The 144,179-nt window shown below is 43.2% G+C and overlaps 7 protein-coding genes, 1 long non-coding RNA gene and 1 pseudogene across 14 annotated transcripts in view; 5 read left to right on the top strand and 4 right to left on the bottom strand.

Annotated features, from left to right (window-relative positions):
* The window catches only part of atxn7l2a (ataxin 7-like 2a), an 11,938-nt gene extending 7,040 nt beyond the window's left edge, over nucleotides 1-4,898 (bottom strand). The window contains exons 1-4 of the mRNA XM_023986279.1: nucleotides 4,741-4,898; nucleotides 3,468-3,536; nucleotides 761-1,094; nucleotides 267-520 (exon numbers count right to left, since the gene is read on the bottom strand). Of these exons, the coding sequence (XP_023842047.1) occupies nucleotides 267-520; nucleotides 761-1,094; nucleotides 3,468-3,536; nucleotides 4,741-4,870 (787 nt within the window). The 5' untranslated portion in view covers nucleotides 4,871-4,898. The remainder of the gene's footprint in view (nucleotides 1-266; nucleotides 521-760; nucleotides 1,095-3,467; nucleotides 3,537-4,740) is intronic.
* Nucleotides 4,899-9,729: 4,831 nt separating this feature from the next.
* sypl2a (synaptophysin-like 2a) lies at nucleotides 9,730-21,421 on the bottom strand. Its single transcript, XM_023986524.2, has 6 exons — nucleotides 21,207-21,421; nucleotides 20,948-21,022; nucleotides 11,468-11,583; nucleotides 10,892-11,090; nucleotides 10,489-10,662; nucleotides 9,730-10,299 (listed from the first exon to the last, which is right to left on the bottom strand). Exons 1-6 carry the CDS (start codon nucleotides 21,219-21,221, stop codon nucleotides 10,177-10,179), a joined length of 702 nt encoding a protein of 233 aa, XP_023842292.1. The 5' UTR covers nucleotides 21,222-21,421; the 3' UTR covers nucleotides 9,730-10,176.
* A 2,941-nt stretch (nucleotides 21,422-24,362) lies between these two features.
* On the bottom strand, nucleotides 24,363-29,629 carry LOC111963119 (uncharacterized). 4 transcript variants are annotated; one of them, XR_002877215.1, is made up of 3 exons: nucleotides 29,392-29,629; nucleotides 25,072-25,256; nucleotides 24,363-24,839 (listed from the first exon to the last, which is right to left on the bottom strand). XR_002877215.1 is itself a non-coding variant. In XM_023986351.2 (2 exons), the coding sequence occupies exons 1-2, from the start codon at nucleotides 26,142-26,144 to the stop codon at nucleotides 24,515-24,517; spliced, it is 1,398 nt and encodes a 465-aa protein (XP_023842119.1). In that variant the 5' UTR covers nucleotides 26,145-26,705; the 3' UTR covers nucleotides 24,363-24,514. The 4 variants fall into 4 exon arrangements, 1 of the variants encoding a protein (XP_023842119.1); XR_002877214.1 differs by having other exon boundaries at nucleotides 25,072-25,238; nucleotides 29,392-29,626; XR_002877216.2 differs by lacking the exon at nucleotides 29,392-29,629 and adding an exon at nucleotides 28,830-29,354 and having other exon boundaries at nucleotides 25,072-25,238.
* A 14,231-nt stretch (nucleotides 29,630-43,860) lies between these two features.
* Nucleotides 43,861-45,528, bottom strand: LOC111963278 (SUZ RNA-binding domain-containing). Its single transcript, XM_023986615.2, has 4 exons — nucleotides 45,395-45,528; nucleotides 44,614-44,663; nucleotides 44,245-44,514; nucleotides 43,861-44,152 (listed from the first exon to the last, which is right to left on the bottom strand). The coding sequence occupies exons 1-4, from the start codon at nucleotides 45,443-45,445 to the stop codon at nucleotides 44,041-44,043; spliced, it is 483 nt and encodes a 160-aa protein (XP_023842383.1). The 5' UTR covers nucleotides 45,446-45,528; the 3' UTR covers nucleotides 43,861-44,040.
* Nucleotides 45,529-48,148: 2,620 nt separating this feature from the next.
* LOC111963306 (F-box only protein 42-like) lies at nucleotides 48,149-60,614 on the top strand. Its single transcript, XM_070443329.1, is given in 12 exon segments — nucleotides 48,149-48,298; nucleotides 49,026-49,311; nucleotides 49,606-49,722; nucleotides 49,920-50,054; nucleotides 53,128-53,155; nucleotides 53,157-53,185; nucleotides 53,188-53,278; nucleotides 55,092-55,202; nucleotides 55,490-55,586; nucleotides 55,762-55,818; nucleotides 55,974-56,090; nucleotides 59,134-60,614. Coding segments are annotated over 11 exon segments (2,112 nt in total). The 5' UTR covers nucleotides 48,149-48,298; nucleotides 49,026-49,034; the 3' UTR covers nucleotides 60,187-60,614.
* A 459-nt stretch (nucleotides 60,615-61,073) lies between these two features.
* On the top strand, nucleotides 61,074-81,688 carry slc25a34 (solute carrier family 25 member 34). Of its 2 annotated transcripts, XM_023986482.2 has the most exons (8): nucleotides 61,074-61,157; nucleotides 62,069-62,102; nucleotides 63,236-63,275; nucleotides 67,008-68,127; nucleotides 73,082-73,147; nucleotides 77,298-77,450; nucleotides 78,118-78,252; nucleotides 78,436-81,688. In XM_023986482.2, the coding sequence occupies exons 4-8, from the start codon at nucleotides 67,603-67,605 to the stop codon at nucleotides 78,616-78,618; spliced, it is 1,062 nt and encodes a 353-aa protein (XP_023842250.1). In that variant the 5' UTR covers nucleotides 61,074-61,157; nucleotides 62,069-62,102; nucleotides 63,236-63,275; nucleotides 67,008-67,602; the 3' UTR covers nucleotides 78,619-81,688. The 2 variants fall into 2 exon arrangements, with proteins under 2 accessions (XP_023842250.1, XP_023842258.1); XM_023986490.3 differs by lacking the exons at nucleotides 61,074-61,157; nucleotides 62,069-62,102; nucleotides 78,118-78,252; nucleotides 78,436-81,688 and adding an exon at nucleotides 77,614-78,111 and having other exon boundaries at nucleotides 63,105-63,275.
* Nucleotides 81,689-84,149: 2,461 nt separating this feature from the next.
* On the top strand, nucleotides 84,150-91,270 carry LOC111963339 (uncharacterized). The gene is made up of 3 exons (XR_002877248.2): nucleotides 84,150-84,224; nucleotides 88,588-89,465; nucleotides 90,768-91,270. It is a non-coding gene; the product is annotated as an uncharacterized lncRNA (long non-coding RNA).
* A 1,808-nt stretch (nucleotides 91,271-93,078) lies between these two features.
* Nucleotides 93,079-98,168, top strand: fblim1 (filamin binding LIM protein 1). 3 transcript variants are annotated; one of them, XM_023986427.2, is made up of 8 exons: nucleotides 93,079-93,155; nucleotides 94,391-94,788; nucleotides 94,985-95,142; nucleotides 96,048-96,147; nucleotides 96,495-96,664; nucleotides 96,750-96,928; nucleotides 97,101-97,221; nucleotides 97,459-98,168. In XM_023986427.2, exons 2-8 carry the CDS (start codon nucleotides 94,395-94,397, stop codon nucleotides 97,570-97,572), a joined length of 1,236 nt encoding a protein of 411 aa, XP_023842195.1. In that variant the 5' UTR covers nucleotides 93,079-93,155; nucleotides 94,391-94,394; the 3' UTR covers nucleotides 97,573-98,168. The 3 variants fall into 3 exon arrangements, with proteins under 3 accessions (XP_023842195.1, XP_023842204.1, XP_023842185.1); XM_023986436.2 differs by having other exon boundaries at nucleotides 93,137-93,159; XM_023986417.2 differs by lacking the exon at nucleotides 93,079-93,155 and adding an exon at nucleotides 93,284-93,643.
* Nucleotides 98,169-102,842: 4,674 nt separating this feature from the next.
* On the top strand, nucleotides 102,843-136,063 carry LOC111962319 (msx2-interacting protein-like; annotated as a pseudogene).
* The last annotated feature ends 8,116 nt before the right edge of the window (nucleotides 136,064-144,179 follow it).

Here is a 144,179-nt window from a genome sequence, read left to right as displayed (position 1 = left end):
ACAGGAACAGAAGAGTGTCTTAATAGCAATCAGACTCAACGGCTGTGACTCAGTCGGAATTAGCTTCCTAGCTCTGTGCTCTTTCCTCTCTGATCACTAGCCCGGTAATAGAAGATGTCACTTCATTTTAGCATTCCTCTATTTAACAAGCTCTTCACCCAACAAAACAGGTCCTGAGGGGAAGGCCCCTCTCTGTTAAAAAAAAGACATTGCATCTCAGTGACCCAAAGTTGTATGAACTAAGATGAAAGGAAATAAAGACTCACTGGAGGCCACTTTGTTGTAGGGTCTTGGTCCACGAAGGTGGGCAGGGAGGGTAGGGGCCGATGTGGCCTCCTTCCTCTGGGTGTGTGTCCTCTCACTGTTGGAGGGCCGGCCGGGCGGGGTGTCTCCATGGGGCCAGGGTGGGTCTCTGAGGGAGGGGAGTGGGGAGCTCAGGGGAGGCTCCAGGGGTGGAGGCTGCTTAAACACAGCCGACTCAGAGTGACCACTGTGGGGGCTCTTATCTAGCGGGGAGTGGCTGAAGGGACAAAAAAACAAAACRAAAACAAAAACAGAGCGAGAACATGGTCAGATGTTTAAAACATGGAAATTAAATCAGAATAAATGTTACCAATAATGTTAAATCTCACAGGTGGTTATAGATACAATAAGATGGTTTTCACCCCTTTAAAAAAAATAAAAAGGAAAATAATAGGACTACTAAACCTATCCTCCAATCCCCCCTCTTAATCCCCTTCATCTATCCCATCCCTCTTACCGTACTACATCCTTGGGGGGCTTGGTATGTCTTAACTGGGGGGGTGTGGATGGGGATGGGGGGGCTGCTCGTGGTGCCCCGGACCCTTGCCCCCTCCCTTCCCAGGAGGAAGAGGAGGAGGTTGCGTGAGTGGAGGATGGGGAGTGGCTGTGGCGGGGTCGCTGCTGGGGGGCTGGAGGGGGGGGGCGGAGGCGTGCGTACAGCTTGCTCAGGGGGCCATGTCTCCTCTCACAATGCTTCTCAAAAGCCTGGGGCTTGACCACCTGGCCACAGTGGCTACACACCACCARGTAGAAGTCATCTTGGCCCGGGTAGTGGCCGAAGATAGACATGTCTGGAGGTTAGAAGAGAGCGAAAGGAGAAACAGGTGAGAAATCACACATAACGGGAAAGCGGGTATAGACACACATGGGTCGTTCCATGTCATTTCAGCAAGCCATGACACCCACCATCTCAGATTGTTCTGAAATGGTTTCTGTTAAAAACAGATACCATCTCAGATTGTTCTGAAATGGTTTCTGTTAAAAACAGATAAGACTGGCATTCTGGAAACATTATTTTCTTGAAATATAATTAGATCTCTGAACAATTAAGATAATTGATTGCACCCAAATTGGCCATTTTAATTTATAGGACTCGTAAAATATTCAATAATGATAGTTGCTAATATCCAATTTGGACCAAACTTTCTTCTAACAATGAGTAAGACAGGAGGATTCAATAATGATAGTTGCTCTTATTTCCTGTTTACATAGAGTCCGATTTGAAAAAGGAATCCAAAGTGGCCAAAAGTAAACCATGGACCCCCCATACCCCACGCCAATCCCACCCCAACAACAATATATAGTATCGGTTCACTATGTCTGACAAGTAGTATAGAGCTGCGGCTTGGAATATTGTTTCTTCATCCTATTTAATGTATTCTCAGTGAATTTGTTGCTGTTTTTTTCCCCCTGTTCAAAGAAATGAATTATTAAGTTATTGTGTCTCATCATACATCCTACCAGGTTGACCACTTGATGGTGCTGTTCCTGCTATTAGGTGATAATTTTTGAAATACCCCCCTATTGTTAAAGGGATAGTTCGCCCAAATTACAAAATGACATTGGTTTCCTTACCCTATAAGCAGTCTTACATGGACCAGGTATGGCAGCAACACAAGAAATCACACACACCTCATACTCACAAACACACACTCAAAGCCAAGGCTGCGGTCACATGTTATAGAGACATTGAACCACCGGACACTTTACGTTTCACACAGTATTTAAATCCATTATCCCATAGCTCATTCTAATATTTATCCTACTGTACATTGTATTTTAGTTACACTGTTTATACACACACCACATATTTATCTATACACTGGATTCTTGACATCGCTCACTAATATATCTACTGCTGTACATATTCTTAGTATATCTTGTGTAAATTCTCCTGGTGTACATACGTATAGATTGCATTTTGATTAATGATACAGTGCTAGTTGGGTTGTTCATTTGATTTGCCCCACCGTTCTAGATTTATCTTCTATTTTCTCTTAAACTTTTTTATTATTTGTGTACTTGTTAGAAATGTTACTGCATTGTTAGGAGCTAGTAACATAATTTAGCTGCACCCGCTATAAAACCTAAACTGTGCAACCAACCAATAAACTTGATAAACTAGTTAGTCCAATGACTAGAAGTCCATGGGTATCTGCTAGCATGCTAGACACGCGAAACTACCTCTAACGTCCTTCATACTGAACAAATCTACGAGTTCATATGACTCTGGGGAAGTCGATAGAGAGCCTCAATACAAAAATATCCCTTTAATTTCTCAGAGATCAAAGTGGAACGACCCACATCACAGTGTCTATGTCACCCTGAGAAACAAATTATATTTCAACAAAACAATGTTGCATTGGGCCTCCCAAGGGGTGCAGCGGTCTAAGGCACTGCCTTGCAGAGCGAGAGGCATCACTACAGACCCGGGTTTGATCCCAGGCTGTGTCGTCCGGGTTAGGTGAGGGTGAGGGTTTGGCCGGCCGGGATGTCCTTGTCCTAGCGACTCCTTGTGACAGGTGTTCTTCCGACACATTGGTGCGGCTGGCTTCCGGGTCAAGCGGGCAGGTGTTAAGTAGCGCGGTTTGGCGAGTCATGTTTCGGAGGACGCATGACTGGACCTTTGCCTATCCTTAGCCCGTTGGGGAGTTGCAGTGATAAGACAAGATCGTAATTGGATCGCAATTGGATATCACGAAATTGGGAAGAAAAAGGGGGTAAAATTCAAAAAATATATATGTTCCATTAATCTTGTTTGAAACAAAAAACGATTTCAGAACAATCTGAGATGGTGGCTGTCGAAATCGTCTGTTTTTGAGGTGGAACAACCCAAATCACATTATCTGTAACCCTGAGAAACACACGCAGTCCGACAAGTACACACGGCAGTGTCTGTCAGACAGCTGCTGCTGCAGACTGCCAGGCTGGTTGCGAGAGAGATCCTAGCAGGGAGCAGCCCCCCCTGTGCCCCCCAACCCCATTCAGTTCTTAAGACAAGACACCCAGGGGAGCACTGGAAGAAGAAGCCAAATCTGGAGACACACACACTCTGTGCAGAAGCTGTGTCCATTGTTGCCAGGGGACCTGGATAGTAAGGTTTGATGCCAATCTAAACCTTAGTATGAAGGATGTAACAAACATGCACTCCAATAAAGACTTACCTTCCTTCCTAAGAGACATTGCCTCGGCTGCGTTCTTCCCATTCTTGCTGCAGTCATCTCCATCAGAGCCTGAAAACAGAGACTCTGTGACTGAGGTGCAGTGGTCAGGGAATTTCATCAGAGGGGATAAGGCATACAGGATACAAATGCATGGCTACTGGGCTTTGGGCGCATCTCAATAGTCAAGGTGGTTCCTCCATCACCTCTTCTTCGTTTGATCCGCAATGATCTGAAAGGCAGGTCAAGTGAAAGCAACACGGAAGACGGACACCTTTGCCAGTCAAGTTACTCCATATCAGTGGGTATGGGGGAGGAGATGAGAAAGCCATTTTAGATTATTAAGATTAATCCCCTTGTCGGTGTTGACTAGACAGGTTCTGATCGTGACTTCCTGTCTCACAACTGGTAACTTTTGCACAACAGATCACAGAGATATGCATTACAGCTTCAATATAGATGGGAATTCCCTTTCAGTATAAATGTTCATTTTCAAGAAAACTAGCTAGCTGAATAAGTGACTCCCTTTCACATGGTGAACTTGGCCCCTCTGTCTGTTGCTGTGCTTGATTTAGGCTATGAGCATGATCTTTGACCTAATACGTGTGTTTATAAGAAAGTTAGGGAGAGTAGAGTAGCACTTGGAGAGGTGCCAGACAATGAATGCGCGCGCATATACACTACTGTAACTGTTTAGACACTTATCTCGTCTTGAAACAAACTTAAAAAAAAAAAATTGTGCCTCGAATCCACAGTGCTTCCAACAACATGAATCGAGAATAGTTCGAAATTCGCCCTGAAATAACAATCTAGACTACCATTTACATGGTGGCAACAGCATCAGACTGTATCATCCTGTTAGCAGTATTATCTTCATTGCTAATACGGCCAGCTTGCTATGGCAAGAAGTTGCTCGCCCAACCATCCCTACAACTAATGCAAGCTGCCTTCCGCTGTGTGGGGCTACAGTTCTATTTGGGCGTGTGACGCTGTAATGAGAGCATACTGTCAAATGGTTGCCATGGTGTGTGTATGTGTACATAAAAAGACAAAATGAGGATAAAATAGACACAATTATCACTTTTTTTTCCGGAAGACGCCGACCGCTAGGACCTGGGAGAGAGCAACATGTTATCCAGCAAGCGCTAGGACCCAGCAGGGTCTTTGTTTGGGTAACATGGTTATGGCTGCCGCCCGTTTCCACGAAAATAAACCTCAACAGAATGGCCAATCGATTTGATATCTGACAATACCGATTCCAAAGGTGCTCCCTTACCTTCCGACGCAGTCACACCGGCTCTCTCAGCCCAAGCGCTCCAGCTTTGGCCCACGAAATCATCGAGACTAGGCACCCGCCGTTCCAAAGCAGCCATTACTTTTACTGCGCGTTCACACACCGCCATCATCACTGCTCCGCAAGTGACTTACGTCATATTCCGCGTTCACCACAGCGATGGGAAGTCCCTGCGTGCGCGTTCACGAAACTCCCGCACGTAGCAGTCGAGTCTAAAACATTGCGGGGGAGAACTACAGTGAACAACTGGCGAACAGCAGGAGGTCACTTGACTGTCTATTGGGTGTTGAGTGTTTATGCTGTGGACAAGATGGGAAGCCTTGCTATTTCAATCTCTGTTGTGCTTCAGTAGTAAACTTGAAACTGAAACGAAAAAAATAACAAGGTCGTTTTCCCACATCAGCACAGGTGAAGGAAATGATACAGAGGAGACCACTTTAGAAGTTCAGACCATTCAGATGCTGCCGATGGAACATTGTATCTTCCTGCATAACCAGGCACTGGTACAGCTAGATGAAAACACGCAGTCAGATACTATCCCCTTCACAGACCCCAAAGCACTGGAAAGAAAATATAATATGGCATCACTATATTACCTACATAAATCCAGTCCTTTCAGATCAGTGAACACAAAAAGATAGGTGCTAAGGAAAGGGTCTAGGGATAAAAATAGGATTTGACCACACATGTGGGGGTAACTAACTCTCCCTACACATAACACCATTAAGAGGTTAACCCCCGGAAGTCAATACTATTGTGACCTACTCATACACACTCTTTACACACAATTATCCTCGTTAGCAGACCACTATGAAAACAATGGAAATATTGAGAACAGATTTTGAATACCACTGTTACATTCACTGTAAAGGGGTTAACATGAATTTGACAGTAATCTAGATGGAAAGTAAAATTCTGTATTTAATATTACAGTACAATTAGTGTAATCAGAATGAATGGATGGATGAAATTCATTGAGGGGATGGGTTTGTATTTCACCTTATTTGACTGTAATTATAAGGGATTGGTGCAAGCAGGTTTACTGCTAGGTAGTGTTCACGGCATATTAATTCATATTTGGTGTCTCAATATTTCTACACCGTCCATCAATTTTAGTCAGTCAGTCAGTCAGTCATGGTTGGTCTGGTGGAGTGGTTGACAGTGTGTTTGTGTCTTTGTGTTGGGGAGGGGAGGGAAGGGGTGAGGTCTGAGCTGCTGGATGAAGGTGGCAGTTATGGTTGATCGGTGCTGTGTCCAGGGTTGTTGCTGGTGTTGGGGCTGGGACCAGGAAAACCCGGGTTGGTGTTTTGGCAGGGTTGGATATCGTGCTGGTACCAGTGCTGGAAAACCAGGGGTTGGTGCATGGGTCAACACCAAAGGATCAGTTTCACAGCCAGAGATCTGCATGGCTTACTGAATGTKGAGGACATCCCAGGAATTGAGAATTACTATTGACCTAACCTGAGCCTGACATACAAAACAACCACTGCTCCCTAATCCCTTATCAACCTACCCTCTAATGCACTTGTAACACTAGAAGGTTTGGATAGGTGGAAGCAAAAATCCTCCTTGACCTCTGATAGCAATTTAGTTATATTGCTTACATCTATCCAACTTTTTCTTAAGTTTAGATGTACATACACTGAACAAAAATATAAACACAACATGCAACGATTTCAAAGATTTTACTGAGTTACAGTTCATATAAGGAAGTCAGTAAAYTGAAATATATAAATTAGGCCCTAATCTATGGATTTCACATGACTGGGAATACAGATATGCATTTGTTGGTCAAAGATAACTTTAAAAAAAAGGTAGGGTCGTGGATCAGAAAACCAGTCAGTATCTGGTGTGACCACCATTTGCCTCATGCAGCACGACACACCTCCTTCGTTTAGAGTTGATCAGGCTGTTGATTGTGTCTGACTCCTCTTCAATGGCTGTGCGAAGTTGCTGGATATTGGCGGGAACTGGAACACGCTGTCATACACGTCAATCCAGAGCATCCCAAACGTGCTCAATGGGTGACATGTCTGGTGAGTATACAGGCCATGGAAGAACTTGCAAATGTTTAGTTTCAAGGAATTGTGTACAGATCCTTGCGACATGGAGTCGTGCATCATCATGTTGAAACGTGATGGCGGCAGATAAATGGCACGGCAATGTGCCTCAGGAYCTCGTCACGGTATCTCTGTGCATTCAAGTTGACATCGATAAATGCAACTGTGTTCATTGCCTGCCCTTACCATAACCACACCTCCACCATGGGGCACTCTGTTCACAACGTTGACGTCAGCAAACCGCTCGCCCACACAACACCATACACACTGTCTGCCATCTGCCTGGTACAGTTGAAAAAGGGATTCATCCGTGAAGAGCACACTTCCCCAGCCTGCCAACAGCCATCGAAGGTGAGCATTTGCCCACTGAAGTTGGTTAGGTCGCCAAACTGCAGTCAGGTTAAGACCCTGGTGAGGACGACGAGCACGCAGGTGAGCTTCCCTGAAACTGTTTCTGACAGTTTGTGCAGAAATTGTTTGTGCAAACCCAGTTTCATCAGCTGTCCGGGTGGCTGGTCTCAGACAATCCCGCAGGTGAAGAAGCCAGATGTGGAGGTCCTGGGCTGGCCTGGTTACACATGGTCAGCGGTTGAGGCAGATTGGACCTTGTACTAAATTCTCTAAAACAATGAGAAACTAATATTCAATTATCTGGCAACAGCTCTAGTGGCCATTACTTCACTCAGCATGCCAATTGCACACTCCCTCAATACTTGAGACAACTGTGGCATAGTGTTGTGACAAAACTTGACATTTTAGTGTCCTTTCTGCCCCAGCACAAGGTGCACCTGTGTAATGATCATGCGTTTTAATCAGCTTCTTAAATTTGCCACACCTGTCAGGTGGATGGATTATCTCAGCTAAGGAGAAATGCTCACCTACAGGGATGTAAACAGATTTCTGCACAAAATTTGAGAGAAAAAAGCTTTTGTGCGTATGGAAAACAATTCTGGGATCTTTTATTTCAGCCCATGACACATGGGACCAACACTTTACATGTTGGATTTATATTTTTGTTTATTGTATATAAGGGATAAGGATTTGGGGTTGGGCATGACATTGTCTTCAAAACAGTACTACCTAGTGGGCAAAACAAGAACTGCAACCTTAGTTATGAAATGCAACAGCTCCATCTTCTAGCAAAAAAAATGCACTGTAGTCTTATTTAATAGGTAACATTACAGTTACAGGGCAGTGAACACAAACATCAGTACAGCGGTTGTTGCAGCTCTCTTATCCTTTAATGTGTTGTCAATACAGAGGATGTACAGACATGTTTATTTTGTACAAACGTGGAACAAAATACAAATGAAATAGAGTCAAATTTCAGAAATCCCATTGGATAATATAGCAGACCCACAAAGTCTGACTTCTACCCTAAAAAGCTAGGTTCTTTCTATTAAAATGGCACAAATGATCTAGATCAGTGTTCTTTGATGACTGATATTGACTCAAACCTTCCCTTTGTAAATCACTACAGAGGCCAAGGCKGTATGAACGGCACTGTGTGGACTGCACAAAGTCTGCATTTCCCTCAAATCACAACTCATTAGTCAATGACATTAATTACAACAATTAGTGCAAAGCAAAAAAAACTAAAGTTCCATTCACTTCCCATAGAGCTGGACAGACTTTGTACGTCATCCCCACATAACCATCAAACGCAATCATTGCCGAAATTAAATGTAGGACCAATGTAAATGAGTGATAAAAAAAAGGAAGCATTATGATTCAAGAAATACAGCAGGATTCATCACATTTTGGCACCTACATGATGCCACTTGTTACTTGGCAGCGCCATTTACCATTCTTCAATTAAGTCTAGCTTGTCCAGTGGTGCCAAATAAACAGCAACAAATCTAGGACCCGTGTTGGCATAAAAATGACTCCGGTAGAGAAGCTGCATAAAATATATTTTTCTTAACACACAGAAGCCATAAATTAGCTTAAATTTGTATTTTTTATTGACCAATGAATGTAGGTTAAAAAAAAGTATAAATAATGACATTTATAAAGTTGCCTTATCCCGTTCAAACAACATTTTTGAGAACAGTCAAATACAAAGGGAACTTGGTGTTTTAGTTGTTTGAATGGTCACCTCCACAATACACGAATTGAAAAAGTTTGGCTAAATTCTCCAAAATATCCACAAAAATACCACCGTTATCTGCAGGTTTTTGAGCAAACATACACCAACCAGCGCTGTCCTGGAATACAGGCACTGACAGTTTGAATAACTAAAATAGACAGCCGTTACTAAAAACGTGTTACATCAACTTGACTGTAGCCAAAATAACTTGGTTACTCTTTGAGAGTAAGTACTCTCTTAACCAGGCTTGATACTGATATTTGGTGTAAATTACCAAGGCACTGTTCATATGGATAACAAAATAATGACAAAAAAGCCATACCACACTTCAAAGAGAGGAACGCATTGTACATCAGTAACGATTGCAATCAAGTAGCTAACACAACTCTAACGAGTTAAGTGCACCAAAGCAATACGCTTTCAGACACAGAAACACAACATCCATGTATCTATGAGGTCTGTTTCAAAACACGCAGTAGTAGTGGAATATTAGGGAGTTACTGAAAGGCCAGTAGTTAAATTGTTTCTTTTATTTGAAAGGGCCAAATTTAGACCTGAAAGGCAACCTAGAACAGGGGCTTTCAACATGACCTTTGACATCTCCTTTATCAGATTCATGGGAAAGGAGGAGACCTATGGACAGACAATTACTGTATGTCAACCCAGCATTACTGAACTTCCTCATATGAATCAAATATTGGGAACAGTTCAGCTACAGTAGGTTGTCTGCGAGCCCTGTTTTGTGGTAGGCCTATGTGATCGAAAGCACCTGTTCTAGAGGAACCAACCAAATCAAACATGTTGGATATCACAAATACCCAGATCCCTATCAAAGTGTTCAACTCAAGCCACGTTCACAGTAACTGAATACATTTTATGTACAGTAAAGGCACTTAGTTGGGAAGGGAAATTCCATTTTAAAAAAACTGTAAAAAATAGTTGTGATCACTCTGTTTACAGGGTTTACAGCTGTAAATTGGGGTAGTGTTGAGTGCAGCTAGCAAATCGATCATATTAACTGACCAATTCTATGCAGAGTAGAAAAACAACAACCTGGGTCACTGTGGTGAAAGTTAGAGATGGGCAACTAACTACTTTCCCTGAAGCTTGAGCCGAACACTCGTCATTGAAAAGGGGCCTGTGTTGTTGGTGGTTAAAAAGCTTAATTTTGCTCTACATTTTAGTTTCTTTCCTAATAGTGTTACACTGTCTGTCCCAAGCACCTTGGCGATTGGCTTGGACTGTAGAGGTGGAGCTTCTGTGAGCCAATTAAGAGCTGGGGACTCCGCCCTCCATGGTGGTTGCTGGGTTGGGGCCTTTGTGGAATGGAGTCTCCTTAAAGATGAACCAACAGTTACCTGCCCACAGGATGAGGTTCAGAAACCCGAAAATCTTGRCAGAGGAAAAGTGCGAAACATAAAGACAAAATACAGGACACAAACAAAAGGAATTACAAATGCTACATTATATAATACCCCTATACCCGTAGCCCTGCCATTCACGCTCGACATTCACATTGAGAATTAGCTATAAAATGCAAAACGCTCTCAATAAAATGTATTACGAAATCAAATTGCTCACCACAGAGGCATTGAGTTTTCCCATGGACGGGTACTCTCCAGCTAAGCAGTGGGGCTGGCAGGCCTTAATCAGGTGTACTGGGTTGGTGGCCCACTTCACATCAGTCAAGCCCTTCCCCCAGGCAGAGGAGGACACCAGCCACAGGAAGGCAAAGGCCGCAGTCACCAACAGGTCCTGGGAGAAACACAGGGCAGTGTCATCACTATATTACCATGCTGGAGAGAACAGAAGTACGTAGCTTTCCAATCATAAAAATCATTACAACGATTAGGCTCACGCCTCAACTATTATAAAAATGATTCTCCAGCTATACTACAACTACTGTAGTAGTAATAATAGTCTACTACACGGTAACTAACATACCAGTGGTAAACATGAGATACTACGGTATCTTTAGACTCACAAAGGTGGGTCCGCGGCCCTCGCGGTACACATGCTGGTAGCCCAGGTAGAGTACCAGGGTGGCGGTGCAGTACAGGAAGCCCAAGACACCGACACTGACGTAGAACTCAGCTGAGGAGGAGTAGTCGCCCTGGAGGTAAGTCGCATTCGCGGTTGTGCCGTTACACGTGGGCACAATGAAAGGGCCGTAGCTAGACAACCTAGAGAGTAGTGGGGGGGGGGGTATAAAATCAACTGCATGGCACAAATGCATTTCAACTACAAATACAAGAACACTTAAGGGGCAAGAGTCAGACACATAGAAAATGATGTTGGTGGGAAGATTATTTTGTTTTTTCCATGTGTGAATGCAAGCATATCACAACCAGCTTAAGAGTAAAAATAAAATGCTATTTGGAATTCCTTGCTACACATCTCGCGGCCCTTCAGCAGATTTTACAAAACTTTTGTCAGGGATAGGCTTACTGTGAAGACCATTAGGTAGGTATTATAAAAAGAAGAAATCAAAAACACAGAATGACAATTACAGTAATGTTGTTAATTTGCAGCACTATCTGTGAGGGATAACAGGTCTTACCTGAAGGGGTAGCCGAACCCTGCCCCTACGGTCTTGTGCTCATCCCCACAATTCACAAGGATTTGGGTCGTCCCAGAGTAACCCCCCGTGGTGGCAAAGGCAAAGATGGTGAACACCTGCACAGAGAGAGGAGAGTCAGGGTGCATCTCAATGGCCTGTCGCTTCCTTTCCTCATCCCTTTGCCTTAACCTGCACTGATCTAGGGCGCATCATTCTCATACCTGAGTGGGCAGCTAAGAAAATCTCTTTCCTGGTAAGGATGACTTGTTTTCAGAGGCCTAGGCTATGTTTTCAGATCAGTAGAGCGGGAGAGACAAGGAATGACAGGTCCTTTACAATTCCTCTTGCTGGTATCAAAACCTAGATGACATTGCCTGCTGTTGTGCCTTTGAGCAAGGTACTTAACCCCCCCACAACAGCTCCCCGGGTGCACAGTGTGGTAGCCCCCCGCACCTTATCAAAAACCTGTATGTGTATACACTACCATTCAAAAGTTTGGGGTCACTTACAAATGTTCTTGTTTTTGAAAGAAAAGCACATTTTTGGTCCATTAAAATAACATCAAATTGATCAGAAATACAGTGTAGACTTTGTTAATGTCGTAAATGTCTATTGTAGCTGGAAACAGCTGATCTAATGGAATATCTACATAGGCCTATTATCAGCAACCATCACGCCTGTGTTCCAATGGCACTTTGTGTTCGCTAATCCAAGTTTCTCATTTCAAAAGGCTAATTGATCATTAGAAAACCCTTTCGCAATTATGTTAGCACAGCTGAAAACTGTTGTTCTGATTAAAGAAGCAATACAACTGGCCTTCTTTGGACTAGTTGAGCATCTGGAGCGTCAGCATTTGTGGGTTCGATTACAGGCTCAAAATGGCCAGAAACAAAGAAGCTTCTGAAACTCGACACTTGACTGTAATTTACAGTCATTTAGTTGTATTAATACTTTAACCAACATATCCTAATGTAACCTACATAAGACAGTATATAGCTATATTTAACTCGCACTCCGCACGCTCATCTCCATCATAGCTGATCAGAGGGCTGTTCTGAGTTCTGGTTCTGTAACTTACAACAGAGAGGAGGGAGAGCGATGTTCCACCGGGCAGGACGTGGAGCCATTTGAAGTGGTAAGATGTTCCTGCTGCAGCAAAGTTAACAGGCCTGAGAAACTGTCATAAAGCGTGGGGATTGGTGACTCAGCAAGAAAAACACCAACTCCAGCAGAACGCCCCACTGGGTTCAGGTCTGACAGGAAGAGGCCCCCTGACATTGCCCACATCCCCGGCCAATGTTCTGAAAACCTGACTTGGCAGAACTGTGGGGATCTCACCTCAGCCACCCTGGTAACCACTTCCTCTGCTCATAGCAGAATAGTGGGGAGAGATTAAGGGGGTGGGGAAAATGGCGCACACACCTGCAAGCTAAAACATACACCACTCTCTCTCCCCCGGAGTAAGAGTTTCCCTGTGCTTGACCTTTTTTCCTTTCTGCTCACCACATCAGCTTCCCCTACAGCATCCTCTTTTCATACAGGAAACTCCCTCCCTCAGTGAGTGCTGAGAGAGCTAACTGACTAACACTGACTGGCTCCTAACAGCAGAATCTGACGGACTGTCTAGTGGTGCATTTGAGGGCTCAAGTTGAGCAAGGCGATGTGCAGAATTGCTAATCTGTAATGATGAGTTATCTGGGATGCAAGGTGACTTGAGGATCAGTGATTCTTTACAGTACGACAGCAACGTAGTAGTCCATCTCCAAAACACACACTACCCACTGGTGCTCACACTGGTTGAATCAACGTCGCTTCCCACTCCATTTCGATGAAATTACATTGAACCAACGTGGAACAGACATCACTGCTCAGTAGGTAGGTCTTCGAGGCTACTGAGTGCAGCGATAATGGGTGGGAGTAAGTAGCCAAATTGGTCATTATAAAGATGGTTTACGCAGTGACAGTTTGCGAACGCTAGTAATAGACGAAAGGATATAAACTACACTGCTCAAAAGATAGAAGTAATAGGGGAACACTTAAACAAAACAATGTAACTCCAATCAATCACACTTCTGTGAAAATCAACTGTCCACTTGAGAGTGCAACACTGATGACAATAAATTTCACATGCTGTTGTGCAAATGGAATAGACAAAAGGTGGAAATTATAGGCAATTAGCAAGACACCCCAATAAAGGAGTGGTTCTGCAGGTGGTGACCACAGACCACTTCTCAGTTCCTATGCTTCCTGGCTGATGTTTTGGTCACTTTTGAATGCTGGCGGTGCCTTCACTCTAGTGGTAGCATGAGACGGAGTCTACAACCCACACAAGTGGCTCAGTAGTGCAGCTCATCCAGAATGGCACATCAATGCAGCTTGGCAAGAAGGTTTGCTGTGTCTGTCAGCGTAGTGTGTCCAGAGCATGGAGGCGCTACCAGGAGACAGGCCAGTACATCCGGAGACGTGGAGGAGGCCGTAGGAGGCAACAACCAGCAGCAGGACCGCTACCTCCGCCTTTGTGCAAGGAGGAGCACTGCCAGAGCCCTGCAAAATGACCTCCAGCAGGCCACAAATGTGGCATGTGCTGCTCAAACGGTCAGAACAGACTCCATGGAGGGTGGTATGAGGCCCGACGTCACGGGTGGGGGTTGTGCTTACAGCCCACCGTGCAGGACGTTTGGCATTTGCCAGAGAACACCAAGATTGGCAAATTCGCCACTGGCGCCTGTGCTCTTCATAGATGAAAGCAGGTTCACACTGAGCACATGAGCACATGTGACAGACGTGATAGAGTCTGGAGACGCCGGTGGAGAACGTTCTGCTGCCTGCAAATCCTCCAGCATGACCGGTTTGGCGGTGGGTCAGTCATGGTGTGGGGTGGCATATCTTTGTGGGGCCGCACAGCCCTCCATGTGATCGCCAGAAGGTAGCCTGACTGCCATTAGGTACCGAGATGAGATCCTCAGAGCCCTTGTGAGACCATATGCTGACACATGCACATTTGTGGCCTGCTGGAGGTCATTTTGCAGGGCTCTGGCAGTGCTCTCTCCTTGCACAAAGGCGGAGGTAGCGGTCCTGCTGCTGGGTTGTTGCCCTCCTACGGCCTCCTCCACGTCTCCTGATGTACTGGCCTGTCTCCTGGTAGCGCCTCCATGCTCTGGACACTACGCTGACAGACACAGCAAAACCTTCTTGCCACAGCTTGCATTGATGTGCCATCCTGGATGAGCTGCACTACCTGAGCCACTTGTGTGGGTTGTAGACTCCGTCTCATGCTACCACTAGAGTGAGAGCACGCCAGCATTCAAAAGTGACCAACATCAGCCAGGAAGCATAGGAACTGAAGAGGATGGTCTGTGGTCACCACCTGCAGAACCACTCCTTTATTGGGGGTGTCTATTCCATTTGCACAACAGCATGTGAAATTTATTGTCAATCAGTGTTGCTTCCTAAGTGGACAGTTTGATTTCACAGAAGTGTGATTGACTTGGAGTTACATTGTGTTGTTTAAGTGTTCCCTTTATTTTTTTGAGCAGTGTATATAGCTCTCTGTATCCATCTCTCCAAGTTACTCCTCTTCCCCTAGGTGTAAAAATAACACTTGGGAATAACACACCTTCTGGAACAACAGAAATAAACCTGTCTGGTGGGCTGATTGCATAGACTAAAAACAAAAAAGGAGTGCCTTTCTATGCAAAGAGTAGAATTATGTTGCTGCCCAAACTTTGATCAATGAGGGGATTCAATTATCTGGCCCAGGTTGCCCCGGTGGGCGGAGTTTACACCAGGTGAAAAGTGATTGCATTCATTTTGGTTCGAGCAGCCTCCCGCGAGTGAGCCAGATGCCCCGTTTTTCATGCACTTATCAAGAGAACATCCCTGGTCATCCCGACTACCTCTGACCTGGCAGCCTCACGAAACACAAATGCTTCATTTGTAAATGATGTCTGGCTATCCATAAAAAATACAAGAAAATTGTGCTGTCTGGTTTGCTTAATATAAGCACTTTATACTTTTGATACTTATGTATATTTAGTATCACAACATGACTGAGCGACGCAGGTTACTGTTCTATTTGAGAAGGGCGCTCCTCCCTCACCCCTTTTGCCGTTCGCATCACGGGCCTTAAAATGGTGCACTGTGGTTCAGCTTAAACTAACTCTGCCCATATTCCCTTGTTAGGTGCTGGAGGCAGCTTTCCAACAAATAGGTGCTTGTGAGCAGATCCCTCCACCAATGAAAACATCTGATGGGACGTGCTACACGGCCCTAACATTCTTTTCAGAATAATGCCCGTTGTTCTGAATATAGTCCAACTCCATAGTTGGCTGAGGCACGTTCCCACATGATCACAATCAAACAATTTACATAACAGTTCAACGGTGCATCAGAAACCATGAGGTGTTCAGGGACCGTGCCATATAGAAGTCACTAACAGATACAATATAGACTTGCAATCAAGGACAGTGTCTTTTCCAAAAGAGTATCTACACAAGACAACAGTTCCTGAAGTGTAAGGGTCAAATACTGGTAATTTCAGTGGCAACAGGGAAGAAAACTTTTCAGTGATAAACTACTACGGTGGTCAAGTGAACTTTGTGGGAATTGGTTTCATCTTTCAGGTGTTTGGCACAGTAAAACATTTCTCAGCTTACATATCACCGCCTCCACCAAACCCCATTCCAGCGATCCCCCAGCTCAGCCGCCTCCAAATAAACCCTCCACTATGCAGTTTCCTGAGTAAGTAACACACCCAACCCCCCCGACTGAGAATGGGAGCACACACAGGCTAGTACATTCATATAGTTTGTTTAGGTGGGAGTTAAGGGATATGGGGAAGTTAGCAGGCCTTTGTTATAAAAGCTGGTGCCTCAAAGAGTCTGGCTTGTATTGTTGTCATGGCATATTGAATAAGCTATTACTTAAATACTGGAAGTCAAATGATACCCCAACGTTAAGAGGATGTAAGAATCAAATGCTTTATTTAAATATAGAAAAAAAATATTTTAACAGACAAATAACATAACACATTTTGAAGCCAAAAGAACAAAGAACATTAGGTGTGGATAAGATGGGAGCATGTGGGTCTGAGCAAGTGTGTTAATGTATGTACGTAAATGTTAAATTGTTTTTTGTCTATGTAGGTTTGTGTTTATTGTATAAAAAAAAAGGAAAACTAGACTGAACAAAATAGACTGAACAAAATCTAAAAACGCAACATGCAACAATTTCTAAGATTTTACTGAGTTACAGCTCATAGGAGGAAATCAGTGTATTTAAATAAAATCATTGGGCCCTAATCTATGGATTTCACATGACTGGGCAGACGTGTAACCATACTACCCCCAGGACCTCCACATCCGGCTGCATCACCTGCGGGATCGTTCATATTCAGGTCCTGATTGGTCAACAAGCTAATTTGACACGTCAAATAGTGTTATTTGCCGTCTATCTTTTTTGACACGCAAAGACCCAAACGGCTTTCCATAGAAATCCTGGTTGAGAATGAAACGACTGAACAATGAAACAGCACAGCAAGTAAGTGAAAGAAATAGGTTTTGATTATGTTTTACTGGTAATGGAGACGTAAATCCCAACAAAATAACTTTTTGGTCAGTGTGTGTGTAACCTTTATTTAACTAGGCAAGTCAGTTAAGAACAAATTCATATTTAAAATGACGGCCCAGAGGACACTGGGTCAATTGTGCAACGCCCTATGGGACTCCCAATCACGGCCGGATGTGATACAGCCCRRATTCGAACCAGGGACTGTAGTGACGCCTCTTGCACTGAGATGCAGTGCCTTAGACCGCTGCGTCCATGTGTGTGTGTTAACTATTTAACTGTACTAGAATGCTTAAAAGGCAACTAAAATTTTTAATATCGGAATAATTTTTGGGGGGCAAGGAAAATATTGGATATTGGTATCGGCCAAAAATGTCACATCACTAGAAATTAACATTAAATAATCTGGCAACAGCTCTGGTGGACATTCCTGCAGTCACCATACCAATTGCACGCTCCCTCAAAACTTCTGTGGCATTGTGTTGCGTAACAAAACGGCACATTTTAGAGTGGCCTTTTATTGTCGCTAGCACAAGGTGCACCTGTGTAATGATAATGCTGTTTAATCTGCCACACCTGTGAGGTGATATGCCACACCGGTGAGGTGAATGGATTATTGTGGCAAAAGGGAAACGTAAACTAATTTGGCATGTAAACTCATTTGTAAAGCAAAATTGGAGAGAAATAAGCTTTTTGTGCATTATTTCAGCTCATGAAACCAACACTTTACATGTTGCCTTTATATTTTTGTTCAGTACAAATTATCATAAAAAAGTAGCCACAAAACATAGCAGGGATACATGTTGCCTTATTTGAACTCTTCTTCCCTCATACCATGCAGCAGTATGCAGGCCATGGTTTTGCACCAGGATCACTGGTGTATATAAAGTAAACCCTGCCTCCACTCCCTTTCTGCACTGACGCTCTGAGAATGTTGTGTTGCAGCGTTGGCCAGGATTTACAGTGCATTTCTTGGTAACTGGCCACTCCCCTCTCTGGCCAGAGAGAGGCATGTTGCTGGCTGGCACAGGACAGAGGGAGAGGGAGAGGGAGAGGGAAGTCACTAATGCTAGAATGGACCAGAGTGGAATTATGTTCAAAGAACATAAGCCCTTTCTAATTCATTTAGTGTGAGGGTAAAGTTACTGGTTAACATAAAGCTTAGTGGTTTTAAAAATTACATTTTGGACTAGAAAGTCTACATTCTCTAGCATGGCCAGATAGTGATGACTAAGGGAGAGGACGTCCTGGATTGGATACAAACTCCAACCTAAAAGATAACGTCTGTCTTAATTACCTACAGGGCCCTGCCACTGGCCGATCTACTAAAACACACACACACACCTTAAGCATACACAGACAGTACTTTAACGGCTGTCAACAGTTAGCCTAACGCACAGGCAAAACATGCACGCACTGACGGCAATAAAATAAAAAAAACAATACCAGTACTGGACAGGGAACACACTCAAAACAGACATGTATGTGTATACAGTAGGGCCTATACAGAAAACCGTAGACAGAATGCCCATGGATCAGAACCAGAGGTCCTCCTCCTTGTATCCTGAGCCAGCTACTCAGTCAAGTTATAAGTTCATGAATCCAAGCTATTTCTGTTGCAGCTGCTGACATTCACTTTGGCCAGCCGGCTACACCTCTAAAAAGTAACTTCACATAACTTCCCTGCTCGAAATTGCACACTATCAGCTAATCAGCTAAATATCTTTTACACAGTACAGTATATGTAAGTTGGACTTCCAATGTGCTGGGCATTTCCAGTATATTTTTGGGGTCAAATTTAAACATTATTTGAGTCAGCGTTACTTGTGATCTGTTTGATTTGGGTTGAATTATACAGACTTGATGTGATTCTTTGCTGTATAAGCAGCTAAAGCAAACAGTGAAATCAGCTAGTGACAAACTAAGGACATTCAAGAGTCATTGAACTTCACATCAAGTCACTAAAGTGCTCTATAGAAATGTAGCTCCAAGGAGGCAGCACTGTGAAAAAGCCCTCATTCAGTTATTTCATAAAGCAAGCTCATGTTAGGAAATAAGTAGCTACCTGCCCTGTATATCATAAGTGGAATTTCCATGTCCTTGTACTCATGGCGGTAACAAATTAGGTCAGGCGCCTAGTTGCCCTGGTTACTAATGAGCATGAGGAACTTGCAAATTGGGTTTGCACTAAACACAGGATCCATTAGCCTTCTAGCTCTCAGTTTGTGGTCACACTACTGCTGACACTATCTGCAACAACTTTGTTCCGGTCATAGAAATACCAATATACCATTATCTTAAGTCAAGATCTAGCTAGGTCATAGGTAAAGCATCAGTCTACACTCAGACATGAAATTATACCACAGCATTTTTGAATACTTATTCTAGACTTCCTGACAGGCCACCCCCAGGTGTTGAGGGTAGGCAACAACACATCTGCCACGCTGATCCTCAACACTGGGGCCCCTCAGGGGTGCATGCTTAGTCCCCTCCTAAGCGAACATAGAAAATATTCGCTAGTCAGGACATTGTTGTTCAGAGGAGATAGCCAACAACACAGCTAATACAATCACTTCAAACAGAAGCTGAAAATACTAAACTAGCTGCACTTTGTTTACATTTTACCTTTTTTCAATTGATATTTCTTTGTACATATCCATGAAAATGATGCCAGCTGATTGATGATTTCGACTGGCTGAGAAACGCTGCTTGCATGTCTGTTTCGTCCCGACTGTCGACACTTATTACAATGGGACTGCTGGATATCGAATTTGAATATTGAAACAATTTAACAAATGTCAGAGAGACAGACACCAAGGTTTATACAAATCTCTGCTTTTGAAAACTAAATGTTAGTCTAAAAGAAATGTGAGATAATGTCTAGGTGCTTTTTATAGTGGAGATCAAGTTTATACATTGACTGGCTGGGCTGATGAGACAGTGGATTGCGCAGACAGATGGAACAGAGTAAATGGCATTTTAACATCATAGATTTATCTGGTGGTAACTTGTGGAAAAGAAACTGTCTGGAATGCAGTTTTAACCAATCAGTACTAGAACCAACAGTTGTAACCAATTCACAATGTCTGTATATAGGTACTGAGGAATTCAATGGCTATAGTTAATTCTTACACGTTCTGTTTGAGCTGCTTTTGAAAACAAAAGTYGAATTTAAAACATTATTAATTTATTAATTTGATTTTCATAATAAAAAGCTAACTAATGTTTTGGTTAGCTAAACTAGCAAGTATGTTTGGATACCAAGGAAATAAGTCTAGCTACCTATTTAGTACACTTGCTAACTTCAGTGGATGTTTATATGTATAGACATGGTATAAAAGGGATAATCAACTAGGTACTATGCATTCACTTGAAAATAATGCAACTCCATGTAAGGTTAGTTCCACTCCGCAAGCGGGTCGTGGAACACACCTTGCACGTCGTTCATTATTTTCCATATAACGCATAGACAGACAGTCGTTGATTATGCATAACATAACGTTTAAAATAACGACGCCAAGACTAAAGTGCATGGATCGTCTTGAAGGGGCGACTTGCTACGAGTCCTAGCTAATCAAAATAGACAATCGCTGAAAAGGGTGTTGCCCGATGAGATCTACGCACGAAGCTTTGGTGTTTTGAGATTGTAGCTCGCCAACGTTAGCTAGCAAGTCAGATAGCTATATTCTAAGACAACCTACACACTATCTGCATCAATACACTTGTTCAACTACGGAGTAATGTTAGACTACAAAAAAACAAGTAGGTAGCTCGTTAACTGAAAAGCCAGCAACATTAACCGATAATGACTAACTAGTGAGTTTAGTGCATGTTTGCCAGCTTCAAGACAAGAAAGAGACATTAATAGATTGCACCACATATTTTGGTTAAGATATCTAATTAAGGGTATCTTACCCATTCTAGAACCCGAATAAATCCCAGAGGTTCTTTCAACGGTCCCAGGTCAAGTCTGAATCCCGAAAGCAGTTTCTGAAGTTGTAAAAAAGACGAAGACAAAACATCTGAATCGTGACGGTGGTCAGGAATGATTTCAATCAAATTATTTAGGTATGTAGAACTAGCTAGCTAGCTAGCTGCCAACAACACATTTACGAACGTTTGTCACCGTTACAGTAGATAGCTAACGTTGGCTAGCTCGTGTCAGCCGACCCACCTGAATAAATTCCATGTTCGATTTTCCGAAGTTTGTTCGTTAAGTTCCCTTTACTGGCAGAAAATGTATATTCTCCCAAAGCAACAATCTAAATCTTGTACCGAGACGAACCTCTGGTTTACATTCGACTGAATTTTGGCAAGCAGCAGATGTTGTAAAACTGCTGTCAAACTTTCTAAACTGTATAGGCACACGTGACAAGCAACTTGTTTTTATTCTTCTTTGGTATAATGGCGATCGTACATTTTGTTTGTGCATGCCGCCACCTACTGTGCGGGAGTGTCGTCGATCATGATACATTTTGTTATTAGTAAGAGGGAAATGAACAAATTGCACCATCAACTACACCTACACCACAGGAGGCTGCTGAGGGGAGGACGGCTCATAATAATGACCGGAACGGAGCAAATGGAATGGCATCATATACATGGAAACCATGTGTATTTCTCTGTCTTTGTCCCTCTCCATCCCTTTTGTAACGAGCCGCCATATTGTGTCAGTCCGCTAGGGACCTGTTTCTAATGTATTAAGTGTGTATGTTTACCTTGTGTTACCATTTAGTTAACTAGTACATCAATAATTAAACCAATTTGTGTAGTACTGAATCATAAGTAAGGCTGGGGTTTTAGCAGATGCAGGAGGTTACGATTGTTCAGAATGATGATATGATACGAGGTTATGATTATACGTTGACGGTTTATGGATATAATAGGTTAAGACCTTTAGTTTAATCCGGGAGATGGTAACTCTTTAAGGAACCACTCTCGTGGTGCCCCAATTCCTAATTACATGATTCATTTAATTGGTAACAATTAAACATAGTTAGTTGATTGTTATTTATCTAGTCATCAGATTAATGAAAGTAAAGTCACAACAGTTTTAACTTGTTCTTAAAGAGACAGGGCATGTTTATTTGAAATCCAAACCAGGTGCAGTCCTTTGGTCCAGCGTTTCCCAGAGTCGGGGATCCCTTTGGGTGCACGTTTTGGCTTTTGCCCTAGCACTACACAGATAAAAACAGGCAACCCCCCCCCCCAAAAAAAAAAAATTTGTTTTAATTTTTAGCTAAAAATGTCGGTCTCTGCCCCATCTACCCTGAATGACGGGTCGCCACTGCACTTGATCATAATTATTTTAGTGATCCATGGTAGATGTCCTTCCAAATAACAATGCCCCCAACCCGCTGAACCGTTTTTGCACTTGACTGTTTATGGATGAGAAAGTGAACTTGACATTTCCAAAAAAGTTTAGCGGGGATGCTGCTTTGCGATCTATTGCCTAGGACAGGGCTCTCCAACCCAGTTCGTGTAGTAGAGCTACCATGCTGTAGGTTCTCACTCCAACCCTGATCTAGCGCATTTAATTCAATAATTAGCTGGTTGATAAACAATCAGTTTAGTTACAACTGGGGTTGGAGCGAAAAACCACAGGAAGGCAGCTCAACAGGAACAAGGTTGGAGAGCCCTGACATCAACAGCCAGGCAGGGTTTCATTAAATAAACTATAGGCACAATACTTTTATTGCACACTGTGGGCTAATTAAACTGATGCATTTGGCGATGTTAAACTTAAATTKACTGGCACTATGAAGAATAGCGTAGCCATACCAATTGATAGCCTACATACGTTGGGTGAATTTACGAAGCTTTGCTAAACAAGACATTGCTAGATACACCAATATATAGCCTATGCGCACGGTTCTGTCTGTCTGCCCCGATCCTCTTTATCTTAGCAATAAAAATCTAAAACAAACCTAGTGTGTGTTTGGTCTAAGGTCTGTTGAATTAAGAATAGCTCAGCCTACTCATTGAAAACCCCTACTTTAGTGAACTTGCGCGAGACACTGCATACAACACCCATTCTGCCAGCGCACATATCCCTGTGTCGCTCCCCTTTTCAGTTCGCTACAGCTAGCAACTGGAACGTCCCTATATTTATATTGTATTTTTTTTTTTTATCCCAGGTCCCGTCCCCGCAGGAGGCCTTTTACCAGGCCGTCAGTGTAAATAAGAATTTGTTCTTAACTGACTTGCCTAGTTAAATAAAGGTTAAATATATATTTTTTAAAGCCAAGAAATTGCGAAATACTGCATTGGGATAGTCTACATCTTTTGATTAGCGATGCACGGTTGTGACTTTCTACCTGGTGGCCGACACGCCTACCTATGCCTGGCTGTGCCCCCCTCCCATCGTTCTCTCTCCCTCGCTAGCTCGCTCTTTGGTTGCCTCGAAAGATGCAAGAGTTTGAGCTCTTGAAGTAGACTATAGCAAATAGTTTCCTCCATTGGAAAAATACTGAATCTTAAGAGTCGATTAACATTGACATCCAGAAATGGGAGTCGATGGGCAAGGAGAGGTGCCCAAAAGTCGTGATAGACAGAGGCTAACAACTGTTTCGTCAAAGTTACACTATAGTGGCATGGACATATGACACTGCCATCATTATCATGTCGTCGTTAGCCATAGCTAGCTACCATAGTGATCCCTCGAGAGTAGCTAATTTCTGAGCATCATTCAAGTTTGCTAGCTAGCTAGGCGGCTGTGCAAGAAATTATATAATTATGCTAGCTAATTGTTTCAACGCACCATCCCAGTGTGAAATTACAAGACAAAATGTGTTTGTAGATCGACTGTGGTGAATGAAACTACAGCAACCAATGTGATAACGGCTGAGGTAATTTTTGCTGTTCTCCAAATAGCATTTTAGAGTTTAAAAATTGGTGTCTGGGAAAATGACACCCATTCATATAACGTTAATTTAACTAGGCAAGTCAGTTAAGAACAAATTCTTATTTACAATGACCGCCTACCCCGGCCAAACCCAAACCAAAATTTAGCGCCGCACTATGGGACTCCCGATCACAGCCAGTTGTGATACAGCCCGGGATCGAACCAGGGTTTGTAGTGACACCTCAAGCACTGAAATGCAGTGCCTTAGACCGCTGCGCCACTCGGGAGCCCCGACTGTTGTTGTTGTCCCAAACAAAAAATGTGAGCCATTCCACAAACGGCGTGCCTTCTGGTTAAGTGTAATTTTGTAAAAAATAACTATACATTTCAGCTAATTGTAGCATTGCCATAAAGAGCACGTTCAACTTCGTAACAAACATGTTTTTCCCCATCTCAAGCTGTTAAATTAAGAAAAAGTGCCTGTAACAGGGTTAACGATTTATTCTTAAAATCAACAATAACTCACCCTTGTGACAGTTTAACTGTAACTGATCGATAAACACATATTTCCATATCGATTGTAGCTAACTCATGTACAGTACTTGTGATAGCCACACATTCAGGGTCTGTTCTACAGCCTACTTGAAATGTAGATCAGTAAAGTAGAGTCTGTAGTGAAGATCACTTGGGGGCAGGCTCTCTACTGGCCCATTCTCTTCAGCCATCATCTTTCCATCTTTCACTTTGACATCATTGGCTTCGTCATCATCGTCATCATCATCATCTTCCCCCTCAGGCAGTGGGATATTCCTGTCACGGCAGATATTATGCAGGATGGCACAGATGATAATAATCCTGCTCACCCTCTCCGGCTTCAACTGGATGTCTGCTTGCAGGATGGGAAATCTCCTCTTCATTTGGCTGATGCCCCTCCTCATTACACCTCGCATTTTCTTAAGTGCCCTGAAAATAACCACCACAACATTTGTATCACTAAGATAGGCCACATTGATCATAGATACAAGACAGAGAAGGGGATACTGACAATTGGATAACTGCACTGTTTTAGTCCTCCTCGGGTGGTTATGTCCTAAGTATTCCTATTCACAAATTTGCTATGACAACCAACTTACTTCATTTAAAGTTAAACTCAATGAAGAGGTTGATTTTAAACATGTATAATACAACATATTACCTGTTGTAGTTCAACTGTGGGCCAGGCAGTGGATGGAGGTAAGGTGTGAGCAGCCATTGTCTGCAGGGGTATCCACTGTCCCCCAGCAAGTGATATCCAGCAAGCGCAAGAAGCCCCTCAATCTGTTTGAGGCCACCCTCACTCAGTATCTCCTGATCCACACTCTTCTGCAAAACATAGAGAACCTTGCAGTGTGCATCGAACACCACGTGGGTGTCGATTAAAATAATTGGGTCTCCAGGGAAATTCTTGAACTCCTTGTTGTATGTTGTACTTAATACTGAGCTGCTTCTAAAAGTTGTGCCAATGACTCCAGCAACACTGGGGAAGCCAGCTATTGCCTTAAACCTAGCTTGGTTGTGTTGGAGCTGGCTGGCATCTTGTGGGAAGGCAACGAACTGGCCTACTAGTTGAGGATCTGAGAGGGCATTGATAGTTTGTGTTATTACCATTCTGACATGAGCTATAGAACAGCTTGACAGTCCCAAATCATCACTACTGCACGGTAGCATCTTGCCTGTGGCCAAGTAACCCAGGGTTATTAGTAATTTAACTTCAGGAGAAATGGCTTGACATTGATGTTTTGACGAAGTGAGAGAGTCTCTGACTAACTCCAATACAAACTTAATTCCTGCCTGATCAAGCCTGTATCTTCCCAGCAACTCCTTGTCATCACACATTAATAAAGCATCTTTGTTTGTCACATTATGATGGGTTTCCTGATTAAAATGTCCTCCTAGAACATGCCCTGGCCAATAATGATGATTCCTCATATGCCTTACCAGGTCTGCCTTTGCACTGTAGCATTTGTCACAGTCTTTGCACTTATATGGCTTTTCCCCTGTGTGAACAGTCATATGGATTCTCAGATTAGTATTGTGTGCGAAGCATTTGCCACAGACATGGCAACAATATTTTTTGCCTTCACAACTCCGCTTTAACCCTGACGATGTTTCTCCCTTCTCAACCCAAGCATTTTCTCTTGTTCTAGTYTCATCAGCAGAGCACTCTGAATTTACTGCAGAGAAGGGCTGAGAGACACTGTAGTTCTCTTCATTCACTTCTGTTTCCATCTGCTCAGTTGTGTTGGTAGGTAGAGAGTCACTCAGTCTGTTCTTTACATTTTGTCTTTGGTAAAGGTGTGAGGGTTGAGGTGGGTCCTGATCACAGTCACTTTTAATATAGGGAGGGTTGAATATGAACTCTTTTATATCAGACTCCAGCCCTTGAAGTTGGTCTCCGCCCTGACTGACCCAGAACTCCTCCTCCTCCTCTTTAATCTGTGTTGGCTCAGGGTCCTGTTCATTTTTAATCTGTGTGGGATCTGGGTCTTGGCCCAAACTGGGGCTCCCCTCTTGCTTACTCTGCACAGGAGGAACCACTTCTTGTAGAAAGCATAGAAGAAAACATTCAATGTGTTTTCAAATTCAATCATAGTTTTGTTCAGATAACTTTGCTAAGATTTCTATTCCTCAAAACAGCTAATAATTAACAGCCAACTAACAACATAACTGTTTGTTTAGCAGTGGCTTTGGCTGGCTAAATGTTACATATTTACAACAAACGTGTGGCAAACATTCTAGCCAATCTAGATGGCTAGGTAGAGAGGTAGGTAAATTAGTTCCCTGCCTAGTTACAAACCTGTTCTCTGTAACTTTATCTCGGGTTCCAAAACCAAATCTAGCATCCTTTGTAGACGTTCAATCTCCTCATTTGAACGGGATAGTTCTTCCTGACACTCTGCTAACGATTTTTTAAATGCCCCAGATATTTCCACAGCGGCCGCTGATAATCGGTTGGTAAGAAACATGTTAAATAGCTGTAATTTTGACATTGTGAAGGGAATCCTAGTCCAGTCAATATTCCACCTTCTTTTGCAAATTGGGAAGAGGGGAAGATAATGCCCTAGTTCTTCTTATTATTGTTCTTCAGTGGTTTTTAAATGGCGGTTGACAACCAACTTTAGTGGTGCATTACCGCCACCAGCTGGACTGGAGTGTGGACCAGAGACATAAATTCTAAAAACTGTCTCGCTTTTTAAAATTTATAAAAAAAATATATATATATATTACCAATGTAGAAAGGTCTGTATACATACAATAAGTACATAAATAGACAATGATAACATATGCTAGGGGGTACAACAAATTACAGATTATACAAAGACCTTAAAAGAAACACACATCTTGATTGTTTTAACAGCTTTCTTATTAGAATAATTTAGAATGGTCTTAATGTACTGCTCGAATTCCTTATAGAAAACACAGAAGAGTGTTTGTTTATTCGTGAATTTACATTTATAAATATGACATTTTGCCATTAGCACAATTAGATTTATGAGGTAAAATTATTTTTCTTTATATTTATTATGGTTAAGGAAACCGAGCAGCACATTCTCCCATAACAAACAAAAGTCATCATGAATATTAACAATTATAAAACTGTGAATATCTTTCCATAATTGTTTTACATGCAGACAATGCCAAAATAAATGTGAAACCGTTTCTGGATGCTCAACACAAAAAGTACAATCAATGTTAATGTCTTTTTTGAGTTACTTCGGATAATGATTCGCAGGGTAATACTTATGGATCATTCTGAAAGAGACCTCTTTGACCTTGTTAACAGGCAAGCATTTGTGTGGTAATAACCAGATGTATTTCCAACAGATATTAGTGACCAATGTATTCCAGTAACTTGTGACAAAAGGAATGGATACAATATCCCTTTGAAATAAAGCACGTATAGATCTGTTGTTCTGATGGAGCAAGGATAAACATATTTTCCCTATTGGAGAGTCAACTGGATTAAGTGAGGGTAGGTCAAGAAGGTGAGGTCTGGCTACACCTCTAAATAACATGAGAGTTCCAGATGGAATAGCATCAAAGACTATGGCGAACTCTCTAGGTGTTACAGGGATATTGTAAGAGATAAAAATTCCTCATAATTGAGTAACAATTCTTCTGCATTAAAAAGTTGACTCACCAGCAGGATATGATTATATATTTATATATTAATGACCACGCTATGAATACTTGTCTATGAAAAGTAGATAATTTTGCAGGAATCTTATCAATGTTATAGTTACAAAGTCACATCAAATGAAGCCACCAAAACGGGAGAAGATATAATGAGGGATGAAATTCCAAATTGAAGTTGGATTCTTTAAAAAATATTTAGCCCAATTTATCTGAAAAGTATTATTCAAAGTAGGAAAATCAAAAAAATTGAGAACACCATATTCATATGAGTTCATGTTGACAGATTTATTAATATAATGTGTACGATTTTTCCAGATGAAGTTGAAAAGCACCTGGTCAACCGCTTTACCTATTTTGTTATCAAGATATAGGGACTGGGCTGCATAAGTAAGTCTGGAGATACCTTCAGCTTTAGAAAGCAATACTCGACCTTTCAAGGATAAATCCTTCTGCAACCAATGGTTCAACCTCTTTTTGTTTTTTTCAATAACTGGTATAAAATTTTATGAGCATCTTTCCTGTTGATCCTTAGATATGGTAATCCCAAGGCATGTTACTTTTTCCTTGACTGGAATATTGCATATAGAGGGTATCACACAGTCTTTAACAGCAAACAATTCACACTTATTAAGGTCTCGCTTAGGAAACGGAAAACATAATTAAATACGTCACTTTAAGTTTTTCTTAACAATTCTAAACTTGGATTAAAATATATATATATATATATATATATATATATAAAAATGTGAAAAATTATAATTTAATGAATATCGCTACCTGTAACAGAATCCCATCATGGTTGCCATTTTTACGTCTCTGCTTTCACTACGAAGGAAGTTTGCGGTAGTTTCACGAGCCAATGCTAACTAGCATTAGTGCAATGACTGGAAGTCTACAGGAACAGTTAGTACGCTAGCTGTTCCTGTTCATCTGACTCTGGGGAAGTAGATAAATGGCTACATTGCCAAAATCTCAAACTATCCTTTGAAAATGGAGGAAATTACAGTCATTTGAGCTAATTGCAGGGTTTTTTCTGTATAGAAAATTCTTAGGCGGGCCATCTAAGTAGAGCTCTGCTACCCGACCCAAGCTCGACAAGCCCGACATTTTACATTAGGTTAGAACCGGGTAGGGCCTGTTCTTCCATCAATAACTAGGGTACAGGCAGGGCTCGGGTATCTCTAAATTGATCCCAAACATTTTGAAGATGAGCCATTTGCTTGTGCTCTGCTGCGCAGTACAGTCATATCTGACTGAGATCATAACATTGTGTTTGAAGTGCTTCAACATAATCAAATATAAAACAGGAAGGATTATTCCCCAGAAAATAATACTGTACCTTGAGTTTAGAGTGACGAAAAGTTAGATGCTAGATGCTCGCTCATGTCCCTTCATTGAGCAAAGCAGCCCAGCTGAGCCGTTGCTATTGATACATACAGACTCAGAGTGCCATGAGCAGAGTGCATGCAGAGTGAGCTGCACGCAAGGAGCAAGTGACAGACAGAGAGCTAATCATTTCTGGTTTCAGGCCGGACCTTAAATTTGGCAGAAGCAATTGGGCCTGTGTAGGGTAGGGCCTGACCATAGGGCTTGGGCTTAAAAATTCATTCCCGTGCAGTGCTCTATGTCTAAGTGCTAATTTTCAGGATGGAAAACCTGTTTCAGTTAAACCGGAAGCATGGAGAAAAAATATTGAAAATATTACTGTATTTACAGTGCCAGTCAAAAGTTTGGACACACCTACTCATTCCAGGGTTTTTCTTCATTTTTTAAAATTATTTTTTACATTGTAGAATAATAGTGAAGACATAAAAACTATGAAATAAAACATATATTTTATATTTGAGATTCTTCAAAGTAGCCATCCTTTGCCTTGATGACAGCTTTGCACACTCTTGGCATTCTCTCAACCAGCTTCATGAAGTAGTCACCTGGAATGGATTTAAATTAACAGGTGTGCATTGTTAAAAGATTGTTTGTGGAATTACTTTCCTTCTTAATGCATTTGAGCCAATCAGTTGTGTTGTGACAAGGTAGGGGGCAAGAACAGCTCAAATAAGCAAAGAGAAACGACAGTCCATCATTACTTTAAAACATGAAGGTCAGTCAATCCGGAAAATTTCAAGAACTTTGAAAGTTTCTTCAAATGCAGTCACAAAAACCATCAAGCGCTATGATGAAACTGCCTCTCATGAGGACTGCCACATGAAAGGAAGACCAAGAGTTACCTCTGCTGCAGAAGATAAGTTCATTAGAGTTAACTGCACCTCAGATTGCAGCCCAAAATAAATGCTTCATAGAGTTCAAGTAACAGACATATCTCAACATCAACTGTTCAGAGGAGACTGCGTGAAGCAGGCCTTCATGGTCAAATTGCTGCAAAGAAACCACTACTAAAGGACACCAATAATAAAAAGAGACTTCTTTGGGCCAAGAAACACGAGCAATGGACATTAGACTGGTGGAAATCTGTCCTTTGGTCTGAAGAGTCCAAATTTGAGATTTTTAGTTCCAACCGCTGTGTCTTTGTGAGACACAGAGTAGGTGAACGGAAGATCTCTGCATGTGTGGTTCCCACCATGAAGCATGGAGGAGGAGGTGTGATGGTGGGGAGGTGCTTTGCTGGTGACACTGTCAGTGAATTATTTAGAATTCAAGGCACACTTAACCAGCATGGCTACCACAGCATTCTGCAGCGAAACCCCATCCCATCTGGTTTGTGCTTAGTGGGATTATCATTTGTTTTTCAACAGGACATTGACCCAAAACACACCTCCACGTGTAACATGGTTGAAATAGACATTCTTAGTTTTATGAGTTTTGTCATAATTAAGCAGTCAGGTTATGTATGTATAGTTGTGAAGCCATCTGCTGTATTATTTGAGTAACTGCATCCCCGTGTGTATCTATATATGTGCGCATGATCACGCCGCATCCAGCCATAGAGTTGTTAAACTTTGATGGAGGTATGTATCGTGATCCATGCTGCACCCAGCGTTTTCACTTTTAAAGTTATATCTAATGCATGTTAGGCTGAAACCCATATTGTTGTATAATCATTATCGATTTTGACACCCGGGGGGCACCACCCAGGTGGCCGGGTGGTGCCCCCCGGGTGGTGCCGGGTGGTGCCAGAATAACAACCTATACCTCAACAAAACCAAGACTAAGGAGATGATTGTGGACTACAGGAAAAGGAGCACCGAGCACGTCCCCATTCTCATCGACGGGGCTGTAGTGGAGCAGGTTGAGAGTGTCCACATCAACAACAAACTAGATTGGTCCAAACACACCAAGACAGTCGTGAAGAGGGCACGACAAAGCCTATTCCCCCTCAGGAAACTAAAAACATTTGGCATGGGTCCTGAGATCCTCAAAACGTTCTACAGCTGCAACATCGAGAGCATCCTGACGGCCTCCGACCGCAAGGCACTTCAGAGGGTAGTGCGTACGGCCCAGTACATCACTGGGGCAAAGCTGCCTGCCATCCAGGACCTCTATACCAGGTGGTGTCAGAGGAAGGCCCTAAAAATTGTCAAAGACCCCAGCCACCCCAGTCCTGGACTGTTCTCTCTACTACCGCATGGCAAGCGGTACCGGAGTGCCAAGTCTAGGACAAAAAGGCTTCTCAACAGTTTTTACCCCCAAGCCATAAGACTCCTGAACAGGTAACCAAATGGTTACCCGGACTATTTGCATTGTGTGCCCCCCCCCAACCTCTCTTTTACGCTACTGCTACTCTCTGTTTATCTTATATGCATAGTCACTTTAACTATACATTCATGTAMATACTACCTAAATTGGCCCGACCAACCAGTGCTCCCGCACATTGGCTAACCGGGCTATCTGCATTGTGTCCCACCACCCGCCAACCCCTCTTTTTATGCTTCTGCTACTCTCTGTTCATCATATATGCATAGTCACTTTAACGATACCTACATGTACATACTACCTCAATAAGCCTGACTAACAGGTGTCTGTCTGTATATAGCCTTGCTACTCTTTTTTCAAATGTCTTTTTACTGTTGTTTTATTTCTTTACTTACCTACACACACACACATACCTTCTTTTCCCCCCGCACCATTGGTTAGGGCCTGTCAGTAAGCATTTCACTGTAAGGTCTACACCTGTTGTATTCGGCGCACGTGACAAATAAACTTTGATTTGATTTGTTACAGAGTTGTGTCATGTATTTATAATTTTATGGACATTTACTAAATTTGTACATTGCGTTATGCTAAAGGATAGGTAACGTTCGCCTTGTACTTTCTATGCTAATGAGGCTAGTCACCTCCTGAAGTGTAAATGTGTTTTTATTTTGTTGTTTCACGTCACTCAGATTGCATGGTGGGTTTGCAGCTGTGCTGAAGTTTACGCGKTGTTGTGTATGTATTTGCAGAATAAACAGCATTGTGTCCTTTGTCGATGAGCCAAACAAAAGCCGTTACACAGGCTGTGTAAGAGCTATTTGACCAAGAAGGAGAGTGCTGCATCAGATGATCTGGCCTCAACAATGACCCGACCTCAACCCCATTGAGAAAGTTTGGGGATGAGTTAGACCGCAGAGTGAAAGAAAAGCAGCCAACAAGTGCTCAGCATATGTGGTAATTCCTTCAAGACTGTTGGAAAGGCATTCCTCATGAAGCTGGTTGAGAGAATGCCAAGAGTGCAAAGCTGTCATCAAGGCAAATGGTGGCTACTTTGAAGAATCTCAAATATATTTTGTTTTGTTTAACACTTTGTTGGTTACAACATGATTCCATATGTGTTATTTCATAGTTTTGATGACTTCACTATTATTCTAAATGTATAAAATAGTTCAAATAAAGAAAAATCCTTGAATGAGTAGGTGTGCCCAAACTTTTGACTGGTACTGTATATTTTTTAATTATACCATATTTGAGAACTAACAATAAAAGCTCGACAAATTCCCAAAACCAGGCATTCAGGGCACATTTACATATATTTTGTTATACCGTTTGAACAGAGGAACACAATTTTAACCATAGTAAAATCCATAGAATTGCAGGAAATTTAGCTTTAAAACTGCAAAATTGAATTTCAGCTCCATGCCAAACTGTATAGAATTATTGGTAATGAGATTAAAAACAGCAAAAAATTATCTCAGCTCAATGGAAAAATGTGTAGAATTGCAGAAAATGTGCTTTTCAACAGCAACATTTTCTCTACGCCGCAAAAATACCTTTCTAGCTAATAGACTATGTTAGAGTTTACACTTCCTCTTCCAATGAACTGTGGGAAGGTCAAAATAATGAAACTGTCTACCAAATCGATTAATTTTCAAATGCTAATTACTTCTATTTGCCATTATCATTCACCTGACAAGACAATACGTGATTTTTTCTGCTAACATATCATGGGGGGTCTCTGGGTCGCCGGCTTGTCTGGGCGGGGGCCCCTGGGCAAGAACATTTTGAAAAGCCCTGGTCTAGTCTGCTTAGAGGCTTTGCCTTTTCCTCTGTGGTGATAGTATGGAAATGTCTCTGCTGCCAATGAGAGAGTTAGCTAGCTACAACAGTTATATAATTACCAGTTTAATCTAAGATTTGTATTCCCCTTTCATCTGTACGGGTTAGCTAGCATATGAACTGAACTGCTCGACATTTACTCAACTGAAAATGTCAAAACTACAGTTGTTGAATGTGTTTATTACTGAGAAATTAACAGTGGCGTTGAGATACGCTATACGGTATTTGGGGCAGTGGAAAAAACGATAACGGAGTACGAGGAAGACATTTCCTGATCAGAGGAGAGTAAATGTCAACAAAGGCGACCGGACTTGTATTTCAAACCCGTGATTTGTTTGTTTGTTGCAATCTCTCATGTGTGTGTGTGCGTGGTGTGTGTGCGTGCTTGCGAGAGAGTGTGTGAGAGAGAGAGACTTCATTGGGTATAGCTCTCTCCCTAATGGATATGGTTGTTATTGAGCATAAATCTCAGCATCAGACCACAAGATCAACCCAGTATCTAAATATTTTATCATTTTAATACATCGTATGTCAGCCTATTTCCCTGATATTAATCTCTACATCACCCCAGACCCACATAAATTCACTCTTCACGTCCCTGAAGCAGTTTCCTCCTGAGCAGACCCACTGGGCACACCACATAATTTCAACGTGGATAATTGGGTTATATTTAGTTGAGACGTTGATCAATGAGATTACAACCTATATTCACCAACTCAAAAAGACAGCCAAAAATGTGTTGAATTTCCAATGTGTTATCACTATGCATTCAACTATCTAAAAGCACAACCAAATTCCAATGGAAAAACAATGACAGATTTTTGGGTTAAGTGTCACCCAAATGTCTATCACTGAGCTTTCAACCATTTAAAAGCATAACAAAGTTCAAATGGGAATACAATGTCAGAAATGATGTTTATTTATACAACAGATTAATGTGTTATCATTGTGCTTCATCTAATAGCAGAACCAAATGACTTGGATTGCAGTTGAGATGACAGTAAAGTACATGGTGCAAGTGATCAACGTCACTTCTGCGCAGATTATTACAACAATTATGATGATCTCCCCAGATGACCTATGTAGAAATCGCTCTGTCATTTCCTGGTTGCTAAAGTTCTACACTGTTCACTCAATTTCAGTTTATGTGAGAAAACAAGCACTGAATAGTGTAGGGAATCATTGTACCATCTAAATTGCTGTGAAATATATTTTCAATAAAAAAAAGATATGGTTTTTACAGCTGTTTGAAGCTGGTGGACCAAAACCGAAAGTAAAGCGAGACTCTCCGCCATGTTATGGTGAAACGGGATAGGTGATATYTGATTTGAATGCAGCATCGTGCTGTTGCAATTCAGCTAGTTTCCACATAGGGGAGAAACAACCCAGTATTTTAGCTTCCACATAGGGGAGAAATTCTATGTGTAACGCATTTAACTTTAGACTATTTACTGTATTACAAAAGTAATATTGAATTGTGTTCGGTTGACAATGCAACCAAATATCAACATTAAAAGGAAATGTATCTACTGATTGGATAGCTCCATCTGAGCCACTGACTTAATCCCATTCTTTAACTTTTATTTTTGGGTGAGCTGGATATGTGAATCCAACATATGTGAATCCAACATATGTTAACTTGCTGACGAGTTTATAGGCTATTTATTGTATTTCAAAAGTAATACTGAATTGTGCTTGGTTGTCAACGCAACCAAATATCAACATTTAAAGGAGATTTATCTTCTGCTTGGATAGTTCCATCTGTGCCACTGATTTTAATTCCAGTTTGTCTACAAATGAACAATTGATATTCACGTCTCCATCTCAACCAAAAATCCACTTTAAATAAAGTTTGATTTAGTCCTATACTTTAACTTTGATTTATGGTTGAAATGGACACATGGATCCAACATAATATGTTGGATTTATATATATTATCAATTATTTATACCAATCAGAGCTTGAAACCCTAGGCCTATGAAACCTGGGTTGAATTGAAACCGAAGCTGTTGATGACTTTTCAAATGCATTCGGAAAGTATTCAGACCCATTGACTTTGTCCACATTTGGTTACGTTACAGCCTTATTCTAAAATAGATTAAATATGTTTTTCCTCATCAATCTACACCATAAAGATATGTAAAAAAAAAAAAATCTTATTTACATAAGTATTCAGACCCTTTGCTATGAGTCTCAAAATTGAGCTCAGGTGAATCTTGTTTCCATTTAACTATGTATGTCAGTTAAAAACAAATTCTTATTTTACAATGACAGCCTACCGCGTCCAAACCCTTCCCTAATAACCTAAACGACACTGGGCCAATTATGCACCGCCCCATGGTACTCCCGGATCACAGCCGGTTGTGATACAACCTAGGATCGAACCAGGGTCTGTAGTACTGAGATGCAGTGCCTTAGACCGGTGCGCCACTCGGGAGCCTTGAGATGCTTCTACAACTTGATTGGAGTCCACCTGCGGTAAATTCAATTGATTGGCCATGATTTGGAAAGGCACACACCTGTCTATGTAAGGTCCCACAGTTGACAGCGCATATCAGAGCAAAAACCAAGCCATGAGGTTGAAGARATTGTGCGTAGAGCTCAAAGAAAATCGGTTTATCGCCCAACAGCATATTTAAAATGATCCTCCTTCTTTTCGGATCTATTTGGAAAGTTTGCCCATTTGGATCGAAATTGTTATTAATTAATATTATCACCCCTTTTGAGTTTCTTTGCCCATTTCTCCCTCTCAGTACTTTTTCCATACAACCTCATCTGTAATTGTAGAGTGAGTTTCCTGTAAACAATAGATATTATATTCCTTCTCTTTTAGCCAGGTAAAGACTGATCGTCTTTAAAAAAATAATCTGCTTAGCAATTATAACTAGCTATACTTATTTCACCACTTACCATAAAGAGATACCGTGTTTCAATAATACTTACCATAATATATGCCTGTAAACTTACTACCAAAAGGTACCATGATGATCAAGCTGCTAGACACCCTGAATTTATCCATACTTACCAATACTACCAGAATCAATGTATGACATCTACCCATGTAGCTGTACCACACTATATGCACTGCAGCTGCAACTAACTCTAAGTAAACCTACAATTGTCTTCCAATATCCCTCCCTCATCCCAGAAGGGGGTGTTGTCCCTGATGCTATAGTTTCTTTAAATGTTTTTATTTAACTAGGCAAGTCAGTTAAGAACAAATTCTTATTTACTACCCCAGCCAAACTCGGAAGACGCTGGGCCAATTGTGCACCACCCTATGGGACTCCCAATCACAGCTGGTTGTGATACAGCCTGGAATCGAACCAGGGTCTGTAGTGTCACCTGAGATGCAGTGCCTTAGACCACTGCGCCACTCTGAAGCAGAAACTATCACACCATCGGGACTGTCTCATAAACCTGTTTCAATGCTGCCACCCCTCAAGCGCCCGCTATGGCATGACCATGAGAGGTGCATCCTCTTTAGGAATTAGCCACATAACAAAACAAATGGAAAATACATGTAAAAAATAATTAAGAGTGAAAGAAAATAGATAAATAAATTAGGTTGTACACTTTTTTTGCGACTTTCTCAAATCATCAATAGCCTACAGTCGCATCATGCAGCCTATATATATTTTGATTTCTAATACATTCTAAGGTTTGTGTCATTCACAACTAAAGTTGGCAAATAACTCTAAATCTAGCATAGAACCTGTTTCAAATGATCACTTTTATGATCAACATACTATTATTTTATAATTTTGTACACACATTCTTTTATATCCCTGTCAGTGAGCATTTCTCATTTGCCAAGATAATCCATCCACGTGACAGGTGTGGCATATCAAGAAGCTGATTAAGCAGAAGGATCATTACACAAGTTCACCTTGTACTGGGGACAATAAAAGGCCACTCTAAAATGTGCAGTTTTGTCACACAACACAATGCCATAGAAGTTTTGAGGGAGCGTGCAATTGGCATGCTGACTGCAGGAATGTCCACCAGAGCTGTTGCCAGAGAATTTAATGTTCATTTCTATACCATATCCGTCTCCAACTCCATTTTAGAGAATTTAGCAGTATGTCCAACCGGCCTCACAACCGCAGACCACGTGTAACCAGCCCAGGACCACATCCGGCTTCTTGATCTGCGGGATCGTCTGAGACCAGCCACCCGGACAGCTGGTGAAACTGAGGAGTATTTCTATCTGTAATAAAGCCCTTTTGTGGGATGTGCCTGCCTCCCCAGTGGGTGGGCCTATGCCCTCCCAGGCCCACCCATGGCTGCACCCCTGCCTAGTCATATGAAATCCATAGATTATGGACTAATCTATTTCAAATGAGTGATTTCCTAATATGAACTGTAACTCAGTAAAATCATTGAAATTGTTTTAAATATTTTTGTTAACCTGTATTTATGTGCTCTCGCTCCAGAATGGGAAAAATATCCTTTCTATTTTATTCAGCTAAGTTCAATTATATTCCTCTTATTATAAAATCAAAATATCAAATTAAACAAATCAAATKTATTTATAAAGCCCTTCTTACATCAGCTGATATCTCAAAGTGCTGTACAGAAACCCAGCCTAAAACCCCAAACAGCAAGCAATGCAGGTGTAGAAGCATGGTGGCTAGGAAAAACTCCCTCTAAAGGCCAAAACCTAGGAAGAAACCTAGAGAGGAACCAGGCTATGAGGGGTGGCCAGTCCTCTTCTGGCTGTGCCGGGGGGAGATATAAAATAACGGCATGGGACTTAGAAGCATATCTTGTCTGCTAAATGAACAAGCCTACAGCCTATGGCAATGCCCAGAGCCAGATAACATACAGTAGGCAAACTCATATTCTGTTCTTCTGAAATACATTTTCTTCATATCATAATGTTGCTTTAGACCTGCCTAATATGAATAATGGATTTATTGTGATGGTGTATATTAAATTGATTAATTAGATGTAGATGTTCCAAAGGAGCGCATCAGCAGCTTGGATGCGTTGAGGCCTGGAGATGCTAAACATGTTTATGTTAATTAACGGTCAATTACCGTGGGACTTTTGCATGACAATAACCGGCTGACAAAATGTCATGACCCCCACAGCCCTACCTCAGCCCTCACATTTCCTCCAAACTGTGAAGAACAGAGAGGGACTCTACTCACTAAAACAGCTAAAACATCAAAACAGAGCCTGATGGAGAGGGTTACATCAGAACTAAACAGTAAATTCCGACTGTTCTGATGCTCAGAACAGTGAAAGTGACAATGGGATGGACAGTGGAGGACTAATGTCAGAGCTACAGCCACTATCAAAATAAAGAAAGTCGCACACTCCATGTATAATCTCCCAGCGTTTTAATGGGTATTTACCAACGTTTCGGCATCACTGTGCCTTCCTCAGGGTAATGTCATGAATACTTGAACCAGGTTATGTAGACACACAGTGCAATTAGTGTAACCAATGACAGTAGTGAGGGGTGTGTCATAATGACTAACTTAATTTATAAGTCTTGTTCATAAAGGAAAATTTGTTCACAAGGGCCTGAGATCAAAGTCAATATTCAGACCACTAGGGGCCAATGTTCTTAGATAGGATATCCAGTAAGCCTCCCTTTGTAGTAGTAGGATCTCGATGTTACCTCCTCTCCTTGGTAGAGCAACATGCTCAATGCCTGTGTATTTGAGGGAGGAGATGGGATGGTTAGCTTCAACAAAGTGAGCTGCTACTGGATAGTCAATGTTCTTACACCTGATTGAGCTGCGGTGTTCAGCTATGCGTTGTTTTAATTGTCTTCGTTTGTCCTACGTAGGCTTTTCCACATGAACAGGTAGATAGATTACTCCCTTGGCCTTGCATGAGATGATACCCCTAACAGGGATCTTTCAACCTGTATGTGGGTGTCTGAAGAAATATGTTTTTATAGTGCCATTGCACTGTGTGCATGAGCCACATTTGTAGTTCCCATTTGGGATAGATGTCAAGAGTGTCTGAGTGGGCTCAGGGGGCATGTCAGATCTCACCAAACTATCTCCAATATTGCGACCACGCTTATCAAAGAGAACACGGGCAAAGACAGGACCAAAGCAGGGAAGTCAGTAAGCTGAAAGTTCCATTGAGTGATCAGGTAAGAACCCACAGTGTCCTGATTGACGAGGGGAAAAAACGATTTGATCAATTTCAGAATAAGGCTCAAACATAAAATGTGGAAAAAGAGAAGTTGTCTGAATACTTTCCAAATGCACTGTAAGTGCCCCATGTGTGAAATGCTTCAGGACAGCAAGTCTTCTAAAGCAACACCAGGGAAATCACAGAGAACAACCACATTGTTGACTTTTTGGTGGAAAATGCTTCACTTGTAAGAACTACTGGTTGGGGCAAAATCTAACTCTCACTCAGTGGTGGAAAAAGTACCCAATTGTCATACTTGAGTAAAAGTAGATACCTTAATAGAAAATGACTCAAAATATAAAAGTCACCCAGTAAAATACTATTTGAGTAAGTCTAAAAATATTTGGTTTTATATATCCTTAAGTGTCAAAAGGAAAAATTAAAAATTAAAAATTCCTTAAGCAAACCAGACACGGCACGATTTTCTTCTTTTTATTTATGGATAGCCAAGGGCACACTCAATAATCATTTACAAACTAAGCATTTGAGATTAGTGAGTCCGCCAGATCAGAGGCAGTAGGGATGACCAGGGATGTTCTCTTGATAAGGGTGTGAATTGGACACTGTCAAAATGTAACAAGTACTTTTGAGTGTCCGTACGGAGTCAAAAATACATTATTTTCTTAAGAAATGTAGTGGAGTAAAAGTTATCAAAAATATAAATAGTAAAGTAGAGATACCCAAAAAAACTACTTAAGTTGTACTTTAAAGTATTTTTACATAAGTACTTTACCCCATTGCGCTCACTTGTAGGACATTTTCCATAGTAAAACGCTAACCTTTCTGCACATAGCACACAAATGGATATGACCTATAACTTAAATGTTATTGACATTTACATCTCAAATGTTACTTTTTTGCCAAAATAAAAATGTTTGTCCATGTCTAAACAGGCCAATTGCTTTTAGAATAGTTTCTCTAATTACTGCAGTTTATTCATACAAAATAGACAGAACAACACATCCTGGACACATATTGTAGAGCAGTGGTATCCAAAGTCCTGGTCGTGACCCCTAGTTGGGTCGTAAAATGTATTAATAAGAGTACAGATTCTTGTACTGGACAATATACAAACAGTTTTAAGAAAGATAATTGAAAAACACTTTTGAGTTAATGTATTTTTTGGTTTATTTTTATTTTGAAAATGGTATGACTTGAAGGCTATTTGTTGATGTAAAAATAGAAATGTACTGATTTTAACATTGTGTCATTTGATTTGGTGTGGGGTCGTGAGAAAAATCTGTGAAAATAATGGGGTCCCCGAAAAAGTTTGAATACCACTGTTGTAGTGTGTTGTGCTAGACAAACAAAGGACACAAGTGTTCAATGATATGACAGTTCAAAGGAGATATACATTAGGACGACACTTGACACACATTTCTAGATCAGGTTAGTAAGAACACAAGATGCATGTCAATGGTGCTTACTGCGGTGTTTAAGACAGATTTTTTTGTGTTTTTAACAGGACAGAGTATTAAATATCTCCACAACATCAAGGGGAAATCTGAAATGTCTGGCACCAAACTAATTTTAAAGCTACAACAGCTCAATAAAATCTATGAGAGAAAGTTAGTCATATATGGAGTTCTTACTATGGTTTAGGTTAGAATAATAATTTCAAGCATTAGCCTAAGTGAAAATAAAATAATTAAAATAATTGTACATTAGGTATAACTTCAAAAGCACACAAAGAGCTCATTGGGCATTGACCAAAATTGACAATGGTCGCATTAAGCATTTCTGAAATGCAATTTATGTTGGTTGTGCAGAATGTCATATTCACGATTGCTCAAAAAATTCTGTCATATTAATGTATTTGAAATTCTTCCTGTAGTCATTGAGGGCCATTTAAGGTGACGGTTTCAGCTATGCTTGGTATCTGTAAAACCACTAATATTTGACTAAAAGTCCATGCACATATCCCATTTCACAAAATAGAAAAGTAAAACTCTGCACCAAACAAAAATATTTGCAATTGTGTTTAACTTTACCTTTCAATATTATTTTATTAAAGGGAATTWAAAAAAATCTTTACAGGCTGATTTGTTTGTTGTGTTCGCATGAGAGAGAGGAGCGTCATCTCTTCACTGTCGCCCCATATCCGATGGCTGAGTTACTGGAATTGCGCAGGCTCATCAAGCGCATCGTTGGGGTCAATTCGGTTTTGAATTCAAATTCACCAACTGAATAGATCCTCAGAAATAAAAAAGCTATTTTCTATTCAAGCCTTACATATCAATTCACTTCCTGAATTAAACTGAATTGAGCCTAGCCCTGTTCAGGAGGATCATATTAATCCAGGGTTAGACTCTAGTCTCCTCCTCCCTTCCCCAAGCTGATCTCTGATCCATGTAGACTAGACAGGTGTGGAAACCACACTCAGGGGTTTCTCCACCATATTGCTTTCACCTGTCCAGCCCTCTCTGCTCAGTGATCCCTAGAAAGGATTAAGGATGAGGTTATGAGTACTCTTCAATGGCCCAGACATAACATCATCTAGGTATAGGCCAAATAAGAACCGAATCACACCCAAAAAAGGTTACTGTGTGTGATTTTCTTTACATATTAGGCTGTGCAACAATTCTAGCCAGTCACTGCACCACTGGGATTACATGTGAGCAGACCAAAGACTTTGCTTGGCCACTCTAGCATTAAAACCTGCCTGAGAGGGGCCAACAAAACCACCTTTCCTGAGGTTCTAAGGCGGGCCAATTGACAGAAATTAGAGAAAGGGGGATTACAGGGAGGAGATAAAAAAGCTTTTTATTTTTAATCTCAGCATTCAAGAGCATTAACCTGAGGTGCCTCAGTAACTGTGGGGTCCAATATGAAACCAAAGATAATTTAAGGCGTTTGAGTCAACACATTTAGTATGGTTTAAAACAGCCAAGATGTAGTTTCTTGTCATTTCATTTACAAAACTAGATAGATTGGATAGACAGAGCTATGACATGTTGCTCCGCTGGGRAAAAAAAGGTCTTCCTTTCAACTTTGGCACTCTTTAACAATAACATTGCCTTCTAACCAAGCAAAAATTTTAACTTTATGTCAATCTCCATCTAACTCAGTTTGTTATTCTGTCACTCTCTTTGATCCAGCATGTCTTTACCGTACAAGAGCAGGTGCTCCTCTCTCCAAGTAAGGCAACCCTGGAGAGACAGAATGAAAGACAGGACAGAACAGAGGTGCTGCTTAAAACACTCCTCCAGCCAATGGCTTCCTCTTCAAACAAACCTGAATCAAAAGAAAGTGATGGCCTTCTTCATGCTCCCTGTCATGTGGCCCCTCTCTTTGCAAATGAGGCAACAAGGCCACACAGACATTTTTACAGAATTACTTTTTGGCCATCCATAAACTATTTTCTCTTAATCTCAACATATACTTACAGTATCGTTTCACGAATGGCTACTACTTTCAATGACTACCTGTATAAGACGCTATAAAACATTCAGCTTCACTAACATTCTGTCATTTGTTTTCTTCTTCTATATCATTCCCACTTTGAAAACATACATGAATTTTAAAAAACTAGATGCAATAACAGAAGAGACACCATTAATCTAACAACCTTCCCAAATTCGCCATTCAGTTACTGCCCAGATGTTAAAAAAAAAAAACTGAAAAAAAGATTTACAGTAAAATGTTTTTTTGTTGTTGAAATAACTTAAAACAAAACAGACAAATATTAACAAATACAGCATGGGCAGTCTAACTACAGAAGACGGGGCTTACATGTTGATTTCGGAATTATTGCTTGAACATGCTAACACGAAGTGGCACCTTGTCACTCCCCTGCTCTATCCATGGCCCTACACTCACATCCGGAGAAAGGTTCCTTCTTCACTTCCCCCTGGCCACCTTTAAGTCCCACAGAACCAGTCTATCATTTCCCTGGAGGGCAGGTATGCCCGGGACATAGGAGGACCCTGGTCCTTAGCAGGAGAGGGACAGTGGAGAGGGGCATGGGGCAGCTCAGGGTGCATCATGGGAGATATCACAGTGTGTGGAATCCTGAGGGAATGCCCTTGTCACAGTGTGTGACAGAGAGGAGATCTGACTTGACACTCAGCTCCTCTCTGCCATCTCCCTGCAACCCTCTGCGCAGGCTGGAGACAGGGCAGAGGGCGAAAGGCAATGAGCGTGCCAACAGTCAGCAGAAAGGGGTGGGAGGGATACTTCATCTCATTCTGTGGGCCAATATATTCTGTTTGTCATAATCTACATTTTTCAATTTCATCCCACCACTCTGCTCTTCATGCACTATGCTACCTCCCCCTTTATCCCCTGCACACCATGCCCCCATGGAGACGATGGATCCCCCTCTCCCTTCTGCACTCTATCTGCAGTGACGGAAGCCTATGGTGCCGTCTGGGCCAGTGGGTTGGCGGATCAGGTGATTGTTTGGACAAACCGGTTCTGGCTGTGGCTGGGCATTCACTCGCACTGGTCTAATGGGGAAAGACAACAAAATGTAAGTGGATGAGAAACAGCACAATAAGATTGTTTACATAACCCATACCATTGAGTGTAGGTGTCTAACCTGTCTTGGCTGGGTTTGTCCTGAGGTGTTTCTTCAGAACTGGCACTCCCCAAAATCCTCCTGCGGGCCTCAGCATACTCTGCCTCACGCTGGGCCAGTGACTTTGGCTGCTGGGTGGGGCGGTTAGATGAACTAGTTGACCCTAGGGAACCGTTACTTGAGGGGCGCTTCAGAATTCGGATTTGAGGTGGGGGGGCTGCAGGTTGAGATTCATCCTGGATAACCATGGCAGTTCGTATAGGGGAGCTACCTGAGCCGATGGTGGATTTCCTGAGGGAGGGGGCAGAGTATGTATTAAACAAGAAATACGTTGTGCTGTATAGCTATATCTTTACTTGGAGATTTTCAGTTAGATTTTATTTCGCTCACTTTGTTTTCTGGCTTATCTTCAACTTTGCTTCGAGTCTTCTCTCAATTTCCTTGGAAACAGGCAAATAAACATAAAGACCTTTTAATTCTTAATTCAACTATTCAACGAAGGAATACGTTACATCTATAGATAATCAGAATTAATACATTTTCGTGATAAGTCACTGGTGAGAAAATGTGTTAAAAGAAAGCAGACTTGGCATAACATGATTCGACTTAGCCCGCTAGCTAGCCGAACTACTAACGTTAGCTAGTTATCTACATTTAATTCCAGTGCTGAAATTTGAGTTGAGTGTTAAGCATTTTCACAACAGTTGCAAAATGGTATCGTTATTAAGTTAACTACCTAACTGACTTAAATATAACAAATACAGTTTGTCGAAATTATTCGCTGCTAGCTGATTGACAACAGCTAGTTAACTAGCGACACTTTCCACAACCTGGCTAGCCAACTAACGTTAGTTACATAACAATAACTTGCCGCTAGTTAACGACGTTACCAGATTGTTGTTGACTCTCTTTTTACACTCCCGCCTGTTACAAAAATAAACCATATCGTTATCTGTAGTCCTGGCCAGGCCTTTACAACTTAAGATACCCTGGAAAGGCTAAACTTGGGCCTGTATCTAACCTTAGCTAGCGGAGGTTCCGACATGGCGACAGGCTGTTCACTTCAGTTCCCTCATAAGGCATTGAATGTTTGACAGGCCAACCACACACATTGACTATTGAACACAGTTCATGTCCTAAAAACAAAAATTCCATCGCATTTCTTCCTCACCCCGCTGTCTGCAGCTTCCTCCCAGCTTTCGCAAACCTCTTCATCTTCCATATTACAGCGTCCAAGACCCACACACGAGCTCAGTGTTCACGATACAAACACACGCTGTAGCTAGCTGGATGTCTGCGCCGATGCGAAATCGAAAAACAAGCAGTCAAAAAAAAAAAGACAGAATCAACAGCGACCTCTACTGTATCGACATTGCACATGTTCATCGGGAACGCGCATTGATTCCTGACCTAGAAGAGTAGTCTACTTCAATGTTGAATGATTTGAGTATTGGAGGACCTATATGTTGTACAGGTTATTGTAGCTATACGTTTACAGGTCGTATCTCTCCATATGACTTAGTTTGTCACAACTTTGTTATTGTAAGTGACCTTTAGTTTAGGTATGCCAACTTGGTCTAAACTTCRTCCAGGTGCAGAAATAGACRTAGCCCGTGCCCGTTCTCTTCTGTGTTCAGCTACATCAAATAAAATAAAAGTTGATTTTTCACGTGAACCGGATGGAACAGGTGTAAACAGTACAGCGGAATGCTTACTTACAGGCTATTCTTCCTCAACAATGCAGTGTTCCATATTTAAGGTAAATAAATAATATAATCTTCAAACGAGCACGTAATCAATACTAGGTCAGATAAAATAAAACACAATAAATAAAACAAGATTTTACACTATATACAAGGTCAGTACTTAAGTACCATAGGAATGTGCCAGGGATATGGTGGTAGTTGAGATAGCTATGTCAATATTTGTCTCCTCACCACGTGCTCTCACCACTGGTGTCCCCCAGGGCTCTGTTCTAGGCCCTCTCCTATTCTCGCTATACACCAAGTCACTTGGCTCTGTCATAACCTCACATGGTCTCTCCTATCATTGCTATGCAGACGACACACAACTAATCTTCTCCTTTCCCCCTTCTGATGACCAGGTGGCGAATCGCATCTCTGCATGTCTGGCAGACATATCAGTGTGGATGACGGATCACCACCTCAAGCTGAACCTCGGCAAGACGGAGCTGCTCTTCCTCCCGGGGAAGGACTGCCCGTTCCATGATCTCGCCATCACGGTTGACAACTCCATTGTGTCCTCCTCCCAGAGCGCTAAGAACCTTGGCGTGATCCTGGACAACACCCTGTCGTTCTCAACTAACATCAAGGCGGTGGCCCGTTCCTGTAGGTTCATGCTCTACAACATCCGCAGAGTACGACCCTGCCTCACACAGGAAGCGGCGCAGGTCCTAATCCAGGCACTTGTCATCTCCCGTCTGGATTACTGCAACTCGCTGTTGGCTGGGCTCCCTGCCTGTGCCATTAAACCCCTACAACTCATCCAGAACGCCGCAGCCCGTCTGGTGTTCAACCTTCCCAAGTTCTCTCACGTCACCCCGCTCCTCCGCTCTCTCCACTGGCTTCCAGTTGAAGCTCGCATCCGCTACAGGCCCATGGTGCTTGCCTACGGAGCTGTGAGGGGAACGGCACCTCAGTACCTCCAGGCTCTGATCAGGCCCTACACCCAAACAAGGGCACTGCGTTCATCCACCTCTGGCCTGCTCGCCTCCCTACCACTGAGGAAGTACAGTTCCCGCTCAGCCCAGTCAAAACTGTTCGCTGCTCTGGCCCCCCAATGGTGGAACAAACTCCCTCACGACGCCAGGACAGCGGAGTCAATCACCACCTTCCGGAGACACCTGAAACCCCACCTCTTTAAGGAATACCTAGGATAGGATAAAGTAATCCTTCTCACCCCCSCCCCCCCTTAAAAGATTTAGATGCACTATTGTAAAGTGGCTGTTCCACTGGATGTCATAAGGTGAATGCACCAATTTGTAAGTCGCTCTGGATAAGAGCGTCTGCTAAATGACTTAAATGTAAATGAAATGTAAATGTAAATATAGGCAGGGGTAAAAGTGACTGGGCAGCAGGATAAAAGTGACTAGGCAGCAGGATAGTAATAAATAGTAGCAGCAGTGTATATGGTGAATTTGTGTGTGCATGTGTGATAGTGTGTGCATGCACACACAAATTCACCATATACACTGCTGTGTAGGGGGGGGGGGGGATGTCAATATGTGTGTATGTGTAGGAGTGTCAATGTAAGTGTGTGTGAGTATGTGGATAGAGACCTGTGAGTGTGCATAGAGTTAGTGTAGATAGTCCGTTGGTGAGGTGGGCAGCCATGGAAATAGCTGTTCAGCAGTCTTACTGCTTGGAGATAGAAACTGTCTCGGAGCCTGTTGGTCTGAGACCTGATGTTCTGGTACCGCTTGCCAGACGGTAGTGGATAGAACAGTCCATGTCTGGGGTGGCATGGTCTTTGGCAATTTTCCGGGCCTTCCTCATACACCACTCTCAATGGTGCATTGTGTAGAAGTTCTTGAGGATCTGGGCTATGACAAATCTTTTCGGCCTCCTGGGGGAGAAAAGGCGCTGTTGAGCCCTTTTCACAACTGTGCTGGTGTGTTGTTAAGTCCTTAGTGATGTGGACACAGAGGAACTTGAAGATCTCGACCCTCTCCACTGCAGCCCTGTCATGGGATACCGGCTGCTCCCCCATTTCCTGTAGTCCACAATCAGATTGTTGTATAATAGCTTGGTGTAGATGAATACATTGGTATCAATACAATAAAGGCATTTGATTTCATATGTTTTGTTTGGTTGTCATGGTATTTTGGTACAATAGACCTATACCTATTTTTTAACAATCCACTTCACCACCGCTTTTGTTTCTACTTCCTCCGTTCACGATTTACGTGCGCGCTCCCGCGTTGCGGAGGATGCTGCCACTGAGGAAGATGGCGAATGCTTGGAGTATGGCGATTTACTGCAGAAGCTGATAAAGGGAATGAGAAGAGAGACGTCAAAAGATAGAAAACCAGTAAAAGAATTCGTGCAGAATTACGGTGAATATAGCTGTTGGGGTTATGGTTGGAAAGGAAATATTGCCCCTGAAAACCTGACCAAAATAGGGCAGAAAACACTCTAGTTTCTGACTGCAAATATTAGCTAGCTATATAGCTAGCTAGTAACGTAACCCACTAGCTAGCCAACTATCTCGAGATTCAGGAAATGTGTAACTATCATAGTTTTCCACGGATTGGTAGCAAAATGTCCATGATTTGCCACATAGTTTTAACAGATGTGATGCCCTACTATAGACTGGAATTCTAATTAGCAAGGGCGGGCCAGGATGGCTGCGCACATCGGGGAACGCTAACATAATGCTAGCTAACTGTATTGTGCCACCTACCTAACCACTTGGTGAAATAGTTACATGAATTTAGCATAGCACTACTTGGCAATGAAATGTGTTTAATTTTCTACGACCAGCTAAAATCCTAGCTAGAAATTAGCTATMAATTATCCAAGAACGTTTGTTAGCTACCGTTAGCTATCTAGACCAGTTACCGTTACGTTCGCTGCTCAAAACATGATATAGTTAGTTAGATAGTTAACTTACTATGTTTTGCTTTGTATAGTGGCTAGCTAAATTAGCCATGTGTATTTCCACCTTGTTGTCAATGATGAATACTACCCTGAAAACACGTGACGTGTTGAAATTGAAGTTACAATTCTTGTTTGAGTCTTTGGTTTCACCTTTTTAGTGACTTCTTCCATCTTTGTCTACAGAAAGAAAGAATGTCCCGCTCCTCAGACAGTGAGGATGGATACTTTGTTGCCATGGATACAGAGGAAGATGGTGCAGGAGCAGGGCCTGTTGGATTGGCACAGGAGGAAGAAGAGAAGATGGGGACCAACAGAAGAGAGAGGGACCTAGAGGGCTTAGTTGAGGGCGAGAGGACAATGGTGGAGCTGCCGGAGGAAGTCCTAGAATACATCCTGTCCTTCCTTTCACCTTACCAGGAGCACAAGACCGCTGCACTGGTGTGTAAACAGTGGTACCGCCTCATCAAAGGTATGTCTTTCTTCTGACGACACCACAACCATCACCACACTAAACCAAAGTAGGCAATAGCATGCCATGATGCTACATTTTGAGACACCCATAGTGGTTATTTCCTTACAACAGGGCAAGTAACCTTTATCCCATTTTCAGTAACCTTTGACTCATTTTCAGTTGGGACAGTGAGTCAAATCAAAACAATAAGTTACAAGGTACTGACGTGTTACCTATTATGTTGCTTTTATTGTGGTTATGAGTTCACAGAAAACCATAGTAGTCACTCAACTCGTCTTCAACCCCCCCCAGGTGTTGCATATCAGTGTTACCACGGTTTTCTGCGGGCCATCCAGGATGGCTACATCCAATGGGAGAGTCGTACATACCCATATCCTGGAACACCCATCACTCAACGCTTCTCACACAGTCAGTATACAATATATATTTATATACCACCGCTTTGTGGAATTTAGTTGAATGGCCATGGTATAAGCTGGATAATCAACTCTAGGCTGTGCTTTTTCAAAAAGTAATACCCTTCACATTTGAAATGTAAAGTATTAGGGACATGATGTTGAAGGTGTAACTAATTCTTACTCAAACCATGTATGTGTGTGTTGCAGGTGCATGCTACTATGACTCCAACCAGTCCATGTATGTGTTTGGGGGCTGCACTCAGAGTAGCTGCAATGCTGCCTTCAATGACCTGTGGAGACTTGACCTCAACAGCAAGGAGTGGATCCGCCCTTTAGCCTCAGGTACACACTCAACGTCCTCTTCAGCTCACTGTGTCTGTTGCTGTATCTGTTGGTATTTATGCTTTATGCCTCTCCCTGAACCAGTCTGTAATACCTACATGTTTCAAGCAGACCACCATAGTCCCTGTGCCCAAGAACGCCAAGGTAACCTGTCTAAGTGACTACTGCCCTGTACAACTCACATCTGTAGCCATGAAATGCTTTGAAAGGGTGGTCATGGCTCAAATCAACACCGTCAACACAGTCACACTCCAATTCACATACCGCCCCAACAGATCCACAGATGACGCCATCTCTATTACACTCCACACTGCCCTCTCCCACCTGGACAAGAGGAACACCTATGTGAAAATGCTGTTAATTGATTACAGCTCAGTGGTCAACACCATAGTGCCCTCCAAGCTCATCACTAAGCACAGGACCCTGGTTACTGAACACCTCCCTCTGCAACTGGATCCTATACTTCCTGACGAACCGCCCCCCAGGTGATGAGGGATGGCAACAACACATCTGCCATGCTGACTCTCAACACGGGCCCATCAGGGGTGCGTGCTTAGTCCCCTCCTGTACTCCCTGTCGACCCACGACTACAGGGCCTCGAGTGACTCCAGCACCATTAAGTTTGTTAACAACATGATGTTCGTATCCCTAACCCAAAGATGAGACCACCTATAGAGAGGAGGGCAGTGACTTGGCAATGTGGTGCCAAGACAACAACCTCTTCCCTCAATGTAAGCAAGACCAAGGAGCTGATCATRGACTACAGGAAACGAAGGGCCGAGCACGCCCCCGTCCACATCGACGGGGGCTGTAGTGGAGCGGGTCAAGAGCATCAAGATCCTCGGTGTCCACATCATTAAGGAATTAACATGGTCCACACACACCAACACAGTTGTGAAGAAGGCACGACATCAACTCTCCCCTCTCAGGAGGCTGAAAAGATTTGGCATGGGCCCTCCGATTCTCAAAAAGTTCTTCAGCTGCGCCAYTGAGAGCATCCTGACTGGCTGCATCAAAGCAACTGCTTGGCATCTGACCGCAATGCTCTACAGAGGGTAGTGCGTACAGCGCAGGACATCACTGGGGCCAAGCTCCCTGCTGTCCAGGACCTCTATACCAGGCGGTGTTAGAGGAAGGCCCTAAAAATGGTCAGACTCCAGCAACCCAAGTCATAGGCTGTTCTCTCTTCTACTCCACTGAAAGCGGTACCTATGCACCAAGTCTGGAACCAACAGGACCCTGAAGAGCTTCTACCCCCAAGCCATAAGACTACTAAATAGTTAACAGAATAGCTACCCAGATTTTCTGCATTGACCCTTTGCGCAACTCTTTTGACTCATCACATACGCTGCTGCTACTGTTTTATCTCCCATTTACATTTAAGTCATTTAGCAGACGCTCTTATTCCAGAGCGACTTACAAATTGTGGCATTCACCTTATATCCAGTGAACAACCACTTTACAATAGTGCATCTAACTCTTTTAAGGGGGGGGGGTTAGAAGGATTACTTTATCCTACCTAGTATTCCTTAAAGAGGTGGGTTTCAGGTGTCTCCGGAAGGTGGTGATTGACTCGCTGACCTGGCGTCGTGAGGGAGTTTGTTCCACCATTGGGGTGCCAGAGCAGCGAACAGTTTTGACTGGGCTGAGCGGGAACTGTACTTCCTCAGAGGTAGGGAGGCGAGCAGGCCAGAGGTGGATGAACGCAGTGCCTTGTTTGGGTGTAGGGCCTGATCAGAGCCTGAAGGACGGAGGTGCCGTTCCCCTCACAGCTCCGTAGGCAAGCACCATGGTCTTGTAGCGGATGCGAGCTTCAACTGGAAGCCAGTGGAGAGACGGAGGAGCGGGGGTGACGTGAGAGAACTTGGAAAGTTGAACACCAGACGGGCTGCGGCGTCTGGATGGTTGTAGGGTTTAATGGCACAGGCAGGGAGCCCAGCCAACAGCGAGTTGCAGTAATCCAGACGGGAGATGACAAGTGCCTGGATTAGGACCTGCGCCGCTTCCTGCGTGAGCAGGGTCGTACTCTGCGAATGTTGTAGAGCATGACCTACAGGAACGGGTCACCGCCTTGATGTTAGTGAGAACGACAGGTGTTGTCCAGGATCACGCCAAGGTTCTTAGCACTCTGGGAGAGGACACAATGGAGTTGTCAACCGTGATGGCGAGATCATGGAACGGGCAGTCCTTCCCGGGAGGAAGAGCAGCTCCGTCTTGCCGAGGTTCAGCTTGAGGTGGTGATCCGTCATCCACACTGATATGTCTGCCAGACATGCAGAGATGCGATTCACCACCTGGTTATCAGAGGGGGGAAGGAGAAAGATTAATTGTGTGTCGTCTGCATAGCAATTCTCCTTCTCCAAATCATGTCTGAACAGTTGAATTTACCACAGGTGGACTCTAATCAAGTTCTGTTCTCATAGCAAAGGGTCGGAATATAATAAGTGTTTGTTATTTTAAATAAATTAGATTTTTTTTTTTTTACTTTCGCTTTGTGTTTATATTGATGAGGAAAATGTTACTTAATCCATTTTAGAATAAGGCTGTAACTTAACAAAATGTGGGAAAGTCAAGGGGTCTGAATATTTTCCAAATACACTATATATACATATCTACCTCAATTACCTCGTTCCCCTGCACATGGACTCGGTACGGACAACCTGTGTATAAGCCATGTTATCGTGACTCATTGTGTATTTATTCCTCGTGTTTATTTTGTCAGTATTTTCTTCTCTAATTGTTGTGGTAAGGATATCACTGTTAGTCTACACCTGTTTTTTACGACGCATGTGTTAAATAAAATTTGGTTTGATTTGACCTCAGGTAAGCACTCCTAAGCCCTGGGTGGATGCTGCCTGCCCTATCTATTTATACAAGGGTTTCAAGGGAATGTTTCTTGACGTCAGTGTGCTTTACACATGATCGGACAAACTAATCTAAAATATATATATTTTAAAAAAAAAATTGTAATAAATGTTTTTCTAATTTTTAACTCGACTTCTAACCCATGTATGTATGACATGTATGTATGAAATGTATGAAGGCTCTTTCTTTTCTCCTTTTGCCCACACAGGCTCCTATCCGTCTCCTAAAGCGGGGCTACCTGGTGATGTACAAAGACCTGCTGGTGCTGTTGGTGGATGGACTCGCCCCAGCCCCTACCCACTGCATCAGCCAGAGAGATTCTTTGACGAGATCCACACATACTCCCCTTCCAAAAACTGGTGAGAGGAGAGGCGAACCTAGACCCAGTAGATGAATTAGCCCCTTTTTTAAATGTTATTTATTTAACCGTTATTTAACCAGGAAGGGCTCATTGAGATTTTAAATCTCTTTTTCAAGAGTGTCCTGGCCAAGATAGCAGCACAAGTCATTACAAAAATTACAGACAAACAACATGAAAAACTACAAGTAATCTAGTAAAAAACATAACATTCACAAGAGTTTAACAAAAATCAAAAACAGCAAATTACAAAATTAAATTAAAAAAACATTGACAGGTCAGGGAATCAGTCTCAAGATCATTCATCAGTGATTTTAAAATACCAATCGGGACAAGTTCTTCCAGTTTAAAAGTATTTTGTAAGGCGTTCCAAGACGATGCGCAGAGTACATAAAAGCCCTTTTACCAAATTCAGTTCGGACATTTGGAACAGTTAGCAGGATAAAGTCCAGCGAACGAAGAGAGTTTACCACCACATTTCTGAACAATAAAAATGCCCAAATAAAAAGGTAGTAAACCCCAAATGGCTTTATAAATAAAAGTATACCAGTGACTGAGCCTACGAGTGACTAGAGAAGGCCAGCCAACCCTGGTATACAAAGTGCAGTGGTGCGTAAGGGTTTTGCAGTTTAAAATAAATCTCAAAGTGCCATGATAAAGGGTGTCAATTGATCTCAAACACTGAGCGGAAGCATTCATATATAAAATATCCCCATAGTCTAGTAAAGGCATAAATGTAGCTGATACTAGCCTCGTTCTGGCTTCAAAAGAAAAACGGGCCTTATTCCTAAAATAAAATCCCAATTTCAGCTTCAATTTTTTTGTAAGTTGTTGAATATGCAATTTAAAAGAGAGGCCGTCATCAATTAAAATTCCAAGATATTTATATGAGGTTACAACCTCAATCTCCTTGCCCTGACAGGTAGTAATAGGTGAAAGGTTCAAAGGTCTATTTCTTGTTTTAGAAAACACCATTAGTTTAGTTTTGTCAGTATTGAGGATAAGCTTCAATTGACACAAGGTATGTTGAACAGTATAAAAAGCAGTTTGCAAGTTCTGGAAAGCTTTTGTAAGAGACGAGGCACAACAGTAAATAACAGTATCATCAGCATAAAAATGAAGTTGCGTCATTTTGGACATTTTTGTCTAAATCATTTATATAAATAGTGAATAAGAGAGGACCAAGTACAGAGCCTTGGGGCACACCATTAAAGACAGACAATTTAACAGACATAAGCTCATCAAATTGAGTGCACTGAGTTCTATGAAACAGATAGTTAGCAAACCATGCAACTGCATGCTCTGAAAGACCTACACTCGACAATCTCTGCCTTAGTATAGCATGATCAACTGTATCAAAAGCCTTAGAGAGATCAATAAAAAGTGAGACAGTGCTGTTTTTTTGTCAAGGGCTTCAGTGATATCATTTAAAACCTTCATGGCTGCTGTAATTGTGCTATGCTTCTTCCTGAAGCCCGATTGGTACATTGATAAAATAGAGTTAGTAAATAAAAACTCTTTTAGCTGTTCACTCACAAGGGTTTCAAGTATTTTCACCAGGGGTGACAGCTTTGAGATTGCTTTGAGATTGAAGCCAWTGAGTGGCTTTATCACATGTTGTCTACAATTCACTCTCTCAATACAGGCAGATAGTCAGTGTGTTATTACGCATGAGAAGTCTGTCTGTGTAGAAGCTCTTAAGGCCCATTATCCCCATATCTATATCTGTAGCCTTACCTAGCCATCAGTGCTTGGTGTTTTACCACTTTCCCCCTCCTATCTAACTAACCCCTTACTCTTCTATGCACTCTCAGGTGGAACTGCATCGTGACGACCCACGGACCCCCGCCCATGGCCGGTCACTCCTCCTCTGTCATAGGGAGCACCATGGTGGTGTTTGGAGGGTCACTAGGGGCACGCCAAATGTATGTCACTACTTTGAGGAGCTTTTACCTTGAGTTTTCTGCATATTTTACCATACTGTGCCAAACCAGATGCTACAATTGCACAACCTGACACATCAGTTCAAACACTTGGGATGAAAACCGTTGTTGTGTTAGGAAACAATGAAGAAAGGTAGTAGTGTGAATGTCTTGAAAGTAAAAGGAAATCATTTCATTTCAAAAACTCTGGTTTAGTTGTTTTGCAGTGTTGAAAGTTGTGTGTGTTTTGTCTCACCGTGTCCCCCTGCTCTCCACTGGTCCCTGATCAGGAGTAACGAGGTGTGGGTTCTGGATCTGGAGCAGTGGTCCTGGTCCAAGCCCACCATCTCTGGCCCGTCCCCCCACCCACGAGGAGGCCAGTCTCAGGTCAGGATGACACTTTCACCGCCCACCTTCTCCCTTCCGTACCTCCATCATGCAGTATTTCGGCTTCTTTTGAAAATGTCTGTCTCTGTATTTTTTTACAGAGACTACCAGTCACATTTGTTGTGGCTTGTGTCAGTGGTTCTCTGTTTTAAATGTGTATTCCTTTCTCTCACAGATTGTGGTTGGCAACGAGACTCTGCTTATTCTGGGAGGCTGTGGAGGCCCTAATGCGGTGAGTGCCTGTGTTCTCGAATGGGAGTCTGCACTGTTTTCCGTGGACAGACAACTCTGTCTGCTGGTGTTATGCTAGTTGAACTGTGTCTGCGGATGTTTTGCTGGTTGTTACTCTGCGCGTCCCTGTCCCCCCCCCCTCTCATGCCCTGCTAGCTGCTGAAGGATGCCTGGCTCCTCCACATGGGTGCCCCACCCTGGACGTGGCAGCAGTTGAGGGTGGAGAACGATGACCATGGAGCCCCAGAGCTGTGGTGCCACCCCGCCTGCAGGGTATGTGTGGCTCTCAATACGTTCCCTACCCCTTTTTATACACCCATTTATGGAGTGCTATATGCTTGGCGCTGTCAAGATTGGTGAGGGTAAACCTTATCCCAGATCCTTGCCTGCGCCTGTTGAATGACGACTCATCATAACGCAAATGCTTCATTTTTTTCAGTTATGGTGCAATCAGGGCTGGCTCTTGAATTTTACTGGATGAATGTTTTCCAGAATATATATTCATTTGGAATCCACAACAGTAAAATGTAATAAGGCGAGGCCATCCACAGTGCAGGCATGGGCAGGGATATCCTCAGCCATATGGGACCAACTGGTGGGGTGACCTTACTTCTCTCTTTCCTTCACCCTTTGGTGTTTCTTTTTGACTGCCTCTGCTATTTGAGAAGTTGGCTACGGGCTGTTGGTGAGAGATGGGTGGGAGGCTTGACCAAATCTCAACTTTACCTGTATTTTTATTTGGGAGTTGAGTTTTTATGGGCTGGAGCTGCATGTGTAACATCGTATGGTGTTGTCTGTTTTGTTTGTTGATGTTCTTTAAAAATGTTGGTCAGAAATGTACTGGGCCGGATAGAATTTATACTGTCCCAGACATGGGGTAGTTTATAAATACATTATGGTCATGCAGGGCCTAGGTTGACATGCTTTATTTCTATATTTTCAGCTATTAAAATGCTACATTATGGTATATATTAAAAAGCTGTGTAATATAATTTAGCAATGTAGGACATTATTTTCTTTTTTGAACTCCCAAAATGTTTTGCATGTTTGCAATCAAGTTTTCAAGATATAACATTTTCAAAATACAGTTCTTCAACTTGATTGCTGACATGCAAAACATTTTGGGATTATATCAACAGTGGACAAATGAAACAAATACCAAAAGATAGGTTTTGAGTGTTATTTTCCTTTAAATCTGCAATTTGTAACTTTATGGGCTACCAACCAAATTCACATAGAAATGTGTGGTTATAGGTCTGTCATTGAAAGCAAGTCTAAGACGTGGTAGATCTGTATATCTATGCTCACTGTTCTAAAGTTTAATTTTGCGTCTTTTACTTTCGGTTTTGTACACCAGCTTCKAACAGCTGAAAAAACTATCTTTTTGGTTATGGTAAATATATTTTACAGCGGTTTAGATGATTTTCTACACCAGTGGTCAGCAACTTTTTTTTTTTTTATCCGAGTCCAAATGTAAGCTGAGATCAACCTTAAAAATGTTTTGGGACATGACTTAAAAAACATAAGCTTATGCAACAGTCACCTATTAAAAACACTACTGTAGTAATGAGATTTGTGCTTAGGTTAAGCCCAAAACATTATCACCCCATATTGCCCTTCCAATACATTGTTGTTCTTCTCAGACCATTTAAAAAATATATATATATATTTCAACATTTGAGCTTGGCTATATGATCACACCGGTAATAGATCAGTTGTTGWATTACTAGGCTGAGGAAGCCTGCATCTGATGGTCAGTCTCAGCGGAGGGAGAGGACAGCAGACTGGGTACGCCTCTCAATGTCCCCCAGCTCTCCCTTTCCTCCACTGACACTGACCAAAAAGGGACACCGTCTTCTGGCTGATGGTGAAACTCGCACTGCATTATTTCTGCCTCATGCACAAATTCATTTTGTTACTCCTATGACCAAAGAAAGTGAAATATTCCTTGATATTTAAAAAAGATCCAAGCAGCTAATAATAACAATGCAAGCCTATCAATACACTTTCCTACTAATTCATTGCAGCTGCAGTGCTGGTTGTAGCGCGGGTGGAAGTAGGGAGAACGTGCATTTTATGGCTTATAAAAGTGTTGAATAGAAAGTKTTGACAGTGCTGAGTACAAACGTAAACATGAACTCACTCATAAAAACAGCAGCTCTTTGCTGTATTCGTTGACACTCTCTAGTCGTGGTTTTAAAAGTTCTGAAATCTCACAGTATCAACTTTCTTTTACGCCTGCTACGTTACTACAGCACTGTAATCTGAGCCATCCGATTGGCCAGTGGTAGGCCTATAGTGCACTTAATTTGCTTCCCCCGGGCCGTCTGGAAGGCAGAGGTTGTACTTTTTAGACATATAAAATGGTTCAAAATGGGAACACGTCGACTACCCGGCGCGCAGGGCAGTTAAATCAGGTGCACCTACCGCCAACAGCGCGGGCCAAATAAAAAAAATGAGGAACCCAAGGCTTTATTKTTKTTTTTTTTACAGAAATATTTGGCGATCGACTAGGAATGCCTGGGAGATCACTGGGTTAGTTAGATAGGAGGGGGACCACTGCTTTCCACTGTACTTTATTGTTTTGTCATATAARCTGAAATTAAGCAAACTATTCTCATTTTAACAACCAGGAAATGGCAGTGCGACTTCTGCATAGTGCATTTTTTTCCTAAAGTATTAAGAAGATTTTTGCATCTGAAAATGGGAGGTTACCCATTAGACAACTGCTTTTCAATAGAGACATTGCTCTAGGCCAGCCAAGAGAAATGATACTTGTCTTTTTGTAGCATTCTTCTTGCAGACTGTCAACAGTAGCCACTAGCCAGCCTGTTGCTGGTTTGTTCACTATTGAAGGTTTACTTTTGTAAATCACTTTCCCTAAAAGAAATAAGCTCAGCGAGCGGATTGACGAGTGCTTCTTTTCACTCTGGACTGCTCACCTCTGTGTGCAGTGTGACTGCATCAACTCTTGTACTGCTCAATAAGTTGTGGCTCTCGAGGAGTGTGGTTGAATGAACGGCCTATCATATTGCTCATACAAATAGATTTAATTTTTCACATGTGGTCTTCAATGGAAGACTGCGACGTAGCAGGTAAATGTCGAACTGGAACACCAAAATGCGCAGAGAAATTACTGACCCGGTCCAGCCAATGACTGACGAGATCCACTGGCCTGACACATACTGGCCCCGGGCCATCGTAAATGTCGGATCCTGCCTTGGTCTCACAGCAGTGAACACTGTTGGGATGTTGTTGTGTATGGGATTTCTTCTTTCAACTCAACCTACTTTCATTGTTTTCCATCTCTCTCCAGGTTGGGCAGTGTGTGGTGGTGTTCTCCCAGGCTCCGTCTGGCCGTGCGCCCCTCAGCCCCAGCCTGAACTCTCGGCCCTCACCCATCAGTGCCTCGCCCGCTCCCTTGGGCACAGAGCCCCCTTCCCTGCGCTCCTATTCCCCTGTGAGGAGCGGAGCCGCCGGGGTTGTACTGGGGGCCGTTGAGGAAGCCCCCTGTGTGAACGGCCGCTGGGGCACGCTGAGACCCCGTCCCTCGGCCAGAGGGGGTGCCAGAGAGGGTAGCCCCAGCTCCTCCTCTCAGCAGCCATTCCCCTCCCAGGGGGCTGACAGCCCGCCTCTTCCATCCCTCCATCCACTACTCAACGGCTCGTCCCCCTCTCCCAGGACCAGCCCTGCCCAGGCTGCCTCCCCGCCCTCTCACCCCCCTGTCTCGTCGGACTACGGCTGGGAGTCTACCCTTTCTGCCACCCACCCCCTTTCTGCTGAGGTACTCAGCACTAATGGAGTGCACACACCTCCCCCTGCCCCTGGCTCCCCACTCACTCCACCGGGGGCGGTGTCCCCTGCTGCCCTGAGACGGGGCCTGGAGGCTGTCAAAAACCTGTCCTCTTCATCCATGCCATCGTCCTCAAATCCATTGTCTCAAGGGGCTGCTACAGGAGTAAGTGGAAGCGGGGGAGGAGGGGCTTCAGCGGGAACCTCCCCCTCATCCTCCAGCCCACCACAGGTTGCCGCTGATGGACACACCATCCCGCCAATCGCGCGGCGGCTTGGCCACCACCCGCCCCAGAGCCTGAATGTGGGCAAGCCCCTGTACCAGTCGCTCAACTGCAAGCCCATGCAGATGTATGTTCTGGATGTGTCCCGAGCCAAAGGGGACGGTCTTGTCTCCTGGAGGGTTTACGGTAACGGAACCCCCGCCGCCGTCACAGGCCCCCCCGAGACGAGCCTCCACACAGTGGTCCAAGGGAGGGGTGAGCTCATCATTTTCGGGGGCTTGATGGACAAGAAGCAGAACGTGAAGTACTACCCTAAAACCAACGCCTTGTACTTTGTACGCGCTAAGAGGTAATGTAACGACGGACAGGGTCGTGAACGATGCCAGAAAGTGTTGTTAAGTAACGGACGATCAATTTTCCATCCTGACCCATACAAGGGAAGTGAAACAAGGTCTTATTCCTCTACCGCAGAGGATCATGGGAAAATAACATGTCACACTAATTCTTGCCGTTTCTTTCTTCTCTCACACTAACTTCTCTCCCTCTACTTCTCTCTCTACCCCCTCTTCCTATCGCATAACTTCAAAGAATATAACATTTCAGACAGTACATTTAAGGACGTTGAGGGTGATGTTACTATGACAGTGAGGATTGGATGAATGGGTATGCTGACCTCCCAACACCTGCAGTGTGTGAGATGGTTGGTCAAATGGCCCGAGAGGACAGCAGTTTTTCCATTGATCCCAAAAGATGTAGACAGTTTCTGTTCCTCTTCGGTCTCCCCGCTGTGCACCGAGAGGGAGAGAAAAGAAAATGGTTGACCGAGCCCTGTGCTGAAGAGGGAGGAACAGTGGATGGCTGACTACTTTGCTTTTTTTAATCACTCTTTCAGCCTGCATTGTTTACATTGAAGAGTGTAAGTGCGTGTGAAAGTGTGTATGTTGATGTTGGATGCGAGTGCGTGTGAGTGTAAATGCTATTGTATGTTGATTGGTGTTTTTTTTGGGGGGGGGGGGGTGTTGCAGTGTACTGTAAGCATAGTAAAACAATAAAGGCCTAATTGTCAAAACTCATGTTTCATTAGGTGTTACTACATTCACTTTAATTTGTTGATTCATTGTGTCTTGGAAGTATTTTGGTATTGGGCCATCACAGGCTATGCTGCATCTACAAAATAACGGTTATAAATAAACACATCCAGTAAAGACCTGCTTGGCATAACCTTGATGCAGTAGTAAACATCACACAACTGACGGGAACGTCGAGACTCCGGAGTAAATTTCCTGATATGCGGGACCAAGACAACGGGTGGAATGTTCTAATGGTAGGTTATTGACACGCTAAGCATGTGATTGTTAGCTGCTAGATAAGGACACAGATGGAGTTCACCTACTGCAAATATTGTGGGTCGTCAAATGTTTGGGGGAACCTAAAGTTGAGATCCTAAACCCTTCACTACAGTACGTTCCAAGAGGGGATGCCAAGTATGGCCATAATTACATAGGACACCTAGGTTAAAAAAAGTAAAAAAAAAAGTATAGTAACACATGTAGAAAATATATTATGCACACAATGAAAATAAATTACGAGTCAACATCRAAATATTGCTCCCAGCGTTCATCAAAGCTCAGAACGCGTATATTCTTGATCTGCCTCTGCGAACGAGTGGAATCTTGAGTACTGTAGCTGCAGCTCAATATGGCGACCGCAGTAACGCAACAGAATGTGGAAAAAGTCAAAGGGTGTGAATACTTTTTGAAGGCACTATCCGTCAAGTTGCTATCTGCCGGCAGAGACTTCTATTGCAGTAACTTTGAAGGACTCTGGCTAGTATTAGCCAGTTAGAAGGATGAAGTAAGAAGCTAAGGTTTAACGGAGCCTACCTCAGCAGGTGCAAAAATACGCTCTAACTTTGCTTTACTGAGACAGACTGTAGTGAGGCTGAGGCAGGCTGCTATGCATGCAGAGTAGACGGAGAGGTTAGTACAGTGGTTCCCAAACTTGGGGCAGGGGCCCATTTGAGGTCCCCTGACAAAATATGTACTAATATCAAACAAGTTAGGAACTTAAAACTCAATATGAACATCTCCACATGGCCTGTCTTATCTATAGGCCTACATTAAAATGCATAAAAATGCTACCATTACAGTTCTAAAAATGTAATATGTTTTCATTTCATCGCTGATGCTAAGTGTCAGTGTGAATAATTTTTCATATTTTCGTTTTTGTTTGTAGATCGACTGAGGTGAATGAACCTACAGCAGCCAAGGTGATAATAGCTATTTTTTTTCTGTAATTCAAATGGCATTTAAACGTTTTTTTAAATTGTATATAAATGCAGTAAATAAGCTTAAACTTTCAAAATGATGTTCAATTTTTTTTACGTAAAAAAAATTACAATTAAAGTTGTCCTCTGATGAAGGGAAGCTGTGGCAGGATTATCTTTTTCTGATTTACAAATCATTTGTATTATAGAGATAACGATTCAATTCTGTCACACAGATCTTAACACACTTTTGATAAAATCCTATTTCAGATGTGCTAATGGTATAAAGGACTCCAAGGTTAAATCATGAATAAGAGAAGCAACTGAACATTTCATTATGTACCTCAAATTTGGAGAAGGCAAAAATAGTGCAAAGAAATTCAAGAGATTTACTAGTGAGTCAGTGCGGTAGTGGCAACTTTCTCAAATGGGACAATGTGGGCCTCCAGTGGCCCCTGTGGTTATAGCAAGAATCAAATGGATGGGGGATTGGAAACAAGAAAAACTGACGTTGGTATGAGCTCTTGGCGAAGGCAGTAATTTTGAAACAAAACGCTATGTTCTAAAAAAGACAGTTTGAGTACAGGAATTAACTTCCTCCATTACAATCACTACTTAACCATCCATTGAAGAAAAACAAATGTATAAGAGTATCCACACCCACTGAAGCTGTCCCCAATTTTCAAGGCCAGTGTTGTGATTTGTTCATGAAGAAGTAATTGTCTTATCAGTTTTTTAGCTACTATAATAACCTACCACTGTGAATATGATGGTAATACCAGCCTTTTTTTAATAGGGACAGACAGAAAGTTTGTCACTTTCTTTGTTGTGGATCCCAGACAAACCTCTTTTTCCTTAGCACATGATTAGTCCTATTTGAAAGCAGTGCTTTTCCCCTTAAGTTACACCCTTATACACTCCACCTCTGTTCTCAAAACTATAACCTTTTACCCAGAGACAATCCATAGGACCAAGGCAGGGGGCAGAGCTTTCCGTTGGAACAGAGTAGGGGTTGTGTTGAGGTGGCGGACAGGCCAGAGTCTTGATTGGCTCTGGCCTAAGGCAGTAGGAGGAGACTTCCACAATGGATGGGACTGCTGGGGACAAATGTTTACTAATGCTGTCTGGCTGTGCAGGGAGGGGAAGCAGAGAGGAAAAGACCACAACACAACAAGAGTAAGTTTAGTTTAATTTGTTATCAGACATTCAGACCATTGTGGGAATGTGCAGATTATGCCGAGTCACTCTGGGATTCAGACTTCAGTCTGATTACAGCGGTGCAAAGTTCTTGTTTTGTAACTTGTGATCCCTGCTTATGTCTGTCATTGTAGAGTATGTATGTGTATCTGTGTGCTCTTATTAGTAGTTGATGTGTGTTTGTCTATGTATAAGTTGTAAAGTGATCAAACTGCATGGGTGGTTGTTCTTATGAGTGTTATGGCTATTTCCATGTAAAAGGACCCATGAGCACCAACATGTGACTTTCATAAAAGCATGTCAAATTGGGTGTCAATTGAAAGCTATGAGTCTATATATATATATTTTTTTTTAATTAAGGCGTATATAAAGTGCATTCGGAAAGTATTCAGACCCCTTGACTTTTTCCACATTTTGTTACGTTGTTTTTTTCCCCCTCATCAATTTACACACAATACCCCATAATGACAAAGCAAAAACAGGTTTTTTGACATTTTTGCACATGCATAAAAAAAAATCTACAACTGAAATATCACATTTACATAAGTATTCAGACCCTTTACTCAGTACTCTGTTGAAGCACCTTTGGCAGTGATTACAGCCTTGAGTCTTCTTGGGTATGACGCTACAAGCTTGGCACACCTGTATTTGGTGAGTTTCTCCCATTCTTCTCTGCAGATCCTCTCAAGCTCTGTCAGGTTGGATGGGGAGCGTCGCTGCACAGCTATTTTCAGGTCTCTTCAGAGATGTTCGATCGGGTTCAAGTCCGGGCTCTGGCTTGGCCACTCAAAGACATTCAGAAACTTGTCACGAAGCCACTCCTGTGTTGTCTTGGCATCTTTCCCTCAACCCTGACTACTCTCCCAGTCCCTGTTGCTGAAAACATCCCCACAGCATGATGCTACCACCACCATGCTTCACCGAAGGGATGGTGCCAGGTTTCCTCCAGACGGGACGCTTTGCATTCAGGCCAAAGAGGTCAATCTTGGTTTCATCAAACCAGAGAATCATGTTTCTCATGGTCTGAGAGATCCTTTGGGTGCCTTTTGGCGAACTCCAAGCGGGCTGTCATGTGCCTTTTACTGAGGAGTGGCTTCCGTCTGGCTACTCTATCAATCAATCAATCAAATGTATTTATAAAGCCCTTTTTACATCAGCCGATGTCACAAAGTGCAATACAGAAACCCAGCCTAAAACCCCAAACAGCAAGCGATGCAGATGTAGAAGCACGGTGGCTAGGAAAAACTCCCTAGAAAGGCAGGAACCTAGGAAGAAACCTAGAGAGGAACCAGGCTCTGAGGGGTGGCCAGTCCTCTTCTGGCTGTGCCGGGTTGAGATTATATGGCCAAGATGTTCAAAAGTTCATAGATGACCAGCAGGATCAAATAATAATAATAATCACAGTGGTTGTAGAGGGTGCAACAGGTCAGCACCTCAGGAGTAAATGTCAGTTGGTTTTTCATAGCCGAGCAATCAGAGTTAGAGACAGCAATTGCGATAGAGAGAGAGTCGAAAACAGCAGGTCCGGGACAAGGTAGCAGGTCTGGTGAACAGGTCAGAGTTCCATAGCCGCAGGCAGAACAGTTGAAACTGGAGCAGCAGCACGACCAGGTGGACCGGGGGACAGCAAGGAGTCATCAGGCCAGGTTGTCCTGAGGCATGGTCCTCCGAGAGAGAGAGAGAGAGAAAGAAAGAGAAAAAGAGAGAATTAGAGGGAGCATACTTAAATTCACATAGGACACTGGATAAGACAGGAGAAATACTCCAGATATAACAGACTGACCCTATCCCCCCGACACAAACTACTGCAGCACAAATACTGGAGGCTGAGACAGGAGGGGTCGGGAGACAATGTGGCCCCGTCCGACGATACCACCGGACAGGGCCAACCAGGCAGGATATAACCACACCCACTTTGCCAAAGCACAGCCCCCACACCACTAGAGGTATATCTTCAAATCACCAACTTAAGACAAGGCTACTCTACCATAAAGGCCTGATTGGTGGAGTGCTGCAGAGGTGGTTGTCCTTCTGGAAGGTTCTCCCATCTCCATAGAGGAACTCTGTCAGAGTGACCATCGTGTTCTTGGCCCTGACCAAGGCCCTTCTCACCCGATTGCTCAGTTTAGCCGGGCGGCCAGCTCTAGGAAGAGTCTCGGTGATTCCAAACTTCCATTTAGGTATGATGGAGGCCACTGTGTTCTTGAGGACCTTCAATGCTGCAGAAATGTTTTGGTACCCTTCCCAGGATCTGTGAGTCGACACAATTCTGTCTCGGGGCTCTGTTGACAATTCCTTCAACCTCATGGCTTGGTTTTTGCTCTGACATGGACTGTCAACTGTGGGACCTAATATAGACAGGTGTGTGCCTTTCCAAATCATGTCCAATCAATTGAATTTACCACAGGTGGACTCCAATCAAGTTGTAGAAACATCTTAAGGATGATCAATGGAAACAGGATGTACCTGAGCTCAATTTCGAGTCTCATAACAAAGTGTCTGAATACTTACTGTATGTAAATAAAGTATTTGTTTTTATTTTTAACACATTTGGAGAGAAAAAAATCAAAAAACAGTTTTTGCTTGGGTATTATGTGTAGATTGATGAGGAACATTTTTATTTAATCCATTTTAGAATAAGGCTGTAATGTAGCGAAATGTGAAAAAGGGAAGGGGTCTGAATACTTTCCGAATGCATTTTCTATCCTAAAAATTAGGAATAAGCAAAGGGTTTGATTTAAGGTCAAACATATGGAAAATGAGCCTTAAAAAACATCTACCAGAAAGTCTTTAAAGGTATTAGAAATACATCAAAACACAATAATGTTGAAGTAAAGATCCCTGCCAACTAATATCAACACTTATATTTGGATAAATTATTTGCCTTGTGTGAGTTGCCTTGTAACATCCTTACCCACTGAGCACTGACCGACACAGGACGTCCATGGATGTTGAAAAGTTGTTGAAATTTGGTCAGTCAGCCCTGGCCTTGATTTCAACATCTACAAACTTATATTTTTGGTACGGTCTTTGATTTGGCTTAAACATAGACGTCCATGATTGATTCAGATTTGGACCAGACCAAATCTGAACCAATCATAACATATTCTATGAGCACAATTTTGGAGAGCACAGTTCTGCACAGCACAGTACAGTACAGTAAAGTTTAAACAAATATGAGTATAGTTCAGTACAGTCCTCTATTGTACTGTACAGTAGAGTTCAGTGCAGTACACAGTAGAGCACACTAGAATTGAGTACTCTAATGTATTGTACTGTACTCAACTGTACTGAACTATACTTTACTGTACTCTACTGAGCTCGACTGTACGGCGATTTTACCAAAGTTCTTCCAGTAAATGTGTTTTGTAAAGTTTTCTGTGCAAATTGTTAAAATTAGTCATTGTGCATATAGTTGGATGGTTTGTTAAACTTTGAAATCAATGTTTTTTGTTTGGCATACATTTTTAAGTGAAAAATCTGAGTCAGCGTAATTCTGTTACTGTGGAATGGCCCTTATGTGACTGAGTTCTGTTGGGAAGAAATGTAGTGTCAGCTGTCCTCCTTACTCTCCTGTTACATATTCTCTAAAGAAATGGAACCAAAAGAAGCAACCAAAGCAGAACATGTAGTCCCTCCTCGTAACATGTTTTTTTTTCATAGGAATTGCAACAGAAATCTAGAATCTAAGATTTCCTTATTCTTTTACAGAATCCTGCAGGTACTTGGCTCTCGGGTTGGGCTAGATCTCTTGGCTGGACTTCCTCAGTGATAATTTCACATTTCGACACGTTAGCTCAGTGAAAAAAAACAACTAATGATTTGCTTTCAAGGACATTGAGGACCTCAACATGTAGCTACTTATGAAGAGACTGGCATAAGACATCTCAGGACAACATCCCAGAAACACTGAGCACCAATGTCAGAGGAGCACTGTGACAGGAGCACAGGTCACGTGACATATCAGGCATAGCAGGAAGTAATCGCTGAATTCTTATCGTACCACTCTGTACAGTCAGCTGTACAGTTTTACATTTCAGTCATTTAGCAGACGCTCTTAGGGTTAAGCGCCTTGCCCAGAGGCACATTGACCGATTTTTCAACGACTCGACAGGCCCAACGCTCTTAACCACAAGGCTGCCTGCCACACAGTTCTGACCCCACTGTTTCCTACCACGCGTTCGTGATCAGATGCACCATACCCACACTCCGTCACACTCCATACCCTCTCACCCACCTAGGAGCCCTTCCATAGCCTGGGTAGACTCATCACCAAGGGCACCATTGGACACTGCACCCTTCAGAAATGACCGGTACCCAGCTCATGAACGATCCCACCACAAACTCTCCGTTCAGCTCTCCCAGCTCCAACTCCATTCAGCTCCATTCAGCTGCCATGACATCCCCAGTTCCCCCTTTTTCCCGGGCCACCTCAGTCCCCTCGCCTCAACTGCCTCCGGCCCTGTGGCCCCCGCTGGACTTTGCCTTAGGAGCGTTGTCGTGCTGCGGGGCCTGTGTGTTCACTAACCCCCTGGAGGTGGTAAAGACACGGCTGCAGCTGCAGGGAGAGCTGCGGGCGCGGGGGTCCTACCGGCAGCACTACCGCGGGGTGCTGCAGGCCCTGTGGGTGGTGGGGAGGACGGACGGGCTCCGCGGGCTGCAGAAGGGGCTCTCGGCTGGGCTGATGTACCAGGGTCTGATGAACGGCGTGAGGCTGGGCTTCTACTCCTACTGTGACACCGTGGGGGTCACCGCAGCCCCTGGAGGGAGTCTGATGTCAGGGGCCGTGGCCGGGGCTCTGGGGGCCTTCATCGCCTCTCCTGCCTATCTGGTGAGTAGCATACATCTTTGTTGTATTGTTGTCGCTCTCATAGTGCATAGCTTTGGATGAGGTAAGGAGATATGGAGGGTACTTAGGGTGTCATATTGCCATGTACAGATCTTACAATATTAACAGTGTTCACCCTGGAGTATGTGCCCCAATTTTCACAGCAAATGCTCTTTGAGCACTCCGTGCATGGATACCTTGTGAAGTGTAATGATAAGGGACAGATATACATTTACTGGGGGGGCACTGTTCCAACTCAAGGTGTCATGAAAAAAAATGCACCCCCCTCCCCAACATTAAAAATATTATCCCCTCTTATAGAATTAACTCAAAATAATGTTTACGACCAAAAATAATAATAACTGCAACCCTGTGTTTATAAACATGGATATCGACTACAGCATGCTTTTGTGGGACAGTCGATGCCACGCAGTGCTACGGGCCAGATGGTTGAGTGTAAGCCGACCACCACAGACGAGCTCACTCTCCCTACCTGTTTCGTTACACTACAATCAGAGCCGGCTGCAGACAATGATCAGCTATCAGATTTGAAACATTTTGATGTCATATTTATAATTATATAAAATTATTGCAACAAATTTTCCACCAACAGGTTTCTGTGCGAATGCACCACACAACCAATAAACAAAGCATACCGACTTCAGGCACTTCAATATCACGCTTTGCGTTTTCAACACCACAATAAGTAGACAATCTTGACCAACAGACAACACATCCCTCCCTACCTTGTCGGCTTACCCAGTATCGAAGGCTTGGCCTGACAATCTCTGAATGTCATTCAACTTTTTTGGTATTTTGTAACAGACGTCTCTTTCCATTCATCAATTGTCTGCTGCACAGTTTGGATTGATTGATTTGTCAGTTAAAAAAATACATATTGACACAAAGATTTTTAAGTGACCAGGATTGCACAAAGAAGTCGGGACTTATTTCCAATGGGGACCATTTTTTTTTTATATACAGAAATACATATACAATTACATAGATAGAGACAAAAAAATGCTCAACCTCCAGATGAGTATGAGGAGGGGAGTATAAGTACAATTCTTACAAGCTTGTTTGGCTGGTAGCTTATTCTTTAGATGTTTGGGGCTGCTGGTGAACCATGATGTGCAAACGTAATCAAAGTGACACTAGACAATTGCTAGAGTCTTTAGGGTGTCTATACTATAACTAGGTTTCCATCCAATTGGTGACAGATTTTCATGTGAATATTATAAAGTCTTCATATAAACAATATGCCATTTCATAGTTTCCTTCAGGAAAATTTGGCACCGGACGTCATGACAGGGAAGATTTCACTTTACCGGACATTTGAGAAATTTTACCGACATCCATATGCATTCAGATCCAACCTGGTGCAGCCAGCACCATCAATAAGTGAGGGATGTTGGCCAAATGAGCCACATTTACGTGTCCTTAAAAACAGCTATAACAAATGACAAAAACAATATTCCTTGTGTTTCGATGTGTAGCATGTGCAAAACTTTATAGCCTATTTTGGGGCGACAGGTAGCCTAGTGGTTAGAGTGTTGGGCCAGTAACCAAAAGGTTGCTAGATTGAATCCCCAAACTGACAGGGTAAAAATCTGTCATTCTGCCCCTGAACAAGGCTGTTAACCCACTGTTCCTAGGCTGTCATTGTAAATAAGAATTTGTAAATAAAGGTTAAAAAGGTTTTTTATTTATTATTGGTTTAAGGCAACTTTCCTAAAATAATAATTGTCCACCTCACGGTTCAGCTCTCAGAGATTTGAGTACTAAATGTATCAGGGTATTGCATGCATAGGCCTATAGGCTTACGTGTCCACTGTACTCATTCAAGGTTTTTTAAAACTTTTTATTACTATTTTCTACATTGTAGAATAATAGTGAAGACATCAAAACTATGAAATAGCACAAATGGAATCATGTAGTAATCAAAAACTGTTCAACTCATCCCAAACCATCTCAATTGGGTTGAGGTCGGGTGATTGTGGAGGCCAGGTCATCTGATGCAGCAGTCCATCACTCTACTTCTTGGTCAAATAGCCCTTACACAGCCTGGAGGTGTGTTGGGTAATTGTCCTGTTGAAAAACAAATGATAGTCCCACTGAGCCCAAAACAGATGGGATGGCGTATCGCTGCAGAATGCTGTGGTAGCCATGCTGGTTAAGTGCGCCTTGAATTCTAAATAAATCACTGAACATGTCAACAGCAAAGCACCCCCACACCATCACACCTCCTCCTCCATGCTTCAAGGTGGGAACCACACATGCGGAGATCATCCGATCACCTACGCTGCGTCTCACAAAGACACAGCGATTGGAAACAAAAATCTCAAATTTGAACTCATCAGAGCAAAGGACAGATTTCCACCGGTCTAATGTCCATTATTCATGTTTCTTGGTCCAAGCAAGTCTCTTCTTATTATTGGTGTCCTTTAGTAGGGGTTTCTTTGCAGAAATTCAACCATGAAGGCCTGATTCATGCAGTCTCCTCTGAACATGTGTGTTACTTGAACTCTGAAGCATTTATTTGGGCTGCAATTTCTGAGGCTAGTAACTCTAATGAACTTATCCTCTGCAGCAGAGGTAACTCTGGGTCTTCCTTCCCTGTGGCGGTCCTCGTGAGAGCCAGTTTCATCATAGTGCTTGATGGTTTTTGCAACTGCACTTGAAGCAACTTTCAAAGTTCTTGACATTTTTCAGATTGACAGACCTTCATGTCTTAAAGTAATGATGGACTGTCGTGTCTCTTTGTTTATTTGAGCTGTTCTTGCCATAATATGGACTTGGTCTTTTACCAAATAGGGCTATCTTTTTTATACCACCCCTACTGTGGTTCTTCCTTTAAAAGATATGAGCTTATGCCGCGACCGTTTGTGGTAGATGGTGGCAGATTGTGGTAAATTGCGTCATTCTGGCAACAATGGCTGACACTTAAATAATAATGCCATAGAATTCTGCGGCACCCCGCAGGCTGTGCTGCAGTACGCCGCAACTTTTAAAGGAAGAACCTTGTCTTAACACAACTGATTGGCTTAAACGCATTAAGAAGGAAAGAAATTCCACAAATTAACTTTTAACAAGGCACTCCAGGTGACTACCTCATGAAGCTGGTTGAGAGAATGCCAAGAGTGTGCAAAGCTGTCATCAAGGCAAAGGGTGGCTACTTTGAAGAATCTCAAATATAAAATATATTTTGATTTGTTTAACACTTTTATGCTTCCTACATGATTCCATATGTGTTATTTCATAGTGTTGATGTCTTCACTATTATTCTACAATGTAGAAAATAGTACAAATAAAGAGGAAGCCTGGAATGAGTAGGTGTGTCCAAAATTTTGACTGGTACTGTATATATATAAATAAAGGAAGATAAACTTAGTCCTAACCCCAGAAAGAGAGCGAAATGCCGGTGGCATGCTATGACACTAACATGCATTTCTTTATGTCAGGTGGCTACATCTATATCTGCTATACAGATATAGATGTACAGAAGGAGTGTAATTGGTACATTTCCAATCTGAATATTTTGTATAAAGATAAGTGTTATATTGTTAGATTGTAGGAGTAACTCTGGCAGGCCTGAAACATTCTTCCTCACCTCAAGTTCAACTGTCAGAGTCAGTTGGAGCGCCGGGGCGCACTGCCTTCATATCATAAGCCCGCAGTAGCTAATGCTTAATAATAGCCACACCATACCAAACCTTCACAAACGTTTCTTAACTTTATTACAGTAATATCAAAAGCAAGTCAAGCCATTAGGGACAATATGAACAGAAGAGCAGATGTAAACCAGAGAAAAACGCATTTCCCTCCCCAAAGAAAAAAAAATAAGTGTAGATCTGTCCGTAAGTGTGACAGTGTTTGTTTGTATCATTCATTTATTGTGTGTGCGGGTAGTAATATTGCCCCAGCCATTTTCCCTGTTATGAGAACTTGACGTGTTTGTGTTGGTACTATAAATACAAATCTGTTGTGTTTCTACTTTGCGAAGGGCAGTGACTTCTACAGTGGCTGTGTATTTCTCCATGAGTTAAGGCAGTTGTATAACTTGTGTACCCCAAGGTGGCTCTCATATACTCCGGCTGCTGTTGTTGTCTAGGCTGCATCTGTTGCTCAATGTACCTCAATGTCGCCATCTGACCTCAGCAGCATCGTGGAAACACTATATAATCTGCATGGTGATATGTTTGTGAGAATCTGGGTCACTAAATATACCCGGCACGTACCTACTTCCAACCACTACCCAAAATACTCCCCAGCACTCCCTCCTATGCTTTTTGGCAGTATATGAAGTAAAGAGAGAGCGAGAGAGATTCAAAGAGAAAGAGATGGGAGGCTATTTTTGGTTGCACCCGGTGTGTGAGAAGAAGCAGGGAGGGGTCCGACTCGGGTGTCTGTGCATGTGTACTGTGAGAGCCCAACTCAGGTTTCTAGACCCAGTCAGTGTGCAGTGTCATCTCAGTAAGCTGAATAATGGTCGTTCAGAGAGAGAGAAGGAGAGATGTGAAATGGAGGTCATGAGCATCCTGAAGGGATGTGTGTACATGTGTGTGCAGAGTGCTCAAAAAACATGCACATGTTACATAACTCATACCAGGTGTACCCACTGAACAGTGTGTCTCTATTTAGTGACGGGGTTGTGCCTCTGTTATTATGGGGAGGCGTAATGCAACGTTTCTCTTTGCAATGCTGTGTATGTAAAATGGGTATACAACAGCGGAGGCTGGTGGGAGGAGCTATTGGAGGACGGGCTCACTGTTATGGCTGGAATGGAATGAATGGGACGGAGTCAAACATGTGGTTTCCATATGTTTGATGTGTTTGATGCCGTTCCATGTATTCCATTCCAGCTCTCTTCCAATGAGCCTGTCCTCCTATAGCTCCTCCCATCAGCCGCCTCTGGTATAAAATACATTGCAGCAAGTGTCTTATGTTTCCTCCACAGGTGAAGACACATCTGCAGGCCCAGACAGTCGAGGCCATCGCAGTGGGTCACCAGCACAACCATCAGGTGAGGAGTGTGTGCGCATGTGCGTGAAACAGTTGGACCCAGTATTCTCTAGTTGTTCGGGCTCTACACCAGTCCTTCATGTTGTATCAATATGTCACTTTGTTTCCAATCCCACTCTATCATTTTGGCTCACATCCCTCTCTCACTCCCCTACTTCCTCAGCCCACCCCCAGCATAACTAACCATATCCGTGTGAACCCTAGTGACACGTTTCACAACCACCAGCCAATCAGTAACATGCAAACAGAGGCGTGGAGTGGTGTCAACGAAACAACAACACACGACCTTTGTGACTGATACTGTAATCACCAAGATAAAGACAAGCACAGGGATTTATTTTTAAAACCCTGTTAAGGGATGTAGTGTGGCCCTTTTGAGCTCATTTTGTCAAGGCACTGTTCATTTGCATGGCTACCCAAACTCCTTGCTTCCGGCCAAACGCTACGCCACGCCCATGGACGTTAGCTTCTTCGCCGCTATGAGTCTGGATCTGAGCACCTCCACGATGATTTCTAGAACGCAAATGCATTTTAACCGTTCTGATTTGTCCCAGAAACCGATGGGTTGGGCCAGAGCCAGGACTTGTCTTTGATACTCTGATTGGTTAGAGATGATCCCAGCGCTGATGACTTTGTTTTGTACAACACCCCTCATTTTGATGTCGCCACAAACGACTTCAACGTTGGCAGTCTCAGACTGAAGTACAGTACGTAGTGAACAAACACCAGCGGAATAATTCAGTGTTGGTCATCAGGCAAACTGTTCACACCCTTACAATAAAGATCAAAGCCAATGTATAGATCTAAGGTACAGTTGAAGTCGGAAGTTTACATACACCTTAGCCAAATACATTTAAACTCAGTTTTTCACAATTCCTGACATTTTATCCGAGTAAAAATTCCCTGTCTTAGGTCAGTTAGAATCACCACTTTATTTTAAGAATGTGAAATGTCGGAATAATAGTAGAGAGAATGATTTATTTCAGCTTTTATTTCTTTCATCACATTCCCAGTGGGTCAGAAGGTTACATACACTCAATTAGTATTTGGTAGCGTTGCCTTTAAATTGTTTAACTTGGGCCAAACGTTGCGAGTAGCCATCCACAAGCTTCCCACAATAAGTTGGGTGAATTTTGGCCCATTCCTCCTGACAGAGCTGGTGTAACTGTCAGGTTTGTAGGCCTCCTTGCTCGCACACACTTTTTCAGTTCTGCCCACAAATTTTCTATAGGATTGAGGTCAGGGCTTTGTGATGGCCACTCCAATACCTTGACTTTGTTGTCCTTAAGCCATTTTGCCACAACTTTGGGGGTATGCTTGGGGTCATTGTCCATTTGGAAGACCCATTTGTGACCAAGCTTTAACTTCCTGACTGATGTCTTGAGATGTTGCTTCAATATATTCACATAATTTTCCACCCTCATGATGCCATCTATTTTGTGAAGTGCACCAGACCCTCCTGCAGCAAAGCATCCCCACAACATGATGCTGCCAACCCGTGCTTCACAGTTGGGATGGTGTTCTTCGGCTTGCAAGCCTCCCCTTTTTTCCTCTAAACATAACAATGGTCATTATGACCAAACAGTTCTATTTTTGTTTCATCAGACCAGAGGACATTAGCTGTCTCTTATACACATCTAGATGTGTATAAGAGACAGAGTAGAGAGAATGATTTATTTCAGCTTTTATTTCTTTCATCACATTCCCAGTGGGTCAGAAGGTTACATACACTCAATTAGTATTTGGTAGCGTTGCCTTTACACCTGTCTCTTATACACATCTAGATGTGTATAAGAGACAGGTTTTGCACTTTTTGCACCAAAGTACGTTCATCTCTAGGAGACAGAACGAGTCTCCTTCCTGAGCGGTATGATGGCTGCGTGGTCCCATGGTGTTTATACTTGTGTACTATTGTTTGTACAGATGAACGTGGTACCTTCAGGCATTTGTAAATTGCTCCCAAGGATGAACCAGACTTGTGGAGGTCTACAATTTTTGGCTGATTTCTTTTGATTTTCCCATGATGTCAAGCAAAGAGGCACTGAGTTTGAAGGTAGGCCTTGAAATACATCCACAGGTACACTTCCAATTGACTCAAATTATGTAAATTAGCCTATCATAAGCTTCTGAAGCCATGACATCATTTTCTGGAATTTTCCAAGCTGTTTAAAGGCACAGTCAACTTAGTGTATGTAAACTTCTGACCCACTGGAATTATGATACAGTGAATTACAAGTGAAATAATCTGTCTGTAAACAATTTTTGGAAAAATTACTTGCGTCATGCACAAAGTAGATGTCCTAACTGACTTGCCAAAACTATAGTTTGTTAACAAGAAATTTGTGGAGTGGTTGAAAAACGAGTTTTAATGATGCCAACCTAAGTGTATGTAAACTTCCGACTTCAACTGTATGTAGGTTTGCTATTGTAAAGCTGTCACAATATCCCTTTGTGTTCCATAGGCTGAAGCTGTCCAATACCCTGACACACTGCCATTTGTGGGCAAAGTATCCACAAGTGATGTCAGCGCAGAGTTGATAACTTAATAGTAAAAAAATGTCCATACTTCAGGGAGGGATTTCGATAAGAAAACATTTTCACATTCAACAGCGAGAAGCACTATATATGGTAGTAGCAGTAGTTTATTTTAAAGGGACCATGTGCAATTAAAGATTTCAGACAGTGAAATATGATGTTCGCACCAGAGTTAGCTAAGCACAGATAATTTCCGTCTGCAGTCCCTAACTAAACATAACTGAATACATAAACATAGCTAAATGCACATCAGTCATACAGTAGTATAGTAGGATAACAGATTAAAAGAAATACAGGAAACATAAAATACAACAAATTCAGGAGACTTGAGTGCATTAAGAATTAGTCAATGTGTGCAGGATTGATGCGCCTTGATCCATGATTTGACCTGCACGGAAAAGGATTTAAAGTCACTAGTGTTTCTTAAAGTAGAGGGGATGGAATTCTGTTTCCTGATGCCGGAGGTGGAGAACGCTGACTGCCCAAAGGTGTTTTCTTTTAGGAATGACACAGACTCCTCTTGTGGATGTCCGGGTGATTCTGCTGTTTTGTTCAGAGCTTAATATGCCAAAATCTTTCAGAGGTGGGGGGGCAACATTGTTGATAATCTTACAAACTAGACAAACACCTGAGAAAAACCATGTTATCGAAATGGAACAGATTGTACTTGGGGAGAATATTGCAGTGATGGTAAGGACGTGATTTCCTGTCCAGGATCTTCAGTGCTTGTTTATATAGAGATCGAAGGGGTTTCAGTTATGTTTCATTGGCTTGAAACCAGCTGATGATACAATAAGACAGGTGGGAGAAGATCATTGCATGTAAATACATTTTGGTACCTGATGTATCGAAAATTTGAACGACTATCTGATTTTGCTGGACATCTTAATGTTTTTTACAAGTTCAAAGTATAATGCACAGATATTTAAACTAGGTGACTGTTTACATTTTTCTGTCCTTGAATAAGTATGTCCGAGTAAGCCTGTTTGTTTAGTTTTGTGAAGAAGTACATGGCTACCGTTTTTCCCACATTGAGGGTGAGACAGGAGAGGTTGAGCCATTCAGCTACTTTTTATAATGATACTGCTTGCCACTTCATCAGCATAGAAATGCGTATATAGAACTGTATCATCCACGTACATTTGAATATCCACACCCTGGAATACAGATGGAAGGTCATTCATATAGAGGCTGAGTAACAAAGGGCTCAGGATTGACCCCTGTGGCACTCCCACAGTGCAATCCCTTGGTGAGGATAGTTCACCGTTAATCCAAACACATTGCATCTGGCCTGCCAGATAAGACACAATCCATTTGAAAGCACTTGACGAAATGTTGAAGTTGGATAGCTTGGAAAGGAGGACATTGTGGTTAACAGTGTCAAAGGCTTTTCTGAGGTTGAGAAAAACTGCACCTACAACACCCCCTTTGTCCAGCTTTGCCTTGATCATCTATAGGATATGGCAACATGCTGTTTCTGTAGAGTGGTTGACCCTAAACCCAAACTGCATGGAGTGAAGAGGAAAGCTACCTGTATTCAGGTGGACTGGCTCGACACTTCCAACTTTTCTCCCTCGTAAAATGTTTTGTTTTTCGTCTGAATTTCCCTCAATCAGGGTGTGTCGAGTGCCTTCGCCAATATCTACCGGCGGGAGGGCGTGGTGGGGCTGTGGAGGGGTGTGAACGGAGCTGTGCCTCGAGTGATGGTGGGATCAGCCGCCCAACTGGCCACCTTCAGCTCCGCCAAGGAATGGGTGGCACGCCTACAGGTAACTATAGAAACCATCTATCACACTCGCAGGCTGTCGTGTGTATTGCATTAAGCCAGGTGTCACACATGCAGAATGACCTGTACATACGGTATCAGCAGATAAGGATGGTGTATATAAAACTATTGAAAGATTTTGAGTGTGTTTAAAACTATTTTCGAAGGTACATTTCATACAAGTACCCATCAAGCGGTACCGGAACGCCAAATCTAGGACCAAAAGGCTCCTTAACAGCTTCTACCCCCAAGCCAGAAGACTGCTGAACAATTAATCAAATGGTCACCCGGACCATTTATATTGACCCCCCTCTCCATTTGTTTTTACACTGCTGCTACTTACTGTTTATCTATGCATAGTCACTTTACCCCTACCTACATGTACAAATTACCTAGACTAACCTGTACCCCCGCACATTGACCCGGTACCGGTACCCTTTATATAGCCTCGTTATTGTTATTTTATTGTGTTACTTTAGTTTATTTTGTAAATAGTTTCTTAACTCTTTCTTGAACTGCATTGTTGGTTAAGGGCTTGTAAGTAAGCATTTCACGGTAAGGTCTACACCTGTTGTATTTGGCACACGTGACAAATAAAGTTTGATTTGATCAAGATATGAATAATCTTTCACCTCTACAGTTGGTTGATTTCTCTCTCTGTGCCCTTGTAGTGGTACAGTCCAAACAGCTGGCTGGTTGCCTTGACAGCTGCCTGTATCAGTGGAGTCGCCGTGACGATCACCATGACTCCGTTTGACGTCATCAGCACACGCCTCTACAACCAGCCAGTGGATGAGCGTCATAGGGTGAGCCTATTTTCAATATCTCCTTTTCCTTTGTCCACCATCATTGTAATTGCCTATTTCACCCTGATATTCCCTGGTTTTGGTTTCTAAGCAGAACCTTGCCTTCTCCATATACTGTATACCTCTGGCTCTTAGCCATTGAACTCACAGATTTATTCTCTGCCTCTCTTGCCTGTCTATTAGGGTCGCCTGTACCTGGGCTTCTCAGACTGTCTTGTGAAGGTGTGCCGGACAGAGGGTCTTCTGGGGCTGTATAAAGGTATGGGCCCGGTGTTCTTCCGCCTGTGCCCTCACACTGTTCTAAGCATGCTCTTCTGGGACCTGATGAGACAACGGGCCTTTCAGGACGTCCAGAAGCAGAGCTGAAGAGAAGAGGATATTCAGCAAATCTTGGAGGACACTGGAAGTTGATTTTAAAATGAAAACATGTTTTTGCCTGCTGTCTTCATCAGAGCCGGAGCTAAGACAAAAGCCTCATATGGTGGACAGAGTTGAATGAATGACTGGTCCGTTGGTAGAGACGAGCAGTAGACGCTCTTTGTGATGCCAGTGTGGAAAGTTGGTTGAGAGAAGGAGAGACGAGGAGAAGGAGACGCTCTCAATTCCACAGAATAGACTTGCACTCCCTCACTGGTTAACAGGAAGGATACATAATGGCTTGATATACACTGAGTGTACAAAACATTATTGAGTTGCACCCCCTTTTGCCCTCAAAACAGCCTCAATTCATCTGGGCATGGACTCCACAAGGTGTTGAAAATGTTCCACTGGGATGCTGGTCCATGTTGACACCAATGCTTCCCACAGTTGTGTCAAGTTGGCTGGATGCCCTTTGGGTGGTGGACCATTCTTGATACACATTGGAAACTGTTGAGTGTGAAAAACCCAGCAGCGTTGGAGTTCTTGACACACTCTCAAGCCGGTGCGCCTAGCACCTACTACCAATCCCCATTCAAAGGCATTTAAATATTTTATTTTGTCCAATCACCCTCTGAATGGCATACAGTGCCTTGTAAAAGTATTCACCCCTTGGCGTTTTTCCTATTTTGTTGCATTACAATCTGTATTTAAATTGATTTTTATTTGGATTTCATGTAATGGACATACACAAAATAGTCTAAATTGGTGAAGTGAAAAAATTACTTCACCCGCTTTGCTATGAAGCCCCTAAATAAGATCTGGTGCAACCAATTACCTCAAGAATTTCCTTGTATTTAGCGCCATCCATCATTCCTTCCATTCTGACCAGTTTCCCAGTCCCTGCGGATGAAAAAATCCCCACAGCATGATGCTGTCACCACCATGCTTCATTGTTCTCGGGGTGATGATGTGTTGAGTTTGCGCCAGACATAGCGGTTTCCTTGATGGCTAAAAAGCTAGATTTTAGTCTCATCTGACCAGAGTACGTTCTTCCATATGTTTGGGGAGTCTCCCACATGCCTTTTGGCGAACACCAAAAGTGTTTGCTTATTTTTTTCTGGCCACTCTTCCGTAAAGTCCAGCTCTGTGGAGTGTACGGCTTAAAGTGGTCCTATGGACAGATACTCCAATCTCCGCTGTGGAGCTTTGCAGCTCCTTCAAGTTTATCTTTGGCATCTCTTTGTTGCCTCTGATTTAATGCCTTCCTAGCCTAGGCTGTGAGTTTTGGTGGGCGGTCCTCTCTTGGCAGGTTTGTTGTGGTGCCATGTTCTTTCCATGTTTTAATAATGGATTTAATGGTGCTCTGTGGGATGTTCAAAGTTTATTTTATAAACCAACCCTGATCTGTACTTCTCCACAACTTTGTCCCTGGTCTGTTTGGAGAGCTCCTTGGTCTTCATAGTGCCACTTGCTTGGTGTTGCAGACTCTGGGGCCTGTCAGAACAGGTGTCTATATACTGAGCGCATGTGACAGTTCATGTGACACTTAGATTGCACACAGGTGGGCGTTATTTAACTAATTATGTGACTTCTGAAGGGAAACATGTTTGTCTTCCAGAGATTTGAGACTGGGACAGAGGTTCACCTTCCAGCAGGACAATGACCCTAAGCATACTGCTAAAGCAACACTAGAGTGGTTTAAGGGGAAACATTTAAATGTCTTGGAATGGCCTAGTCAAAGCCCAGGCCTCAATCCAATTGAGAATCTGTGGTATGACTTAAAGATTGCAGTACACCAGTGGAACCCATCCAACTATAAGGCCAGATGCAGACACAGGAGGCAGATGGTTTGAGTCCAAGCTGTTTATTAACAATCCAAAAGGGGTAGGCAATAAAATGGTCATGGATAGGCAAAAGGTCAAAACCAGTTCAGAGTTACAGAGGTACAGAATGGCAGGCAGGCTCAAGGTCAGGGCAGGCAGGAATGGAGTCCAGAAAAACAGGCAAAGGTCAAAACCGGGAGGACTAGTAAAAGATAATAGAAAAGCAGGCGCACGGGACAAACATGCTGTTTGACTTGAACATACAAGACAAACTGGCACAGAGAAACAGGAAACACAAGGATAAATGCACCAGGGAAAATAAGCGACACCTGGAGGGGGTGGAGACAATCACAAGGACAGGTGAAACAGATCAGGGTGTGACACCAACTTAAAGGAGCTGGAGCAGTTTTGTCTTGAAGAATGGACAAACATCCCAGTGGCTAGATGTGCCAGGCTTATAGAGACATACCCCAAGAGACTTGCAGCTGTAATTGCTGCAAAAGGTGGCTCTACAAAGTATTGACTTTGGGGGGGTGAATAGTTATGCACGCTCAAGTTTTCAGTTTTTTTGTCCTATTTCTTGTTTGTTCACAATAAAAAATATTTTGCATCTTCAAAGTGGTAGGCATGTTATGTAAATCAAATGATACAATCCCCCCAATAATCTATTTTAATTCCAGGTTGTAAGGCAACAAAATGGGAAAAATGCCAAGGGGCGTGAATACTTTCGCAAGCCACTGTACATGCACAATCCATGTCTCACTTGTCTCAAGGCTTAAAAATCCTTCTTTAACCTGTCTCCTCCCCTTCATCTAGACTGATTGAAATTGATTTAACAAGTGACATAAATAAGGGATCATAGCTTTCACCTGGATTCACCTGGTCAGTCTATGTCATGGAAAAAGCATGAAATGTTCCTAATGTTTAGTACATTCAGTGTATATTACTTGACTTAAAAAACTCGATCTATCTCAGTTTGATTTTATAGACACTGCAAATTGCTGGACAGTGATGTTGAAGGTTGATATGTAAGATGAGGCTCACTCCATGACTAAGCCTTAAGGTCAAAAGTCAAACTGTGCACTAGAAGGCCCATTCTTGATGAAACAAGATTAAGTTTGGTCAGATCACCAAGTCCATGTAATATGTGCTTTTTAGTCTGGGTTAGTGACCTGGATAATATTGAGCCTACAGTTTTACTTATATGTTTGTCTTTTCCATGCAATGTGTGAAAATAAAAATGCCTTGACTTATGTGTGTCTAAAGATTCGATGACAGAAATGAAAAATAACTTGAACTGAAGTACACTGCTCAAAAAAATAAAGCATGGTAGCATGAGAGGTGGGTCAGTCATGGTGTGGGGTGGCATTTCTTTGGGGGGCCGCACAGCCCTCCATGGGCTCGCCAGAGGTAGCCTGCCTGCCTGCCATTAGGTACCGAGATGAGATCCTCAGACCCCTTGTGAGACCATATGCTGGTGCGGTTGGCCCTGGGTTCCTCCTAATGCAAGACAATGCTAGACCTCATGTGGGGTCGAGCAGTTCCTGCAAGAGGAAGGCATTGATGCTATGGACTGGCCCGCCCGTTCCCCAGACCTGAATCCAATTGAGCACATCTGGGACATCATGTCTCGCTCCATCCACAAACGCCACGTTGCACCACAGACTGTCCAGGAGTTGGCGGATGCTTTAGTCCAGGTCTGGGAGGAGATGCCTCAGGAGACCATCCGCCACCTCATCAGGAGCATGCCCAGGCGTTGTAGGGAGGTCATACAGGCACGTGGAGGCCACACACACTACTGAGCCTCATTTTGACTTGTTTTAAGACATTACATCAAAGTTGGGATCAGCCTGGATCAGCCTGTAGTGTGGTTTTCCACTTTAATTTTGAGTGTGACTCCAAATCCAGACCTCCATGGGTTGATAAATTTGATTTCCATTGATCATTTTTGTGTGATTTTGTTGTCAGCACATTCAACTATGTAAAGAAAAAAGTATTTAATAAGAATATTTCATTCATTCAGATCTAGGATGTGTTATTTTAGTGTTCCCTTTATTTTTTTGAGCAGTGTAGATACACTAGCCTATTAGCCACGTTATGACTGACTTGTGATCATTGCCCTTGCTGGTTTGATTGTATTGACATTCCCAGCCTTAGTTACATTCATCTGTTTTTGTCCAAAATATTGAGTCATGGAAACTGAAAGAGTGGAGGCAGCAAATAATGTACCAGGTCAGCTGTGATTCATATCCTGATGGCGATATTTTTTGGACTATCAAGAAATGTATTGGTGAATTATATTAATAATGCATTGAACTGCATCCATCTATTCTGCCAACAAGGCTTTAGTGTACGTCATGGAATGTTGTTTTTAAAACCTCTTATAAAGTTGGTTTTGTAGCTTAAATTGGGAATTTTATACTTTTGACTTAAGTTATGTCTGTTTGTTTCATATCTGCAAAGTAGTTAAAACGCTGTCGGTTCCACTTTAGTGTCAAAATTTACTACAAAGTGTAAATAGAATAATTTAGGTCATAAAGTCAGGGACCCTGTTTATTCTTCAAATATGTCAGGGAACTCCTGTCTTATACGGACACCATACAGGAAGGTATAATGTTTGCACATTGTTATATTAGCAGAACACTGCTTCTACATGGGTCCAGCAGGCAGAGTTCTACAGACAGATGTGAGATGCAGGAGAGATGGCACTTTTTTCATACTTCATAGGTGAATGATGGTTTATTCTACATGGAACTGTTACACTTGAAAGTTATCAAAACACTTAGTTTGGAATATCTACATAAGTTCAGCAATTGCACTCTTCTCATATTACTCTGTAGGCTACTGACCGTGGTATGAAAAAAGTGCCATCTCTCCTTCATCTCACATCTGTCTGTAGAACTCTGCCTGCTGGACCCATGAGAAGACAGAACCTCACCCAGAAAGCTGTGCATGTCAGTTTGTGGTAGACAGCCAAATAGACAAATAAAATGCCATTCTTTACCATGAAATGCTTACTTATGAGCCCTTTCCCAACAATGCAGAGTTAAAAAGTAAAAACGTTTGCACAAAAAAAGGGGGTCAATGCAAATAGTCCAGGTAGCCATTTGATGAACTGTTCAGCAGTCTAAGGACTCTGGGATTAAACACCTCCCTCTGCAACTGGATCCTGGACATCCTGTCGGGCCACCCCAGGTGTTGAGAGAAGGCAACAACACATCCATTACACTGACCCTCCACACGGGGGCCCCTCAGGGGTGCATGCTTAGTCCCCTCCTGTACTCCCTGTTCACCCACGATTGTATGGCCACACACGACTCCAACACCATTATTAAGTGTGCCGACAACATGGCGGTGGCAGGCCTGATTATCGACGACGATGAGACAGCCTATAGGGAGAAGCTCAGAGACCTGGCAGTGTGGTGTCAGGACAACAACCTCTCCCTCAACGTCAGTAAGACAAAGGAGCTGATCGTGGATTACAGGAAAAGGAGGGCAGAGCACGCCCCCATTCACATCGACGGGGCTATCATGGTCCAAGAACCTATCACATTAGCGTTAGCCACCTAGCTAACGTTAGCCACAAAATATATTGCTTTAAATTGCTTGATATCAAAGTCATTAAATTATGGTGGTGATGATACAATAATTGTGAGGAACTTTATTGATGATGGTGATGAAGAGTACAGTAACTTGTGTGCATGTGTGTTCCTCAGGTCTAGTTGGTACATGTGTAATCTCAGCGCTCCATAATCTTATGAGACTTCAGTTACTCAATCAAGAATCCAGGTGAGATACTATTATTTTTACTTGTCCAATATTGTCAAAATAAGCTTACTATAGGTCTACATTAGAGCAAATATTAAATGGCGAGTCAGGCAAGTCAGTTAAGAACAAATTCTTATTTACAATGATGGCCTACCGGGGAACAGTGGGTTAAGTGCCTTATTCAGGGGTAGAACGGCAGATTTTTACCTTGTGACATTGAGGAGTACACCACATCAGTCACTGGCTTTATCAATAAGTGCATCGAGGACGTCGTCCCAACAGTGACTGTACGTACATACCCCAACCAGAAGCCATGGATTACAGGCAACATTCGCACTGAGCTAAAGGGTAGAGCTGCAGCTTTCAAGGTGCGGGACTCTAACCCGGAGCTTACAAGAAATCCTGCTATGCCCTGCGACGAACCATCAAACAGGCAATGCGTCAATACAGGGCTAAGATTGAATCATACTACACTGGCTCCGACGCTCGTCTTATGTGGCAGGGCTTGCAAACTATTACAGACTACAAAGGGAAGCACAGCCGCGAGCTGCCCAGTGACACGAGCCTACCAGGCGAGCTAAATCACTTCTATGCTCGCTTCGAGACAAGCAACACTGAGGCATGCATGAGAGCATCAGCTGTTCTGGACAACTGTGTGATCACGCTCTCCGTAGCCGACATGAGTAAGACCTTTAAACAGGTCAACATACACACGGCTGCGGGGCCAGGTGGATTACCAGGACGTGTGCTCCGGGCATGTGCTGACCAACTGGCAGGTGTCTTCACTGACATTTTCAACATGATTGAGTCTGTAATACCAACATGTTTCAAGCAGACCACCATAGTCCCTGTGCCCAAGAACACAAAGGCAACCTGCCGAAATGACTACAGACCCGTAGCACTCACGTCCGTAGCCATGAACGGCATTGAAAGGTTGGTCATGGCTCACATCAACTCCATTATCCCAGAAACCCTAGACCCACTCCAATTTGCATACCGCCCAAACAGATCCACAGATGATGCAATCTCTATTGCACTCCACACTGCCCTTTCCCACCTGGACAAAAGGAACACTTATATGAGAATGCTATTCATTGACTACAGCTCAGCGTTCAACACCATAGTACCTTCAAAGCTCATCACTAAGCTAAGGATCCTGGGACTAAACACCTCCCTCTGCAACTGGATCCTGGACTTCCTGACGGGCCGCCCCCAGGTGGTGAGGGTAGGTAGCAACACATCTGCCACGCGATCAGCGTGGAGCTCCCCAGGGGTGCATGGTCAGTCCCCTCCTGTACTCCCTGTTCACCCACGACTGCATGGCCAGGCACGACTCTAACACCATCATTAAGTTTGCAGACAACACAACAGTGGTAGGCCTGATCACCGACAACGACGAGACAGAGACCTGGCCGGGTGGTGCCAGAATAAAAACCTCGAACCTCAACGTAACCAAGACTAATGAGGTGATTGTGGACTACAGGAAAAGGAGGACCGAGCACGCCCCCATTCTCATCGACAGGGCTGTAGTGGAGCAGGTTGAGACCTTCAAGGTTCTTGGTGTCCACATCACCAACAAACTAGAATGGTCCAAACACACCAAGACAGTCGTGAAGAGGGCACGACAAATGCAGATAGCCCGCACATTGGCTAACCGGGCTATCTGCATTGTGTCCCACCCACCATCCCGCCAACCCCTCTTTTACACTACTGCTACTCTCTGTTCATCATATATGCATAGTCACTTTAACCATATCTACATGTACATATTACCTCAATCAGCCTGACTAACCAGTGTCTGTATGTAGCCTCACTACTTTTATAGCCTCGCTACTGTATATAGCCTGTCTTTTTACTGTTGTTTTTATTTCTTTACCTACCTATTGTTCACCTTATACCTTTTTTGCACTATTGGTTAGAGCCTGTAAGTAAGCAATTCACTGTAAGGTCTACACCTGTTGGATTCGGCGCACGTGACAAATAAACTTTGATTCGATTTGATTTGTCAGCTCAGGGATTTGATCCAGTTACCTTTCGGTTACTGGCCCAATGCTCTAACCACTAGGCTACCTGCCACCCCATTAAAGGACCTCTTCATTTAGAGCAAGTATAGAAATAACCTTTATTCATTAATTATATTATTGTATGCTTTAGTGTTTGTGTACATTATTGGTACACACAACTTCAACGTTACTTGAATCTCTCTCCTGTACCAGTGGTTCTGAATCGGATGGAGACAGTAAAGAGAAGAAAAGGACAAGGTCTTGACTTGCAGCAGGCCGGTGGGGGGACATGGGTTGAGTGTTGCGCTGCAGTTCTAGCTCCTGACTGGTCTGTGGGCCACCGGGTCTTCTCCCCAGTGGTCCTAAGTTCTCCCGTAGGGCTGTCACTGGATATTCCGGGGGGTCAGGGTCATGGGTTCTGGTGTCAACACACCTCTAGGGGGGTCCAGGGGCATTGCCTCCTGGGATATGCTTTAAAACAAATAGCTGTGAAGTTGTTGTTTCTGGTGGATTTTTAAGGGAACATGCATCCAAAAATGTACTAATCATTTGGTCAATATGAATCTGTGTAGGAGGGCGGGAGAGAATGGGTGTGCGGAGGCATAAGGTATATGTTGTGTGTGAATGGATGAGTAAGTAGATGTATAGAGGGGTGTAAATGTGTCTGAGAAGAAGGCAGGGAGGGAGGTTGGGATTAATTTGGCCTGGGTGGTTGGGAGGTGGTGATAAGCTTGGCTTGGGTGGGGTAAAGGGGGGAGAACTGGGAGGGGGTGGTGGAGAGGGTTGGATTTGGTTTGGGAGAAGGAGAAGGAGAAGGAAGCACTTAATTATACTACAATGTAATTTGATTTGATTTTTTGTGACTTGCAAACCCAGTGTAAAATGAATGGGTTCCTGGACAGATTAGGAAAGGATGTTGAATCATTATTATTCCTTGTTTATCATAACAACTAAGATTCAATGGTGGTTATTGGTAAGAAAGGAGAGGAGCTTTAGCCGGGGGATTGGGATGGGGTGACTGGGAGGGCATCAGACACTTCTCTGAGGTGTGCATGGGGCCCCCACTCATCCCATCTTGGTGGACTCTCCCCAAGTAGACCCCCACCAGCCACAATACTTTAATTAAATGTTTTAAGTAAAACAAACCGATCACAGTACTTAAGTGGCAGCCTTTCTTCAATATATGTATGATGAAATAATCCACTGTTTTTGTTTTGGTACATTAGGAGAGGAGTTGCTTTATGTTTTTTGTGCTTTTTGTGTGGCTTTTTCGTTAAATGTCTGCCCGTTCCACATGCCCACACACTCTAAATTTGCAATGTATACAATAACTATACTGAACAAAAATATAAACGTAACATGCAACAATTTAAAAGATTTTACTGAGTTACAGTTTATATAAGGAAATCAGTGAATCTAATTGGATTTCACATGACTGGGAATACAGATATGCATCTGTTAACACATCTCCTTCGCATAGATTTGATCGGGCTGTTGATTGTGGCCTGTGGAATGTTGTCCCACTCTTCTTCAATGGCTGTGCGAAGTTGCTGGATATTGGTGGAAATTGGAACACGCTGTCGTACAGGCGTCCCAAACATGCTCAATGGGTGACATGTCTGCTGAGTATGCAGGCCACAGAATAACTGGGACATTTTCAGCTTCCAGGAATTGTGTACAGATCCTTGCAACATGGGGCTGTGCATTCATCACCTCAAGTTTCAGCATGATAATGCACGGGCCCCATGTCGCAAGGATCTGTACACAATTCCTGGAAGCCGAAAATGTCCCAGTTCTTCCGTGGCCTGCATACTCACCAACATGAGGTGACGAATGCACATTATCTCTGTGCATTCAAATTACCATTAATAAAACACAATTGTGTTCGTTGTCTGTAGCTTATGCCTGCCCATAACATAACCCCACCACCACCATGGGGCACTGTTCACAACGTTGACATCAGAAAACCGCTCGCCATTCCTTTTTTTTGTGGGGGGGGACAACTTGTTGGTATACTGTTTTACAGCGGAGAAATGGTGTCATTTTCCCACACTGAATTTTCATACATTGCCATCCAAAAGAGCAATTGTCCAAGAAATTTACTTCAATGAGGATTTCTTATATTGTGACAGTGATGCATCATGAGTAAGCCGCACATGTTCAGATAAGCACGAGATTCCCTTTCATCCTATTTATTGAATATCGGTGGAATTATCGTCCAATATATTGCTCTAGTTATCCCCTGCACACACAGCGGGAGTTTTGTCATCCACACAGCATGTTCTTTTTGGTTCCTAGTGTTATTTTAGTGTTGTGTTGGGTGTCCTTCATTCTTCCATTTATTCCTTAATCCATTCGTTACTGTATCCCTCTGTCTCCAGGATGTCCTCCCAGGCAGCACCCGGCTGATGCTGGTCCGGTGTTGGTTCTCCAGGGGCTGTGCTCTGAGCTGCAGTCTCCACTTTCTCCAAGAGGGGGCTCTACACTGCTGTCTCAGCCTCCTGGCCTCCGTTGGCTGCTGACGGGTCACTGCCAACTTCTCTGGTGCCATGTCTCTAGGCTCTACACCCGTCACAGCTTTGAATGCTACTTTTCGTTCTGCATCACCCTCCTGACCTCCGGCCGCTCTCCTTGCTGTAGAGAGCCGTTGTCCTGGCCTTCGGCCCGGTCTCGCCACAGTGCACCACCACGTCCAGTCAGAGGGGAGTCTCTGGAGTTCTGGGCGCCGCTGAACATGTGCTACATCCTGTTGGTGGTCTAAGTCCAAGGGGATGGATCAATCAGAACTTGATTTCCATTCAATCTTAGCAGGCAAAGAATGAGTTGAATCAGTCAACTGAGAGCAGTAGCACCAAAAATAGAATCGCCTCTTAGAAACGTAAAGATCGGGGTCTTGTTCAGTAGGGAGAAAACATTTAAAAACTGAGTGAAATGACGGGAAGTACGACCTCAATTTGGCCAATAAGAACACAGATTTTCATTTTCAGTCAATGTTTTTGCTCCAGTGTACACTACTGAACATGACCCTAGTAGCGTCACATTTGTTAATTGAACTTCTCTATTGTCCTCCACAGAGGAGCAGCACTGCTGCCCGGGTAGTGAGGCTTTACTGCACACAGTGGCCCTGTGTATGGGGACCCTGCTGGTGCTCATGCTGACGGTAGGCCGCTAGACTGACATGCTCCTCATCCTCGTCACCTTCCTGGGGGGAGGCTGTCTGCCTGCTGCCCTCCCAGGTACTCCCTAAGTTCTGCCCCAGGTCAGTGTGGCCCCACAGCTTGAACACATCTCGCTCTCTCTGTTGCTATGTTGGTCTTTCAGGTTTTCTTTCACCCTCTCTCTGCAGGGATGGCAAAACATTTCTTCATAGGGCTGTGTGAAAACGATAGTTTTAAGCTTAGATATTTTTATGCTTAGAATTTCTGACATTGGGTCGGCTATTTGTTAGTCAACTTGTCTAATTATACTGAACAAAAATATAAACACAACATGCAACTATTTCATTGATTTTACTTAGCTACAGTTCATGAGGAAGTCAGTTAATTGAAATAAATAAATTAGGCCCTAATCTATGGATTTCACATGACTGGGAATACAGATATGGATCTATTGGTCACAGATACCTTAGGATCTTGTCACAGTATTTTTGTGCATTCAAATTGCCATCGAAAAAATGCAATTGTATTCGTTGTCCGTTGCCAATACCATAACCCCACCGCCACCATGGGGCACGCTGTTCACAACATTGACATTAGCAAACCGCTCGCCCACACGACGCCATACACATGGTCTGCGATTGATGCCGGTTGGACGTACTGCCAAATTCTCTAAAACAAGTTATTGTAGAGAAATTAACATACATTTTTTGGCAACAGTTCTGGTGGACATTCTTGCAGTCAGCATGCCAACTGCACGCTTCCTCAACTTGAGACATCTGTGGCATTGTTGACAACATTTTTGAGTGGACTTTTATTGTCCCCAGCACAAGGTGTACCTGTGTAAAGATCATGGTGTTTAATCAGCTTCTTGTTATGTCACACCTGTCAGGTGGATGGATTATCTTGGCAAAGGAGAAATGCTCACTAACAGGGATGTAAACAAATTTGTGCACAACATTTTTGAGAAATACGTTTTTTTGTGCGTATGGAAAATGTCTGGGGTTGTTTATGTCAGCGCATGAAACATGGGACCAACACTTTACATGTTGCGTTTCATATTTTTGTTCAGTGTTTGTCTATACATGCAGCTTCTCATCTCTCAACTTTGTCCCAGAAGACTAAATACAGCGGTGCTCACAAGAAAAATGTCATAAATCAAAAGAATGAATGCATCGATAATCTAGTGTAGTTGGCATCAGTTAAGTTCTCTTTCATTTCTGCTTCTCTCACAGAGCGAGGATGTTTAGGGACTAAGGAGAAAATGCAATACTTCTAAAACAGGGGAAAGGTTCTTCCTGTACAACATCAAATGATGTCAGTTTAACATATTTTATGGCTCTGACTGTTGTGATTGCACGATAATAGTGTTCACTTCCCTCATGACAGCTTCTATTGTTCTTTAGGAGGGAGCAGAAGACATTCACAAGCAGATCTGTCTGGCATTCCAGAAGCCTGTCATCAGACAGCGACACACAGAAAGACTATCAGGCTGCAGAATACCACAACACAGACCAGTTACTGTTTCACTCTACCTCAGACAAAAGAAACTTTTACCTCAAATACAGCCATCTACTGGCCTGTCTCACTCAGTGATACTGTTGAAATCCAATACTGTCCCCGTTTACATAGACATGTTAAGCTTTGATGTTGCGCAGCGGTCTGAAGCACTGCTTCTCAGTGCCAGAGGCGTCACTACAGACACCCTGGTTCGATTCCAGGCTGTATCACAACCGGCTGTGATTGGGAGTCCCATAGGGCGGCGCACAATTGGCCCAGCGTCGTCCGGGTTTGGCTGGGGTAGGCCGTCATTGTAAATAAGAATTGTTTCTTAACTGACTTGCCTAGTTAAAGGTTAAAAAATACAAATAAATTATGTCACGTACACACCGTTTCTGTCATAAATCATATCAACATGAATGTTTGCTGTTTTATAACCTTGTTTGGACCTGTGAAGGGAGACCTAACCCTGCTTACACAAGGGGACTGATGTTTATTTACTCTTATCTTCTCTTGAATTATTAACCAGTCTATTACCATAGTGACAAGGGTGTGGTTGCTAGAGCCACAAATATACAGTTTGTTCCCTGGCTACGTGACTTATGTTATTATATAACTTTGCAGTAGATTTGTGGCATAGCTAGGTATTGTATGCTATTTAGCTTTACCAGATGTCCTGACCATTCAAAATATAACAGGTGTGTGTGTGTGTATTGTCTGTGTGCAGGCCCACCTATGGTGATCATTTCTATTATTTAAGAATCGTGGCAATACAGTGAGAGAAGGCGGGTGAATACAGAGTTAGCAGTTCAGTGGATGGTAAAATGGGGGGATGATTAAAAGGAGATGTAGAAGATAGAAGTTAAGAGTCGAAGAGCAGAGGGAGAGGTGTGTGTGTGGTAACTGTTGTCTGCACTGGGTGTACCTTTTCCTTTTAAAAACCTGTCATCAACACACCCAGTTGCACAACTCTAGGACATTTACATTTTAGTCATTTAGCAGACACTCTTGTCTAGGGCCACTTGCAGTCAAACAGGAAGTACAGACATGCTTCTTGCTTTATCGACTAACCCGAAAGAGAGAAATGAGACCGTGTTTGGTTTATGATGCCAGGGCTATGGCTAGGGTTTTAAATAGTTGCAGATGGAACCAGATTAGAGTTGAAACCGGGTTTTAGATATAGGCCACAGGAAGGGCCTTGTTTATTCAGTAGAAATGGGTCCTACTGAATCAACTGAAAAGCCATTTATTTCATAGAGATGTAACAATTTGGGCTGTTTTCCTACAATGGCCAACTCCCCTTACCCAATCATATGAGTTGCGTTGTCAGTTTCCTCCTTTTCTGCATCTGGGTTTCTGGGTTCTTGAAGAAGGGGGGGTGGGGGGGGCTGTGGGGGAGGGGCCTAGATTTTAGAGGCTGATGTCATCACTGAGCATGCTCCCTCTTGCAGCTGTGACATCACCGCAGCGCAGCATTCCATTCTTCAGACACTGGAACAACACAGACCCCCTGACCCAGCTCCCCCTCTAGCAGCTCCCCTTCTCTCTCAAGCCACTTCTCTCCGTTTAACCTCTCTTACTCCGTTCTCTCATTTCTCTCTCACATCATCTCTTACACAGTTCTGCACTGGGCCTGTGCCTGTGCCTTTCTCCTTTTCACCCTTCCATTATCAAGCCCCCTATCTTTTCTGAATCTTTCAACGTTCAGCCCCCCCCCTTCTCTTGCACAAGCTTCTCTGGCTGGAATGAGGGTGCAGGCTCCACAAGGTTACGCTCCACTCAACGGCAAAACATTTGCTGATAGAGCTGATAAAGTCCGACTCGGGAGAGGAGGCTAATACAAGAACAGAGTTGATTTCTAACTCAGATCTCTCTCTTTCTCTCTGTCTGTACCGTTTCATTTTTGCTTTGATTCGTTGCACTGTAATGTGTTAATTTACTGCTGCTATTAGTCCCGACACTGATTGAGAAGGGGGTTTGAATCTAACTTTAGTGAGAAGTAGACTTGTACTTCCTTTAGCCCTCAGCATTAAGTATTGGGGAAAAGGTAATACGTTCTTGTTGATTTACAGCACTGCATTAGAGACCAATAGTTAGTCAAGGCTAAATGAGAGCAAGAGTGAGTGATAGAACTGAGCGGGGGATGGGAAGAGAAAAATGAGGGGAAAGAAAAAAAAAGAGAAGGGAGACTCAATGAGGGAGGTAGGGAAAATAAAACTGACAGAACAATGAGGGAAAGCGGAGAAAGAGAGAGTGTGGAGAGGATAGCTACAGAAAGAGGGCAGCTGGAAAAGGCAGGTACAGTCACATCCTGTTGGATTTCAAAAGATAAAGAGGGAGGAAAAAGAGGGGGGCCAGCATGTACTATGTGATACTGTACGTGCTGTGCGCATTACCAACGTGTTTGTGTGTGCGCGCGCGTGAGTATGCATGAGTGTTGAGCGGGAGCGTTTGTGCAGGACTACGCGTAGCCTGTGCGCCAGACTGCTTGTCTGAATGTGTCATGCTTTTTACTGCACTTTGTTGGTGATTAACTGTTCACCTTTTACGGTTGGGAAAGTGTTGTTGTCATTCAGCGGGAAAGGAAGGAGGAGGAGGGGGAGAGAGAGGGAGGGAGGTGCAGGAGGAAAAGGAGTGGCTTTCTGTAGATAGCTGTCCTTTCTGCCAGAGCTCGCCCTCTCAGTGGCGGCTTAGGAGTGACAATAGAGGAGCAGACCGGGAGTGCCGACACACAGAGAGGGAAAGACAGAATACAGAGCTGACGCCCACATTTTTCACTCAGGTACGTAACTGCACAGTAGAATATCAGATTTGATACGGAGAGGAATGAGGTTTTAGTTTTTCACTGTTACACTTAGGCCATTATTAGGAGTCTCATTTCAAAGTAGTTAGGCCGCAGAGAGGATGTGAGGCTTTGTGCTAGTGTGCGTGCGTGCGTGTGTGTGTGTACTCATGTGAGTGTGTATTTTTGACTGTTCAGGTATGTTTTTCATGCATGAGTTCAGCACACTGTATGTATGAATATTTTAGAAATGTTTGTGTACATGTACTATACTGCATGAGGGAGTGAAGCAAGTATGTGGTGTTTAAATGTATAGGTTATGTCAGCTGGTGTAAAAATGTATTTTGGCACAGTTGACAGAGCGTGTACACCACCACACCTTTATGAAATGGAAGTTCAAGAGGTGACAATGCGAAGCTATTTCTTTCTGGTGGGCTAAACATTCTGTGCCATGACACAGATCAGGCATACGTACTGTATGTTCATGTATGAGTGTATGGGTGAGTGTTGAAACGGTGGGGATGACTAGGCATTCAAAAGACACCTCCCACAGGAATTTAGCACCATCGGGCCTCAGTGTGTTCAATAACCTGGACTGTATGCCTAGCTTGTCCCTCACACGTGCTAGTTACAGTGGGACGTTATATCAGCTTATCTTGATATAGCAATCAAGTAAGTCCTGTGTTGTTTAGTGTGTTTCATGTCGTACCTGACGGACTGTTGTGCATTGCATTCTGTGTGTTCCAGCATCATGGCGTCGGCTGCGCCGCAGAAGAGGATGGTATCCTCCGTCTTCATCACGCTGACGACCCCTTACAGAGCCACCGTCACTCAGCACCAACACGCGCGCACACACAGCGCCACCGCCAATGACATGCCACATGCAGCCACGCGGGTTAGCCCAGAGGACAGCAGCACCCGTAAGCCCAGTGTCGGTGACACGCAGCATGGTTCCATACGTAGGCAAGAGAGGACTCCGTCTGAGTCCAAGGGCAGTGCACAGAACGGGGACCAGAGTTCCACACCTTCCCTGGCCAGACCCTCAAAACCCAGACCTCCACCCAGCCCAGTGACCCCTAACCTCACCCTGGGTCCGGAAGACACGCAGCAGCAGACAGAGACCGCAGCATACAAGGGTCCTGAGGGTAATGAGGAGCAGCCAGTACATTCATTACAAAAGCTGTCATTTTGCTGTGAAGAAATCTAGATATTACCATTTACATCTGACAGGATTGTTATGAATGATAACAAAGTACATTTTTAAATAACACGTTGACCGGCAGGGTTGTGATGTTGAATGCAGTGTTATTATTGCCACACTGGAACCTCTTTTCCTCACAGAGCTCCCTCCTCCACCTCCCCTTCCTCCTGTGTCTGTGGATGCTCAACTGACGGAGGATCTTGCACCTCTCCTGCCTCCTCCACCCGTACAGGAGACCCCAACTGCTCCCATCCTCCGACCTGTGTATCCAGACAGACCAACAGTGTCTGAACAACCGGTAAGATTGACCCTAGTATTCTACATCCCATGCCATGTTATTGCTAGCCCTGGCACGATGACCGTAGAAGTTGGTAAGGCTGTACAAACCGATGTGGGACCAGGCTATATTATTGCCGTTCAACGCCCTCCATGTTTAGATTTCTTCTGACAATACTATAGAACAGGTCCACATATATTTCTCACGAGACCTCATCTCTTGACCATTCTGTTGAAATGTTCAATAATGTCTTAGCAGGCCATGATACTGAGAGGTGCCATTCGCTGTGTGCAGAGACTCTGTAGTGTGCATGAAATCCGTTGAGGAGACAACAAGGATACATCTGTAGTACAGATTAGTGGGGGGAAACACAGCTGTCTTTTGGATACAGTGGATGACACAGTACAAAAACACATTAGCACCCGCTTCTAAAGCACTTCTACGTTTTCTTTCGTCAAAAAAAATTCAGAAACAGGACTGTTGATCCCTCTCAGGGAAACTTTACCCTCCCTGTCACCCCATTATTCTGTTCTCTGTTCTCCAACTCTCAATCGAAACAATAACAGCACAAACCAGTAAAGATGCCTGAATGGAGAGAGCAGGACTATTGGGTACATGGAGTGTTGTTCCCCTTTCTCTGGGGCACTGGGGAGTTTATGTATTTTTGCTAAGATCACCCTGTGTGTGAGACCTTTCTCCGTTACCATGAACTGTAGCCCTCTCGATCCAGAAAGTTTGGACAAAAAAAACCTACAAAATGCTCAAATGTTGAGACAGAGAAAACAGAGTGAAAATAGTTTATTGACTTTACTTTAAAATGGCACTGTTGAGGAAGGCTGAAGAATAGCGTGTCTGTGTGCCAAACAAAATGATTAGTCACGCAAGTGAAGAATCTTTGACTTAATCCCCTTTTTTTTTACCCACAGAGCTTTGCAGTGAATAGACAGCCAGAGCAAAGAACACCATCTAGTGGGGGGGAACAGAAGGAACCATCCCAGGAGCAGCTAGAGATGATAGAGAGCAAGGGTAAGGTGAAACTGTGTCTGTGACCTTATAGAAATGTCATCCGGGTATGTCACTTTTCACAATTCACAGTTAAGATATCAGGGCTCGAATTACCCCCATAACAAATCAAGGACACCACATAACAATTGAAATATCAAATAATCCTCCCCCCACACACACACACAATTGTCAGAGATTTTGACATTAGGCACCCTCAAGACTCAATGTGTAATTTTACCCTGCGTGATATGTGAATGTGTGCTTTGTAGAGGTGTGTGGATTCTGTGGGTAGCCTGTGAAGTTTTACATGCGTTTTCCGGCACTTTTCACATTTGACACTTGACTTGATATGTGTGCTTGCTTCGTAGAGGTGTGTGGCTTCTGTCGTAAGCCTGTGGCTCTGAGTGAAACTGCCATAGAGGCTCTGAACAGGACATACCACGCCAGTTGCTTCCAGTGCAGACAGTGCCATATCCCTCTGGCCGGTAAACTGTACTACAATAAGGCAGGAATACCACTCTGTGAGGACTGTTACCAGGTATAAACAACCTCCTGGGGAGGAACAGTACATGTAGTAGAGATTGACTTAAGATGATGATGATAAACTACTCTCTTTCCTACAGGCCAGTTTGGAACTTTGCTGGGCATGTGGGGAAGTTATCAAAGACCATGTTATCCGTGCACTGGAAAGAGCTTACCACCCACCTTGCTTTATCTGTGCAACGTGCAGCCAACCAATTGGAGAGCAGAGATTCGCTCAGGGAGAGGTTGGGGAAGTGTATTGCCTCCAGGATTACTACAGGTAAACAAACGCATTACTACACAAATCTCCATCTTCTGTTCCCGACACACTCACGTATCCTGATTACCTGATGATGAGAGCTACTAAATGGGCTTAATGTTGTAATTGAAAATAATTCATCATGAATACATAATAATGAAATACTGTCCTCTATCTGATTTGTTTGTTGAAGGAAATACGCTCCCCAGTGTAGTGCCTGCCAGCAGCTGATCATTCCAAGAGAGGATGGCACGGACAGCTACACCGTGGAGTGCCTGGGACGCTCCTTCCACGAGGACTGCTATCGCTGTGAGGTACAGTACACGAACAAGAGAAAGGCTCTTTATATGTTAGTGTTATATGTGTTTGCTATATTTGCATGCCGATCTCAATCAGCTGAATAATTACTGGGGATTGGGTTCTTCACAATCAGTTCAAACAGCAAGAATAGAATAACGTTAGAATAGAATATCTTAATTTTTCCCAGAGGAAACTTTGGCTGTGGCATCTGCATCTCACAACCTTTTCCCTTTTATACACCCTGTGTTCAGGTCTGCAGTACCCAACTCTCCCCAGAGCCAAACGACCATGGCTGCCATCCACTGGATGAGAGGGTGCTGTGTAAGTCTTGTCACCTGACCATGGTTCAGTCTGCCCAGCTCTAATACTGAACTCAGAATCAGGGCCCGTATTCAGGGTTGGGGAGTAACTGATTACATGTAGTCAAATACATGTATCTGATTACAAAAAAACTTAACCTTTAACAAGTTATGTTACCAGCAATGTAATCCCATTACATGTAATGTAATCACATTACAGAGGCTTTTGAAAATGTACTTCTTGGATTACTTTTTTTACATTTAGGAACAATGTTTGCGAAATGATGACACCTTTTTGTTTTCTCAATGACATTTAATTCAGCATTGGAAAAAGGTGTACATTTTAGTGTGCTCCGCCTGAGCGAGTCTGAACACAAGTCAGAGACCACTATGATGACACACCAAATGTTTGATGGATCCTTTTTGTCTTCTTTAATGCCTCTTAAGGGGAAAGTAATCCAAAAGTAATATGATTACATTACTGAGTTTGGGTAATCCAAAAGTTATGTTGCTGATTGCAATTTTGGACAGGTAACTAACTAGTAACTGTAACCAAACGAATTACATTTAGAAAGTACCAAACCCTGCCCGTATTCATAAAGCGTCTCAGAAAAGCAGCGACGATCTAGGATCAGAGACCCTTTATGAATACGGGCCCAGGAACCAGGATGGGACGCTCCAACTGTGCAATGGAGCATATGGAGAGGGAGGCTGAAAGTCAACAGAGTAGGTCCTGATTGGATTGTAAAGGAGAAATATCGATGAAACTGGGAGAGAAGACGAGCCTTCCTAGTTCTGCATCATGGGAATAAGTCGTTGGACTTCGAATGTAACAAACTTTCTTCATCACACAGCATTTAGAAATGATTTGCAATTATTGTTTACGTAGCAAGACATCTTTATCAATTGCCTCCTATACTTCTTTCAAAATTGATACCTTTGCACTCTTTTTTTTAACCCACACTAGTAAATGCACCAAAGATATTTATTCAACATACATTTTCAAGTATTTTGTCGTATGCGTTCTTTGAATATTATGTAGTGCTCAGTGCTGTATGTTCATTCTCAATATATCCTTTCATATGAGAAAATAAACTAATATATTATATAGTATTGTGCTTCGTTTTTTGTGTTTTTTGTTGCTTCCCTTGCCCTCTCCACATTGTCAATCTTTTTTGAGACAAGCATGTTCCATGTATGGCTTGCATGCATAATTTACTCAAGGAACACAGTGAACATTAACAAAGTAAAGAAACATATTAGTTATAGGATATATACAAGGAAAATGACCTATGCAAGAGGAATTAAACCAGAGGCTGTACAGTTCTAAGAAAATAAACCATGATGGGGGTGGACATGGTGTTATGCAATTTCCGAGCACAGTCGACGTGCCATTAAAACCTTCACAAATTAGTTTGGCCTACAAAGATGCTGTGGTCAATGACTTGCGTAATCGACACCCTTTAGAACAGAATATTCAACAAAGCCATGATACAAATAGGCTCTTTGATTTAGGAAGAATTACGTGTATTCTGTCAAAGCACGTACATAATACATGCAGGTAAAGTGTGCCATGCCTTGTCAGCACAGGGTTGCCTTGGAATAAGCCATTTTGGGAGAATCACAGATCACCTCAGGCAACATACTAACCGAATGGTTTCTCAATTCATTAAAACCTCAGAGGCTGCATAGATGTGTTTGATAATGCGAAGTGTATAAGAGGTCATACAATAAGTTTTGTAGTGATTCCTATGTTGATGGTGTAAATAATATTTGTTGGTCTGTGGTGTGTAATGAGGAACAACCAGACTGCAATTGACACATTTATGAAATTGCTTATTCCAGTTACTAATAAGCATGCATCCATAAAAAAAGAACTAAAAATTGTTTAATCACTGTGGATTGATGAGGAATTGAAAAATGTTATGGATGAGGCAAAAGGAATGGCAAATAGGTCTGGCTGCACAACCAATTGGCAACCGTACTGCAAATTGAGAAATCATGTGACTAAACTGAATAAAAAGAAGAATAAATTATACTATGAAACAAATAAATGATATAAAGAATGATAACAAGCTTTGGAGCTCTTTAAATACAATTTTGGGCAAAAATGCAAACTCAGCTCCATCATTCATTGAATCAGGTGGCTCATTCATCACAAAACCCACTGATATTGCCAATTACTTTAATTATGTTTTCATTGGCAAGATTAACAAATTTAGGCATGACATGCCAGCAACGAACTCTGACACTACACTTCCAAATAAAACTGATAAAATTATAAAAGACAAGCGTTGTAATTTTGAATTCCGTAAAGTGAGTGTGGAAAAGGTGAAAAAAGTATTGTTGTCTGTCAACAATAACAAGCCACTGGGGTCTGACAACTTGGATGGAAAATTACTGATAATAATAGCGGACAATATTGCCACTCCTATTTGCCATATATTCAATCTAAGCCTAATAGAAAGTGTATGCCCTCAGGCCTGGAGGAAAGCAAAAGTCATTCCGTTACCCAAGTATAGTAAAGCCCCCTTTACTGTCTCAAATAGCGGACCAATTAGCCTGTTACCAACCCTTACTAAACTTTTGGAAAAAATTGTGTTCAACCAGATACAATACTATTTTACTGTAAACAAATTGACAACAGACTTTCAGCACGCCTAAAGGGAACGACATTCAACAAGCACGGCACTTACACAAATGACTGATGATTGACTGAAAATATTCTGGGAGCTGTTTTGCTAAGACTTCAATGTGGCTTTTGACATTATCGGTCATAGTTTGCTGCTGGAAAAACGTGTGTTCCACTGGCTAAAGCCAGTGTGTCTATGAATGCGGATGACTCAACAATACACATCAGCTACCACAGCGAGTGAAATCACCGAAACACTTAACAAAGAGCTGCAGTTAGTTTCAGAAAGGGTGGCAAGGAATAAGTTAGTCCTAAATATTTCAGAAACTAAAAGCATTGTATTTGGGACAAATCATTCACTAAACCCTAAACCTCAACTAAACCTTGTAATTAATAATGTGGAAATTGAGCAAGATGATGCAACTAAACTGCTCGGGGTAACCCTGGGTTGTAAAACCATCATGGTCAAAACATATTGATACAACAGTAGCTAAGTCTGTCCATAATAAAGCGCTGCTCTGCCTTCTTAACAACACTATCAACAAGGCAGGTCCTACAGGCCCTAGTTTTGTCGTACCTGGACTACTGTTCAGTCGTGTGGTCAGGTGCTTCCAGACAAACTAAACACCTTCTTTGCCCGCTTTGAGGAAAATAGAGTGCCACTGTCGCAGCCCACTAACAAGGGCTGTGCAATTGGGTCCTGTACTTTCTGACGGGCCACCCCTGGTGGTGAAGGTAGGAAACAACATCTCCACTTCACTGACCCTCAACACTGGGGCCCCACAAGAGTGCATGCTCAGCCCCCTCCTGTACTCCCTGTTCACCCATGAATGCATGGCCATGCACGCCTCCAACTCAATCATCAAGTTTGCAAACGACACAACAGTAGTGGGCTTGATTACCAAATAAGACGAGACAGCCTACAGGGAGGAGGTGAGTACACTCGGAGTGTGGTGTCAGGAAAACATCTCACTCAACGTCAACAAAATCATGGAGATGATCATGGACTTCAAGAAACAGCAGAGGGAGCACCCCCCTATTCACATCGAAGGGACAGTAGTGGAGAAGGTGGAAAGTTTTAAGTTCCTCGGCATACACATCACAGACAAACTGAAATGGTCCACCCGCACAGAGAGTGTGGTGAAGAAGGCGCAACAGCGCCTCTTCAACCTCAGGAGGCTGAAGAAATTTGGCGTGTCACCTAAAACTCGGACAAACTTTTACAGATGCAAAATCGAGAGCATCCTGTCGGACTGTATCACCGCCAGGTACGGCAACTGCACAGCTTTCAACTGCAAGGCTCTCCAGAGGGTGGTGCGGTCTGCACAACGCATCACCGGGGGCAAACTACCTGCCCTCCAAGACACCTACAGCACCGATGTCACAGGAAGGCCAGAAAGATCATCAAGGACATCAACCACTGCCTGTTCACCCCCGCTACCATCCAGAAGGCGAGGTCAGTACAGGTGCATCAAAGCTGGGACCGAGAGACTGAAAAACAGCTTCTATCTCAAGGCCATCAGACTGCTAAACAGCAATCACTAACTCAGAGAGGCTGCTGCCTACATAGAGACTCATATCAATGACCACTGTAATAAATGGATCACTAGTCACTTTAAACAATGCCACTTTAATAATGTTAGCATATCTTACATTACTCATCTCATTACCATCTATTGCATCTTGCCTATGCCGCTCGGCCATCGCTCATCCATATATTTATATGTACATATTATTTTCCATCCCTTTAGATTTGTGTGTATTAGGTAGTTGTTGGGGAATTGTTAGATTACTTGTTAGATATTACTGCACTGTCGGAACTAGAAGCACAAGCATTTCGCTACACTCACCTTAACATTTGCTAACCATGTGTATGTGGCTAATAAAATTTGATTTGATTTGAGGGACCTCAGAAAATTACAATTGGCTCAGAACAGGGCAGCATGGCTGGCCCTTAAATGTACAAGGAGAGCTAACATTAATAATATGCATGTAAATCTCTCATGGCTCAAAGTGGAGGAGAGATTGACTTCATCACTCCTTGTTTTTGTAAGAAGTGTTGACATGCTGAATGCACAGAGGTGTCTGTCTAAACTACTAGCACACAGCTCGGAGACCCATGCATGCCCCACAAAACATGCCACCAGAGGTTTCTTCACAATCCCCAAGTCAAGAACAGAATCTGGGCGGTGCACAGTACTACATAGAACAGACACACACCCTGCATTGTAAAATTGTTGTATGGTGGTTTTATACATTTTGTATTGTAGATATGTAGTGGTGTAATAATGTTATATGAAGTACTGTTTTATAGTTTGTTTTATGTGTGATGTAAGTTCCTTAATGTGTTTGGACCCCAGGAAGAGTTGCTGCTGCCTTTTAAGGACCCCTAAAAAATACAAAATACAAAGCCATAGGACTGCTACGACTTTTGACTAGACAGTATACAGTTTATGTCAAAATTGACCAGAATTGACTTTTCATGGGAGGTTAGGATAATTTACGCAGCAGATTAGGAGAATAAAAGTACCAGGTTATGATAATTAGGTTAAGGTTAGGAAACGGGTTAGGGTTATCTTAAATGCAACAAAAAAAACTATTTAAGAAATCAAGTTGACATAAACCGTATACCCTCTAGCCTTGAGTAGCTGTCGCATGATCTCGGGAGCGCGCAAGTCATGAGAAACGAAGCCGTCGTCACAGGGAAGCGCGCAGCTCGCACCCTATCTCTGGAGAATACACACACATTCGGATGGATTGGGACGGAGCTAGGCCAAGATCATTTTTACACGGAATCACTCGTCGTTCATTTTGTAAGGCGGATTTCCCGACCAGCGGGGATTAAAACGTGCTAGAGCATATGTATGAAGGGGGAAAGTAACGTACAGTATGGTTCGGGAAACCAGACACCTTTGGGTGGGAAATTTACCCGAACATGTTCGAGAGGAGAAAATTGTCGAACATTTTAAACGGTAAGTTAATGTTACGCAAGAGGGTTATGGAGAGGTAGCGCGCGTTATGTCCAATAGCTAGCCAGCTGAGTTAGCTAACGTTAGCCATCATCTACATTCAACACCAAACGGCCTCTGTTGTTTGGAAGATTTTGCTTTGCCCTTGGTTAAAAATATCAACACACAACAGCGTGGCGCTTGCATAAAAAAAGTCACAATTTGATGGATTCCAGCAAGCTGAAATGCCACTGAACGCTAGTTAGCTACCATTTTGTCGTCGCTCACTTGATGGGTAACTACAGTCTACAATCATGCCTGACTAGTTAAGCATGAAAGAAAGCTAACATGCTAGCTAGGTATTTAGCTAACTAATGTTGTTATTAAAATGTGTTAAGACACTTCGTCTACTAGTTATGCATTTACATCGTTAGTTGGATTACTTAATTATGAATAGGTTATCAAACTGTTGCGTTAAATGCATCGTTTATCTACGTTCTTCTGAAGCTAGCTTCGTTTTAGATAGCTAGCATAATTCGCTATCGAAATATGTGGTGTTTGATTGCCTGGCGGCGAGTTGATCAACTTGCCAGTAAGGTGAAATATGAAAGCCCTCGCTTAACATATGGGCTAAGTGTTAATATTGCTCGTTTAATGCATAATTCAACACGTCTTCCCTACAAGCTGTTCATATCGTCCGCAAATTGTCTACCATCAATCACACTGGATCCCCCAACGTCTGAAAACTAAAAGTTGCAGGGAGATACGTTATTGCGATTATAATAAAGGTAATTTGAACATTATACATCGTGATCCGCGACTTTACGCCTAGGTTCTTCGAACTAGCTTTCAGTCAGTGTTTGACTTGGGATTAAATAAGTGTGGGGGCTGTCTTTTTCCAAGTTGGTCCATTCGACTTTTCAACGATATTCACAAATTACAATATGCTATAGAGTACTCTGATTATTCACTTAAGGGGTTATACACATTTCCCAAGACATTTAACATGTTCATGACTGTTATTGTAGCCTACATAAAAAGTATGCGTTATTGACACAGGAATGCTGCTATGTCTGAACCCATGTAGGCCAACTATCTCCTGCCGCGGTGCCCTTGATCAAGGCACTTAGCCCCCGCACACAAAGTAGAACTGCACTGTTAGTCAAATGCTATCAAAATGTGGTCAACCCTCCATCTGGAGAACTCCTGGGTGTGTATTCTTGGCTTTTGATCCAGCACAGAAACACACACGTCTCCTTAATCAAGGTCCTGTTAAGCAGCTGATGTTTAGGCTACAATGTGGTTAGATCAGGGCATGAACAAAAGCCTGGACACCCTTGATATAAAATTAAAAAAAATTACAGCCAAATACTTTTGTCTTTAATAAAATGATTTGTGCATAAAATGAATCAGGGATCAAATATTTTCTTTATTTTACCTTTATTTAACTAGGCAAGTCAGTTAAGAACAAATTCTTATTTTCAATGATGGCCTTGGAACAGTGGGTAAACTTCCTTTGTTCAGGGGCAGAACCACATTTTTACTGTGTCAGCTCAGGGATTCGATCTTGCAACCTTTCGGTTACTAGTCCAATTCTCTAACCACTAGGCTACTTGCTGCCTCAAATGGCTACTTCAAAGCAAGGTATCTAACTGTGCATGTCTATATATAAGACTCAAATATTCCTGTTTCAGGGGAGATCTATGCACAGCAAATTTTGTCTAGCTTTTTTTCCCTTTTTAATATTTTTTCCTTTGACCAATTACATGGGTACTGTTTAATAGAGTGCAGATGCAGATTTATTTAGGCGATCTACAGTGCAGGTGGAAAGGCCACTAGGACAGTAATGCTTAGTTAGCTATAGTTAACTAGCCAGATAATTAAAAAAATAATTTGTAACAGTTGACTACCCAGTTAGTCTGTTTATTTTATACCTGCTGCTGAAATGTCGCGATCGCTCTCTTGGGCAACAGTTCCCTCGCACTGGTACACACAGACACGCACTGAAGGGTCATTAAGATAATGGCTGACATGTAGATTATTTGTATTATTATTGATAATATTTAAGTATGCTTTCATTAATTACATTAACAAAGGTTATTAAACAAATTTCGACGACCTTTCAAACCCTACTTTTTCAACTTGGAACAGCGCTTTCAGGCTGGTGTATTTTCAGTCTGCGCAATCTCAAGCAGCCTACTGTCACACACAGATTCAGACTAGCGGCAAATAAACTTGAACAAAGCGGAATCAGGAAATGAATGCCCTGATTCCACAGACTTGACTAACAGAAATTGAATAATTAAAAGGGGGGTCAAAATCAAAAGTAACAGTCAGTATCTGGTGTGGCCACCAGCTGCATTAAGTACCGCAGTGCATCTCCTCATGGACTGCACCAGATTTGCCAGTTCTTGCTGTGAGATGTTACCCCACTCTTCCACCAAGGCACCTGCAAGTTCCCTGACATTTCTGGAGGGAATGGCCCTAGTCCTCACCCTCTGCTCCAACAGGTCCCAGGCATGCTCAATGGGATTGAGATCGGGGCTCTTCGCTGGCCATGGCAGAACACTGACATTCCTGTCTTGCAGGAAATCACGCACAGAACGAGCAGTATTGCTGGTGGCATTGTCATGCTGGAGGGTCATGTCAGGATGAGCCTGCAGGAAGGGTACCACATGAGGGAGGAGGATGTCTTCCCTGTTATGTACAGCGTTGAGATTGCCTGCAATGACAACAAGCTCAGTCCGATGATGCTGTGACACACCGCCCCAGACCATGACGGACCCTCCACCTCCAAATCGATCCCGCTCCACAGTACAGGCCTCGGTATAACGCTCATTCCTTCGACGATAAACGCAAATCTGACCATCACCCCCGGTGAGACAAAACCGCGACTCATCAGTGAAGAGCAATTTTTGCCAGTCCTGTCTGGTCCAGCGACGGTGGGTTTGTGCCCATGGGTGACGTTGTTGCCGGTGATGTCTGGTGAGGACCTGCCTTACAACAGGCCTACAAGCCCAGTCCAGCCTCTCTCAGCCTATTGTGGACAGTCTGAGCACTGATAGAGGGATTGTGCGTTCCTGGTGTAACTTGGGCAGTTGTTGCCATCCTGTACCTGTCCCGCAGGTGTGATGTTCGGGATGTACCGATCCTGTGCAGGTGTTGTTACACGTGGTCTGACACTGCGAGGACGATCAGCTGTCCGTCTTGTCTCCCTTTAGCGCTGTCTTAGGCATCTCACAGTACGGACATTCCAATTTATTGCCCTGGCCACCTCTGCGGTCCTAATTCCTCCTTGCAGCATGCCTAAGGCACGTTCACGCAGATGAACAGGGACCCTGGGCATGTTTCTTTTAGTGTTTTTCAGAGTCAGTAGAAGGGCCTCTTTTTAGTGTCCTAAGTTTTCATAACTGTGACCTTAATTGCTGTTAGTGTCTTAACGACTGTTCCACAGGTGCATGTTCATTAATTGTTTGTGGTTCATTGAACAAGCATGGGAAACAGTGTTTAAACCCTTTACAATGAAGATCTGCAAGTTATTTGGATTTTTACAAATTCTCTTTGAAAGATAGCGTCCTGAAAAAGGGACGTTTCTTTTTTTGCTGAGTTTATAACCCATAGAAACACATTGAATAACACATTCATAAATGGCAGACAGTCAAAAAAAATCAGACGGAATGTTTTGAATTGTCTGTCCTATATCTAGGAAATATTAGAACGCTCAGGATTGCTTTATACACTGCTCAAAAAATAAAGGGAGCACTTAAACAACACAATGTAACTCCAAGTCAATCACACTTCTGTGAAATCAAACTGTCCACTTAGGAAGCAACACTGATTGACAATAAATTTCACATGCTGTTGTGCAAATGGAATAGACACCCCCAATAAAGGAGTGGTTCTGCAGGTGGTGACACAGGACACTTCTCAGTTCCTATGCTTCCTGGCTGATGTTTTGGTCACTTTTGAATGCTGGCGGTGCTCTCACTCTAGTGGTAGCATGAGACGGAGTCTACAACCCACACAAGTGGCTCAGGTAGTGCAGCTCATCCAGGATGGCACATCAATGCAAGCTGTGGCAAGAAGGTTTGCTGTGTCTGTCAGCGTAGTGTCCAGAGCATGGAGGCGCTACCAGGAGACAGGCCAGTACATCAGGAGACGTGGAGGAGGCCGTAGGAGGCAACAACCCAGCAGCAGGACCGCTACCTCCGCCTTTGTGCAAGGAGGAGCACTGCCAGAGCCCTGCAAAATGACCTCCAGCAGGCCACAAATGTGCATGTGTCTGCTCAAACGGTCAGAAACAGACTCCATGAGGGTAGTATGAGGGCCCGACGTCCACAGGTGGGGTTGTGCTTACAGCCCAACACCGTGCAGGACGTTTGGCATTTGCCAGAGAACACCAGAATTGGCAAATTCTCCACTGGCGCCTGTGCTCTTCACAGATGAAAGCAGGTTCACACTGAGCACATGTGACAGACGTGACAGAGTCTGGAGACGCCGTAGAGAACGTTCTGCTGCCTGCAACATCCTCCAGCATGACCGGTTTGGCGGTGGGTCAGTCATGGTGTGGGGTGGCATTTCTTTGGGGGCTGCACAGCCCCTCCATGTGCTGCCCAGAGTAGCCTGACTGCCATTAGGTACCGAGATGAGATCCTCAGACCCCTTGTGAGACCATATGCTGGTGCGGTTGGCCCTGGGTTCCTCCTAATGCAAGACAATGCTAGACCTCATGTGGCTGGAGTGTGTCAGCAGTTCCTGCAAGAGGAAGGATTGATGCTATGGACTGGCCCGCCCGTTCCCCAGACCTGAATCCAATTGAGCACATCTGGGACATCATGCTCGCTCCATCCACCAACGCCACGTTGCACCACAGACTGTCCAGGAGTTGGCGGATGCTTTAGTCCAGGTCTGGGAGGAGATGCCTCAGGAGACCATCCGCCACCTCATCAGGAGCATGCCCAGGCGTTGTAGGGAGGTCATACAGGCACGTGGAGGCCACACACACTACTGAGCCTCATTTTGACTTGTTTTAAGGACATTACATCAAAGTTGGATCAGCCTGTAGTTGGTTTTCCACTTTAATTTTGAGTGTGACTCCAAATCCAGACCTCCATGGGTTGATAAATTTGATTTCCATTGATACATTTTTGTGTGATTTTGTTGTCAGCACATTCAACTATGTAAAGAAAAAAGTATTTAATAAGAATAGTTCATTCATTCAGATCTAGGATGTGTTATTTTAGTGTTCCCTTTATTTTTTTGAGCAGTGTATATATTTTTCGACTCATTTAACCCCTTTTTGTTGGCCTAAAACTGCCTCCATACTTCCATTCATTTGTATGGGTTATCTTCAGACGAGTCCAGTGACACGTGGTGGCCGTAGAGTAAAACTGAGAACTCCATTGTGAGTCTTCCCTTTCCACAGTCAGATAATATTAGTTTGTAGCCCAAATGGTTTGGGCGCAACAGACTTTAGTTGGCACATCAGCGTTACCGACTTCAGACAAGTCCCTTGGTGCTTGAGGGGGTCGTAGCGCAAAACGGAGAACACCATCGTGTTTGTCGGTCAAACCGCTGGAATGCTAGCCGTTTTAGTGAGAAGACAAATTTTCGGCATGTCTTATGGTCTGACAAACACGTCTGTTGCTCGGCCACCTTCCACCTCAGCTGCAGAAGGGCGACTTTATAGGCGGATGTGGTGGATTGACACGCAGCCCATGCATAACAACTATCTCTAGCTTAAACTGACAGATTTTTATGGGGATCTTTGTATTATGTTACTTAGACTCTTAATTAAGGATGAACCTGTTTTTGTTTTTTTGAAATTTGTTTTTCACTGATATGAACGATGCATGTTAATTTTTAGAGCAAGCGTCGGGGCTCTTAACCTGTCTAGGACTGGGGTTCCGCTAGAACATATCATTATGTTAGGTCAGCAACTAGTCACAGAAAGCATACAGCGATTTTCCAACCAAAGAGAGGAGTCACAAAAAGCAGAAATATTGATAAAATGAATCACTAACTTTTGATATTCTTCATCAGATGACACTCCCAGGACAACATGTTACACAATACATGTATGTTTTGTTCGATCAAGTTCATATTTATATCCAAAAACCTCAGTTTACATTTGGCTTAGCCTCCAAAACATCCCGCTAATTTGCACAGAGCCACATCAAATCACAGAAATACTCATAATAAACATTGATAAAAGATACAAGTGTTATTCACAGATTTAAAGATATACTTCTCCTTAATGCAAACGCTGTCAGATTTTTTTTTTAATCACGGGAATAAGCAAACCATGCAATATTCTGAGTACAGCGCTCAGAAAACAAATCAACCCAAAGAGATATCCGCCATGTTGGAGTCAACATAAGTCAGAAATAGCATTATAATTTTTCACTTACCTTTGATGATCTTCATCAGAATGCACTCCCAGGAATCCCAGTTCCACAATAAATGTTTGATTTGTTCCATAAAGTCCATTTATGTCCAAATTACTCCTTTTGCGGGCAGGTCCAGGCAAAAGTTCAGACGAAAAGTCATATTACAGTCCGTAGAAACATGTCAAACGAAGTATAGAATCAATCTTTAGGATGTTTTTAACATAAATCTTCAATAATGTTCCAACCGGAGAATTCCTTTTTCTTCAGAAAAGCAAATAGAACAGAGCTCGCTCTCACGTGAATGAGCGTCACGAGCTCCTGGCATTCTGCCAGAGCCCTGACTCTTTCCCCTCTCTTTCGGCCCCACTTCACAGTAGAAGCATCAAACAAGGTTCTAAAGACTGTTGACATCTAGTGGAAGCCTTAGGAAGTGCAAAATGACCCCATAGACACTGTGTATTCAATATGCCAAGAGTTGAAAACCTACAAACCTCAGATTTCCCACTTCCTGGTTGGATTTTTCTCAGGTTTTCGCCTGCCATATTAGTTCTGTTATACTCACAGACATCATTCAAACAGTTTTAGAAACTTCAGAGTGTTTTCTATCCAAATCTACTATAATATGCATATATTCGCAACTGGGACTGAGTAGCAGGCAGTTTACTCTGGGCATGCTGCCCCCTATCCATAACAAGTTAATTATGTATTTCCAACTGATTATTATGCTCATGAGTGAAGGGACACGTACATAGTCCTCTCAATAAAGTGTGACGTCTCTTCCCTTTTTGTTCTTGCTCCTCAGCTATGGACGCGTCGAGAGCGTCAAGGTCCTGCGGAAGCGTGGGTCGGAGGGCGGCGTGGCAGCCTTTGTGGATTTTGTGGATATCAAAAGTGCACAGAAGGCTCACAATGCTGTCAACAAGATGGGGGACAGGGACCTGCGCACTGACTACAATGAACCTGGGTCTGTCCCTAGTGCTGTTCGGGGCCTTGATGACAACCCCCCCTCGAGCAGTCACGGGCGGGATGTTTCAGGATTCTCTAGGGGGGCAGTGGGTCCAGTGTTTGGCCCCCCAGTGTCCATTCACACCAGAGAGGGGCGTTATGAACGGATAAGAGATGGGTAAGTGGACATGGTCACCTCTGAGGGATCAGGGTGTCAGTAAAAAAAAAAAAATCTCCCGCAATCACATGATTTCCTTGTTGGGTTATTAATAGAACAAGGAGAATATATTCCTTACAGTTTCATATAAAGGTAACCTAGGAAACGATCCCTTCTCCGTCTGCACAGACCTGTCCTTTCTCGCGGGATCTAAGTGAAATATTTATGCAAATCTATTGGTCATTTAAAGGTATGGATATGAGGTATTATCATTCAAAATTTCGGATTTATTGTGTGAGACGTATCCTGCTTTCAAGTTGGATATTACACCTGTGGGGAATATCCTGGTGAGTTTGGATATATCACATTTGTTGGAATTTATCCTGGTGAATTTTTGGGGGTAATTAGATTTTCCGAACCATGGATTCTAACCACGATTTACCTGGGATCGTCGTTGCTTGGAAGTAAATCGTTGCCTGTGATGGATTTAATACCCCTATATTTTCTTGAATTATTTTCGGACAGGTTAATTTACGTATGGACTATACATCAGAAAAGACAGGGAGTATTTTTTCCGTTCACCACCTTTTTCCACTGCTGGACATAAACTATTTTTCTGGATGTCTCCAAACCAAGGATGTCTGCTACTTGTCTGGATTTAAATAACATCATGGACCAAAGGATGTAAGTTGCCATTGTAAGGACGTAAATTGGCTAGGCATCAGTCATCACAGTGCCCCATCAGTACATCATTCACCGCTAATTGATCATTTTCAGACAAGGAAACAATATTTTACAGGGTATAATTGTAATTTAGTAAGGTGCTTATATCAAAAGGAACTAAAGAGAAACTGGGGAGTAACAGAACACGCATCAAGAAATTCCATGGAAATATTTTTTGGGAGAGAGCGATGGCCATGAAGACAACTGAAGACATGCATTTTGGATGTACCTGCCTCATGGAAGAATGGATGTAACCCCCGTATTGGATGTAAGGATGTTGGGTATAGGATGTACACGTGTAACCGCATTTCCATTGCTGGATTATTCCGCTCCAGTGTGGATTTAGCTGTATATCCTCTCAGCATCAGTATTTGGTTTGGGTTACGAACAAAGAATAGGAACATCAGCATTTTCAGCGAAAATCGAATGAAGACTGAAGAGGACGTCATCTACACAAAGTGATGGGAGTAGACGGTCTATTTTGCCCTTGGGATGTGGAATAGGCCTATTTTAAGGAATTAATTACGTTGCTGTGGACTAGGATTATTCCATGCATTTTGGTCAGAGAAGATACTGTTTTTTTTACAGGAGTGTATGCAAACTGGCTTCCTAGTTTTGAAGAGGAATAATACCCGTCTCTATTTTGGACAGTAGTATGCAGACAACTCATGCTTTTTTTGCTTCTTTATACTAGGTTGCCATAAGCAAATTGGACATATTTTCAGTCTGGCCCATCTCTAGTGTCACTTTTGGAATGCACTGCTATGTGTGACTCATCGTTTTTTCCCCAAATCATAACTTTACTACTGCATCAATATTTGTCATAAGAAATCCATTGCTTTGGTTATTTTGTTTTCTTCCTTTTTCCATCAAACAAAGAGATTAAGAAATTACGGATTATACCTCAGATACCTACCTAACCTGCTGTTCTTCTCGAACGTCAAAGACTATACGCATGGTGACAACAAACATTTTTGCTCATTTTTTTTTCCTATTTTTTTTTTTTAATCCTGCTCACACCATTTCTGTCCTAGATTGTATTTGGGATTATAGGTTCGGTTACCGCTTTTGGAAAAGGTTGGTATTGTCCTGCCCTCTGCATCTCTTTTCCTAACCCAGATTTGCACCCTTGTCTCTTTCCTCGTCTCCTGCACTAATTGTTAGAGCTTTTAGTGAAAAAGACACAGCTGCTTGGGCCAGGGGGCTTCTGCAGACACCATCTGTGCCAATGGCTTGTCTGTCTTGCTCTCTTATTTTTGTCCCTCCCTCTCCTGTCTTTCTCTCCCTTCTATGCTTTTGCTCCTCCTAGTTACTAGGTGGCCTAGTATAGGCTAGTTAAGCTCCAGCAGGTCCGCCAGCATATCCCTCACCTACGAGACCCCCCTGTTCTTACTTGATTCACAAGTGGTCTTTGATCTGAGGGAGTAGGAGTTGAAAAATGCCAAATGTGACGCGACACAGATTCCAGATGATTATAGTCAACGGTAGAGTTCAACAGCTTTCCAGCCCATCATTACGGTTGTGGTAGTGTTACGTTTAGCCAAAAGAAAATAAATTCTCAACAATGTGTGTAGATGCATTCTTTAGTCTCAGCTTGGCCCTTATATTTGGTTTCATGTCCTTGGGTTACCTGACGTTGCTCTATGCCACTATCAGAATAGGTCTGCCCCCATTTTATTAACGTATACAAGCTGTTGTCTGTCAGCATAAATACTAGAGAAGGACTTAATAAAATGTACTACCTACCAACCATCGTTTGAATTGACCTAATGCCCTAATGTATTCTATTGTTCCTAATGGAATCACAAACCACTGTCCTCTATAGAACCAGCGCTCCGCAGCATTCCGGTTTTGTTTGTGTATTTAAGTTGACGTTTTTACAGTGCACTTGCCTATTTGAAACGTCATTGTGTATTGGAACTGTCCAATAGTTATCTGCAAGTTTTTCTATAAGTATTTTTGGAGTCACAATAACAGACTCTCTCCCCCTCTTTCTCTCTCTCTCTCTCTCTCTCTCTCTCTCCTCTCTTCCCTTTCTATCCATCCTTTGCATGTGTCTTCCAACAGCTCAGAGAGCCGGGAGCGTGCATATGATCACAGCCCCTATGGACACCATGAGCGCACTGGCACTTTTGATAGACAGCGCCACTACAACGCAGACTATTACCGTGATCGCACCATGTTTGCAGCTGGAGTTAGCCCTGGGCCTGGAAGTGCTGGCGCTATGGGTGGGAGCTTTGAAACCCCGGAGCCTCATTTTGAGTCCAGGATCCGAGGAGATCCCTTCACCTTGTCTAGTGCTGCGCGGCGCGACCCTTATCGAGATGACAGAGGGCGTCGTGTTGACAGAACTTACCATCGCCGCAGTCGGTCATCTCATTCTTCACAATCTCGACACCCCTCCCCGCAAAGGACCACGGGGCAAACGCCCAAAGCCCCACATTCCCCCAAAAGAGCCCCCCTCTCCCCAGGTAGAGGTCCACGCTCTAGGTCCCGCAGTAGGTCCTCTAGCTCTGATTCTGTCAGCAGCACCAGCAGTACTGGCAGTGGCAGGTAGGATGTGCTTCTGTGATGGTGCGGATGTTTGTTCATTATGGATGGAGCACAATTCAGTCAATTAGCCTGTGTTGTAGACATGTGTGCAAGAGATGGGAACATTCAATTTACCCAGTTGTAAAAGAGTTTAAAATACATTGTTGACTGTAGGATTATGGAGAGAATTTCACTGACCTGAGATGCATACAGACGTACCCTCTATTTATAATGTTAGCTGAAGACCCTCTGAACATTTCCCTCTTATCTCACATTTGTCCGTTTGGCAGCAGCGATTCAAACAGCAGCTCAAGTGATGGGTCTCATGCACGCTCTGTTCAGTCCTCTGCTACACATGCACCCCCCTCTCAGCCGTGCTCTATGGTGATGGAAGGTGACGAACCACGCAGAAGCTTTGGCATCAGGGTGCAGAACCTACCAGTGCGCTCCACAGGCGAGTACCACTACCTAGCAGTATACACACAAACATGCATTCTGGCTGCACTTTGCTGTGCACCATGACATTATGAAGGAGGTCACTAATAAATAGCGTACCTCCTCTGCTATGGTGAGCTGTAGAGCTAGCTTATCAAAGCAATTCTCCCTCGGATTTTCAACCTTTACATAACATTTAATTTTGTCCTTAACAATGCAGCTGCGTGACCCGTCAATTAACTGTCCTTTTCCCTCTCCAGACACAAGTTTAAAAGATGGACTGTTCCATGAGTTCAAGAAACATGGGAAAGTGACATCCGTGCAGATCCACGGGGCCTTGGAGGACCGATATGGTCTGGTGTTCTTCAGACAGCAGGAAGACCAAGAGAAAGCCCTCAACGTCTCCAAAGGAAAGCTTTTCTTCGGCATGATGATCGAGGTTTCTGCCTGGAACGGCCCTGGTATGAAACGTTTTAGATTGTTGAAATGTAATACCACATCTGTAATTCAATCATTATTTGAGCTTGGGCCTTCAATACCAATGATGTGTATTGTAATGAGGGCTCATTCACATACTGTTGAGTGTACTTGTCTTGTTTGGTGATTGTAATAGATGTCTTTCCCTCAGAAACAGAGAGTGAGAATGAATTCAGGCCTTTGGATGGACGGATTGATGAATTCCACCCCAAGGCGACTAGGACCCTGTTTATCGGCAACTTGGAGAAGACCACCAGTTACCAACAACTCCTTGATATCTTTCAGCGCTTTGGAGAGATTGTGGTATGTGTGTTACTGGCCACTGAAAGGTTATGCAAGTGAAATGTCACCTCTAAAATATATATTTTTAAAAATCAATTTTGTCATCCCTCCCACAGGATATTGACATTAAAAAGGTTAATGGTGTTCCTCAATACGCCTTTGTGCAGTATTCTGATATTGTCAGTGTCTGCAAAGCTATAAAGAAGATGGATGGAGAGTATTTGGGGAGCAACCGGCTCAAGGTATTATTCCTAAATCTATATTGCCCTAACCTCTTATGTACAGTGCATTCGGAAAGTATTCAGACACCTTCCCTTTTTCCATATTTTGTTACATTACAGCATTATCCTAAAATGTATTAAATAAAAACAAAAATCCTCATCAATCTACTAGAGGTCGACCGATTATGATCTTTCAACGCCGATACCGATTATTGGAGGACCAAAAAAAGCCGATACCGATTAATCGGCCAATTTTTATTTAGTTATTTATTTGTAATAATGACAATTACAACAATACTGAATGAACACTTATTTTAACTTAATATAATACATCAATAAAATCAATTTAGCCTCAAATAAATAATGAAACATGTTCAATTTGGTTTAAATAATGCAAAAACAAAGTGTTGGAGAAGAAAGTAAAAGTGCAATATGTGCCATGTAAGAGAGCTAATGTTTAAGTTCCTTGCTCAGAACATGAGAACATGAAAGCTGGTGGTTCCTTTTAACATAAGTCTTCAATATTCCCAGGTAAGAAGTCTTAGGTTGTAGTTATTATAGGAATTATAGGACTATTTCTCTCTATACCATTTGTATTTCATTAACCTTTGACTATTGGATGTTCTTATAGGCACTTTAGTATTGCCAGTGTAACAGTATAGCTTCCATCACTCCTCGCTCCTACCTGGGCTCGAACCAGGAACACGACAACAGCCACCCTCGAAGCAGCGTTACCCATGCAGAGCGAGGGGAATAACTACTCCAAGTCTCAGAGCGAGTGACGTTTGAAACGCTATTAGCGTGCACCCCGCTAACTAGCTAGCCATTTCACATCGGTTACAACAGACTAATCTCGGGAGTTGATAGGCTTGAAGCAACGAAGAGCTTCTGGCAAAACGCWGGAAAGTGCTGTTTGAATGAATGCTTACGAGCCTGCTGCTGCCTACCACCGCTCAGTCAGACTGCTCTATCAAATCATAGACTTAGTTATAACATAATAACACACAGAAATACGAGCCTTAGGTCATTAATATGGTCGAATCCGGAAACTATCATCTCGAAAACAAGATGTTTATTCTTTCAGTGAAATACGGAACCGTTCCGTTAGATAAAATACGGGTGGCATCCATAAGTCTAAATATTCCTGTTACATTGCACAACCTTCAATGTTATGTCATAATTATGTAAAATTCTGGCAAATTAGGCGGCCCAAACTGTTGCATATACACTGACTCTGCGTGCAATGAACGCAAGTGACACAATTTCAACTGGTTAATATTGCCTGCTAACCTGGATTTCTTTTAGCTAAATATGCAGGTTTAAAAATATTTACTTCTGTGTATTGATTTTAAGAAAGGCATTGATGTTTATGGTTAGGTACACATTGGAGCAACGGTACGCACCGCATCGATTATATGCAACGCAGGACACGCTAGATAAACTAGTAATATCATCAACCATGTGTAGTTAACTAGTGATTATGATTGATTGATTGTTTTTTATAAGACAAGTTTAATGCTAGCTAGCAACTTACCTTGGCTTCTACTGTAACAGGCAGGCTCCTCGTGGAGTGCAATGTAATCAGATGGTTAGAGCGTTGGACTAGTTAACTGTAAGGTTGCAAGATTGAATCCCCCGAGCTGACAAGGTAAAAATCTGTCGTTCTGCCCCTGAACGAGGAAGTTAACCCACCGTTCCTAGGCCGTCATTGAAAATAAGAATGTGTTCTTTAACTGACTTGCCTAGTTAAATAAAGATTAAATAAAGGTGTAAAAAAAACGGCCAAATCGGTGTCCAAAAATACCAATTTCCGATTGTTATGAAAACTTGAAATAGGCCCTAATTAATCGGCCATTCCGATTAATCGATTGACCTCTACAATCTACACACACTACCCCATAATGACAAAATAAAAATAAATAATAAGTATTCAGACCCTTTGCTATGAGACTCGAAAATTGAGCTCAGGTGCATCCGGTTTCCATTGATCATTCTTGATGTTTCTACAACTTGCTTGGGTCCACCTGTGGTAAATTCAGTTGATTGGACATGATTTTGAAAGGCACACACCTGTCTATAAAGTCCCACAGTTGACAGTGCATGTCAGACCAAAAACCAAGCCATGAGGTCGAAGGAATTGTCCGTAGAGCTCTGAGATAGGATTGTGTCGAGGCACAGATCTGGGGAAGGGTACCAAAACATTTCTGCAGCATTGAAGGTCCCTAAGAACACAGTTCATCATTCTTAAATGGAAGAAGTTTGGATCCACAAAGACTCTTCCTAGAACTGGCCGCCCTGCCAAACTGAGCAATAGGGGTCCTTGGTCAGGGAGGTGACCAAGGACCCAATGGTTACTTTGACAGAGCTCCTGAGTTCCTCTGTGGAGATGGGAGAACCCTCAGAAGAACAACCATCTCTGCAGCACTCTACCAATCAGGCCTTTATGGTAGTGTGGCCAGATGGAAGCCACTCTTCAGTAAAAGGCACATTACAGCCTGCTTGGAATTTGCCAAAAGGCACATAAAGGACTCAGACCATGAGAAACAAGATTCTCTGGTCTGATGAAACCAAGATTGAACTCTTTGGTCTGAATGCTAAGCATCACATTTGGAGGAAACCTGGCACCATCTCTACGGTGAAGCGTGGTGGTTGCAGCATCCTGCTGTGGGGATGTTCTTCAGAGGCAGGAATTGGGAGACTGCTCTGTTCATCTTTCCCTTGATCATGACTAAAGTACAGAGATCCTTAATGAGAACTTGCTCAGGAGCTCTGACTGTGGCAAAGGTTCACCTTCCAACAGGACAATGACTCTAAGCACACAGCCAAGACAACGCAGGAATGACTTCGGGACAAGTTACTGAATGTCCTTGAGTGGCCCAGCCAGAGCCCGGACTTGAACCCAATCTAACATTTCTGAAGAGACCTGAAAATAGCTGTGCAGTGGCGCTCCCCGTCCAACCTGATAGAGCTTGAGACGAATGGGAGAAACTCCCCAAATACAGGTGTGCCAAGCTTGTAGCGTTATACCCAAGAAGACTCAAGGTTGTAATCGCTGCCAGATGTGCTTCAACAAAGTACTGATTTAAAGGGTCTGAATACCTATTTAAATGTGATATTTCGGTTTTTAATTTTGAACCCATTAGCAAACATAAAAATCAACTTTTTTGCTTTGTCATTGTGGGGTATTGTGTGTGTATATATTAACCTCTCTTGGGTACGTGAGATGTTAGCGTTCCACCTCTTCAACAGCCAGTGAAACTGCTGGGCGCCAAATTCAAATACAGAAATACTCATTATAAAAATTCAGAAAACAAAACATATTTTACATAGGTTTAAAGATGAACTTCTTGTGAATCCAACCACGGTGTCAGAGTTTAAAAAATGCTTTACGGCAAAAGCATACCATGCGATTATTTGAGAACATAGCCCAGCAGACAAATCATTACAAACAGTAACCAGCCAAGTATAAGTTACACAAGTCAGAAATAGAGATAAAATGAATCCCTTACCTTTGATCTTCATATGGTTGCACTCAGCAGACATTCATTTACTCCATTAAATGTTCCTTTTGTTCGATAATGTCTCTTTATATCCAAAAATCTCAGTTTTGTTCGCGTTTTCTTCAGTAATCCACAGGCTCAAACGCAGTCAAAACAGGCATACAAAAAAATCAAAATTGTATCCGTAAAGTTCATAGAAACATGTCAAACGATGTTTATATTCAATCCTCAGGTTGTTTTTAGCCTAAATAATCGATAATACTTCAACCGGACAATAACGTCGTCAATATAAAAGGTAAACAAGAAAGGCACTCTCTCGGTCGCACGCATGAAAAAGCTCTGTGACACTTTAGGGTCCACTCATTCAGACTGCTCTTACTTCCTCATTTTTCAGGATACAAGCCTGAAACAATTTCTAAAGACTGTTGACATCTAGTGGAAGGCATAGGGACTGCAACTTGAGTCCTAAGTCAATGGATACTGTAATGGCATTGAATAGAAAACTACAAAACAAAAAAAACTACTTCCCGAATTGATTTCTCAGGTTTTCGCCTGCCAGATCAGTTGTTATACTCACAGACACTATTTCAATGGTTTTGGGAACTTTAGAGTGTTTTCTATCCAAATCTACCAGTTACATGCATATCATCTTCTGGGCCCGAGAAGCAGGCAGTTTAATTTGGGCATGCTTTTCATCCAAAATTCAGAATGCTGCCCCCTACCCTAGAGAAATTAATGAGGGGGGAAAACGATTTAATACGTGTTAGAATAAGGCTGTAACATAATGTGGAAAACGTCAAGGGGACTGAGTACTTTCCAAATGCACTCTGTTAGTACAAAGGGAATTGAGTTCAGTGATAATGAAGTAACCTTACCAGTATTTATTTTTCCTGTTTCTACATCCTTGTTTGGTTCTGTCTCCTTTGCAGCTGGGGTTTGGGAAGAGTATGCCCACAACATGTGTTTGGCTGGACGGTTTGGCTTCCAACATAACAGAGCAATATCTCACACGTCACTTCTGCCGCTATGGACATGTAGTCAAGGTCCATACTCTTTTCTCCCCCTCCAATGTTTTTTAAGTCCCTGACATTCTATTAGATATTAGACATGTTATTCTAAACATGATTTTCCCTTTTCTTCCTATAGGTGGTGTTTGACAGGTTGAAGGGGATGGCTCTCATCTTGTATAACAACACAGATTTTGCACAGGCAGCTGTCAGGGAGACCAAAGGCTGGAAGATTGGCGGCAACAAAATTAAGGTATGACTAAACGAGTGTGACTTATTAGTTACTGACAGTTTCACAGTAAACCAATGAAAGGAGACAATTATTATTATTTTTTTTCTGTCTGCAGGTGGATTTTGCCAGCCAAGAGAGTCAGATGGCTTTTTATCGCTCTATGCAGGCCTCTGGGCAAGACATTAGAGACTTCTACGAAATTCCAACTGAAAGACGGTAAAGTTAACATTTTGTTATGTGAGGTGAATGCATTTGAGGAATACTTTGAATTACTGTTTTCGGGTGTACTTTGATCTCACTTCAATGTTCTTATTTTTTTCTCTCCTATTACACAATCCCCTTCTTTACAGAGAGGAACGACCAAGACCTCCATACCATGAGTTCTCAGCAGAAAGAGCCTACTTTGAGAATGCACGCACCCCTGGCACCATTTACCCCGAAGATCCTCGCCGAGACTATCCTGCCGCAGCCGTGAGCGGTATTCTGAATTGGAGCACTACCAGGGAGAACACTTTGACCCACGCTACCATGAAGACCCCCGGGAGTTCAGGGAATCGAGATCCTTTTGAGCAGGACATTCGAAATACACATACATGAGAGGAGCGAGAAAGAGAGCGGGAGCGCTTTGAGGCAGACCATGGCATGTGGAGCCCCTCTCATCCACGGCGCCCGATCACCCTTCTGCCTCCCCTTCACCATCTGAGCGTGCTCCCAGAGACCAGAGCGACGGGTCTACAGTCAATCCTCTGAGCGAAGTGGTAGTTGCAGCTACTCTCACCACCACGCTTTGACAAGACTGACAAGGCGCTCCATTGGAAATGGAGCCAGCTCTAAGAGTGAGAGGTTGGAAAAAGACATCCACCTGGTCGAACCTGAGCGTGTTGCTGGGGCTGAGAAGAGCAAGCGGGGGAGACGAAAGGAGAAAGGTGACAAAGAAAAAGGGGAGAAGAGTAAGTCAAGGAAAGCAAAGGTGCAATCTCAGCATCCCACCGTCTGAGACAGAGCTAGAACCCAGTCTGGATGGAGGCTCTGGAAGGGGAAAGGTGTCAGACCAAGACAGCCTTGACAGACAGAGATATAAAGGTGACAACGACCCTCCTCCTTCGATCCGACAACGTCAACCTCTCGCATGAACCTGTAAAAAGTGAGAGGCTTGAGTCAGGGAAGGTGAGAACGCAGACAAGGATGGTAAAACACGATCCAAGAAACACCAAAATCTGACACTGGAAATGATGGAAAGATCCATCAGTGGATTCTGATCGGTTGGCTGCGAGAAAGAGGCGCTTTGGAGATGCCAGTGGGAGAACCATTCGACAGAAGAGGAGAAGGCTGGAAGATGAGGATGGGAGTCAATCCAAGACTTTTGAGCTAGCACTGCCTTTACAAAGAGACTGATGGTGACAGTAAGGCTCAGCAAAAGACTCAACGCGGAGGGATTCAAGATCCAAATCAGAGAGGCTGGTGTTTCTTGGCAGTCATAAAGAGGGTCAGGATCCTGCAATGAGAGGACAAGAAGAGCTGCCCGATGGGAGCATGGACCCTATGGACTCAAAACGCCACCCTAGCCACAGTATGTCCAGAAGGTTCTCCCATGATGGGAACATGGACCAAGACAATGCAAGAGATCAAGATCACAGACGCCTTTCAAATATGGTACACAAGACAATGACAAGTGTGTCAAGGAAGAGCCTCTGGATATTGACCTTCCCAGAGTTACCGCAAACAGATGGAGCAAAGGAGGCTCCACCAACAGCTTCAAGAGCCAGACAAACAAGAAAAGCTGGGAGTCCACAAAGGCTTAGAAACGGAGGACCTTGAACACCGCAGTCTGGTACATGAAGTGGGCAAGCCACCTCAAGATGTCACCGATCATTTCCCTTCTCATAAACTCAAGAAACTAGAGCAATTTGACGCAGATATCAGTGCCAAGAGGGGGACCGTGTCTACAGGAGCTTCCGGCAAAAGAGTGAAGATCCTGAGTGGCACAACACTGCATCTCCAGGCTTGCAACACTTCTCTCATCATGCTGAGCAGGACTTTGCGGAATCTTCACATCTCAGGGAGGTTAAAACGGAGGATAAAGCCACCCAGACCTGGAGCTGGCAGTCAAAAGGACACATACAACGCAAATGTCCAAGCCAAACACTCCTTTACAACTTAGTGAAGAAGAGCGGGAAAAACGTTGGGAGAGCAGAGTCAAGCAAGATTTTTTACCGACTTAAACTTCACCAGAGGCATTGGAAAAAATACACACAATCGCAAGCGTTTGGAGTATGGAATTTTACATGATTTGGAGCCTGGGGAAGTACGATCCGATTCTGAAGAGGATAGAGAACACAAACCACATTCTCCTATGCCCTCCACTTCTATGCCTTTCTCTGACAGGCAACGGTGGACAGATTTTCAGACCCCAAGCTTGCACTTTGGAGAGGATGAAGTTCTACTCCTTTGCACTTGAACCAGACCATCACACCAGATACCAAGGCCCTGCTAGAGCGAGCAAAGTCTCTGTCCTCCTCTAGGGAGGACAACTGGTCTTTTTTGGATTATGATTCACACTTTGCTGGTTTGCGCAGCAGGAAAGATACTGAAAAGGTTGAGTCAGCACCACGGCCTACACCCTCTTGGTACATGAAGAAGAAGAAAATTCGCAGTGGTGGGTCTGAAGACAAACTAGATGACAGGAAGGAAGACCCCAAGCCCAAGCCAGAGGAACATGAACGCAGGGAACTGTTTGCCTCCGTTTCCTACACAGCTCAATCTTTGAACAGGACTCAAGACGTCTTCAGCACCTTGAGCGAAAGCATGAGGACCCTGAGCAAAGTCAGGCTCAACAAACTGGTCAGCAAGGCCTGGCAGATGGGCAGCCTGACACAGAACCAGTTGTCCTCTTCCATAGCCGCTTTTTGGAGTTCACGCGGCTGCAACAGCAGAAAGACCAACAGTTACAGGAAGTAAAAAGAGCAAATTCCATAGTAGTAATAGGGTGGAGAAGTCACACGAGGCAGAACAGCAACCTCTGCAGTTTCTTAAAACCTCAGAACCGGTCATGGATCCAGAGACTAAATCTACTAGCCCTGCTGAGAACCACATGATTTCCCATTCCCCACTTATGCCCAAGGAGATGTCTCCACCTAAGCAAATGTCTCTACCCCTTCCACCCAAAGGGATGTCTCCACCCAGGGGATGTCTCACCCCCTTCACCCAAGGAAATGTCTCCACCCAAGCAGGTGGCTCCAGCCTTCCACCCAAAGAAATGTCTCCACCCAAGGATGTCTCCCCCTTCCACCCAAGGAAATGTCTCCACCCCTTCCACCCAAGGAAATGTTCTCCACCCCTTCCACCCAAGCACATGTCTCCACCCTTCCACCCAAGGAAATTGTCTCCACCCAAGCATACGTCTCCACCTCTTCCACCTAAGGAAATGTCTCCACCCAAGCAATACGTCTCCACCCCTTCCACCCAAGGAAATGTCTCCACCCCTTCCACCCAAGGAAATGTCTCCACCCCTTCCACCCAAGGAAATGTCTCCACCCAAGGAAATGTCTCCACCCCTTCCACCCAAGGAAATGTCTCCACCCCTTCCACCCAAGGAAATGTCTCCACCTCTTCCACCCAAAGAGATGTCTCCACCTCTTCCACCCAAAGAGGTGTCTCCACCCAAAGAGATGTCTCCACCTCTTCCACACAAAGAGGTGTCTCCACCCAAAGAGATGTCTCCAACAGTGGAAACAAATGACATGTTTACTCCAGAGCCAAGGGGTCCAGAGCCAGCTGCCCCAGAACCTTTGACAAAGGAAAACAGAGAAAATGAACAGCTCCCTCCCCTCCTGCAAATATCTCCCTGTGAGATGTTGCCCCCTGCTTCTGTTAATTTAGCAGCCCCTGAGCACATCCGTTCTGTGAGAAAAGTTAAAAGATCCCCTAGTGAAGAGAAATCTGAAGATATAGCTCAGGATGTTAAAATGTTGAACCCTGAGCAGTCTTCCAGCAGTGATTGCCTTCATGAAACATCAGTGAGTAGTTTTGTACCAGAGCCTGAGCTGGTACCTCCTGAATTACCACCTGAATTCTTAAGTTCCACACCACCTAACCCTGTTGAGGAGATGGAGGTTTCAAAAGATGATACCAACACTGACAATACAGACACTCATACAGAGGTGGAAAAGAAACATGAACTCAATCAGACCCAGGTGCTTGTTGATAATGAAACCAGTGATGAGTCAATTTCACCACCTCAGAAGTCCAAGAACAAAAAGAGTAAGTCTCCTACTCAAGTCCCACTGACTCCTTTGATTTCAACAACTAGTTCAGAGAAACCGCTTACCCGCAAGAGTGAACGCACAAAACGTGCATCATCCCCTAGAGCAGAGTCTTCAAAGGGAAGCTCAGATTCCAAATCCACAGGCAAGTCTCCCATACATGGAGCAGACCCTGAACATGGCACAGAGCAGAGTATATCTGTTGGAAGAGCAAGGCGTAGAAATGTGAAATCTGTGTATGCCACCCCAGTTGAGGAAGATGCCACTAAGGGGGCTGGAAAGGATGTAACTGAGTCACCCCGCACTGCACGGAAGCGAGGTGGAGACAAAGACAAGGAAGCAGCCCCTCAGCAACCGTTAGAGCAGGATTCCCTTGCGCCTATTACTTCAAGGCGGGGACGTCCCCCTAAGAATCGGCGACAAGGAGAGGACATGTTAACAGCTAAAGGGGATAGATCAAAAATAGACACCAAGGATACAGACTCCAATGAATCAGAGAGTAGTGAAAGAATTTCAAAAGTGTCAAAAGGCAGACATTCTCCTCATGGTCATAAAGCTTTGGCAAGTCAATTACCCATGCCCATAGCGACTGGATCAAGTAGGAAGGGGGACAAAACTGAGCCACCTGAAGATGTTTCTCAGCAGATGGATTTTACAGAAGACAGTTTGGCCATGCAGGATTCCACTGTCTCGTGTAAGGAAGATACTGTAGCACCAGTTGTGACAAAGAAAGAGGAGAATGTTAAGCAACAACTAGGAACAGAGAAACCACGAGATAAAGACAGGCAGAAAAAGGACCCTGTTGACGAGAAAGCCAGTGGAACTAAATTTGGTGAGAAAGAGTCTGAACCACCAATCGTGGAAGAACTGCCTGTATTGGAGAAAATGGAGAAGAGTGGGAGAGGAAAAGCTCCACGCTTGACACGGACTCCAAAATCTCCTGTCCTCAAGAACCTGAAGATCAGACTAAATGTCACTGAGGTGAAAGATTTGCTTCAAATGGGGGATGAGGAACCTGAAAATGGGGATGATTCTTCTAAAAAGACCAAACCAGGCGAATCTACTAATGACCCATTATTAGAGTCTAGTCCAGGAAAAGATGTGAGTTCTAGCAACGAGGATAAAGATGAGAGCACACCAGAAACTAAGCCTCCAATAGATCCTAAAACTTTGCTACAACAGGAACAGGAGCTTGAGCAAGCTGTGGAGAACATTGCTAAACTGACAGACCCAACCCTCCCAGCAGAGTCACCAACTCCACTTGCCCCACCATCTGCAGAATTAAAAATTGAGACTGAGGAAGAGAAATCTGCCAATCCTGCTAGTGAGTATGAACTTGCTGCTGCCATTGATTCGATTATGGGTGAGGATATACCCGTCCCTCTGCCTCAAGAGCCGGTAATTAGTGCTGTTGTGGATTCAGACCTAGAGATTCCATCCTTCGTCCAGCCGACCAAGGGAGCTGAACCTGCGAGTAACATATCCCCTATTCAGGGGGAGTCCTTTTTCCCAACTACACCCAGGAAGGGTGCTAAGGGCAGAGCTAAAACACCGAAACGGTCTAAGAGCCAAAAATCAAGCAAAAAGGACGCTGTAAAAGAAATTTCATCAGAACCGGAGAGCACCTCTGTTATCACATCAGACAGCATACCCTCCAATTCACAGCCTGTTCCAGAAACTATTCCCTCAACCTCAGCTGCAGGTGTCATTACAACCACCTCTTGGAAGCCTAAAACGGAGCATTTGGCTCCTAAGGCTACGGACATGCCTAAAGAATCGAAGTTACCTCCAGTCCTTACAGAGCAACCTCCACCTCAACATCTGAAACCTGTCTGCCTCCCAACCAAAAGTCCCACTCTCCCCAAGCCTCAACAACAACCACCACCACCTGAGTGCATCTCACCTTCACTTTCTCCACCCCCAACCCGGCCAAACATCAGGCCCACACAGCTAAGCAGGATCCCAGTTTCCCCACCAGATTGGCTCAACCAGTCCAAGGACGTAGGTGTCCCTTCCTCTCCTAGAGCATCAGCAGCTTCCTTTGAGAACCCAGCAATTCCCCCTGACACTGAGCCCATGGAGACTGAGCGTAACAACAGTGACTTGCGTAGGATTCTCATGAAGCACAAAAATGTTTCACTCCCAGTCCCATGCAGTAGTTCTGTTCCTAGCAATTTGGGCACCTTATCCCTTAGGGATCCTCCACACCTACCTGAAAGTAATACCCCAATGGTTGCTGTGACTAGTAAGACCTCTCTTAATGACAACAGGCCTCATCCAGCTCAGTCTGTAGTCCGGCCCCCAGCCTCACTACCATCCCCTGAGTCAAAGTCGGTCATTTCTGTTATCGCCTCCACTGCCACCTCTGTTATCAGTCGTGTTTGCAATCCACCTGACATGGAGAAGGTTATTATGTCCGTTGACAGAAATCCCGTAGTGGACATGCCACTTCCCAAGCAGACATACAGGCCGCCCAGCATGGAGGACCGGGACAGTGGTTCGTACCATGGACCATCAGTTGGCGAGGAGGGTGGAAGTGCTGGGAGGTACTTGGTTGAGAGCTCCGGTCTGGGTACAGGCTCCAGCCCAGGTCTAAGGGTGAATACCTCAGAGGGAGTGGTGGTGTTGAGTCACTCAGGACAGATCAAGGAGGGACCACAGAGGATAAGTGCCAAAATCAGCCAGATCCCACCAGCTACTGTAGTTGACATGGAATCTCAGCAGCTAGTGTCCATGCCCCAGATAAAACAGGAGATGTATACCCACTCCCAGTCAAACACTCCAAAGTGTCCTCCAATACAGACAGACCATGGGCACCTTAAGACGCAACAAACGGTTTCCTCCATTAAACAAGAAAACACTGGTATGGAAAAGTTAGACTCTCCCTACCCATCAGGACCTCAAGGAGGAGTCGTGAAGAGGCTCCAGCAGACAGTTAATAATCCACAAGTAATGGGTTACCATCATTCAGAGTTCACAATGTTATTGAAGCATCCAAAGAAAGTGGATGGGGCTGACACTATGAACGCTGACGGGTGTAAACCATCTTGGACCTCTGCCATAAGTCCTGCAATGAGCCCCCACCTGCCCTCTCCGGCTGGCAACCACGTAGGCTTTGTTTCCGGTTCGGCCACTGACAGAACACCCTCACATCTCAGTGGGGTCAAACAGGAGCCCCGTTCTCCTCGCAAGTCAGGCCATCCACATTCTCCGTTCACTAAAGTGTCCTCTCCCATCGGCTCCTCCTCTCCCAAAGGCCTCCCTGGGATGCTGCCCTCTGGCCTGCCCGCCATGCAGCAGTATGTCACCAGTGTCCACCACCCTGAGCAGTCTGTCATCATGCAACCTCACAGTGCTCACGGTGGCATTGGAAGGATGTCACCCCATCGTGCCTCCCAAGCAATCCCCATGGGACACCTTGTTCAAGGAGAGGGCAGGGTGAACACGCCACCCCTATCTGTCATGAGTTTCGGGATGCATGGAGACCCTCTTGCCTCTCCCTGGTCTGGTCCTCTCCAGCAACGCCCCACCTCGCCCCAGGCGGTAGGCAGAGACATAGTCCTCAAGGTTAACCCTGGGAATGTGAGGGGCCATGAGGGAGAGCAAGACGATGCCAGGCGCTTCCATCAGGCCGCAGGGAGACAGTCTGCCACACAGCTGAAAGCAGAGACTATGCAGCCGGATCCCCGTGGGGCTCTACATAGCGGGCTGCAGCTGGACCCATACATGTCGCCCAGGGACTTGCGTGTGCTCATGCACCACCCTCAGGGAGAGCGCTCGGCCCCAGAGCCACACCAGGGACACATCCAAGAGACTGTCCCAACCTCCTCAACATCTACCAACATCGCCTCGTCGATGTCCCCCAGGGCACATCTGCTGGCTAAAGGTGTGTCCGAGAAGGATGTCACAAAGCCACAGGAGGTCAAGAGGCCACACTCTCCTCTGAAGGATGGGATGATGGGGTTTCGGCCAAGTATGGCCGCCATGGCGTCCCCCCAAAGGGTGCAGCTGCTGCCATCAGGGACGGGAGCTTCTTTCTCTGAGTATCCAGGAATTTACACCAACACCCGGGCCATCCATTCACAAATCACTGAGACCTCTCCTTTTGGGATCAACCAGGTACCTCTCAACATCACTTCTGCCTTAGTGAGTTAAGCCCATTTCAATGTAATTTTATATCTCCACAATTTAATAATGATCATGTGGTAGTGTCTTAAATGACGTTTGAAAACCAGCTTCTTTATACTAAAATCGCTTTGTTCTGGTCCTCAGGGTGCAGATCCCAGCCAGTCACAAGCTGATGTCAAGGTGAAACAAGTTGGACAGCAACCTGTGAACATGGTGCAGCTGCTCACGGTGAGTCACTTGGACATTGAAATGGGGAATAAAGAGTGCATTAGAGAGAGTAGAGGGTACATCTGGACAGAGACAACTGAACAGGGCCAGCGAGATGAGAGAAAGAGCGGACAGGATAAAGTGTAGTAAAGGAAAACTATTCACAATTATATTCAGTTTTTATATCACATAAAAATATATTTTCTCTGTTTGAGCAGAAGTACCCGATAGTGTGGCAAGGGCTGCTGGCACTGAAAAATGACCAGGCTGCTGTCCAGTTGCATTTTGTCTGTGGCAACAAAGGATTGGCTCTACGGTCACTGCCCCTACCAGAGGGAGGATCGCTGCTTCGGATCGTCCAGAGAATGAGACTCGAGGCGTCACAACTGGATGGTGTGGCTAGAAGAATGACAGTAAGTTTATGGTCCCTGTCCTTGAATTGTTTACATTGGGATGAGAGTTAATTTTAAGGTTGGGCAATTTTGTTACGATTGCATCGTCTGTCGACGGTGTTTGACGGCCATCGTCGACGGGGACGACGTCGAGATGTCACAAACGATGGTTCAGCGTAAGTGAACTTGGCTGCCCTGCCGGAATCTGGCAGCACACAACAGCGCAGTGCAGTGAGCACACAGCAGGGCGACGTGCCAAATGGCCTATTCCCTAATTGCCATAACCTAAGTAGTTGGACAATTAACATAATGCAAGAGAACAATGTAGATTGTGGAAAGAGCGTAGAGCACCAAAGCAGCACAAGATGTCAGATAGGGTCTCTTTTTTCCCCATCTCCTCCTATTTCGGATGATCATGGGCCTTTTGCAGAGGACACTCAGTTGTCTGGCTTATTGTTTTAAAATCTTAATTTCCCTTTTTTCTCCTTAATCCCTGTTCAATTTCAATGTGACTAGTTGGCCTAGGCATGGCCTACTCTTTCGCGATCAACCATCGAATGAATCTATAGGCCAGCTCAGATTTGTTTACGAATAGCCTAAATAAAAACATAGGATAGTAAAAACGAGAGAGCGAACAAACAATTGCAAGATAGACTAATCGAATAGGAAGTTTAAACAAACCTGGTACATTTCTGCTTTACTTATTAAACCCTTTCCACTCATGGGAATTGGCCTATATAGAAATTGGCCTATATAGATAGGGCCAATTTGAAATGTTTCTTATAGAAGAAATATGAAAAGCATATGCATAACCATGAAAGGAAACAGTTTTTGGAGATTATGGGAAAATTATTAGACCAGAGGACACAACAGCTCACCTGACACGACTGAATCCAAACATTACACTGTTGATTTTGTGTGTATTTTACATTTACTGTTATTTTTTGCCACATTTGTTGAAAATAAATCTGAAAAGGAACATAATATTCCTGGAACATAATATTCCTGGAAATTGTGGGGTAGGTGCAACATAAGACAAAAAATGACAAGGGTTTAAGTGAGAGGACTAACAGGTGTCTCCAAGTGGTCACCGTTCCTATTTAAGGTGCTTTTTTGAGTTCTAGCTGTGCCGTTGAGAAACTAAAAAAAGCACACTGTTTTATTTGGAACACAACTCTGCATCCCCGCCCTCACACAACACCGGTCAAATATAAAGCGCAAACAGGCTCATTTTCTTCAGAACAACCAAGGATATGCCATGTCATCTTGTAACTACATCAAACAGAGTGATCATAAATTATAACACTGTATATGACAAGTTTTATGTGAAGTGCACATTTGGACTCACGAGGGTTTGGCTTGCTTTTATGACAAAGCAGTATTTATTATAATCCTCAACGTCTCATCTTTGAAACTGCGTGGAGTCCTCTTAATTTACAGCAGTCAACCCGCATACGGGTACGAGTGTAAAGGGCTGTGGCCGTCAGAAGATTTTGTCAGCCGGTAATTGTCAAGCAAATAACTGTCGTTCTCACGGTAATTGACGTCTAATTAACAAACAGATTTGTCATCTCCTGACTTCCACACACATCCTACAAGCCACTGATGCAGATCTTTGGAACATCTACATTTTAACAAGTCTAATAAATCCATTTAATATAGCCTGCACCTTATAGCCAAATCCATTATTTATTTTAGACAGGTCTACAGAAGCATGATATGAAGAAAAGGTAGTCTATTTCAGAAGAACAGAATAGCATACTCCGAGTTGTCCTTATGTTAGGTCCTGATCTGGCTATGCCAAATGGCTGTGGGCTACACCAGTTAATTTAGCAGACAAGATGTGCTTAGAATTCCGTGGCATTATTGTTTTTATTATTTTATAGAATGAAAAATAGAAAGCACCTGCGGCTATTGTGTTGAGCGGTTATCAAAAAATTCATAAATAGGTACTCGTATATGCTTAATTTAGAGTTAGTAATGTAAGTTTAGTTCTACAAACGTTGGGCTATACTTTTTGATACGTTGTAAAGCTGCATGATGGAACTAATGATGATTTGAAAAAAAGTAGCTTGAAAGGTGTGAGCTCTGCTTTGATTTGTCAGCCAACAAGATGAGTAGGCCTAACGAACAGCAAAAGCACTAGCCTGCGTCAATCTACTATCCCCCATAGTACAAAAGTTGACCTATTCTGTGCAAGAAATAAATATTCCAAACATAGTCTGGGACAGTTGTGGGATGCCACATTGAAAGTCACTGAGCACTGCTGCCAATGTTTGTTTATGGATATTGCATGGCTGTGGGCTCCATTTTATACAACTGTCAGCACTCACTCCTCACGCTGCAGCTGCAACGAAAGAGTTGCCAAGTGTATCGGTAGCCCTGCGTTTTTATTATTAGCAGCTCGTCGTGTCTTTAAATATTGAGGAATATTTCACTTTCTCTGGTCATAGGAGCAACGAATTTGTGCATGAGGCACAAATAATGTAGTGTCTCGAGTTTCGCCATCATGTGAGGCATGATGCAGACCCTCTTCTGCTCTCTCCCTCCGCTGAGACTGACCATCAGATGCAGGTATCATCAGTCCAGTAAAATAAAATAAAAAGCTAATGATTTCAATTGATGCTTTGCCTTGCAAGTGATACAACTGATCAATTTTGTCATCGAAGCTCGAGTTTTGAAATATAATATGGTCTAAGAAGAACAATATTGACAGGCCAAGCATAGCCAATATGCTGTGATAATGTGTCAGGGCAGTAGGCCTAACCTCATTCCTACAGAACAGTTTTTATTACGTTAATGTTGTATAGGCTTACATTTTTTAAGTTAAAACATATCTGAGCGGTAGATGTCAGCCTGATTTTTGACTGCGAAAGTGAACTTGACTCAAAAGGTTGGTGACCACTCAATTGAATAATCAGTCTATTTCCATAATGCCAACATTTCACCCAAGTGTTTTGATCTAAATCTCAAGTCAAATCGCAATTGTAACATTTGGTTAAAACTAAGGCCAAGATTTGATGCCCATATTGTGCAGCTCTACGTAACAGTATAAAACAACCAGAATGGGAAAAGCTTTGTTGCTACCCTAGGGTTATGCACAACTCATGAAGCAAATTTTGAACATTTTTATTATTCATAAACCTAAAATGCCATCATACCGTTAAGTGATGTGAAAAATATCGTGATATATTTTGGCCATATCATGTCACAATCTTATCTGATTTATAATAGACCAATAACTGTTCATCTGAGCTAGGGGGTGGGATCTAGACCATCCTATCAGTCAATCAGGGCTGTGTATGTAAATGTCTTCAAATTAGTTTACTAACACCCACACAATTACTGAGCATTTCAATGGTCAAAAGAAGCTCAGGGAAATTAATTATATAAAATATATTCTGGAGTTATTTTCATTAAATAAACAGTGATTTACTAGAAATACAGTGATATAAAAAAATATATACAATTTAAAGACTGCATAAGGACCTTTTGGCCCAGATCATCAAGTGGAGGCAAACAGCAAGTGAGTGGATCCTACATGAGGAAAATGTTTAACTTATAACCTAGTCTCTCAGCAACTAAAGTAATGGCCAAGAATTTCTGGCATTCATCTACATCACAGGTCCTTGTTCTAATTTGATTTATGTTCTGTCTACTGCAGGGGGAGAGTGAGTTCTGTCTCCTGCTAGCTCTGCCATGTGGACGGGACCAGGAGGATGTCCTGAACCAGACCCAGGCCCTAAGAACCGCTTTCATCAACTACCTACAGGCCAAGCTGGCAGCAGGCATCATCAATGTCCCCAACCCAGGCTCCAATCAGGTGGGTCTCAGTCTGCCTATTTAGGTGTTTGCTACAGTCTTTTTGCAAATCATCAGCCACTCATTGTTTTTGATCAAATGTAATTTGTTAGTAAATGTGAAGTTATACACTCCCCTACGTATTTATTTGGACAGTGAAGCTAAAACTGTTCATTTGGCTCTATACTCCAGCATTTTGGATTTGAGATCAAGTGTTTTGTGAGGCGACAGTACCGAATGGCACCTTTTTTATTTGAGGGTATGTCAGTTTTACAGTTTAGAAATGAATGCAATTTGTATCTATCCCCCATTTTGAAGGTGTCATAAGTATTTGGACAAATTCACTTAAATTCACTCAAACTATATTTTCCTGTGTTTTATATATATTTCCACACTGAGGTTGGAATAATACTGCGAAAATGATAATGCCATTTTAGTGTAAGAGCTGTTTTAAAAGACAGTCTGAAATGTAAGCATGTTTTGGTGGGGTGGAGTGTTGGCCTGGTAAATTAGTTAATAGACCAATAAGAAAGAGTTCCAAAACCCTCTGCCAAACAGCTAGTTTTCAGTTTTCCCCTCCACACTCAGACCACTCCCAGACAGTCCAAGCTAAATTCTTGCTTGAGAAATTGCTCTTTGCTAAGAAGCTATTTTTGTGTTATTTTTGACAATTTTAATTGAAAACAATCACAGTAAGATAGTTAATTGTTATCCAGAAATTAGTTGATATTGAGAGAAAAAAAGGCTGCATTGTAGTCAAGTTTAATATTTGGTCCCATATTCCTAGCATGCAATGACTCCATCAATCTTGTGACTCTACAAACTTGTTGGATGCATTTTCAGTTCATTTTGGTTGTTTCAGATTATGTTGTGCCTAATAGAAATTAATGGTAAATAATATTGTCATTTGAGTCACTATTGTAATAGGTTTCTTAAGACTTCTACATTAATGTGGCTGCTACCATGATTATGGATAATCATGAATGAGGAGTGAGAAAGTTAGATGCACAAAGCCCCCAAAAAATGACCTATAATGGGAGGTGTGATATTTATGACGCTAACTTTTTTCACGATTCATTCATGATTATCCATAATCATGGTAGCATCCACATTAATGTAGAAGTGTTCAGAAACGTATTCTATTCTTATTTACAATAAGTGACTCCAAAATGACACAATACATTATTTACAATTAATCTCTATTGAGCACAACATAACCTGAAAAACAACCAAAACAAACTGCAAATGCATCCAGCAAGTTTGTAGTAGTCATTGTGTGCTTGGAATATGAGATCAAATACTAAACTTTAGACACACTAAGTGAATTTGTCCAAAATACTTATCACGCCTTCAAATGGGTGGATTACATAAAGCTCTTTAATTTCTAAATGCTAAAACAGATATGTATGAAATTACCCTAAAATAAAAGGTAACATCCTGTCGCTTATTATACATTTATTACTTTAAAAAAAAAATGTAACCCCCACTTTTCTCCCCAATTTCATTATTACGATCTTGTCTCATCGGGCTCAGGAGAGGCGAAGGTCGAGTCATGCGTCCTTCGAAGCATGACCCGCCGAACTGCGCTTAACACCTGCTCGCTTAACCCAAAAACCAGCCGCACAATGTGTCGGAGGAAACACTATTCAACTGATGACCGTAGTCAGCCTGTAGGTACCCGGCCTGCCACAAGGAGTCGCTAGAGCACGATGAGCTTAGTAAAGGCCCCCCCCCCGGCCAAACCTAACCCTGACGACGCTCGGCCAATTGTGTGCTGGCCTATGGGACTCCCGGGATCGAACCCCAGGCTGTAGTGATGCCGCGACACTGCGATGCAAGGCCAATATAAAACATTTGATCTCAAATCCAAAATGCTGGAATATAGAGCCAAATTAAAAGTTTGCTTCAATGTGTGTGTTTTACGTTTTAGAAGTATCTTTAGATAGTTTAGTCTTTCAACTGATCCATTTCTATCTCTCTTCTCCAGCCTGCCTACGTGTTGCAGATATTCCCACCATGTGAGTTTTCAGAGAGCCACCTATCCCGGCTAGCCCCTGACCTCCTCAACCGGATCTCCAATATCTCCCCTCACCTCATGATTGTCATCACCTCTGTGTAACAACCCACCCCCCTCTAGCGGGGAAAAGGAAATACATCTTCTTATTAGTGGATGTACACCAAGTTGAGCCTCAGGAAACAAGAGGAATGGCAGGATCTTTGCTCCTGGAGACACTGGGAACATTTGGGAATAACGTCCTATTCAAACTTTTTCCAAGTCACGTCTTTTTCTCTTTTTTTTTCACACCTGTCTGGTATTTTTGTCCTTCTCAAAAGAGCGAGCTCAGGGATGGACTAGACCAGAACCCTATATCTCTGCTGTATTTGTATTTATTGGGGAGTTTTATTTTTACGTAGGGAGTTACTTTGAAGAAAAAATGTTGATGTTTGATGAATAAGAAGAATGAGTGACTTCGTGGGTGGCCTTTTATTCTTCATTTTTTTAATGATTGCTGTTCATTTTTTAAATTCTTCATAAGAAAGGATCATGGAAGCCATTAAACAATGGCAAAAATAGACATTTCAACGTGTATTTTTAAGTACAGTGATTATGTACAAACAAACTTCATTGTTCAGCCTTTCCCATAGAGGAAGAAGGAACTTTAAAAAACTTTTAGGGCACGTCTCAAATGGCACCCTATTTCTTATATGGTGCAGTACTTTGTGCCCTGGTCAAAAGTAATGCACAATATGAGGATAGGGTGCTATTTGGGACGCACTGAGATCTTGTAGAGAGGACTGTGTCAGCCTAACAAACCCCTTTTGATTCCACCAGCTCTGCTGTTCCATTTCTCTACTTAAATAAGACAAGGCTGTTCCCTTCCATCTGTTTCCGCATTATACGACCAACAGTGGGATTTAGGAGTTTTTGGAATACTGGACTCTGTAAATATTTTAAATATTTAAAACTGACAAACTAGAACTTGTGACAACTTGACACCAAGTGACTTCCAGCCAACCATGGAAATACAAGATGGTAAGGTGGGATGAATTAATTGGGGGTGTAAGGAAGGACTGAGGGAAACCCCTTGGTTTTGTGGTGTAAATACTTGTGACACAGCAGGTTGGAAAACTTGTGTGGAGTTTGCTGAGGGCACTTCACATTTTGTTACTCAAATAAAAAATTAATCCAGAAAACTAAAACAGTCATGAGCTCTTTCATCTGGATGTTTTTTTCTTCTTGTTTCTCTTTGAGATGCTGTCTGTTTGAAATAAATATTTGAACATTGTGTAAATATAGTCTGAGCTTCCTACTAACATTTTATTTATGCTGGGGATGTATATTCTGTTGCAGTTCAGTAGAAGTCTACTTCTGCATTCCTAACAGTTGGGTTAGGTTTATGTAACTTATTGATAGGATGCGGTAGTGGATTCTGTGATTTTTTCCCCTTCAGTCAGCCAGTTCGTTTTGCATGGCCCGGGTGGGTGATTTCAGTTAAGGACCAATGGAATTGTCTAAAATGTGCAAACTCTGCCTATCCAAGGTGAACTCGCCCATTGTCAAATGTTTGCAAATGCATTCCATTATGGTAACATTCTATAGTTTGATAGGATTTCATCACTGATAGTGTCTACCAAAGGGGTGACTGTGTATTGAAATTGTATACAGTAACATGTTGGTCCAAGTCCTTACACACACCGACACTTGGCTGTCACATCACATCACCTGCAGTTCAATAAACTCCAGTGCCATCCAGCACATCAGTAACACAGCACAGTTTAAACTGCTTCAATTAAAAAGGTAACTGCAAAAATCATTGCAAAATACCAACTTCCATTTACTTTATTGACAACATTTTGACCAGGGATTACATTTATGAAATCTCCCCATCTGCAGATGAAAAGTATTTCCATATCAAAGCAAAGGACATATTAATATTTGATTGATGGACCTTTGACCTCAAGGCAATTTCAGTACAAAAACTGCATCTGTTTGTGTGGAAGCTATTGGGCTAGATTTATCAATAAATTGGGCTAACATGCATGAAAAATTACCAAGCCAACACGGTGAACAATACAGATACTTCCACAACAATAGTCAAAAAAGGAAAATACTACATATAAACAAAATGATCAAAGTAATTTGAGACAGTTCACATTGTAACGTTGATATCAATTATTAAATCAGGTCCAGTAGATTGTACAATTAAATGTCAACAAATATGTGTAAGTATGTAAAGCTAGTATGTGTTTAGGAAGCACTCTGTGGGATTGTGTTAGTGTGCTGTTTCTTACAATTATACTTTAATGTTTCAAATCTACACTAGAACCAAACAGAGCTACCAGCTGGTTCTCGTATTGGGAAATGTTCCTCTTCATAATCTCCTTACAGGAACCCAGCAAACGCTCAAACGCCTGAATATCTATTACTGGGGGGTGGGGGTGTAGGAGGAAAGAGAGAGAAAAAAGGAGGGAGTGCAAGTCAAGTCAAACAATAAAAAGCCGATAAAGCTAAACAGACCCAAACTGATCTGCTGGGCCTTTATTCATTCTGACCTCAGTTAAGCGTGCGTAAATCCCTTTTTATGTACTTTTCTCTCTATTCGTATTCTGACCTTGAATTTCATGAGAATAGCATGCTATTTGCCTGCAATTCGTTTTGGGTGGAGATTGAATAAATGAAGGTGTGGCGGAGGCGTGTCTACAGATACACCGTATTCTGACCTTGACTTAATACCCTCATAATTCCACCACCTTTACACGCGAGGAACCTATTAAGGTCTCACCAACCTACCTGTTTCATGTGGAAAAAGCATCTACTTTATTTTTTTCCAATAGAAATAACAGCATTCTCCATGCACTGTAATTTACAATTTGATAAGAGCTAGGTAAATGAGTAATCTGTTTGGATAACAGAATTGCAAATATAAATGACACTTTTTAGATAGCCTTTATTTTACCTTAAAATCACTGGAGACAAATGTGAAACCAGTCATATTGGCAGCAAACTGAAGCATATCAACATATCAACTTTCCCACAGTAAAGTTTATGAAATGCTGTGCCATTATGCAGAATTTAAATTGTACGGCCTTTTAACTTCCAGAGATGGGCACCTTCGAATGTCTTAAATATTAGCCACCGTTTTGCTCTACGACTCCACAAGTTTCACAGGACTCGTCTGAAGGTTGCCCACACAAATTAATAGAAGTATGGAAATAGTTTTGTGCCAATAAAAATAAGGGGTTAAATATGTGCCAAACAAACACAAATATTTCCTGAGCTTTCTTGTATCTCCTAGATATTGGACAGACTTCAAAACCTTATTCCTTAAGATTTGCTTTTTGACTGTCTTTTTGACTAGCTAAATGATCCATGGTATGACTAACTTAAAACAATATGTTAGCCCCCCAACGTCTTACATGCTGATCACACCGCTCACGTTGCAAAATAAATGTACACATACATGTTATTCAATCATTGTACCCACAATGCTCGCGAGCGTCAATGAGCGTTTGCGTTGCCAGGTGCTAAAATAGAACTTGGTTCTATTTGTGACACTTGATGCGCTGCAAGTCCCACCTCTCTCATCTCCTCATTGGTTTTTAAGGAGCATATAACCACGTGGGTGATTGAAAGATGAACTGAGGTCCACCCTCCAGTTCAGTTGGTGGTGGTAATGTACCTTAAAGTTGGTTGCCAACCGCCATATAAAGTCCAAAGAAGAAGAAGCCTGAAGGAGGAGAGATAACTAGAAACGAACTTGGTTTACCCTTTTATCTGATTAATTGTCGGAGTAGAGGAACTTGTGCATTTCAGGTAAAATAACAACCCAATGTTTATATCCCAGGACAAATTAGCTAGCAACAGCAAGAAAGCTAGCTAAATTGCCATAAATGTTTAATGCTTTTCGACATGTTCCCAAATTAATATAGTTGGTTCAAAGTTCGTTTTGATATTTCAACCAGCATGTCCTGATCGCTTCTGGTGTGGGTGGACAAAATCAACATGCGAGCGATGGCGCACGCGGAAGCACGCGTGTGAGCTGTCTGGTCAGCATGTTAGACATTTACACAAAACCCAAAACCGGCTGCGCGCGTGCGACATCGTGCATATACAGTGGGGAGAACAAGTATTTGATACACTGACGATTTTGCAGGTTTTCCTACTTACAAAGCATGTAGAGGTCTGTAATTTTTATTGCATCTCACCTTTCACTTCTCCACCCACCCGGCAAACATCAGCCCACACAGTAAGCAGGATCTCCAGTTTCCCCAACAGATTTGGCTCACCAGTCCAAGGACGTAGGTGTCCCTTCCCTCTCCTAGAGCATCAGCGCTTCTTTGAGACCCAGGCAATTCCCCCTGACCACTGAGCCCATGGAGACTGAGGTACAACAGTGACATTGCGTAGAGATTCTCAATGAAGCACAAAATGTTTCACTCCCAGTCCATGCAGTAGTTCTGTTCCTAGCAATGTGGGCACTTATCCTTTAGGGATCTCCACCACCTACACTGAAAGTAATAACCCCAATGGTTGCTTGTGACTTAGTAAGACTCTCTTATGACAACAGGCCTCATCCAGCTCAGTCTGTGTCCGGGCCCCAGGCTCACTACATCCCCTTGAGCAAAGGTCGGTCATTTCTGTTGTATCGCCCTCCACTGCCACCTCTGTTATCAGTCGTGGTTTGCAATCACCTGGACATGGAAGAAAAGGTTATTATGTCCGTGGCAGAAAATTTCCTCGTATGGAATGCCACTTCCCCAAGCAGGACATACAGCGCCCAGCATGGAGGACCGGACAGTGGTTCGTACCATGGGACCATCAGTTGGCGAGGAGGGTTGGAAGATGCCTGGAGGTTACTTTGGTTGAGAGCTCCGGTCTGGGTACAGCTCCCAGCCCAGGTCTTAAGGGTGAATAACCTCAGAGGGATTTGGTTGGTGTTGAGTCACTCAGGACAGATCAAGGAGGGGACCACAGAGGCATAAGTGCCAAAATCAGCCAGATCCCACCAGCTACTGTAGTTTGACATGGAATCTCAGCAGCTAGTGTCCATGCCCAGATTAAAACAGAGATGTATACCCACCCCAGTTCAAACACTCCAAGTGTTCCTCCAATACAGACAAGACATGGCACCTTAAGACGCAACAAACGGTTTCCTCATTAAACAAGAAAACACTTGGTATGAAAGTTGACTCTCCCTACCCATCAGGACCTCAAGGGGAGTCGTGAAGAGAGCTCCACAGACAGTTAATATCCACAATTTAATGGGTTACCATCATTCAGAGTTCACAATGTTGTATTTTGAAGCTCCAAAGAAGTGGATGGGGCTGACACTATGAACGTGACGGGTGTAAACCATCTTGGACCTCTGCCCTAAGTCCTGCAATGAGCCCCCCTTGCCCTCTCCGGCTGGCAACCACGTAGGCTTTGTTTCCGGTTCGGCCACTGACAGAACACCCACATTCTCAGTGGGTCAAACGGGCCCCGTTCTTCCTCGGCAAGTCAGGCCATCCACATTCTCCGTTCACTAAGTGTCCTCTCCATCGGCTCTCCTCTCCCAAAGGCCTCCCTGGGATGCTGCCCTCTGGCCTGCCCGCCATTGCGAGTATGTCCCAGTGTCCACCACCCTGAGCAGTCTGTCATTCATAGCAACCTCACAGTGCTCACGGGTGGCATTGGAAGGATGTCACCCCATGTGCCTCCCAGGGCCATCCCCATGGGACACCTTGTTTCAAGAGAGGCAGGGGTGAACACGCCACCCCTATCTGTCATGAGTTTCGGTGCATGGCAGACCCTTCTTGCCTCTCCCTGGTTCTGGTCCTCTCCAGCAAAACGCCCCACCTCGCCCCAGGCGGTAGGCAGAGACATTAGTTCAAGGTTAACCCTGGGGAATGTGAGGGGGCCATGAGGAGCAGACAGACTGATGCCAGGCCTTCTCATCAGGCGCAGGGAGACAGTCTGCACACAGCTGAAAAGCAGGAGGACTATGAGCCGGATCCCCGGGGGCTTACATAGCGGGCTGCAGCTGGACCCATACATGTCGCCAAGGGACTTGCGTTGTGCTCATGCACCACCCTCAGGGAAGAGCGCGTCGGCCCAAAGCCACACGGGACAATCCAGGACTGGTCCCAACCTCCTCAACATCTACCACATTCGCCTCGTCGATGTCCCCAAGCACATCTGCTGGCTTTAAATGTGGTCGAGGAAGGATGTCACAAAGCACAGGGGATCAAGAGGCCACACTCTCCCTCTGAAGGATGGATGATGGGGTTATCGGCCAAGTCATGGCCCCATGGTCCCCCCAAAGGGTGCAGCTGCTGCCATCAGGACGGACTTCTTTCCTGAGTATTCCAGGAATTACACCAACACCCGCGGCCATCCATTCACAAATCACTGAGACCTTCTCCTTTTGGGATCAAACCAAGGTACCTTCTCACCACTTTTGCCTTAGTGAGTTTTTAAGCCCATTTCAATGTAATTTTATCTCTCCACAATTTAATAATGATCATGTGGTAGTGTCTTAAATGACGTTTGAAACAGCCTTCATTTATACTAAAATCGCTTGTTCTGTGCCTCAGGGTGCACGATCCCACGCCAGTCACAAGCTGATGTCAGGTGAAAAAAGTTGGACGCAACTTTTTGAACATGTGCAGCTGCTCACGGTGAGTACTTGGACATTGAAATGGAATTAAGAGTGCATTAGAGAGAGTAGAGGGTACAATTCTGCGACAGGAGACAACTGAACAGGGCCAAGCGAGATGAGAGAAAGGAGACGGAACAGGATAAGTGTAGTAAGGCGGAAAAATACTATTCCCAAACCCCAATTTTTATTAAATTTTATTTCCAAGGGGTTTTTTTAAAATTATTTTTTCACATTAAAAACTATTTTTCTCTGTTTTGAGCAGAAGTACCCGATAGTGTGGCCACCCCACCAACAGGCTTGCTGGCACTGAAAAATGACCAGGCTGCTGTCAGGTTGCATTTTCGTCTGTTGGCAACAAAGGATTGCTCTACGGTCACTTGCCCTACCGAGGCGAGGATCGCTGCTTCGGATCGTCCAGAGAATTGAGACTCGAGCGCACAACTGGGCATGGTGTGGCTAGAAGAATGACAGTAAGTTTATGGTCCCTGTCTTGAAATGTTTACATTGGGATGAGAGTAATTTTAAGCGTTGGGCAATTTTGCTTACGATTTGCATCGTCCTGTCGACGGTGTTTGAACGGCACATCGTCGACGGGGGACGATCGAGATGTCACAAACGTATGGTTTCAGCCGTAAAGGTGAACTTGGCTGCCCTGCCGGAATCTTGGCAGCACACACAGCGCAGTGCAGTTGAGACACAGCAGGGCGACGTGCAAATGGCCCTATTCCTAATGCCATTAAACCTAAGTAGTTGGACAACTTGACATTAAGCAAGAGAACAATGTTAGAATTGTGGAAAGAGCGTAGAGCACCAAATCAGCACAAAGATGTCAGATAGGGGTCTCTTTTTTTCCCCATCTCTCCTATTTCGGATGATCATGGGCCTTTTGCAGAGGACACTCAGTTTGTCTGGCTTATTGTTTTAAAATCTTAATTTCCCTTTTTTCTCCTTAATCCCTGTTTCAATTTCAATGTGGATAGTTGGCCTAGGCATGGCCTTCTCTTTCGCGATTCAACCATCTGAATGAATCTATAGGCCAGCTCGACTTATGTTTACGAATAGCCTAAAATAAAAACATGGATAGTAAAAACGAGAGATGCGAACAACAATTGCCAGATAGACTAATCGAATAGGAAGTTTAAACAACCTTGGTTACATTCTGCTTTACTTATTAACCCTTTCCACATTCATGGATGGCCTATATAGAAATTGCCTATATAGATAGGCCAAATTTGAAATGTTCTATAGAAGAATATGAAAAGCATATGCATAACCATGAAGGAAACAGTTTTTGAGATTATGGGGAAAATTTATTTAGACCAGAGGACACAACAGCTCACCTGACACGACTGATCCAAACATTACACTTGTTGATTTTGTGTGTAATTTTACATATTTACTGATTATTTTTGCAACATTTGGTTGAAAATAAATCTAAAAGGAACATAATATTCCTGAACATAATATTCTGGAATTGTGGGTAGGTGCAACTAAGACAAAAAGGACAAGGCGGGGGTCGATTTTTAAGTGAGAGGACTAACAGGTGTCTCCAGATGGTTCACGTTCCATATTTAAGGTGCTTTTTTGAGTTCTAGCTGTTGCCGTTGAGAAGAAACTAAAAAAAGCAACTGTTTTATTGGAACACAACTTGCATCCCCCGCCCTTCACACAACAACCGGATCAAATATAAAGCGCAAACAGGCTCATTTCTTCAGAAAAACCAAGATATCGCCATGTCATCTTGTAAACTACATCAAACAGGAGTGATCTATTAAATTATAACACTGTATCATGCACATAGTTTTATGTCGAAGTGCACATCTTTGGCACTCCACGAGGGTTTGGCTTGCTTTATGGACAAAGCATATTTATTATATCCTTCAACGTCTCATCTTTGAAACTTGCGTTGGGAGTCCTCTTAATTTACAGCAAGTCAACCACGCATACGGGTACGAGTTGTAAAGGGCTGTGGCCGTTCAGAAGATTTTGTCAGCCGCGTAATTGCAAGCAAATAACTGTCGCTTCGCACGGTAATTGACGTCTAATTAACAAACAGATTTTGTCATCTCCTGACTTCCAACACAATCCACAAGACCACTATGCATAGCATCTTGGACACTACATCTTAAACAAGTCTATAATAAATCATTTAATAATATCAGCACCTTATAGCCAAAATTCCTATTATTTTATTTTAGACAGGTCTAACGAAGCCATGATATGAAGAAAAGGTTTTTAGTCTATTTTCAGAAGCACACAGTAATACGCAGTTACTCCAGAGTTTGTCCTTATGTTAGGTCCTATCGGCTTGCCAAATGGCGTGTGGGCTACACCAAGTTAATTTAGCAGACAAGATGGCTTAGAATTCGTGCATTTATTGTTTATTATTTTATAGAATTGAAAAATAGGAAAGCACCTGCGGCTATTGTGTTTGATGCGGTTATCAAAAAATTCATAATAATATGCGTACTCGTCTATATGCTTAATTAGAGTTACGTAATTAAGTTCATGTTACTACAAACGTATGGGCTATTACTCTTTTGATACGTTTGTAAAAGCTGCATGAGAGAACTAATTGATGATTTGAAAAAAAAGTAGCTTGAAAGGTGTGAGCTCTGCTTTGATTTTGTCAGCCAACAAGATGAGTAGGCTAACGAACAGCAAAGCACTAGCCTGCGTCAATCTACTATCCCCATAGAATACAAAAGTTGACTATTCTGTGCAAGAAATAATATTCTCAAACATAGTCTGGGACAGTTTG

This window comes from Salvelinus sp. IW2-2015, linkage group LG1 (genome assembly GCF_002910315.2).
Source record: "Salvelinus sp. IW2-2015 linkage group LG1, ASM291031v2, whole genome shotgun sequence".
Taxonomy (NCBI): Eukaryota; Metazoa; Chordata; class Actinopteri; order Salmoniformes; family Salmonidae; genus Salvelinus; species Salvelinus sp. IW2-2015.
Note: the sequence above shows the minus strand (reverse complement) of the source record. Positions and strands in the feature narration are given on the sequence as shown.

Excerpts from the sequence above, each read along its gene's own strand:
- slc25a34 (XM_023986482.2), top strand. The coding sequence starts at position 67,603 with ATGACCGGTACCCAGCTCATGAACGATCCCACCACAAACTCTCCGTTC. Across the intron at positions 68,128-73,081 it reads TCGCCTCTCCTGCCTATCTG|GTGAAGACACATCTGCAGGC; the intron begins GTGAGTAGCATA and ends TTTCCTCCACAG. Across the intron at positions 77,451-78,117 it reads AATGGGTGGCACGCCTACAG|TGGTACAGTCCAAACAGCTG; the intron begins GTAACTATAGAA and ends GTGCCCTTGTAG.
- LOC111963278 (XM_023986615.2), bottom strand. The coding sequence starts at position 45,445 with ATGGAAGATGAAGAGGTTTGCGAAAGCTGGGAGGAAGCTGCAGACAGC. Across the intron at positions 44,664-45,394 it reads AGGAAGCTGCAGACAGCGGG|GAAATTGAGAGAAGACTCGA; the intron begins GTGAGGAAGAAA and ends CCTGTTTCCAAG. Across the intron at positions 44,515-44,613 it reads AAGATAAGCCAGAAAACAAA|GAAATCCACCATCGGCTCAG; the intron begins GTGAGCGAAATA and ends CCCCTCCCTCAG.
- fblim1 (XM_023986427.2), top strand. The coding sequence starts at position 94,395 with ATGGCGTCGGCTGCGCCGCAGAAGAGGATGGTATCCTCCGTCTTCATC. Across the intron at positions 95,143-96,047 it reads CAACAGTGTCTGAACAACCG|AGCTTTGCAGTGAATAGACA; the intron begins GTAAGATTGACC and ends TTTTACCCACAG. Across the intron at positions 97,222-97,458 it reads AGGACTGCTATCGCTGTGAG|GTCTGCAGTACCCAACTCTC; the intron begins GTACAGTACACG and ends CCCTGTGTTCAG.
- sypl2a (XM_023986524.2), bottom strand. Across the intron at positions 11,584-20,947 it reads TTATTCGGGTTCTAGAATGG|GTGTTCACCATCTTTGCCTT; the intron begins GTAAGATACCCT and ends CTCTCTGTGCAG. Across the intron at positions 11,091-11,467 it reads GGGTTCGGCTACCCCTTCAG|GTTGTCTAGCTACGGCCCTT; the intron begins GTAAGACCTGTT and ends ACTACTCTCTAG.